Source organism: Nomascus leucogenys, chromosome 15 (assembly GCF_006542625.1).
Source record: "Nomascus leucogenys isolate Asia chromosome 15, Asia_NLE_v1, whole genome shotgun sequence".
Classification (NCBI taxonomy): Eukaryota; Metazoa; Chordata; class Mammalia; order Primates; family Hylobatidae; genus Nomascus; species Nomascus leucogenys.
In genome coordinates, this window is record NC_044395.1 from 50,523,940 (window position 1) to 50,666,780 (window position 142,841).

The window sequence follows — 142,841 nt, forward strand, 5'->3', positions numbered from 1 at the left end:
AGCTTTTGCTTCATTTCTCAGTCTCCTCTTTCGGCAAATCTTCAATCCAAGATGGAAGAAATATCATTATTACCCGGGACATGATCAGTCCAGATCTGCATTGCTATTTAATAAGTTGCAATGGTGTATTGAGTTTTTCATGGTAGTTATTTTGACCTCCTTATGAAACCCTCTCATCCTTTTTGTTGAATGAACATCTGTAAATCATCTAGTTTAACAATGGATGTGCAGCAGCATTTAAGACTCTGATGATCATATATCTATTAACTGCAATGCAGACAGACACTAAGACAAAGATGATTATAGAGTTCGCAAGGCATTTGAAAGCCATAGTCCAAGGTTTTCAAAACTGGACAATGAAAGCATGTGCCATAATCCATTTAGATCTTCCTTATATAATCAAGTGTCTATTCCCCTTTAATTTGGGTAGGGTTTGTTCAACCTTACTGCTGTATGAAGAATTGGTCCCATATTTGTTAATTGTCAAATGTCTTGGGAATACCATGAGTAAAGGACAAAGGTGTTCATTAAAAATCAAAGACCTTAATCCAGAAGAGGGGGAATAAGACAGCCAAGAGGATAAAGATGCAAAGCCAAAAGGATAAACATATAAAGAAGAACATGGCAATTTATGCCCCTGAGAAACCCTCACTGATTCCTCCAAGCAGAATTCAGTGTTCCTTTTCTCTGTTCTTTTAATACTGTATGCAACACCTCTATCATAGTACTTAACACACTGTGTTGGCATTTTGTCTAAGTCATCTCTGTATCCTGAGAATGTAGCAGAGTACTTTGCTCATAGCCCATCCTGGGTAAATATTGATTAATCTTATTTATGGAGTGACAACTGTGTGTCAAGCATCGTACCAGTTTTTTTGTATACATTATGTTAATCTTAACAGGAAATCTGCAAGATATTTACTATTATCCCTGTGTTACGTATTAGAAAGTGAGTAACTTGCCCAGAGTTTTGAACCTAAGTTCAAGATCTAATATGTCTGACTCCAAATTCAGTACGTCTCCCATTGCTTCAAATGAATTAATAAATCTCCTTCATTTTTCTGATAACTACTGGTCAAAATTCAATATCCCAATATTAACATTAGCATTAAGCTTCTGATTTCATTTTAGTTCAATGTTGCATGTTCTAATACATTTTTCCTTGATTCATCCTCTTAGGTTACAGAGAAAAATGGCCCCCAGGTATGTTAACATCTCATGTGTACTAATTTTACTCTACTTCATAATTAGAGAGGTTGTTTGTGTGTGTGTGTGCTGTGTGTGTGTGTGTGTGTGTGTGTGAGACAGAGGCTCACTCTGTTGCCCAAGCTGGAGTGCAGTGGCCCAATCTTAGCTCACTATAACCTCAGTATAAGCTCCTGGACTCAAGCTATCCTCCTGCCTCAGCCTCACAAGTAGCTGGTATTATAGCTGCACACCACCACATTTGGCTACTTTTTAAAATTTTTGGTAGATAAGGAGTCTCACTATGTTGTCTAGGCTGGTCTCAAACTCTTGGACTCAAGTGATCCTACCACTGAGGCCTCCCAAAGTGCCAGAATTACAATTGAGAGCCACTGTACCATGCCTAATTAGATAGTTTTTTTATGATGATTCAGGGTCAAGGTTTGGTTAATTTTCCCTTTCAAGGGAAGGATTATATTTAACAACCAGTCTAGACATCATCTCTGAATAACTAAAAAAGTCCAAACATATTGTTATTTTGAAATTATAAAAGTAATACATCTGAAAGAAAGGAAAGTGTGGCAGGAATGTGTTAAAGATAGTAACAGAGCCTCATACTTGTTAGAGAAGCTGGAGATTACCCTGATTATTGTTTTTGTAGCCATGCTAGATGTAGCAGTTTGTATTAAAGGGCCATATGGAATTTTTATGGAAATTTTAGAAGTACATGAAATAGTTCCACGAGGAACACAAGCAGTGAGAGCCCAGCTCTAAAGTTAGGTAGATCTGAGCTCCAATCCTACTTCCCCAACCTAATAGCTGAGCAAGCTTAAGCAAGTTACTTAACTTTTCCTAAGCCTTAATTTCTTTATCAGTAAAATGGAGAGAAAAGAAGTCTATTAGGTAGGGTAGCTGATTACTGTAACAAACAGCATCAAAAATCTCAGGGGCTTTATTTATTTATTTATTTAGAGACAGAGTTTTGCTCTTTCGCCCAACCTGGAGTGAAGCGGCGTGATCTCCGCTCAATGCAACCTCTGCCTCAAAGGGTTCAAGCAATTCTCCTGTCTCAGCCTCCCGAGTAGCTGAGATTACAGGCATGTGCCACCATGCTCGGCTAATTTTTGTATTTTTAGTAGAGACGGGGTTTCGCCATGTTGGCCAGGCTGGTCTCTAACTCCTGACCTCAGGTCATCCACCCGCCTCAGCCTCCCAAAGTGCTGGGATTACAGGCGTGAGCCACCGTGCCCGGCAGCATAATTTATGTTTCTGGTCATGCAGTTCTCACTGGCAGCATTCCTCCAAGGATTCATCTGTGACCCCAGGCTTCTTCCATTTTGTGGTTTTGACCTCCTCTAGATTCTTTGAAGTCTTCATTCAGCCCGTAAGTAGGGAAAGAAAGAGAATGTGGAGGATTCGTAGGAGGTTTTTGAGGCCTTGTGGGTCAAGCCTTAAATGGCTTTTATTATTTCTGTCCACATTCTGTGGGACAGAAGTCAGTCACAAGACCCCAACTAATTGCGAAGGAGGCTGGGAAATGTGGTCTATGTGCTCAGGGGGAAGAGGACACAGTTTGCTGTCTCTGCCACTTAAGGTCATGAAGTTGTTTTAGGGTGTAACTGAGATAATGTATGTAACATGCTTAGAACAGGGTAAGTAATCAACAAAGTTACATATTATTATTATTGTCAAAAATACGTATGCTGGGAGCCTGAATAAGTTTCCTGCAGATGGAAGTGGAATACAGTCATACATCACATATCAATGGGGATAAGTGCTGAGAAACGTGTCATTAGGCAATTTTGTCAGTTTGCGAACATCACAGAGTGCACTTACACAAGCCTAGATGGCATAGCCCACTACACGCCAAGATTATATATTATAGCCTGTTGCTCCTAGCCTACAAACCTGTGCCACACATTACTGTACTGAATACTGTAAGCAACTGTAACAAAATGGTATTTGTGTAGCTAAACATATATCTAAACATAGAACAGATACAGTAAAAATACGGTATCATAATTTATAGGACCACCACTGTATCTGTGGTGTGTTGTTGACTGAAATGTCATGCGGCACATGACTTTATTTGTTCAGAGGTTCTAGCAAGGGAACTTAGCTACGAAGAAAAGTCCTTACCTTTTTAAGTTTATGTGAAGTTATGACCTCTAACTGATTTGGCAGCATCAGGAAGTGTAAACACAGAAAGGTGAGGGAGGAAGGGTTTGCCACGTGTTCATACCAGTTTAGTTAGCTTAATATCAAAAGATTATAATTTAAAGTGTTAAAAGTAAAAATTCTGGTCAATTTTCTCTTCCATGTTCCTTTTCTCTGCCACTTTCTTAAGTCATTGATGATGACTTAAGGTTCCTCAGGTGCAGCATACTTTTACCTATTTTCTCCTTTGTTATGACTTAGATACTAAGATCTCTCAGAACAGAGGCCCTGTTTGTCTTGCACATTATTTTATCATAGCATCTAGAAAAGCCTGGCACATGGCAGGAAGGCAAGAAATATCTGTTGAATAAATTTAGTCTATATTGGCAGTTGCTTCAAGTACTGGCTAAAGGGTCTGGGCAGAGTATTGGAAGGATAATTATTTTTTACATCTTGCTTCTGCCACTTAGTATCTGTGGGATTTTGGAAAGTTACTCAATTTCTAAGACTTGGCTGGGCACGATGGCTCACACCTGTAACCCCAGCACTTTGGGAGGCTGAGGTGGGCACATCACAAGGACAGGAGATCGAGACCATCCTGGCTAACACGGTGAAACTCCGTCTCTACTAAAAGTACAAAAAATTAGCCGGGCGTGGTGGCGGGCACCTGTAGTCCCATCTACTCGGGAGGCTGAGGCAGGAGAATGGCGTGAACCCAGCAGGTGGAGCTTGCAGTGAGCCGAGATCATGCCACTGCACTCTAGCCTGGGCGACAGAGTGAGACTGTCTCAAAAAAAAAAAAATTTTCCAAGACTTGTCTGTTTTCTTGTATTGGATGGGCACGATACTTTTTGAAATTATTGTTATGAGCATTAAATTTTTAAAATGTAGTGTTTCTAGCACATAGGAGGCATTAAAAAAACTTGCTCCTTCTCCCAACACTCCCTGCCTCTCTACAACATACCTTTTAGTTGGAAGAGCCTAGGAAATACCTAGGAAATGTGTTATTCAAGTTTTTCCTTCTGTTTTTGGTCTGCTCCTTTACAATCAAAGCAAAGAGGCCTTCAAGTTGACAACTGACTAGTTCCCAAAGGACTGATGGGTTCACTGTAAATAGTGTTTGGCACTTAGAACCTTTATGCCTGACACACAGTTCAATACATGTTTTTTGAAAGAGTAAATTAATTAACAAGGTACTGAATAAGGATGATGCTCCAAACAGATAATTATGGGATGGACATGCTTGATTTATTTATTTATTTTTAGAGACAGTGTCTTGCTCTGTCATCCAGGCTGGAATGCCATGGTAGGACATAATTCACTGCAGGCTTAAACTCCTGGGCTCAAGGGATCCTCCTGCTTCAGCCTCCCAAGTAGCTATGACTATAGGCTTATGCCTCTATGCCCAGTAGACATGCTATATGTATGAAAAAGTGGGCAGATTTTATCAAATGAGAGGTTTGGAGTGATGGTGTGTCCGAATGTGTGATTTCAAAGCGTCCTCATTCATTCAATCACCATCTACTGTGTATCTACCTTGCATCAACCATAATACTAGCATGGATGTATCTCTGCACCCCCAAGTTAGTGCAATTAGTCAATCACAGTAATAATTAGATAACAAAAGGATATATAAGATATGAGTGATAAAAGGAAACCAGTAACTGCTTATTGGTATGTGAAACAGCATGACATCCAAGTATGTCAAGCAGTGTGATACTGTCTGGAGTGCATTTAAAGAAATCAGAAGAGATGAGGCTCAACAAGTAGTACGTAGGTAGGGGAATTTAGAGGAATGGGAAGAGACAAGGCTCAACAGGTTTAGGTGGCCATGTGAGTTGGCACATGTGGAACTTCAGGTAAGATATTTCTTAAATAGACTGAAGAAACTGACACAGAGAAAACTTAAGTATATAAGATAAAGTAGGTCAGTAATGCCTATTCTTAGTTCTAATTCCCCATCTTCTTCTAAATTGGTCCATGTATTTCATTTCACAATTACACATAAACCTCTACAATGGTCACTGATTATTTACATACTTAGAAACTTCTAAAATGAGGCCAGATCATGAAGAACCATGTATGCCAGGCTGAGAGTTCTTAATTTCATCCTTTAGGGTAGCGATGGCGGAGTTACTGGAAGATTTTAATGCAAAGAAAAGACAATCACATTTTAGTTTCAGAAAGATCTGAATTGGAGAGTCAGGGTATAAAAGACAGAGAATCAGCTAAGAAGTTTCTAAAATAGTCTAGTATAACAGAGATCATAAAGGCTGGAACTAAGGCAACAGAAGTGGGGTTAGAGACGGGTTGTGTTTGAGAGATAAAAGTAGATTAGGCTTGATGAGGGAAATAAGACAGAAGGAGAACTCTGAATCACAGCTTTCTGAGGGGAGCTTCTGGGCATATGGTGAGGGCATTAACAGATACAGGGAACAGTATGGATTAAAGATGTAGGATGCTGGGCAAGGGCAAGAGAAGTTCAGTTTTGGCCATGGTGAGTTGGCATCTGTGGAACTTCAGGTAGAGATATTTCCTGAATAGACCAAGGAAACTGACACAGAGAAAACTTAAGCATGTAAGACAAAATAGGTCAGTAATGTCTACCCTTAGAACAATTCCCCATCTTCTTCTAAATTTCTCCATATATTTCAGTTCACAATCACACATAAACCTCTTCAATGATTACTGATTATTTACATAATTAGAAACTTCTACTGTGTATACTTGGAAAAAAATAAAATATTTCTAACAGCAGCTTGTTAATAGGGTAAACATGTCAACAATTATTGTCATAAAAGTGGTTTGAAAGAACCTCTTTGGTAAAAGTAAGAGTGTAATACTTTCCTGTTATGTACTTACGAATGACTGACATTTTCCCTAAGGATAAAATATTTAGCTGTTGATAGCTAGACCATGTTAGTGTTGACCTCAGATTGGGGTTTACCAATGCAGAGGCTCAGGCCAACCAGTAACTTATACAGTGGAACCCATAGACCAGTAGCAATGATGGCTGATAACATGTCTTGAGAATTTGGTAATTCCACTGTCCAATGGACGTGGGGCAGCAAACTGGGCACCAAACCACAGATGGATTGCAGTACACTGAAGGAAGTCATTATAGTTTTGTGAAATTGGAGGCTGGCTTGACAAAGATGAAGCCTGCTGGGCTTAAGAACTGTGTGTTCTTGGCAAGAGCATGTTGCTGCAGAATTTCACCAGCCATAGTGGGGAGAAAAAGGGGGTGAGGGGGTGTGGGGAAAATGGAATGGGAGACCACAAATTTCCTGATATGATACATAAAATGTTAAATATCTATCAGCTTTGCATCCTTTGAGAGTCACCAGATTGAAGCACAGTATTTTGGATTTGGCTGGCAGATGGTGTACACAGACTTTCTGAGAATGTTACCATTTCATTTGAAACTAGCAAGATTACATGTGACTATCATGGTAACTTAACACTCACAGATTCTTCAACTTATCCCTAACCCTGGGTTGAATGTAGAGGCTCTAATAACATATAAAAGGCTTTGTTAATGTATGGTCTGGGTCTCATTGAATAGTATTTCAGGATGTAATACTTCTTTTAAAATGTCCACAGGGCAGTGTCAACGTCTTTCCATGGAAATCTGGCTCACCCAATAAAAGAGGCCAAAGGGAAGAAAGACTAAACCAGGGGAGATGGCAGGCAGTGATGTCTGGACTGTTTGAATGGGACTTCTCCATTTACTGCCCCTCTCACTTCCTTCTATGGTCTGGACCTTTAATCACCACAGCAGTCAGCCATGTAGGGTCACGCTAATCGCTGTTGACATCATCCTACTACTTCCCTTTTCAAATTCCAGTGAAGCTATGTGTTTCCTGTCCTATTCCACACCCTAGAGAATGAACACTGGCCAGCTAGTATCTAAATTTAGAATGGCAGCAACGTGTCGGGTTTTCGGAGTAGAGATAAAACAAACCCAGGTGACATTTCCAAGCCTCTCAAGGAAAGGGGGGAAAAAACCTTTCTGGGGTAAGTAAATAAGAAGAGCTTCAATAGTTCCACGGTAGAGAGAGGCCTGCTGGCAGGTTCAGAAAATAGGCCGTTTGGAACCTTCTCCTTTAAGCCAGGAGGGCGGCTTTGGGAGGCGTCTCGAAATACATTCTTGACTCTGCTGGGAAAGCTCGGGGAGCCAAAGGCCTAATACCCCCCACTTCAGGGGAAGCTGTGAAGGCAGCTGCACCTCCTTTGTCAAGCTGTTGGTTTCAACCAGACACGAGGACACACTTGAGGTGGGGGGATAAGGGGAGAAGCCTGCCGCCCCGCCCCACCCCCGCCAGCACGCCGCCCTCGCCATTCCTCCCCGCCCCGCCCCGCGTTTGTGACCCGGCGGGCCGAGCCTCAGGCGACCTGTTGGCAGGGAGAGTCACGTGACGCGCCGGCTGTGCACTCCCCTCGGGCGGGCCTCCTGTTGCGCCCGCCTGGCGGGTTCCATCACGTAACGCGCGGGCGCCGCCCAGCTCTTCCTTCGCTGAGCGAGGGAGGGCGGGCGTCGAAGAGGAAAGGGAAGGGGAAAGGGGCGGGAGAAGGGAGGAGGGGCGGTGTCCGAGTCACGTGACCCGGGGGCAGCCCGGAAAGCTCCGAGGAGGAGCCTGGCGCCGCCATTTTCGTGCAGCTGCCTGTCCCTCTTACCCTGCTCAGCTCCAGCTGACCAGGGAAGGGGTGGGCTGAACTGAGGCGGGGGCAAGGGAGTGCCCGACATCTTGTCCGACTCCGCGGGTGACACGAGCCGGTTCTCTCTGGACTGGGTGGCAGCGCGCGGCCCCGAACCGCGCCCCAGGCCGGCAGGCGGGGAAGGAGCCGGTGGGGGTAGGGGGTGCGGTGGGGGGTGGGGACCCTCCGGCTCTTGGGGGTCCCAGTCCCCGCCGGCTGCTGAGCGGGTGGGGTGGTGGAGGAGCTGCAGAGATGTCCGGCCAGAGCCTGACGGACCGAATCACTGCCGCCCAGCACAGTGTCACCGGCTCTGCCGTATCCAAGACAGTATGCAAGGCCACGACCCACGAGATCATGGGGCCCAAGAAAAAGCACCTGGACTGTGAGTGAAGCCGACCGCGGCCCCCGCTTCCGGGCGCCCGCGCGACCCGCGTTCTTCTCTTTCTCTCTTTTCTTTCCTCCTCCTGCTGCCTCTTCCCTCCCTGCGTCTTCTCTGGCACGGCGGGTCCTGTGCCCGTTGAGCTGTGTTCTTTTGCTTCCATCACACCTGCCTTCACGGCCTCCGCTCCCCGTCTCAAAATCTGACAAGCCACTCCCCTCCCTATTCCTAGGGGACCCTCGCCTCCCTGCCGGGTGCGCTACCACACCCCATCATACCCAACCAACTTGCTTCCCCACCTGGCTTCTCACCCCCTACCCGTCTCCACTGCAGCCTTCTGCTCTTCCTTCCCACCCGTCCGGTGCCGCCTCGTCGCCCTCGCCTGAGCGTCTCCCAGCCCCATTGTTTCTTCATCAGCCTCCTTCGGGTTTCAGTAAACGCCTGGTTCCTTGCACCCAGATCCCTGTTATCCCTCCGGGCTGCCTCCCTTGAAGTGATCCCCCACTTCCTTTGCTCCACTAGCTGCTTCCCCCATCCCTTCCTGGCTTTCTGTTCCACCTTCCCTCCCGCGTTTGGGTTACCTCAATCATCGCCTCTCTAGTAGCTTCAGTGTAGTTTCTTCGACTCATTTTATTTTAAATACCATACCTAGTTACCCGACTTTTATTTCAGATTACCTTCTTTGTGGGAGTGAAAGTAAAAGGATTCAATTTGGTGTAGGGAAAGCTTTCTGGAAAGTTGGGATTTTTATTTGCCTCTGGTGGAATTTAATCATTGTGTTGTCCATACTTTTGACTGGGGTGAGTTTGTGACTGTCAGCTCTGCCCCCCAGCTTTTCAAATGGGGATATGGAAACAGGCTTTTTGCTGATACTCTTATCAGTTCCCGGAACTGTTAACTCGGGCGGCTTGAATTCAGAAGCTTGAGTGTTAAGCGTAGACTGTTGGAATTCCAAATGGATTAATAAATTTACTTACAAATAACATACATCCCTTAAAAAACATTGGCAAAATGATGTTTGATGATGCTTGAGTTTGGATACGTTTTAATTATGCCAGTTACCTTTTGAGGAACTAACTTCTCTTACACGACATAGTATTCGCCCATTCGCTAACGTAGATACAATTAGTAGAGCTAACTCCTCGTAACTTTTTTCTAACCTGGAAGTCACCTGTAATATCATCCTTTTTCTTTGCGCTCTTTTATCCCAGGGTACAAAGCTCATTGGATCACTCAAGCCAATGGAGCTTAGACCTGAAACTTTTCAGGGAAAAATAGGGAAATAGTCACGATAAGTAAGTTCCCTTTTAAATGACTGGACACATTAGTCTGACTGACTTTCATCATACATGAAAGTTACTTTGCTTTGCTGTTTGAAGCAAGAGTGAGCATGCCCTGAAAGATAATTCACTGTCTGGAAGCCTGTTTTGATTTCTCATTTGGACTTTGGCCGTAAAGTTTGCACTTTAAAAAAAATGTACGAAATGTAAATTCTTCCAAGTTACTGTGCTCATGAATGCTGTTAGAACAAGTTTTTGCTACACAGAAGGCTATTATTCTTTGTGATTGTTCCCCCACTGTGGAAAAAAGTTTTAAATAAAAAGCATTAGTGCTTGGTTCTTTCAGATATGCATGCAGGCTGCTTTTAAACTCTCAGTCCTTGCTTGTCTTAGAGAATGGAGAATATATTTAAATGGTGACACTCTTATGAACAGAAAACTTTTTAAAATGCATCGTAAAGCCATATGTGATTTTTTGATTATCTGATACGTGTAGTAGACGTTTCTACTATTTACGGCTCTTCAAATGACTACTTGGTTTGCCCTACCAAATCTTACAGTTTGCCCTGACACTGTGTTAATTCTTTTGTTAGTTGTTTTCGGGTTTTTTTTTTTTTTTTTGGTATGGGAGTATGAAGAAACTACTGTGACTGTGTGAACTGTTTTCCTCTTTCCTCATTCAAAATAAGAATCAATAAGGCTTTTAAAAGTTTTTTTTTTTTATAAAGGTTTGTGTCTTATTTCAAATGTAGCAGTGGTTCTTTTAAAGCATTGCCAAAAAGAGGAGAAAATAGGTAGGGTTAGAAGAGTGCTATTTGCATGTGGTTTCATAAATGTTATTAGCTATTTTTCTTGTTATAGCCATTACTGCAGATGCTAACTGGGATTAGGTTTGGAGGATAATCTTGCATTTGTCGTTCTTTTTCTCTACTACTTCTGTTTTTACAAGTTCCCACCTTTTTGGAACTTGAATATACCTGGTAGTATTTGATTTAAAAATATATGTGTAGTTAATGTGCTTCTGTTTCTTTTCAATGAGGTTTTAAAATACAGGGATACTATCTTCCGTACATTGTTGATTAAAATGTCCTGTAATCAGTTCTCACTAATAAAATACCTTTATCTTAGGTAAAGTCTGACCAGACAGTGGTTTACTAAACAAATACCTTCCTTGCACACACTAACATGCTTTGAGAAAATTAAAAAGTCTTCTACAGACAGTTCATGGTGTTGACATCATGAACTTTAGGCTTTAATACAGAAACCTGTCATTTCAAGTAATTTTTTGTCTTTTAGGAATTTTTCTTTATAGTGAAAGCTTAGTTTATGTGCACCTTTTAATGCCTCTAGCAACTGATGCTCATTTATATGAATCTAATGAAAATGCTTTCATTTTAAAATGGCAGCATTTAACAAAAAATATGCTTAGGATTGTTGTTTTTCCTATAAGCCCTTAGAGTGTGGAGGTGGTTTCTGTGCAGTTTCTCGCCAAGATCTTTCCATATTAGGAAGTGATTATTAATAATCCATGAATTATGGCTTAATTCATACTACATTATATACTTACTGAAGAAAGATCTTTTTGCTTTGCTTATACTGTAGGTGTTAGTGGATAATAGTGTTGAGTAGCATCCCTAGTGTGAAAGAGTTGTCAAACTTGAAATATGTTTGTAAAAATAAACACGATTTCCATTTAATTTTAGGCCTTTAGTAGCCATAATCAAGGTAGAGGAATAGCAGCCCTTATATTTGAAGGACTTCAGTTTTCCAGGCACTTTCTCATCATCTCATTTAATCCTGTCTCACAGCTGGAGGTGGGGGCAATTCATATACATAGAAAGTAGCTTCTAATTCCATTTAGTAGTATAGAATGCTTAAAAGAACCATAATTATTGCAGGATAGAAAAAACAATTTTTTTTTTTTTTTTTTTTTTTTTTTTTTTTTTGAGACGGAGTCTTGCTCTGTCGCCAGGCTGGAGTGCAGTGGTGCGATCTTGGCTCACTGCAACCTCTGCCTCCCAGGTTCAAGAGATTCTGCCTCAGCCTCTTGAGTAGCTGGGACTACAGGCGCACGCCACCACACCCAGCTAATTTTTGAATTTTTAGTAGAGACGGGGTTTCACCATGTTGGCCAGGATGGTCTGGATCTCTTGACCTCATGATCCGCCCACCTCAGCCTCCCAAAGGGCTGGGATTACAGATGTGAGCCACCGTGCCTGGCCCACGATTTTTAATTTATAACTTCTTAATATAAAAATCATTTTTATCTGATCTTACGATCTTTAGTCTTAACCCCCCCCCCTTTTTTTTTTGATACAGGGTCTTGCTCTGTCACTGGTGTGCAGTGGCAGGATCATGGCTCACTGCAGCCTTATCCTCCTCAGGCTCAAGAAATCCTCCCACCTCAGTCTCCCAAGTAGCTGGGACTATAGGCATGTGCCACCACGCCTGGTTAATTAAAGAAACTTTTTATTTTTGGAGAGATGGGGGTCTCCCTATGTGGCCCAGGCTGGTCTTGAACTCCTGGGCTCAAGTAATCCTCCTGCCTCAGCCTCCCAGAGTGCTGGGATTACAGGTGTGAGCCAGCATGCCTGGCCCTTATCCTATTTTTTGATATGAATTCTTCATTTTCTTTATTCTTATTTAATTTACTATCCTCGGACATTTATATTTTGACATATTTCACTGAAATGTAATATTTTTACTAATGGCTGTAATGTCACCTTTTTTTTAATGTCTCCTTTTTTTTTAAAATGAGGTGGGTCTTACTCCGTTGCCCAGGCTGGAGTGCAGTGGTGGAATCACATCTCACTGCAGCCTTGACTTCCCAGGTTCAGACAATCTTCCTGAGTAGCTGGGACCACAGGCATCTGCTACCACGCACAGCTAATTTTTAATTTTTGTACAGACGGGGTCTCCTTGTGTTGCTTAGGCAGGTCTCAAACTCCTGGGCTCAAGGATCCTCTCTACTAGCTGAGCCTCCTAAAGTGCTGGGATTATAGGTGTGAGTCACCATATCCTGTATGTCTCTGTTTTTTAATTCATATTTTCCCCAGTTAATTTACAGGGACATTTCATTTCAACCACTGCCTTATCTTTTCTAAAACAAAATCAAGATCAAGTTCTTACTAAGCATCCATTATCAACATATCTCTGGTAGATACAGCATGGTTATTTGTGTGTTGTGATCTGGATCTAGAAATTGGAAATAAGTTTTTAAAAAGTAAGATTTGAATATTTTGCATATGTAGAAGGTGGGATTTGTATTTGGGCTAGTGGTTTGTGTAACTACATTAAAAATGTGTATAACATACCAGACTGTACCTGAATTAATTCCCTTTTAAAGCACAAATGGTTTTTAATGTCTCAGTTAATAATATCTTATGGGTGCTTAGTTTGCGTATTGTCAGGAAGGATCTGGTAACTAGGATGTGATTTCTAAGAAGATGCATGTAAGGAAGAAATAAAGTGGAAGATCTGTCCCAGGATATCTTTTATTTAAAAGTAAGGTAACTGGGACTTTTTTTTTTTTTCAAAAGGATCTTGTTTTAAAAAAACAGTTATTTTGTAATTAATGTCTGGGCTTCCTATTCTTTCCTATAAGAATTAGTCATATGATTTATATTTTCATTTTTCATTTTCCTTAGTAGTCTTTTAGTAGTTTTACAATACAGAAAATAGAAATAGAGTTATCAAAGTGGTAGTAATGAGTAAGATTTGGTTACACATGTCAAATGCCTGAGACATTTTATTTATTTTTATTTTTTCTGTCACCATGGCAGAACAGAATGCCTGAGGTATATAATAAAATTCACAAATGTATCCTTTTTCCTCCCAGATATGTCCAGTTAAGTTTCTGAACAGTATGTATTTTAAAAGAGGAACTCTAAAGAGAACTTAATATTCACCTATTTTTTGTAGCCGCTTATTCATAATTAGCAAATGAATTCTGAAATACTTTTGTAATTATTGTTCGCTGATGGATTTATTTGCTATGTTAAGAAATAGTATTAGACTTTGGGCATCTGTACGTTTTATGTTTAGTGAATATTTTATGTATCTGGATAATTTTTAAAGGTGTCTTTGAATTTAAAGTTACTATGGCAGGTGAGAAGTGAAACACTTTATAAGAAATGATTGACATTTTTCTTGCATATGCTTTGTGAGACATTTATATGAAATATTTACTTTGATGTTTAAAAAACACTGATTGTTTAAAAATAATCAATTTTAATAATCAGAATTGGTTTCATTCAGATAAATTTATTTGGCCATGATAATCATTTAGAATAGTTAATGTGAAAGTTCACGGTAGACATAGTTGTTTCTCCTTTGTTTTCTTCAGCTTTAAAATGCTTAATTTCATGATTTCTCACTTAAAATAAAGAAGTAAGAAAAATAAACTTACAGGCTCCTTGGCAAGAGGTTAGAGCCCTACCAGGAAGAAGTAGCCTTAGACTTTCAAAGTAAAGGCTTAGTATTTGCTCTTCGTGTTCTTTTGGTAGCTGAAGTGGCATTTCCGTTACTTTGTGTTCTGTCTTAGTATGTTCCCAGTTAAACTGCTTTATACGTTTCTCTAGAGACTCAAAATTTTGGACTTGACCTTTTAGAATTTTGTATCTTCACTGTGTATATGAATCATTTTGGGCAGTTAGATAGTTCTTTAAACTCTTAGGTTCTTGATGAACCTAAGCCTTTGTATTAAAAATTATTTTTAGAGTTGTGATTTGTCAGATTATCAGAAAATTAAGGATTTCTCAAGTTATATTATTACCAAGATATATTATATCCCCCACGAAAGTGGTACATTTGTTAAAATTGATGGACCTACATTCACACATCTTTACCACCCAAAGTCCATAGTTTACATTAGGGTTTTTGTTTTGTTTTGTTTTGTTTTTTTGAGACAGAGTTTCGCTCTTGTTGCCCAGGCTGGAGTGCAGTGGTGCAATCTCGGCTCACTGCACCCTTCGCCTCCTGGGTTCAAGGGATTCTCCTGCCTCAGCCTCCCAAATACCTGGGATTACAGGTGCCCACCACCACGCCCAGCTAAATTTTTGTATTTTTGATAGAGATGGGGCTTCACCATGTTGGCCAGGCTGGTCTCGAGCTCCTGACCTCAGGTGATCCACCCACCTCGGCCTCCCAAAGTGTTGGGATTACAGGCATGAGCCACTTCGCCCAGCCAAGGTTTACTCTTGCTGTTTGTATGTTCTATGGGTTTGGCCAATTGTATGGCATATATCCACTGTTGTAGCGGTACAATGTTTATCTGCCCTGAAATACTCTGTGCTCTCCCTAGCCATCCCTTGTCTTCCCCAACCACTGGCAACCACTATTTTTTGTTAACTGTCTCCATAGTTTTGCCTTTTCACGAGTGTCATAGTTGGAATCATACAGTCTATAGCCTTTTCAGATTTTCTTTTTTTCACGTACTAATATGCGTTTATGATTTCCTCAATGGCTTTTCATGGTTTGACAGGTTTTTTTTCTTTTGCACTTGACTATTCTATTATCTGGATATACCAGGGTTTATTTGTCCATTTACTTATTGAAGGACATCTTGGTTGCTCCCTAGTTTTGGCAATCGTGAATAAAGCTGCTATAAACATCAAACATCTGTGTGTGTGTCTTTTGTGTGGACATAAGTTTTCATTTCATTTGGGTAAATAGCAAGGAACACAGTTGCTGGATCATATGGTAAGAGTACCTTTAGTTTTGCAAGAAACCTCCAAACTGTCTTTCAAAGTGATTGTACCATTTTATATTCCCACCAGTAATGAATGGGAGTTTCTGTTCGCATTCTCACCAGCATTTGATATTGTCACTGTTATGGGTTTTGGCCATTCTAATAGGTGCGTAGTGGTATTGTTTTAATTTGCGTTTTCCTGATTATGTGACATCTTTTCATATGCATACTCACCATCTTTATATCTTGTTTAGTGAGGTGTCCGTTAAGGTCATCGTCCTGTTCTTAAAGTCAGGTTCTTTGTTTTCTTATTGTTGAGTTTTGAGAGTTGTATATTTTGAATAACAGTCCTTTATCAAATGTATCTTTTTTTTTGAGATGGAGTCTTGCTCTGTCTCCCGGGCTGGAGTGCAATGGGGCCATCTCATTTCACTGTAAGCTCTGTCTCCCAGGGGCTCAAGCAATTCCTCTGCCTCAGCCTCCCAAGTAGCTGGGATTACAGGTGTCTACCATCATGCCCGGCTAATTTTTGTATTTTTAGTAGAGATGGGGTTTGACCATATTAGCCAGGCTGGTCTTGAATTCCTCATCTCAGGTGCTCCACCTGCTTCAGCCTCCCAAAGTGTTGGGATTACAGGCATGAGCCACCGAGCCCAGCTATCAAATGTATCTTTTGCAAATATTTTCTCCTAGTCTGTGCCTTGTCTTTTTCATTCTCTTGACAATGCCTTTCACAGAGCAGAAAATTTTAATCTTAATGAATTCCAGTTTAGCAGTTCTTGCTTTCATGGGTCATGCCTTCATCATTGTATTTAAAAAGTCATCAACAAACTCAAGGTCATCTAGATTGTCTTCTGTGTCACCATCTGGGAGCTTTATAATTTTGCATTTTACATTTAGGTCCGTGATCCATTTTGAGTTAATTTTTGTGAGTGTAATGTCTGTCTCCAGATTCATTTTTTTTGCCTGTGGATATCTAGTTGTGCAGTACTGTTTGTTGAAAAGATTATCTTTGCTGCATTGTGTTGCCTTTCTCCTTTGCTGGCAGTGGTTCTTAAGGTGTGGTCTGGGGACTTCTGGGGGTCCTCAAGACCATTTCAGCAGGTTTATGAGTTCAAAACTGTTTTCATATACTAAGACATTATTTGCCTTTTCTATTTTTATTCTTTCACCACTGTGTGGAGTTTTCCAGAGGCTATGTGATGTGTGATATTGCAGCAGATTGAATGTAGTAGCAGATAATGATAATTCAGCTATTTCCTATTAAGCCACAAAATAGAGTTTTGCAAAAATGTGAAACAGTGCCACTCTTCTAAATTGTGGGGTTCTTTTTTGAAAATACTGTTATTTTTCAAATGAATTAATGTTGATAAATTTCTCAGTTTCAGTTTCTAGCAGTAAATATTGATAGAGAACCCCCACATGAAAGCTCTTGGGTCCTCAGTTTTAAAAGTGTAAAGGTTCTGAGACTAAAAAAATGCACCTTTAGGGATGAGTGTGTATTAGAAGGGACAAAAGAGTACTCAAAGAGGAACTAGATTTAAGGGATCCTTTGAATTCTCAGAGTAACTTTGGATTTGATTTTGTAGGTAACAGTGCCCCAACTTTTGGAGGATTTCAAGCAAGAGATGTGATATCATAATCCCTATGTCCACTTTATGTCCATAAGTAGATTGGAGGGAGTGTTCAGTATGACTTGGAAAGGAAACTGCTGGGGCAAAAAAGTCTTAACAATAATATTTAAATTTTTTTCCCGAAGGCCATAAAAATTAGTTATTAATTGGAGCTCTTGATTATTTGTCCTTTCTCTCTCTCTGTTTTTTTTTTTTTATGTCAAAACTATCCTTTTTTGTGAAAGCTAGGCAGGTTAGGTATCAATTGTGCCAAAAGTTCTTGACTACCAAACCGTTAGCCTTTGCACATATGATTCCTTGGACTAAAGACAGGGTTTTGCTCTGTCACCCAAGCTGGAGTGTAGCGTCATGATCATGGCTTACTGTAACTCTGAACTCTTGGGCTCAAGGGATTCTCTTGCCTCAGCCTCCTGAGTAGGTAGGACTACAGGTGTGTGCCACCATGCCCTGCTAAAGAGAAAAAGGTCTCTTGCCTAGGCTGGTCTCGAACTTCTGGGCTTGGCCACCCAAAGTGCTGGGATTATAAGTGTGAGCCACCATGCTCGGCCTCTTTTAAACTTTCTTTACCTTGCTCCCATTAATATTCACATTTAAAGTAACCGCTTTCATAAAAACATCACTGAATAACTCCCCCGGTCCTATCAGTCCAGCATTATTCTCACCATTTATAAAGTTTCAAATATTGTTAAACTGTAGTGGCTATCTTGCTTTTATGTATTTTGGGTTTATGCACATTTCGTCCGTAGAATAGGAATTGTTTTCTGTATTGTTCTCTATCTCTTCTCCAAGTACCTAGTCAACAACCCCCCATGGGTGCTTAGTAAATATTGAATGATTATACCTAACCTCCCTTCATAGCTCAGACTATTCCATGAACAATTTATGGACATAAAAATCTATGCCAGTAGACATTTAAGGATTCTTTTATGGTGACTATGGAAATTGCCTGGTTACAAATTTATATATAGAGTCAGTAACATTCATAAAAACATAACAAATTACTGTTTCATGGAACTCATGAGGCATTAAGAGGTTTATTTAGTTTTGTTTAGATACAAGGTAATGTCTTGCAAAACACTGTTACTTCAAAATTTTTGTAGCTGCTCCAGTTGAACACTATATTAAAATGCACATTTTTGAGGACATTTTCTTGAAATTAGGAATGTAATTTTTAAGAATTAAACAGAGGACCAGAAATAGATCTGAAGAGTTTATCAGAGCTGCTTCCTCGCACAACTCTAGAAGGTGCCTATCACACCTTTTTGTATGAAAGGTGCCTCCTAGAGTGTAACTGTACAGTAGACTCATTTTTGATATAAGAAGGGATAAAGCACACTTAACAGATGATATCAAAATGTAAAAGAAAAGAAGTGTCTGTTTTAGAAGGAAGCTGTATGAGATATTAGACAAAGGTTAGGGTGGTGGTAGTGATGGTGGTAAAAATAGGATCACTTAATCTAGATTACTTAATCAGTAAGTTGATTCCAGGGGCCAGTGGGAATTGCTGAAAGTTTCATCTGAATACATGGAATTTTTAGCAGTGATTAGGGGAATGGTGCTGGTATTTATAGCCATAAACTTATTACTTGAAAGCATCCTAGGGACCCAAGTCTTAATCAAGGCGCAGTTCTTCCAAGTAGTGGTTGAGGAAGTTGGGCATGCTTTCCAAAACTTCTTTCCTCACTAAAGATTGCAGATATACTCTGTAAGTGACTTCGCAGAATATACTCAATTGTCATATTTTAATATACATGTTCTGATTGTAGGTCCCACGTGACTATAGGCTCTGAGATCAAGGGTCATCTTTGAGGGGGTGTGTGTGTGCACTTAAAATTTTATGTGCTGGTAATAGTTATCTTGTGGATGTTTAAGAAATAGAAATGCGTGCCATATTTTAAATACATCTTATATGCAAAAATTTTAATGTAATTTAAGTATATCGCAAAAAGTAAATAGCGGGTGGTATTCACACTGCAGAGGATTGGCAAATCTTTTTGATATACTTCAAACAATTGCTTGCAGAAATCCGACTCATGCACTGTATTGAGTAATTTGAAACATTAGCATTAACTAATCCAAAGCTAAGACAAAGAGATTTTGAGGTGAGGTGATAAATGTATGCTGTTGTCCTTCAGTATCTATAGGGGATTGGTTCCAGGACCTCCCACAGATAAGAAAATCCAAGGGTGCTCAAATCATTGAAGAAGTCTTCTTAACAGAAATAATGTAAACCTAACTTTGATCTGAAGGAAGAAATTTTATAAAAGAAACCTTTCAGTCTTCAGGGATTCACAAAGTCTGATAAAAATTGGTGTATTAGTCCATTCTCATGCTGCTATGAAGAAACACCCAAGACTGGGTAATTTATAAAGAAGAGGTTTAATTGACTCACAGTTCTGCATGGCCAGGGAGGCCTCAGGAAACTTACAATTATGGCAGAAAGGGAAGCAAACATGTCCTTTTTCACATGGTGGCAGGAGAGAGAAGTGCCCCTTATAAAACCATCAGATCTCATGAGAACTCACTCACTATCATGAGAACAGCATGGGAGAAACTGTCCCTATGATTCAGTTATCTCCACCTGGTCCTGTCCTTCACGTGGGGATTGCTACAACTCAAGGTGAGATTTGGGTGGGGACACAGAGCCAAACCATATCAGTTGGTTTAGTTAGGACATACAAAATGGGGAGAATAGCTAACCTTTAAGGAAACCTTTCTATGTCTTGGGCAATTGACATGTGTTATTAACACAATGTTTATACAAACCTATTCATCAGATAGTCTTATTGGCTCTATTTTCCAGATGCTTAAACTAAAACACTATTAGTAAGAAGACATAGAGAATAAATCTAACATTTAGATGGCGATGAAGAACCTTGACTAGAGGTCAGGCAATCTGAAGGGGAGCTTCTTAGCTCACAGAAAACTTATATAGAATGAGATATAGATAGGAGAGAGCTTTTCTTTGAGAAATATAATTTGTGTAAATATGTAAGATTACATTTTGAGATGTCAACTTTCTATACTTTTTTTTTTTTTCTTTTTGAGGTGGAGTCTCACTCTGTTACGCAGGCTGGAGTGCAGTGTTGCATTGTCAGCTCGCTGCAACCTCTGCCTCCCAGGTTCAAGTGATTCTCCTGCTTCAGCCTCCCAAGTAGCTGGGACTGTGAGTGCACGCTACCGTGCCCGGCTATTTTTAGTAGAGATGGGGTTTCACCATGCTGGCCAGACTGTTCAGGAACTCCTGACTTCAAGTGATCTGCCCACCTCCATCTCCCAAAGTGCTGGGATTATAGGAGTGAGCCACCACTTTATCTTAGGATAAATTTTCCATATGCTTCAAGAGGAGTAAGCTCTAACTGGAATGTAGGGTACTGACCCTAGCTCCATATGACCTCAAAAAAATCTGTTACTAAAATAGTTTGTTTTCTAAATTGCCTTTTTGCTCTGTTATTCTGTGATGCTATAATTGTACTCCTTTAGCTTTTTTTGTTATAGGCTTGGTCCTTTGGAAACGAATACCAGAAACAGTTTCTCTCTGAGCCTTTGCTTCATTCTCCATCAGAGTATTCTGTCCCATCTACTAGTGTATCATTATTTGAAAAACAGTTTGAATTTGCATGTCTTATTATCATTGGTAGGAATAGGTGGCATTGTCTTATGTGATTCTTGTTTTAGGAGGAAATGGGCAACAAAAATGTGAATTTTCAGCTGGGTGTGGTGGTGCATCCTTGTAGTCCCAGCTACTCAGGTGGCTGAGGTGGCAGTATTTCTTGAGGCCAGTAGTTTGAGGCCACCTTGTACAACATAGCAAGACCACTATCACGTAAAAAATAATAGTAATAACAATAAACTAATTTTTTTCCAGTGTGTATCTTGGATGTAAAAAAAAAAAAGGGGAGTTTCTTTCTACCTTTATTAAAAATTGTCTTGTATGTGTTGACTGTTGTTCATATTACAGGGATCAGCTGAGAGTGTATAAGGAGCATCACTAATCCATCACCGTTTATGTTCTACCACAGTGACATCATCTTAAAATTATTAAGTGAGGAATTGATGGATAATTGCTTAACCTTTATCTCTTAATTTTAATTATTCAGAAACACAGAAATGTAAACATTATTATTGTTGCCAGGATCCTTAATTTAATTTGCATGATGGAAGGACTGTGTTTCTTAAATTATATGAATGCTGTGTATATGTATTGTAGAATGGGGAATTGCATGTATATGTTTAATATTAGAACTCTGTAATAGGTCAAGGCTGCATCAGTTTTTGTGGCTATAATTGCTTGCACATTTTTGGCTTATAACCTTTTGTGTACCAGTGACAACCATTAAGAGCCAGAAAAGTTTGCTTTTACTTGCAGTACATGTACATCTAGTTTTGAGTTATTTGTCAAAAAAGGGTGACCTTTCTTTTTGGCTTTTTTTTTTTTTTTTTTGCTTTTTGTGACTTGAAATTAAGCAACTTACTAATATAGTTCTTTTTTTTTTTTTTTTTGAGACAGAGTCTTGCTCTGTCGCCCAGGCTGGAATGCAGTGGCGCGATCTCTGCCCACTGCAACCTCCGCCTCCTGGGTTCGAGCAGTTATCCTGCCTCAGCCTCCTGAGTAGCTGGGATTATAGGCTCTCATCACTACGCCTGGCCAATTTTTGTATTTTGTTTTTAGTAGAGATGGAGTTTTGCCATGTTGGCCAGGCTGGTCTTGAACTCCTGACCTCAGGTGATCCACCCACGTCGACCTCCTAAAGTGCTGGGATTACAGGCGTGAGCCACCTTACCTGGCCTGATGTAGTTTAGAATTATCTTTAATTGTGTCCAATATGTAGTTTTACCTAGCAAACTAGTTTTAATTGTTGGTACTTTTTTTTTTAACTTCTCTAAGTTCATCTACCTTCAGATTGCATCTTTGGAAAGGGAGGGGCAGAATTTTGGAAGGCAGCAGTTCTCTTAGATGAGTAGAAAAGAGGCCAGGCATGGTGGCTCATGCCTGTAACCCCTGCACTTTGGGAGGCCAAGGCGGGTGGATCACCTGAGGTCAGGAGTTCGAGACCAGCCTGGCCAATATGATGAAACCCCGAGATTGCGCCACTGCACTCCAGCCTGGGTGACAGAGTGAGACTCTGTCTCAGGGAAAAAAAAAAGAAAAAATGGAAAAGAAAAGAAAATGAATTTCACTAATTAACAGTTACTGGCTTTATTTCAGGCGAGCTGTCATGTGGGAATTTGTCTGGTTTTGAGATATAAGATTGGTGTGAAGATTTATTGATACATACAAAATGGAGTGGGTTGCTCTGCAATGAATTTGTGTATTAAAACTGAATATCAAAGAGAAAATAACAGGATAGTTGCATTTGATCTTTTGGTATGGAACTGGAGTAAAGTTCTATTTGTGGGGCTTTTTTTGTTTTTTTTTGTTTTTTTTTGTTTTGAGACAGTCTTGCTTTGTCACCCAGGCTGCAGTGCAGTGGCACAGTCTCAGCTCACTGCGCTGGGTTCCAGTGATTCTCATGCCTCAGCCTCTCAAGTAGTTGGAATTATAGGTGTGCACCCACCATGCCTGGCTAATTTTTGTATTTTTAGTAGAGTAGATATTTTGTATGAAAATTATTTATACAAAATAATTTTGTATTTTGCCATATTGGTCAGGCTGGTCTGGAACTCCTAGCCTCATGTGATCCACCCGCCTTGGTCTTCCAAAGTGCTGGGATTACAGGTGGGAGCCACCGCACTCGGCTCTCTGATTTGTTCTTTATGTGGTCACTTTGCCTCCCATTTTCGGAATTGGAAGATATACCCACATTATCCTTATTCCCATTTGTATATTTCCTTTTTGAAGTAAAACCAGCTGTTGAATGACTGAAAAGTTACAGTTTAGCAGGCGGTAATTTTTCTTTTCTTTTCTTTTCTTTTTTTTTTGAGACGGAGTTTCACTCTTACTCCCCAGGCTGAAGTGCAATCGTGCTATCTCGGCTCACCGCAACCTCTGCCTCCCAGGTTCAAGCTATTCTCCTGCCTCAGCCTCCCAAGTAGCTGAGATTACAGGCATGTGCCACCACGCCCGGCTAATTTTTGTATTTTTAGTAGAGCTGGGATTTCACCATGTTGGCCAGGATGGTCTCAACCTCCTGATGTTGTGATCTGCCCGCCTCAGCCTCCCAAAGTGCTGGGATTACAGGTGTGAGCCACTGCGCCCGGCCTATTTTTCTTTTCTTAACATTAGCTTTAGTAATTTTTTTCACAGAACTATGTATTTGTGTATTTGTTATCAGGTTTGGAATTTGTGTTGGCTATCAATTTAATATAAAGTCTTAGACTTTATAGACTTATAAACCCTCATTTATTTTTGTTCATCGTATTCTTGCAAAATATTGTTTTGACTTGGTGACCTAGAGTGGATCAAGGCACTATCTTCAAGTGGTTTCTGTAGTAGCCTATCCTAGAAACACTGCCTGACATAGCTGAGTGCAATGAAAAACAGCCATAGGTACTAACTTAAAAATTAGCTGTAGAATTGCAACTAACAGCTAAGTTAGAAAGCTATTTATAGAGCAGCTTGGGATACTAAGATACTCCTTGACTGCATGAAGGTGCAGTGCAAGGAGAGAACCATTTCTTCCCATCAGGAGATTGGAAACCTTTTTTTTTTTTGAGACGGAGTTTTGGCCTTCTTGTCCAGGCTGGAGTGCAGTGGTGGGATCTTGGCTCACTGCAACCTCCACCTCCCGAGTTCAAGAGATTGTCCTGCCTCAGCCTCCCAAGTAGCTGGGATTACAGGTGCCCGCCACCATGCCCGGCTAATTTTTTATATTTTTAGTAGAGACGAGGTTTCATCATGTTGGCAGGCTTGTCTCGAACTCCTGACCTCAGGTGATCTGCCTGCCTCAGCCTCCCAAAGTGCTGTTACTACAAGCGTGAGCCACTGCACCCAGCCGGAAACCTTTTAAGAGGGAAACTTATTAATATAAGTTGCTTCCTGTCCTTGGGCTTATAGATGTAATCTAGAATTGATTTTTCTTTGACTTTCTTCATCAGAGTTACATTTTCATAACTTAATGACTAACCAAGAATATGTTACAACTGTTGAGGCCCCTTTTAACATAGTTTACCCCTTCTGCTATTACTTAGAATTGATAGTAATTACATCTCTAGGGCAAAAGATGACTGGAAAATTGTTCTGTGTTCTTCTCATATAACATCATATAAGACCTGTTCACCTAAAATCTAGTGAGTTGATTTAGTTTGTTCTCTGACATTCTTGGCTTCTTTAAACTTGCTTATAAATTAAGGCTTGCAGTTTGAGTCATTTGGAGATGGGGAATGCCCAGAACTTTCGCAACTTGTGAACCTGAGTTGAATAATGTGTCGCTTTCCTCATAGTCTGTCAACTTTAGTTCATTGTAGCCGCAAAGAAGATGATGATGCCAATGAGGATTATACTAAACCAGACAAGAGGTGGCCTATTGTGTATACTAGGAATTAGATTTGTGAGAACTAAACACAACACTGAATTTGTGACAATGTGTTCAGTTTAGAGTAATTAGAGAAAATGATAACAAGTCTCACTCAGACCACATGGAAATGGGGGTAGAGTGTGTGTGTGTTGTGTATGTGTGTCTTCATCTATTCCGCTAGTGGAAAGGTTACTGTTTGAAAAATGTAGTTCCAACACAACCACTAGTTTGTGCTACTTTAGACAAGTATTTAAATCTTTGCAATGGAGATTTTATAATAGAGCATTCCTTGCCTTGGCACAAGGGTGTTGTTAAATTGGAAGGCTAAGGATATGAACGAATTTTGTAATGTATAAAGAAATCTTGGCCAAGCACGGTGGCTCATGCCTGTAATCCCAACACTTTGGGAGGCCAAAGTGGGAGGATCACTTGAGGCCAGGAGTTTGAGACCAGCCTGGGCAACATAGTAAGACCTTGTATTTACAGAAAATTTAAAAATTGGCTGAGTGTGCTGGCATGTACCTGTAGTCCCAGCTACTCCAGTCTGGGTGACAGAGCAAGACCCTATCTTTATTAAGAAAGAAAGAAATCATATGTGCATTATAAAAATTTTGCCACTCTTAAGATTGAGTGCAAGGATCTATGGTAACACTTCCCAGTTGATGAAGAAATTGGGCATTAGATAATGAAGGTTTTGCAGCAGTAATTGAGTTTGAGGTATTTTCATAACACTGTATTGGAAAGGTGACAGAGGAACTGTCTCCTAAAATGAGGCAAAACATCAGTACAAAATGATGGTAAGAAAGAAATGAAAGTATTTGTAATGGTGCTTTAAAGCTTTTAAAGCTTTAGGGTACTTTTAAAGTACCCTAAATATATCACCTTACTCAGCCAAGATGTTGTGAAAATTAAGTATTAATCATATTTTTTAAATGTTGAAATGGAAACCGAGTGACTAATTAACATGCCTGTAATCACAGTGGTGAATCATGAATCTCGAATTTGATTCTAGATTTTTTTGCTCATTCTGATGTGTTGCTTAGTCTTGTTATAGTACAGTTGTAGCACATGGAAATGGATGGGACCATGCATGGAAGCCAGAGAGTCTAGAGCAGAACTTCAGTGATGGCAAATTAAAATCTTCATTATCAGTATTTGAAGCAGAGATTGAAAATTAATAGCTCTTAGGACAGACTATCAAATAAATGTGAGCCAGAAGATTTTTAATGGGAGAAATTAACTTTAATGAAATATCTTGTAGAAAGAGCTAAAAACAAGATACCTGCCAATCCCAGTCATTCTGGAGAGTATCTAATATAGCAATGAAAGTAAAAACTAGTTAACATTCTCCAGTGTTTGTCAAGTTTAGGAAGAGATTAACTTGAAAAGTAGTAGTTGGGTAGAAGGTTTATTTGAAGATCGTTTGGCATCATAGCAAAAAAAAAGTTGGTGAAAGATGGGTACTGTAGAATGATGGGAGAAAGATGATTAAATTTCCCTTCCTACTTGTCTAGACCACTTAAAATTTATATTACTTTCTCACGCAAGCCAGGATAAAGATACACTCTTTAAGAAATTTAGGAGACTCTTCATATATCCGTTCATAGATAGAATGTGGTTTTGAAAATAAATAGGATATTATCTAAATATAGATCTATATAAAATTTTATAATTCCTTTTAAGAAAGACATTTGTCAGGAAGTGAAATTGTCAGACTTTTTAATGCTGAGAAATAGGTGAATGTGGTATAAAGTTATATGGAGTCTTTCTTTTTTTCAATTTCAAGACAGGGTCTCACTATGTTGCCTAGGCTGGAGTTCAGTGGCTATTCACAGTTGACATCATTGCATACTACAGCCTGAAACACTTGGGCTGAAGTGATCCACCCACCTCAACCTCCTGAGTGGCTGGGACTACAGGTGCATACCACTGTACCCTTCTAGGAATCTTATAAGAACAGTTGTATGGTTATGAGGTGTATGAGGATAGAGATTTTTTTTTTTTTTTTTTTTGAGACGGAGTCTCACTCTGTCACCCAGGCTGGAGTGCAGTGGCGCTATCTCGGCTCACTGCATAGAGATATTTTTTGTCCTGGTGATTATTTCTTCTTGTAGAATAATCCTGGTGATTTTTCCTTCTTGTAGAAACTTAAAGGCTTAAGATTAAACTTATTAGGAAAAATAACTTTGGCTTTATTTTATAGTGATTTATTAATGGCTTTATTTTATAGTGATATATTAATAATGTATTAAAATTGCTCATATTTTCCACTTATGGAGTATTATTTCAAAATTTAAAGCCACGTAGATAGGTTATTATTTGGTGCTATACCCGCCATTACTGCAGTTGGTTTCCAGCAGTTTGAAAAATGATTTTTCAGAAATGGCTTTCACTTGTTACTCAGTGGCTTACAGCAACGGTCCCTAACCTTTTTGGCACCAAGGAGTGGTTTTATGGAATACAGTTTTTCCACAGACTGGCAGGGGGTGTGTGGAGGGATGGTTTCGGGATGAAACTGTTCCACCTCAGATCATAGGCATTAGATTCTCATAAGGAGTGCACAGCCTAGATCCCTTGCATGTGCAGTTCACAATAGGGGTCGCGCTTCTATGAGAATCTAACGCCCCCGCTGATCTGACAGGAGGCAGAGCTCAGGCAGTAATGCTTGCTAGCTCACCAGCCACTGTGTGGCCCAGTTCCTAACAGGTCACGAGCCAGTAATGGTCCACGGCCTGGGGGTTGGGAACCCCTGGCTTACAGGGTCTTCACATGCTTACTAGCCACAGTTATGTCACTTAATCAGGTGTAATAAATGGCTGGTGTAATTTTGACTCAACTTAAAGTGATCATATTGTTTTAATTGTGAAGCATGTGAATAAATAAATGAGATTTCCACTGTCTCTAGTATTATATACTTAAAAGCAGAGGCTTTACAAAATTACCAAGGGACGATCCCGTTTGATGTGTCTTTGGTTTGGCACGGGTGGAGCAGACATGTGAGATATAGAATGAATGGGAGGCCTTCACACTTACTATGTGGAAGGTGGTAGTTGATCATGATGGTCAGTTCCATAGGCCTCCAGGCCACTGGTGACACACTACCACTGTTGCCATAATTGTCAAGTCATTTTATGTGGGGCTTCTTCCTAGCAACCTCCCGCAAACACATAGCTCCATCCCTTCCAAGAGCTAAGAAATTCTTAGCACTTGCCACCATCTGACATATATTTGTTCGTTTGTTTACTGATTACATTCCTCCCATTAGTATATAAGCTCCATGATAATAGAAACTTTGTCCACTATTGTATATTTCTAACTCATAAAACACTATTGGCATATTATAGTATGCAGTTAATACTAGAATAAATGGGATTTCTGTTTGTTCTTACTGAGGTTTGCAAAACTTCGTGAAAGTGGAATATAAAGATTCTCGTTGTTCTATGTGCACTGGGGACATGGAACGGAACTTGTGTTTTCCAAGTGAGGGAGACTCTGGCAGAGAGTTTAACTGCAATCCATTATTCCCTGTGACTGGGCAGAATTTAAAAATTTTTAAGAGAAGAGATGAAAAATCTTGTGGATTCCTACTTAATTTAGACATGGGTTTGGCTATTAACGAAAAACTTTAACCTACCTACAGGGAAGGCTTTTTCCCTGTTACCCTTACTTCTCTCTCCTGGATCTTATGAGTGGAGAAATGAGCCTTTGTTTCACTTACAAATCCACAAATATTTATGCTGTCATATGAACACATGTGTAAGGTGCTGTGTCACACGTTGTGGAAGATACAAAGAGACAGAGGATTCCTGAGAATTTAACAAAGTTAAGAATGAGTGTTATTGATTAAAACAAAAATGGGACATTTAGGTTATAGTCGAGACCATGTTCTTGTTTTTTAAATGTGAGATGTTTTTGGACACAGAGGTGAAAAATTCTAATGTCTCTAACTCCCCCAGAAGACCTTAGGTTGATTTTTCTGAGAAGAAATTTGTGAATGATTTGCGTAGAGATTTTCTTTGAGGTTAAGAAATTAGATGAGTTTCCCAGGGTGAAAAAAACAGGAGCAGAGATTATTGTTAAAAATGGTCATGGGTAGAGGGGTTAGAGGGCAAAGTAGGCAGAATAGAAGCATGTTTGTGTTTTAAGGAGGCTAAGAACCAGAATATAGCACTCAAAAAAGGAAAATGCAAATGCACTGTGAATAGCTGCTACTCGTAGTGTATTAATTTCTTAGCTACATGTAAACTTTTATTAGGGTGCTTAGAACTAAGGTGATGTGTAATATGTCATCCAAACTTGGGTCACTTTTAAGAGTGAAAGGGTGTGCTATCCGAATGGGACACTGGACAACAGGTGTATGAACCTTGACTGTTCCAGCAAAACCAGGACGGTTGGTCATTCCTAACAACGTACTTTTCTCCAGACTTAGTCCCAATTCCTTTAACCTCTCCAGAATTATCTATAAATAATTATAGATATTATACTATAAATGTTTTCTCCTTTGTAGTACTCTGATCTGCACTTGCAGAGCCTCTCAATTGTTGGTTTCTTTTTCCCTGTCTTGTTGGAAAGAAAGGAGAATTTTTCTGCCCCCACCCTGGACCCTGCTTGGGTTCACAGCATTGGTGGAGGTAAGTAGTATTCTCAATGTATTGTTAGTTGACTTTCATTTTGCTTAGGAAATTAGGTTTCTGTATTTTTCTGATCCAGTACTAGATTTTTTTTTTTTTAGAGTCCTGATGATATTTAACTGGGCTAACGAACTATTAGTAAGTTCTTAGCATGTAATACAAAAAAAAGTGTTTGTAATATTGGCATTTGTTCTTAAATTACTTGATACTTAATGTGTTTTCTTTCCTATAGGTGGGGTTGTCATTATGAAACTTAAGATCTTCAAAGAAGAGAATGTAATTTATACCATGGATATGTTATTTTTTCATGTTGGAGCACTGTAATACTTTTGTTTTCTTATTCAGTTTAAATAAAATTTTTAATTCTTATATTAAGTGATGAGTTTTTATTCCATTAAGTAGCTTTTTATTGTCTTGTATTTCTGATAAATTAAAAATTGACATAGGGGCCGGGCGCGGTGGCTCACGCTTGTAATCCCAGCACTTTGGGAGGCCGAGGCGGGCATATCACGAGGTCAGGAGATCGAGACCACGGTGAAACCCCGTCTCTACTAAAAATACAAAAAAAAAAATTAGCCGGGCATGGTGGCGAGCACCTGTAAGTCTCAGCTACTCAGAGAGGCTGAGGCAGGAGAATGGCATGAACCCGGGAGGCGGAGCGTGCAGTGAGCCGAGATCACGCCACTGCACTCCAGCCTGGGTGACAGATCGAGACTCCGTCTCAAAAAAAAAAAAAAAAAAAAATTGACATAGAAGTAATAAATCTTTGAGGTGGTGCTTACCAAAATATGGTTTTCCTCATCCCTTACAGTAATCCTTATTTGGAATCTAGGATGGGCCTAAGGTATCTAGGTTTGAAAATCACCACTTTAGAATACTAGAATGGAATCCTAAACAATCTAAGATTTAAGGATGTGGTTTACAGATGAGCCTGAATGCATCTGTGTTCTTGCCAGGGTCCTGTTGTTCCTCTGTACAGTCTGCCATCTAGTGGTAGGAATGCAGAGTTTACCAGAATGCCAAGGGAAAGCTCTAGGTTTACACTTTCTTATATTTAGAAGGCTTACGTAGTAATTTAAAACATTTTGATAATCAGAGGAGGGGGGAGGAACAACTCTTTCACTTGAAAATACAAGTCAGTGGCAGTGAAGTCAGAGTATTCCAAGAGTATATGTTTTTCTATAGAGCATTTTCATGACTTAAACTTTCCACTTTTGTTCTAAGAGTTTTTGTATTTGTGACATTAGTGGGTAAAGACACAAATGAAAAATAATTTTAAGAGACAGTAGATTGGACTGATCTGAAAAATATGTCTTCAGTGTTGATTAAAATTTTAGAGCAATTACATAATGACTTCATTTAAAACAATTTAGTTTGCACTTTTAAAATTAAAGTTTGGACAGTTCGGTAAATTTGGCTTGGGTTCAGCCATGACTTAAGAGGCCAAATTTCAGACATATATTAATATATAGTATCTTAGGAGTTCGCTTTGTGTACCCAGTTCTATCTGAATTCTTTCTTCTGTACATATTCCCTTTTCAGTTCCTCATCTTTCTTCTGCCACAAATAAAAAGGATGTCAGTCCTTTCTCTGCCAGGAAAATGCCTTTTAAAAAATCTCTTCTGTGTTCTGTTCTTGAAGTAGAGGCTTTTTATTGAGGCAGTTCATAATATCACTATAGTGGCAGGAGGAGGAATATGGGGTGGTATAAACTTGAAAAAACAATTATGCTACTCTCTAGATTGCTAATATATTTTTTTCCAAATTCGCTGCACTAAAGCTTAGACTAAATAGCATATTGTTGCTTTCTACAGATGTCTCCTAAGTTACATTTCATTTACTAGTATTAATTTAATAAATATTTAAGGTATACCCTGCCTGCTAGGTGCTGGCGATTTGAGGATGAAGAAGGCATGGACTGCCTTTAGTGAGCTCTCTCATAGGAGAGACTGATATATGAGCTCGTAATTGTAATGAAGTGTGAAAAGTGCTGTAACTATTGTATGATGAGTTAAGAGAGTATGAAATTGAAACCAGGGAAAATTTGCTTTCCCCTCCAAAACAATCGCCTGCTCTTTTTGCCATCTCTGAATCCTGTACATACAGATTACAATCACCACAGTGTATTGTGAGGCTGTATCTTTACGCTCAAAGACCTCAGTTTAGTAGGGGAGAAATTTTGCATCTTCTCACCTTTGTATATCTAAGTATTTGGCATATACTTAGGTGAATCAGTCAGTTGTTTATTTGAATTACATGCAGTCATTTCCAGCAAAAGGGATAGCTCTGAAAGTGTGTGGCTTCATCCTGTGTCTCACTTTAAGCAGTTTGGAATATATACACACACTTAAACGTATATACACCTATACTGTATGTACCTGAATGTAAGGTAACCCCAAATATAAAGCAAGCCCGCATTTTCCCAGAGACATTGACAGACCCTCAAGTTTTATTTATTTAACCTATTTAAATATGTAAATGTTAGGGATATAGATGAAGCAGTCAGCCTCATAATATTGAAACTCACTGGTTAGAATACATAATGAAAGATTACTATAAAAAGTAATGTGGCTGAGTGCGGTGGCTCACATCTGTAGTAATCCTAGGACTTTGGGAGGCTGAGGAGAAGGATCCCTTGAGCCCAGGAGTTCAAGACTAGCCTGGGCAACAAAGGGAGACCTCGTCTCTATAAAAATAAATCAATAAAATTTTAAAAAATTATTAGAAAGAAAAGTAATCTATGATTTTAAAACAGTGGTTTCTTTTCCCCACTCATACATACTTCACCACATAACATTTGACTCATTTTACATTCATGTATATATTGGATATTTTGTGTTTTTTCGGTCATCCACAGCCCCTTTTTTAAAGTTATATAACATCTTTCCTTTTGTGTAAGATCTTTCTAATTTACATTAGAAATTTTTTCACAGGCTATCACCATCCATTCTTTTTTTTTTTTTTTTTTTTTTTTTTGAGACGGAGTTGTGCTCTGTCGCCCAGGCTGGAGTGCAGTGGCGCGATCTCGGCTCACTGCAAGCTCCACCTCCCGGGTTCAAGCGGTTCTTCTGTCTCAGCCTCCCAAGTAGCTGGGATTACAAGCATGTGCCACTATTCCTGGCTAATTTTTGTGTTTTTAGTAGAGACAAGGTTTCACCGTATTGGCCAGGCTGGTCTCGAACTCCTGACCTCAAGTGATCTACCTGCCTCAGCCTTCCATAGTGTTGGGATTATAGGCGTAAGCCTCCATGCCTGGCCCAGCAGCTCTTATTCTTGTACCACCTCTTCCTCACACCCTTGAGGAGATAAAGAATGTGTCATGGCTCTCCTTTCTGCTGTTGGTCACGATAATGTTCTAAAGGGCGTGGGTTAAATTACAATACAGAATTGGTGTGTGCTATGTGACATGAGAGGTACTGAAATTAGTTTATGGAAGTAACAGTGTTGTAGTTCCTTTATAAATTATTTTTCTCTAACTGTTCATATATGACATAGTTGCTGAGTCATTTTGGAAGTGTTCGATTGTGTATGCATCACCTTGTATTTGGGCAAATACAGTATATACAAGAAAATATTACACATACACAACTTTTTTTTTAGACAGTGCCTTTCTGTGTTGTCCGAGTGGAGTGCGATGTCATGATCACAGTTCACTGTAACCTTAAACTCTTGGGCTCAAACTATCTTCCCGCCTCAACCTCCACTACAAGCACTAATTAAAAAAAAAATTTGGGGGCTGTGTGCGGTGGCTCACGCCTGTAATCCCAGCACTTTGGGAGGCCGAGGCAGGTGGATCACAAGGTCAGGAGTTCAAGACCAGCTTGGCCAAGATGGTGAAACCCCGTCTCTGCTAAAAATACAAAAATTAGCCGGGCACGGTGGCAGATGCCTGTAATTCCAGCTACTTGGGAGGCTGAGGCAGGAGAATTGTGTGAACCTGGGTGGCAGAGGTGGCAGTGAGCCGAGATCACACCACTGCATAACAGCCTGGGCGACAGAGTGAGACTCCGTCTCAAAAAACAAAAAAAAAATTTTTTTTTTTTTTGGCTGGGTGGGGTGGCTCATGCCTGTAATCCCAGCCCTTTGGGAGTCTGAGGCAGGCGGATCACGAGATCAAGAGATCGAGACCATCCTGGCCAACCTGGTGAAACCCCATCTCTACTAAAAATACAAAAATTAGCTGGGCGTGGTGGCGGGCTCTTGTAGTCCCAGCTGCTCGGGAGGCTGAGGCAGGAGAATCGCTTGAACCTGGAAGGTGGAGGTTGCAGTGAGCCGAGATCACGCCATGTACTCCAGCCTGGCTACAGAGCGACACTCCATATCAAAAAAAAATTTATTTGTTTTGTTTTTTATTGAGACAGGATCTCCCTATGTTGCTTAGGCTGGTCTCGAACTCTTGACCTCAAGCAGTCATCTTACCTCGACCTCCCAAAGCACTGGGATTACAGGCATGAACCACAATGCCTAGCCTCACACATACAGTTTTAAAAAATGGAATTGTACTGTGTATTTTTCTTTACTATGACTTTTGACTTAATATGTGGTGAACATTTTCTCCTGACAGCTTTTATTTTTTGTGCCGTGCATTCGTTGGCCTCATAGTATTTCATAGTCAGACTGTAGTGTCATTTGATTGACTCTTCACTCTTAGATATGTCCACTTAGATTATGAGTTAGGTCCCTTAGCTTCATTAGTATTGTTACAAAAGCCATCTGATTATCTTGTCAATCTTTGTCATTGTACTCAGCATTCCATATTCTGTCTTTAAGAGTATTTCCCCAGTTATTAAAGTCCAATTATGTTGGTTAGATTTCTTAAGGTGTAAGTCAGCCTGTGAAGAGCATAGTTTTGAGTTAATTCTACTGGAAGTTATATAAAAATATAACGTTGTGTTTCTCACAGAAGACCCCATAAACTTTACAGATAAAATTTTAACAGTTACATCTTAATTTGGACCATATTTTATGATCCCTTTCACAAATCATTGGAGTAAGAAATAAGGCTGTTCATTTCATTTCCTAGACATTTGATACTTATGACTAGGCAGATTTGCCTGTATTTAACTTTGATTAGCCTATGTCTAATTTCAACTTGCATAGTTTTGAAATACTTAAAACAATTTTGCTATATGAAAAAAATTTTGCTGATACTTCATATAAAAGTTTCTTATCCTCTGGTTACTATTTTTTGACAAATATTCTTTTTGTTTCTACTCCCACCAAGGAAAAATTACAAAGATTTGATAAGTGAAGCAAAATTTGATTAACCAGTTAATTTGCCTTGCCTTCCACATTAATTTTATCTCCAATTTTCTTTTTCTTTTTCTTTCTTTTTTTTTTTTTTTTTTTTTTTTTTTTTTTTGTTTTTTGAGACAGAGTCTCACTCTGTAGGCCAGGCTGGAGTGCAGTGGCATGATCTCGGCTCACTGCAACGTCCGCCTCCCAGACTCAAGTAATTCTACTGCCTCAGCCTCCCAAGTAGCTGAGATTACAGGCATGTGCCACCATGCCCGGCTAATTTTCGTATTTTTTTTAGTAGAGACAGGGTTTCACCATGTTGGCCAGGCTGGTCTCGAACTCCTGACCTCAGGTAATCCGCCCGCCTCAGCCTCCCAAAGTGCTGGGATTACAGACGTGAGCCACCGCGCCCAGCCGTATCTCCAGTCTTCTAGATGACTGAATAAATCAATTTTAGGTTGTAAATCTATGAGGGCAGTTGTAAAAAAAAAAGTCTCTTTCAAAATGACCTTTTTGAAAGGGATTACTAAATTTTATATGTATTACTGTGTTTGGCTAAGTGATTGTGATATGCTGATTGAAAAACAAACAAACAAATACTGGTTTAAGCCAGGCTTCTTTTTTAGAAAATCTTATTTGAGTATCAGTGTGGTTTTGATGTAGCCTAGTGAGTTGCTGTTCAGATGGGAACTTGAGAACGCTGCATTCTGATGGCTCAGACCACTGGCTGGGTTGCCTGACTTGCTGTAGAAGTGAACCCTGAGTGTCCTAATTTAAGTTTCTAAAGTTGATGAACTCTGCCTGGGGAAATCTGTATAGGCTGAAGTTGGTGAACTCTGCCTGGTGGGAGAGTTTGTAAAGGCCTACACTAGGAATATGACTGTAAGATTAATGAAATCATTTGGTAACTGCTTACTTCTAAATTTTTGGTACTTTGTTAAAAAAAAAAGACTTCCTCAGAATACAAAAATACTGTTTTGCATTTCACTGTTTTTCTATTGTTTTTGTTTTTAATTAATTTTCAATCGAGAACGTGTATTAAATTGGCTAGTTGAGCATTTACTTGCTGTATGTTTTAATGGATCCTTATCCTTTGCAAAAATTTAATTCTAGTCATGAATCTGTCACTTAGCTCCTGTGACCTTGCCTGTGTAAATACAGTTAACATCAGTTTTATCTACCTCAGTCATTGTTTGTTGAAGGAGCATATGAAATAATAAAAATGAGAGCATTTGTGTTTGTGTGGTGGGTATTGGTTCCTTCTGCTTTCTCTACATGGAAAAATGATTGTCATTTCTATGGTAGGCTTATTTTTAGGCCTATTGTCTTCATCCCCTTAAATATTGGAAATCTTTGTAAATTCTCACTCATACCTAAAGCAGAGAACCTACATGCCATGTGGTACTTGTTTTTTTTTTTAGTGTGTGTGGGATTCAGAAATTGTTAATGAATATTCAAGAAGGTACTTCAGTTTTTATATTCTTGAGATAAATAATGAAAAGAAAATATAAGATCTGTCCTCATTTTGGTAACTTATTGGTTGGCAAGGGAAATCGTTACAGTGTTTGCTTTTTAAGAAACAGTATCTTCTGGATTGAGAGTGGGAAAAGCAATAACTATTGAGAGTCCCATGATAAGTGTTACTTTTGTTTGGAACAGTTTACTTTTGGTTAGTCAGAGGTGGGAAGAATATTTTCCTTCGTGACTTGGAGCTCAAACTTGGAAGCATTTTCAGGGTACTATTAAATTAGAAACATTGTACAGATAAAAAATTACTGTATGGAGAAAATGACTGGCTGAGTTAAAGACTATGGGAGGTATATACTGCTAGTTTTATTTAATATCCTCCCCACCCCACCTGTAATATTTGTATAACTTTGGTTTTACAGTTGGTCTTTTCTGGATTCATAATCTCAGTGTGAATTCCTACTTAATTTTTCCTGTTTTATTATGTGTGAAGAATTTTTTTTAGCTTCTGGAGTTATCCTTCAAAATAACTCCAGTTTTTCTGTGATCAATACTAAAGCATACTATAGTTTTTAGTAAGCATTATAGTAAAAACCTTTGTTAGATCCCCTTTTAATTTGACATTTGAAAATTTGCACATGTATTGGGCTCGGCTTTGTTTTTCAACCTTTTGAGAATAGCAGGTTGTACAGCTAGTTGTAAGATGTTGATTTAACTTATGTAAGGCCACAATCTTGGATGCTTTTTAAAAAATGTCATGTTAAGAGTACCCATATGCATACCAAAATGAATGTCTTGAAAAATATGACTGATCATTATATTTGAGGCACTGTTCTAGGTCTTTGGGGATAGAGCTGAGAACAAAAAAGCCCTGCCCACATGGAACTTAAAAACATTTTAATTGAGAGAGAAAGACATTAAACAAATTAAGATGAGTTCAGTGGTAATAAATGCTTTGGAGAGAAATACGCAGAGTAAGGGGGGGATAATGAGGGTTTAGAGGTAGGGGGATGCCCAAGGCTTTGTTATTTTGCGTAAATATTCAGGGAAGTTTATCTAATATGGTGACACTTTAGCAAATAGCTATAGGAAGGAGGTGAAGGGAGCAAGCAGCATAGGTACCTAGCAGAAGAGAATTCTAGGCAGAAGGAACAATAGTACCAAACACCTGAGATAAGAGTGCTTGGCATATGGGAGGCGTTGCAAAGAAGATGGCAGTGATGCAGTCGGTGGAGGAACAGATCACAAAGGGAATATAGTGTGGATATATGTACGTATACATACACATGTTTTATAACATATATAGTACAGTATATATATATACACACACACCATGCGCCATGCACTATGTAGTATTGTGTGTGCGTGTGCGTGTGTGTGTGTATAAAGTACTGTCGTTGAAACAAGTCTAGTGTAATATGTTCAGTGCCATAGACCAGTTATAAAGTGCTGTGAAGACCTAGAGAAGGCAGAGATTAAATTCCATTTTTTACTCTCAGAAGTTGAAGCCTGCATATCCAAGTTGGATTTACTGTTTCATTTTTGTTGCAAATAGTCTGAATTGTGAAAGCTTTGTGTCATTCTGCTGTTCCATGGGCACTCTGTTTTGTTCTTTGTTCTTTAAGCAGTATTGGCCACCGTAGCTGCTTATCTAAAATGCATGTGTTTATCAGATGTTAACTTGTATAATAATTGGACCTATTAAAGGAAAAATTTTAAGTAAATGTTGATAGTTACATTGTCATTTCTTGCTAGCAGTCAAGCCCAAGTTAGATCATTTGAATTCGCATTTAATCATTTTACACTGAAGATTAAAAGTGAAGAAATTAATGTCATGAATAACTTTTTTTCCCTTTATTGTAGTATAGGTGAGACATTTATACATTATATTTTATATGTATTTTTAAAGTAAAACAACTCATTTCTTGGTTTTCTCCTCTGTTATATCTCTAAATTGGATTATATTATATTACTTTTTTGTATTGAGGTGGAGTCTCACTCTGTTGCCCAGGCTGGAGTGCAGTGGTACTATCTCTGCTCACTGCAACCTCCACCTCCCAGGTTCAAGCAATTGTCCTGCCTCAGCCTCCTGAGTAGCTGGAATTACCTGTGCCCGCCACCAAGCCCAGCTAATGTTTTTGGTATTATTAGTAAAGACGGGGTTTCGGCATGTTGGCCAGGCTGGTCTCAAACTCCTGACCTCAGGTGATCCACCCCACCTCGGCTTCCCAAAGTACTGGGATTACAGGGGTGAGCCACCACACCCGACCTATTTTACATTTTCTTCATTGAGTTTACCAATAATATCTCTTAAACAGATTGTAGGTTACTCTCCTTAAGTTTTATTGAGAATCTTTTTTTCCAGTTTTGTTCTCAGTATTACCTAGTTATCAACTGATCTGAGCTAATTCAGTAGAACTGAGGGGAGAGAAGGAGGATAAATATTTTGTATGAACAAACTGAGATCCAACTCAATTACAGACCAGATCTCTGCCCTGTTTATCTTCCTGTTGCAAAGACAGCATTCTAGGGTGGATATTCATAAAGGTGGTTTGATCTTAATGTTGTTCATTCTTCTGTATGGATGATTTCTTTAAATAAGCTTTATTTAAAGAAAAATGTTAAATTTAATTTTAAAGAGATGAATAATACCAGTATTTTAATGGAAAGTTTTTAAGTAGTAAGGAAACGGAAGCTTCCTCAAAACCTTGAAACAATTCATTTTGAGATGACCGAAGTACTTGAGAGTGAATTATACCCTGAGGGAGTTTGATTTATTTTTTGGTATTGTTGATCATTTATGTGATTCTAATTGGTACCCTGCTTCTTAGGTAGATTATGGTAGTCTCAGTTGCTCTTAATTGAGAGATTTTTAACAACATCTCCAAACTATTACTGCTCCACTTTGTGTTAAATCTTTTGCCTGTTTGTATGCAAATCTGGTATTAACAATAAAAACCACAGAGGAAATTAATCATTTAAAAATTTTTTATTGCAGACTTAATTCAGTGCACAAATGAGATGAATGTGAACATCCCACAGCTGGCAGACAGTTTATTTGAAAGAACTACTAATAGTAGTTGGGTGGTGGTCTTCAAATCTCTCATTACAACTCATCATTTGATGGTGTATGGAAATGAGGTAAGCAGAATTTTTATTGAACAAGTATACTGTTGTGTTGACTATTGTTAGCTAGCTTCTGTCACTGAAACTTCAGAAACAGCTTCCAGGTACAAAGGTCAAGGTGCCTAGCCAGAAATATAATTATAGACCCTGTAATTTGAGGAAAGATAGCCTATAAGCCAGAAAGCAAAAAGTGGGTCAGAGCACAGAGGACATCAATAATGGATCAAGAAGCAAAGATTAATGCCTAGAAATGGGTTCCATAAGCATCCCTGGTTTTTGCTGGTCCTGTTTATAGACTGTATGTTTGTCTATATTCATTTGTTCTTTTATTATAGCCCAGTTAGATTTTGTTTGTTGGTTTGTTTTGAGACAGGGTCTTGCTTTGTTGCCCAGGCTAAGATGCAGTGGTACCATCATAGCTCACTGCTACCTCAAATTCCTGGGCTCAAGGGACCTTCCCACCTCAGCCTCCCATGTAGCTGGGATTACAAGTGTATGCCACCATGCCTGGCTTATTTTTAAATTTTTTTGTAGGGATGGGGGTCTTTCCATCTTGGCTTAGGCTGGTCTTGAACTTCTGGGATCAAGTGATCTTCCCACCTTAGCCTCCCAAAGTGCTGGGATTACAGGCGTAAGCCATCACCCAGCTTTAGATTCTTGTCTGATCTCATATAGTTGTTTATGGAAGCACTTTGCCTACTTCAAAGCTGTGATACTTAGGACTAAGATGGCATTTGCTGAGAGGGACTGATTGAAGAGTGCCGTCTTCAGCAGAGAGGTGTGTCTGAAGCCTTTGTTGCCTAAAGGTAACAAATAAGATACATAAGCTTTTGAAATTCTCTGTTTTGAGAGAATCATCTTACTTTCCATGATAGCCTAGCAGCTAATTTTTTGGTTTGTTTTCATAAGCTTTTGAAATTCTCTGTTTTGAGAGAATCATCTTACTTTCCGTGATAGCCTAGCAGCTAATTTTTTGGTTCGTTTTCTCAGCTCAATAAACTTATTTGTAAAATTGTATTAACAGGAGCTTTTCAAGAACATCTGAGTAGAACTAGATAAATCTTCGTCGGTATGTGCCTTAGAAAAATGCAGCCCGGGAAGATAACCCTCTAGAGATGAGAAAGAACTTTAGTCATTGGTATTAGTTTTCTGAGCATAATGACTTACTGACATCCATCACGTCGTGTGTTATTTTGGGCTTTTCAGTATTGAAACTATTTTTTGACAACTACCAATATAGCATTATTAAAGTTCAAAATTAAAGCAGGAATTTACCCACAACTTTATTATTCCAGCACATCTTACTATTGGCACATTTTGGTCTTCCCTCTAGTTCTTGTCCAAAAGTATTTCTGTTTTTTAAATGGCTATAATCATAATCTAGATAAAATACACTTAGCTTTTTATATAGTATTACACTATCAGCATCACCATGTTGTCTTTTTTATCATCTTTAATAACTATGTAATTGATCATATAGTTCACAATTTTTAAACTATTTTCCTTGCTAGAAATTGAGTTTTCTGATTCATCGTTATACTACCACATTGAGTGATTTTATTTGTAGTTTTTAATTTTTAAAAATGATTTCCCCTAAGTGTTACCTGTAATGTGATTGCTAAGTCAGCAGACATGACCATTTTTAGGACTTATGTTAGTTGCTTTCTAATTCATTATAACCAGTTTATAGAGCTAATAGAAATGTTTGGCTGTATTAGCTTAAATGTAACTTGAAACATTTTAACTAGGATAGTAGTTTTTACTTTTAGCAAGAATATGTTTAGTTAAGATTATGATTATTCTGAAGAATTCCAAGCTTGTGTGTACTTTTCTTCTTCTTCTCCTTTATTTATTTATTTGATGTAGTTTATTTTTTAAAAAGGAAAAGCCACAAATATAACCAGCTACACTGCCAGATAAACGAACTATCAATAATGGCTTTCAGAGGCTGTAAATAAGGTAATTGATAGTACTAGAGGCAAATATTAATAAAGACAAAACAGAAAGTTGACAGTCATTTTGTAGAATTGACTGACAAGGGGAGAAAGATAGCATTTTAGTGTGTTTTTTTGATAAACTCATGTTTAGCTTCCTGTAAGTAGTTAAAGCAAATTCCATGCTCTGTTCATTTTTTATGCTAGTTTGTACAGCCTTCAGGTGTTCCCATTGGCAGGTGCCATTAATTTGTTAGAGGCTATACATAGGATTTCACTATGCTGTGGTGATTGGAATACCATGGAGCGGTGGTTCTCAAAACTGAGTAGGGAAGGGGGATGATTTTTTTTTCCCTTGGGGGACATTTGTCACAACTGAAGGGGATGCTGCTGTTATCTAGTAGGTAAAGGCCAGGGCTGCTTCAAAACATCTTATAATAATGCACAGAACAGGCTGGGTGCGGTGGCTCATGCCTGTAATCCCTGCACTTTGGGAGGCCAAGGTGGGTGGATCACCTGAGGTTGGGAATTCGAGACCAGTGTGACCAACATGGTGAAACCCCATCTCTACTAAAAAATACAAAAATTAGCCAGGCGTGGTGGCGCGCATCTGTAATCCCAGCTACTCAGGAGGCTGAGGCAGGAGAATCGCTTAAACCTGGGAAGCGGAGGTTGCAGTGAGCGAGATTACACCTTTGCATGCCAGCCTGGGCAACAGAGCAAGAGACTGCATCTCAAAAAAAAAAAAAAAAAAAAAAAGAGAAAAGAAAAAACAGTAATGCACAGAGCAGTCTCCAACAACAAAGAATTATCTCATTCAGTGTCATAGTACTTAGGTTGAGAAACCTGGCCACAGAGAAAAATCTCAAAAGGTAAGGCTGAGTGAGCATTGTGTTTATAGACCCTTGACACGAGGCAGGTAGGTACTTCTATACCGTTGTTCACTTACCAACTGGGTGACTTGGGTAAGTCACTTCTGGAGCTTCCTCAATAATATGATAGTACCTTCATGGTAAATAGAATTGACCAAGGCTCTTATTATATTATGACAAGTTATAGGTGATTAATACATGAAAATGCAGAGTTAAAAATTTGTAGATGAAATTAGAAAAGAGAGGTATAGAACCAAGCATGGATTTATTATAAAGTATTTAATACCATTTTGGGTAAAATATTCTGAAATATGTTCTTTAAATTTTTTTTTTTTTTTTTTGAGAGACAGAGTCTCGCTCTGTCGCCCAGGCTGGAGTGCAATGGGCACGATCTCGCAAGCTCCGCCTCCGCCTCCTGGGTTCACGCCATTCTCCTGCCTCAGCCTCTGGAGTAGCTGGGACTACAGGCGTGTGCCACCTCACCTGGCTAATTTTTTTGTATTTTTAGCAGAGACGGGGTTTCACCGTGTTAGCCAGGATGGTCTCTATCTCCTGACCTCGTGATCCGCCTGCCTCAGCCTCCCAAAGTGCTGGGATTACAGGCATGAGCGCGCCCGGCCTTAAATATTTTGTTATGAAAAGTTTCTAATATACACAGTAGTAGAGTGAATGGTATAACAAATGCTTATGTACCTAATCACCCACCTTCCATATTGCCATTCTTTAAATGAAGTTTTAGGATAATCCATTTCAGGTTACCGCTTATGACCCAAAATGGGAACCTATGAAGCCTTATTACTTGCCAGAGTGTTGGCATGGTGCTCAATTTAATACCATTTTGAATATCATTAGGATGCTGTTGAAAACAAAGTCAAAACTTGATTAAAGCCATATATGTCTTTGCAGCTAAATATAATGAAGGTAGAAAGGACTAATAAAGTAAAAAGGAAAATTTAGATTTATTATCTCTAAAATCATAAACGAAATGGCCTGGTAGACTAAATTATTTACATTAATTTAGAATGCAGAGGTAAAGAAGAGTCTTATCCAAATCTATTAAAATCATAGTCTAATATTGTCTTATGATATTTTTATAACTTTTTGAAACACAGTTTTAGGATAATTGTGAAATATGAGTCTTCACTTTACAAATTGATTTTCAAAATCCTGGTTTGTTAGTTTGGGGTGATCTCAGTTGTACAAGTCTGATTTGGGGGCCGGGCACAGTGGCTCATACCTGTAATCCTGACAGTTTGGGGGGCCAAGCGGGAGGATTGCTTGAGCCCAAGAGTTCCAGACCAGCCTAGGCAATGTAGTAAGACGTTGTCTCTACAAAAAATTTTTTTAAAAATGTGAGCTGGACATGCCTGTAGTCCCAGCTGCTTGGGGGCGAGGGTGAGGGGTGGATGGTGGGTGGTGCTTCGTGCTGAGATGGGAGGATTGCTTGAGAGCAGGAGGGTGGAAAGCTGTGATCACACCACTATACTCCAGCCTGGACGACAGAGCGAGACCCTGTCTCAAAAAAAAAAAAAGGACTGACTTCGGAGGTGATGGTATACATCCTAGTTGATTATTAGCCTCTACATGCATTAAAAAAAAAAAAAAATGAAGAAGAAAGTAAAGGAATCCTAAGAAGTGAAGTTGAAAGGCATTTCTTTAGCTATTTAGAGGCTGTATGTGAAGGAGACTAAGGTTATGTAGTATGGTAAGCACTTCAGAGACCATTTTGGCAATATTGAGAAGATGAGCTTTTACATATGTGCTGGCCTAATAATTCATCCCTAGGTATATATCCTGAGAAACTCATATGCTCATATACTTATGCATGGAGACCGTGAAGAAATATGTCAATACAATTTTGTTAATAATAGCGAAAATTAGAAAGTATATCCGTAACAAATAAATGGGTTTATGATGATATATTCATTGGAATATTAGAACATCATTTAAAATGAAATGTTAAGTGGGATAATTCTTAGGGAAAAGTTGAGTTAAAACACATTGCAAAGAGTAAGTACACTATGATACTTGTGTAAATTTAAAATAGGAAACAATTGGATAGTTTATAGATACTTGTATATCTAGTAAAATGGTGAAAACCTGTGTGAAAGTAATGTATACCTGTTTCAGAAAAGTACTCACCTCTGAAGAGGGAGGGAAGGGAGATTGAAGGTGTGGTTCTTCAATGGAGGCTATAATGTTTTGATTCTATATAAAATCTGAAGTGAGCATGTGAATTTGTTTAATCTGGACAGTGATTAAGAGGATCTCTTGCTTTCTTGTATGTTTAGAAGTATTTTGTTTTTTTTTAAAAAGCCAAAACTTTGGTATACCAGATGGCTGTTTAAAATACAGATGCCACCTAAAAATGATTAGCTATAGTTTTAGTATGCTGTAATAAAACCAAAACTACTGGTTCCACTGTCTATTTGCTTTTATTATTTTGACTTAATACTATAATATATCTGTGGGCATTAGGCTTTAATAAATTCTCGCATGCTAGTGAAAAATATGTATTATGTTTTTAGGTTTGGTAACTAGTTAATGGAAGGAGTGAGGATGAGAAATTTAAATTAGATAAGCTTAATGGAATGCGTTAACCATAACTTTTCTCCTAATTTTAGAATTAGAGTTTGTGAGATGGCAGTACCTTAATATGATGTAATTATTTTTTTTTCCAGCGTTTTATTCAGTATTTGGCTTCAAGAAACACGTTGTTTAACTTAAGCAATTTTTTGGATAAAAGTGGATTGCAAGGTAAAGATAACTTTTTCATTATAGAAAATCAAAAGAATGACACCCACATGATGATTACTCCAGAGCAGAACTTTGTCTTTTAGAACATGTGCTACTTTAAACCTTATATTTTAGTGAAGGTTGTAGGAAAGAAAAAACTTTTTAATTTGAAGATTAATATTAATTTTCCTACCAGGTACTCAGAGCTCTCTGAGAGGGAGTACAGAGTAGTTATTTGAGAGCATGAATTCTGGAGCTGGACTGGCTGGGTTTGAATCTCATCTTTGCTGCCTACCAGCTGTAGGAACTTGGGCAGGTTACTTTGCCTCTGCATCAGTAGAATCGAGGAATAGTGATAGTACCTACCCAATAAGATTGTCACGAGACTTAACCTAGTTAATTACTACAGAGTGCTTAGAACAGTGCCTGGCACACAAGACATGCTATGTAAGGCCAGGTACGGTGGCTCATGCCTGTAATCCCAGCACTTTGGGAGGCTGAGGCGGGTGGGTCTCTTGAGGTCAAGTGTTCGAGACCAGCCTGGCCAACATGGTGAAACCCCGTCTCTACTAAAAATACAAAAATTAGCCGGGATTGGTGGTGCACACCTGTAATCCCAGCTACTCAGGAGGCTGAGGCAGGAGAATCGCTTGAACCCAGGAGGCGAAGGTTGCAGTGAGCCAAGATCATGCCACTGTACTCCAGCCTGGGTGACAAAGCTAGACTCTGTCTCAAAAAAACAAACAAAAAAAGAAATGCTATGTAAATATTTGCTTTCATTGTTATTATAGTATTTTATGTTTCATTCCAAGAAATGTAGTTGGAATATTACATGTTTTAGTAGCTAAAGTAGATATAATTTATTGAGATGAATTGTTCCTTCATATTCATAGCTGTTTTCTTATTTATGTTTTTTTGAGACAAAGTCTCATTCTGTCACCAGGCTGGAGTGCAGTGGCATGATCTTGGCTCACTGCAACCTCCGCCTCCCGGGTTCAAGCAATTCTCCTGCCTCAGCTTCCCGAGTAGCTGGGACTACCCGCGCGTGTCACCACGTCCAGCTAATTTGTGTATTTTTAGTAGAGATGGGGTTTCACCATGTTGGCCAGGGTGGTCTCCACCTCTTGACCTCATGATCTGCTTGCCTCGGCCTCCCGAAGTGCTGGGATTACAGGCATGAGCCAGCCACTGCACCCGGCCTGTTATTTCTTATTTAGTAACTTGAAATGGACATAATGTGGTTATCGCTGTCCATGCACATTGTCTTAATGGGATCTGTTTTACTTAGTTCTATAACTAGGCTGTTAGCATTATGGAATGTCAGCTTTAGGGAGTACCTCATAAAGATATGCCAAATGAGTTAGGAATATTCAACAGTGAGGCTCAATCAGGGAAATGTCTTTAGAGAAGGTGAGATTTGTGCTGGGCTTCAAGAGAAGGATGAGAAGATGGGTTGGCTTAAGCACAGGTACACAGATACAATACATGCATGTGAAAGTAAGCACGGATACACAGATGTATATGGATGTGAAAGTCATTCACATGGATATGAATATTTAAGATTTACAGAGCAAATGAATGTGAATAGAATATATATGAATGGTGTATTTGAGAACATGTAGTGGCAGATAGCCCTCAAGAAGCTGTTCAGAGCCAAAATCAAGCACAAAAATTTTTTATAGAGTTGGAATTTTATAATGCAGTAGAGAGAGGAGGGGAGAAGGAATTACGTGTTACCAGGAAAGCATCATAGCTTAGTCAAGTTAGATCAGAGTAAACCAAATCTTGAAGATGCTGAGACTGTTTCAGTTGTTGTGGTTATCTAGTGTAGAGTTAATCAGGGCCTGAACTGTGGTTCTTTTGGAGGTGTCAAAAAAAAAAAAGATGAGTGGATTTTTTTTTTTTTTTTTTTTTTTTTGTGATTGGCTGTATTTGAGTTTGAGGTATTCAGTCCAGTACTTGTTTCCCTTCGGTAGGTGCAAGTATTGCTTAAAATGAATTTAATACCGTATCTTCCAGACATTCTAGAAGACCAATAATCTATACGCAGGACCCCAGTGTTACAAAATACGTTATATTTTAACAAGAGGTACGGCTCTCTAAGTTAAGAAAAAAAAATTAAAACAGTAGACCCCCTCTCTTGAAAAAATATTTTTTTTTTCTTTGAGACAGGATCTGGTTCTGTTGCTGAGGCTGGAGTAAAAGAGACTTGGGCTTGCTGTGTCACCTAGGCTGGGTGCAGTGGTGTGATCATAGCTTGCTGCAGCCTGGAACTCCTGGCTCAAGCTGTCCTCCCTTCAGCTTCCTGAGCAGCTGGGATTACAGATATGCACCACCATGCCTGGTTAATTTTTTTTTTTTTTTCTTGAGACGGAGTCTCACTCTGTCGCCCAGGCTGGAGTGCAGTGGCGCAATCTCAACTCACTGCAAGCTCTGCCTCCCGGGTTCACGCCATTCTCCTGCCTCAGCCTCTCCGAGTAGCTGGGACTACAGGCGCCCGCCACCACGCCCGGCTAATTTTTTTGTATTTTTAGTAGAGACGGGGTTTCACCGTGGTCTCGATCTCCTGACCTCGTGATCCACCCGCCTCGGCCTCCCAAAGTGCTGGGATTACAAGCGTGAGCCACCGCGCCCGGCCCTGGTTAATTTTTTTATTCTTAAATATTTTGTAGAGATGGGCTCTCTTGCTCTGTTGACCAGGTTGGTCTTGAACTCTTGGTCTAAAGCGATCCTCCTAAGCCTCCCAAAATGCTGGGATTACAGGCATGAGCCACCACACCTGGCCTCTTTTTGAAATCTTAAACAGAAGTCAGATATATATTATAGATAAAAATGGAGTGTGTCTATTTTCAGGGGCATGGGAGAAACTGCCTACTCATCCTTTAATTTTCACTTCTTCCCTCATTCAGTTCATTTTAACTTTAAAAGTTTGTGGAAAACAAGATGCAGAGCACTGCTCTAGGCAGAGTTTATGCATATATCCAAGTAGGTTTTTTGTGTCTTATATTAGTGACTGATTTCTCATTTTCTTAAGATGGAAATTAAGCAATTCTAGTGATAAGGTTTTAATAATTTCACTCTTTTTATGTAGAGGAGAGGTTGAGCCTTGAAGGATGATAGGTATTTACCCTCTTAGGATGGAGTATAGTAGATAGAACCATATGAACCAAAGAGCTGAGGAATGTGAGCATGTAACACCTGACCTGTACAGTAGTAGGTATGAAGTCATATGAGAGCAGTATTTTTTTTTCTATTTTGTTCACTGATTTTTCTCCACTGGTACTTAATAGACACTCAATAAATATTTTGCTAAATAAATGAACTGGTGATGTTGAAATCCAGTTAGTTTACATTTTGGTTAGTTTTGGTATTGTCTTTTAAAAGTAGCAAAGATCAAGTAATTAAATGTGTTAGATGAATATGAGTTAAAATAAAATGGGTTCACTTTTCAATGAGGAGCAAAAATTTATAGACTTCCTTGAGCCAGGCAATAACTAAAACACAAAGTTTTTGGTGTTTTTAAAAAATAATATTGATTAGATTTTATGTTGCTGAAGTTTTCAAATCAAGGTCATGATTAAACAAATCTTAGAATGATTTATGTATTCATTTAGAAAGTTTCATTGAAAACATTCATATAATTGTTTTTGTTACACCCTAAACTTGCATATTGCCATTTCTTATATTAGACAGTAATTTTTTATACCTTTTATAAGGTTGGCACATACAAGTTATGGTTCTAAATACAGCTAAAGATTTTAGGAGTATAAAAATTATATAAAGTTGCTTGATTTGAGGAATGGGATTGTGTTTCCATAGGATGTTAAATTTGAGTTGTGAGATTATGAAGTTGTGTGAAAGAACATGTTTTTCTAATTCTTGTTGAATAAAGAATAGGAATATTGAGAGAAACAAAAGAAATTTCTTATTTTAATGAAGTTCTAAGGGAAGAGGTTTTTCTTTTTTTAAAGCTACATAGGACTTATCTGATTTAAATATGAAACCTTAAGAGAATTTAATGGTAATGTTATTAATTAGTTACTTAATTTACATCACTAAATTGAATTGGGATATCAAGACATTATAACCGTTGGATACAATGAGTTGTTTTTTGTTTTGTTTTTTTTTTTTTTTACAGGATATGACATGTCTACATTTATTAGGCGGTATAGTAGATATTTAAATGAAAAAGCAGTTTCTTACAGACAAGTTGCATTTGATTTCACAAAAGTGAAGAGAGGGTGAGTTAAGCTTTTTTTGACATCTAATTGATTTGAATTTTTAAAAATGTAAAACATAGGAGTTACTAGATTATGAATTACAAAATTTTAGCCAGTTTTAAAAGATGAGCCTCATTTTTCTTTGATGAGGTATATCAAGTACTTTTTGTGGTAGGATTTGTTTCGAAGTTCTTTTTATAGCACCTTTATTGAGATATAATTCACATAACAAAATTTATCATTTTGAAGTGTGTAATTCATTGGTTTTTAGTGTATTTACAAAGTCGTCCAACATCACCACTAATTTCAGAACATTTTTATCACCTCCAGAAAGAAACTCTATACCTATTAGTCTTCATTTCCTATTCCCTCTTCCCCTAGATCCTGGCAACCATGAATCTACTTTCTGTGTCTCTGGGCTTGCCTATTCTGAACATTTCATATAAATGAAATTATACAATATGTGACCTTTGTGTAGCATAGTATGTCCAGGTTATAGCATCCATGTTACTTCATATATCAGTATTTTATTCCTTTTTCTAGCCAAATCATATTTTACTTTATGGACATATACTGCATTTTGTTTATCTGTTCATAAGCTGATGGCCGCTTGAATAGTTTCTGCTTTTGACTATTAGGAATAATGGTGCTGTGAACATTAGATTTTATGTGGATTATCTTTTTAATTCTCTTCAGTATATACCTAGAAGTGGAATTGCTGTGCCATGTGGTAACTCTTATGTTTGCCATTTTGAGGAACTGCCAGATCATTTTTCAAGGCAGTTGAATCATTTTACGTTCCCACTAGCAATGTATGGCACTTTCAGTTTCTCCCTATTCTTGCCATACATGTTATTTTCTGTGTGTTTTTTTTTTTTGCTTGTTTTTTTTTTTTTTTTTAATGGTAGCCATCCTAGTGGGTGTGAAGTGGTGTCTTGTGATTTTTTAGTTTGCATTTCCCTGATGGCTAATGATATTGAGCATTTTTTTTTTTTGAGCTGTTGACCATTTGTATATCGTCTTTTGAAAAAATGCCTCTTCAAACCCTTTGCCCTGTTTTTATTTTTGATTTTCACTTTTTGAGACAGTGGCACAATCCCAGCTCACTGCAGTGTCGACCTCCTGTGCTCAAGCAATTTTTCCCCCTCAGCCTGCTGAGTAGCTGGGAACACAGGCATGCAACACTATGCTCAGTTAATTTTTAAAAAAAGTTTCATACAAATGAGTTCTCACTATGTTGCCCAGGCTGGTCTTGAACTCCTGGGCTCAAACAGTCTTCCCATTTTGGCCTCCCACAGTGTTGAGATTATAGGCTTGAGCTACTGACCTGGCCTTTTGCCCGTTTTTAAATTGGTTTACTTGCCCTTTTTATTGTTCAGTTGCAAGAATTTTAAAAAACATGTTCTGGACACCAGTTTCTTATCGCATAAATAATTTGCAAATATTTTTCTTCCATGGCTTGTCTTTTCAGTTTCTTGGTGTTTTTTGAAGAACAAACATTTTTAATTAATTAATTAAGTGTATCTTTTTTTTCCTTTGGTTGCTTGTACTTTTGTAATCATGTCTAAGAAATCATTGTTTAATCCAAGGTCACAAAGATTTACTCCTACTTTTTATTCTAAGAATCTTGTATTTTTTGCCCATATAGTTAAGTTTTTATCTATTTGGAATTAACTTTTGTATATGGTGTGAGAGATGAGTCCAAATTTGTTCTTTTGTATGTGGATATCTAGTTATCCCAGCACTGTTTTGTGAAATTACTCTTCTTTCCCCATTGGATAGTCTTAGCACCTTGTTGAAGATGAATTGACCATAAATGTAAAGGTTTATTTCTGGTCTTGCAGTTCTGTTCTGTTGATCTGTATGTATATCTTCATGCCAGTATCACATTGTCTTGATTACTGTTGCTTTGCAGTGTGTTTTAAAATTAGAACATGTGAGTCTTCTAACTCTATTCTTTTTTTTCCCCAAGATTGTTTTGGCTGTTCTGGGCCCCTTGCATTCCCATGTGAATTTCAGGATCAGCTTTTTGATTTCTGCAGAAAAGATAGCTGGGATTTTGTGGGGGATTGCATTGAATCTATAGATCAGTTTGGGGAGTATTATCTTCTTAATGATTAAATTTCTAGTCTATGAACAAGAGATGTCTTTCTGTTTATTTGGATCTTTTCGCATTTCTTTCAGTGCTGTTTTGTATTTAAGCTTTCTTTTAATCTTAAATGCAGAAGATGCATTTAATTTTTGCTGCACCCTAAATAACAATCATCTTAGTACATGATCCAGTCACATGAATGATATAGTCAGTGCTTCTATAACTGATAACACCTGATATGCAGATTTTTTCCTAGGATATAGGATGAGGGCTCAGGAGAAAGCCACTGAAGACATTCTTAGCAGCAGTGATGACTCTTGTAGCTATGAAGGCCTGTCTTGAAGGGAATCTGGCATGTACAGAAATAGTCTGGTGAATGCCTTCCTGAGCCACTCTGCTGCTCAGTGATCCCAAAGGTCTAAGCAGTTGATGTGTTCCTTTAGATTGTTCTATTGAAATTTTAAATTAATGGACTGAAGTGAAAAATTTAATTAAAAATAGAGGTAACCTCTTAGTTATGCAAGAAAATTTAAAGCTGAATTCAAATGTTCTATGCTGCCATTCCAAATCCATCAGGAGGTGATTATTTTGGAATATGCCTAAAGTAAATTCTACAGATTTTGTTTCATATATTTAAGCACTTTGTAGAAGATTATGGTGGAGAACTTTTTTAGAAGTCTAATTTTTAACCTCTGTATCCTGTCCAATAATATTTCCCTGTAAAGTATCTTCAGTAAAGTTGATCTTCAGTGTATTTACAGATTTCAGAATAATAGATTTTTAAAATGGTAACTTTTTTTCTAAATTGAAGGGCTGGTCTTGAGAATAGTTGGTGAATTTTTTTTTTAATAGAGCAGTCCTTTTTAATTGGATGAAAATAGCCCCTGATTAAGTACAATAAAATTAGTATTGACTTAGTTGAATCAAGGAGGAGCCATAGTTGAGTGGGGACCAAGAAGAAGCGCAAAAGTGGCATTATACGCACGCATATACACATATCAGACTGTATAAATACAAAAGAAAAAAATCAAGAATATCAGGTATAAATTGAGGACATGACAGCAGTTGAAATGTATTATATCATGGCAAAAACCTCAGTAGGCTACGCCTTTTGGAGAGGGCTGTCATTATAAGTAGTTAAGTTTGATTTATTAAGATACTTTTTTATGTTTACAAAAGTAATAAACTTAAAATTTAAGAAGAATACCATCCTAATTCATAGAAAACGTTAACATTTCAGTGTGTCTAATCTTTTCTGTGTGTGTAAATAGAAATATATATATAAAGGCACATAGAAAATTATATAAAAATTGAATCCGATTCTTTGAAGGCTGCTTTTCTTCCCCTCCTGTGTATTTTGGACATTTTCAATGTCTGTACACATAGATCCATCTCATACTTTTTTTCTTTTTTTTTTTTTTAAGACAGAGTCTGGCTCTATCACCCAGGCTGGGGTGCAGTGGCGTGCTCTTGGCTCACTGCAACCTCCACCTCCCGGGTTTAAGCGATTCTTCTGTCTCAGCATCCCAAGTAGTTGGGACTACAGGCGCCCACCACAATGCCCAGCTACTTTTTGTATTTTTAGTAGAGATGGGGTTTTGCCATGTTGGCCAGGCTGGTCTTGAACTCCTGACCTCAAGTGATCTATATGTCTCGGCCTCCCAAAGTGCTGAGATTACAGTCATGAGCCACCTCATCCGGCTTCAATCCATCTCATTCTTATGAATGGCTGTAGAATTATGTTGCAGGTATAGATCTGATTTATTCCCTTTTTTTAATCTTTTAAAAGCAATGGATTGACCATCCTTTTATGTATGGTTGCATTGAGGTTTTCTGTAGAATAAATTATTAAAATTGATGAGTCATTGAGATATGTTTACATTTAATATTTTAATACAAAACACCAAATTATCCTTTATAAAAATTATACCAAATTATTGGCTTAGTTATTTGTATTCTTCCATCATCGTGAAAAATGCATTCATATGTGTTCATTTTATATTAGTTGATTAAATAAATGGTGATATTGAGCACACTCCCCCTTCCTTTTGAATGCCATACTTGTTTTATTAACTTTTGATGTCCGTTGACAGCTTCTCTGTTGGGTTTTTCACTCTTTTCCATTGTGTTGAATAGTGGTAAGAACTCACAAGCTTTTTTAGTCAGATGAATCTAGGTTTGAATTCTAGCTTCATACCAATTAGATGAGGGACTTCAGTGAGATACTTTAGCTGGTTTACTGACTTTTAAAAAATAATATTACTTTGAAATAATTTCACTTCTAGAAATGTAGCAAGAATATTAGAGAAATTCTGTATACTTTACTCAGAACCACCAGTTTTTAACATTTTGCCACATCTGCATTTCTTTTTCTGTGTATATTCACATACGCGCACACACACATTTTTTTCTGAACCATTTGAGAGTGGGTTACATACACTATGCCTTTTATCGTTTATATCTTTTAATACTTTGGTGAATATTTTCTAAGAACAAGGATATTTTGTTACATATCTATCAGCTTGCTAAACTTCTTTCACATGGTGGCACACAAACTGATAACTATTTATACAAGAGACTACTTGAGGCTAAAGGGTTAAAAAGGATTCAACATCTTGGCACACTTATAACCCTTTCTACCATACTAGTATGCTGTGGCAAAACTGGGAAGGCCTTACTTAAGCTCTGAGTTATTTCATCTGTAAAATTATGATGTTAATTAGTACTTTCCTGTCAGGATTGTTGTGAGAATTAAATGGGATATTGTATGTAATGCTTAACACATAACAAACACTCAACAAATGAACTTTTTGTGTATTAGGAAAATAAATTGTTATAGGTTATGAGTATTTTTCCCTATTTTTTAACATTGTTAAAAGCTTTACAATCTTAGGTGATCAAAATCATCATTTTTATGTTTTTTATCTTTCAAGCAAGCTCAGTGAGCTAAAATGATAATTATGTTTTCATCAGATATATTTATGGATTCAGTGTTTTATATTTTAATCTTGGATTCATTTGGAATCTACCATGGTAGGAAAAACATGAGGTAGAAGCCAACTTTTTTTTTTTTTTTTTTTTTTGAGGTGGAGTCTCGCTCTGTCACCCAGGCTGGAGTGCAGTGGCGTGATCTCTGCTCCCTGCAACCTCCGCCTTCCGGATTAAGTGATTCTCCCACCACAGCCTCCCGAGTATCTGGGACTGTAGGCACACGCCACCGTGCCCGGCTACTTTTTGTATTTTTTAGTAGAGATGGGGTTTCACCATATTGGGCAGGCTGGTCTCGAAATCCTGACCTCGTGATCCACCTGCCCCTCGGCCTCCCAAAGTGCTGGGATTACAAGCGTGAGCCAGCGCGCCCAGCCTTACTTAGCCAACAATTTTTAAATAGAAATACAGTTTGGGTGGCAAGAAGACCAGACAATTGCTTTTTGTTATTTTCTGTTCCAGAATGAAATATTTTGGGAGTTAAGAGCTGAGAGCTTATGTGTTTCATGTAAGGAGACAAAGAGGAGAAGAGGATTTGAAGATACTTAGAGGATTTTATTAGAGACGGCTAAGAGGATTGCTGGCAATGTTGAGTATTCATTTGAGGTTGATGATCATGAGTTTATAGTTTTGCCAGTTTGCCCAGTTGTGCCATTTTCTTTACCAGCACTCAGCTATGTGTGTACAGGCATGGATTAGTTTTAGGTGTTTGCTCAGCCAGGATTGTGAATTTGCCAGGTGACTGAAATGCAGGGAAGAAAAGAGGTGCAAGAAAGTTAAAGGTATTTGTAAAGGAGTGATTATATTAATGGTCTGGAATTCTAAGCTAGATGAAGAAAGTAAAAATGAGAAAGGATCAATGTGGGTAGTGGTGGAGTTGAAACATTGAAGTTTCTGATGAGGTCAAATAGTTTTTACCACAGGGATATGTGACCAAAGCAGCTGAAAGTTTAAAAGGTAATTGTCACAGAATAAGGTGTCTGAATTTTACCTTTTTGGTTTTTTTGTTGTTGTTGTTGTTGTTCAGGGGTGGGGCTAGGATGCTGTGGTTTCTGGAGGCAGTAAGGTTAGAATCAGGGATTTTGACATCAAGGTGTTGGATTGGTTGTCCATGTAGATGTTGAAGCTAATGAAGACAAGAAAGACTGAGCCAATGTTCAAATCTTCTGTGATGGAGAAGTAGCCAGAGGTAAAACAATGACTTCAATAAGAAGAGTTGCAAAAGAAGGGATGGTGTCCTCATCCCAAGCTCCAGCAGCTGGTTCCAGCCAATGCTGTTTAGCACTTGAGAGGAAACAGGCATCCATAAGTTAACACATTAGGGAGAATTAGGCCGAAGCTGTTCAATAGGTGACTACTTAAGGCAGTCTAATATTTGTTTATTAAACTTTGTTGTGTCCTACAAAGCACAATTGTTGCTTTTTATAGCTTAATTGTTTTTTGGCATCTGAGGTCATAGTTCATGGTTTATCCTAGGGTAGAACAGCCATTTATAAGTATAGATCATTTGTAAATGAGGGGAACCTGACATATTTTTTGGAAATGCCTTGTTACTGAGCCAAACAGTTATGCCATAATTTCACAGTCTAATACACCTGGGTTTACATAATGACCCTACCGCTGATTAGTTCTGTGATCTTAGACAAGTCATATACCCTCACTGAACCTAAAATTTCATCATCTGTAAAATGGAACAAGAATATCAGTAGAATTTTTATGAGGATTTGAAAATGATAGGGCAATCTCTGAATAATACTTAGTGTGATATATAATAAGCTCTTAATATTAATTGTGTACGTTAGCCCCAGTACCTTTCATGTACTGGTTTTTATATCTGTTTTGATGCTGCCAATATTTCTTTATCTTTAGAAATATCTGTTTGGAAATATTTAACAGAATATTTTATTAAAGACTGTCCACTGAAAGTATCTCTTGTGTAATAGCCAGATTAGAATGACTTGGTAAAATTGTTCTTTATTTTGTAATAAAGTGGTTTTATTTATAATTTCTGAATTAAAAGCCATTGCTGTTGGGTCATGAATAAAATACTTTAAATAAAACAGTGCTCTAAGATTTTGTTAACTCCTGGCCTACAGAGTGTTTAACTGTTTACTGACTTGAGGCAAATGATTATTTTATTTGTAATTTAAAAAAATGGTAAAACTGCTCTTTACACACCAATGATTGTGAGGATCAGATCATTTCATCATGTGAAAAGTGTGCTATAGACCTTGCTCTATAATGTAAACTTCTGTTTTTATGGCTCATGCTTTATGTTCTTTTTTAGTTCTAAATGAGTACCTTGACATTTGACATATTGTGTTGCCTATTTTTGTTTTTTCTGTATGATCTCTGTTTAGTTTTCAGGTTCCATAATGACTTAAAAATATGTGACATTTCATAGCAACTTGGTTCTCTGTTTTAGTAGAGAATCGGGGGGAGTTTGAAATGTAGATTTAATTGCAGATTCATTTCTCTTTTTTTTTCATAACAGGGCTGATGGAGTTATGAGAACAATGAACACAGAAAAACTCCTAAAAACTGTACCAATTATTCAGAATCAAATGGATGCACTTCTTGATTTTAATGTAAGTTGATTTATGCTTTTGTAATTTAAGATTTTAAAAAATTAGGTCATTATAATTCATGAGAATTTTTAACCTCAAGTTTTCACAGACTCTAGTTTTTCACACTGATACCCTATATGGCTAAGGATTTTCTATAAAATAGTCTCAAGTCAAATTACTTTCTGATTTTTATGACTGTTTTGGATTTATTTATTTAGTGCTTCTCTAGCTCTAGAATTTTAAGATATACAAGCTAAAGTGGTGAAAGGATTGATCTGAAAATATATTTTCTTTTGATAATGGCTTTTAGATCTTAAAAATGTACAGGGATATTTTTTAAATGAATAGCCGACTTAATATTTTACTTTTGTCTATTTAATGGGACTCAAAGCGTGACAATTATTCAGAAGAAGTTTAAATAGTACTTATAATAGCCTGTTATGTAGCTATTGCCCAAGGGCATTGTGTTCCCTGGGATTTTTGTTTTAATGACCATGACTTGAACCAAGCTGCCAGCTTTGTCATTCATTTATAATATGTTAGAAGTTAGCATTTTCAACTTTTCTGTTTTTTTGGCATCTATCTTACAATGTTTTGTTTATTATTTACTTGTCATTTTGTTTTAGAGATTCTGAGTGCACGTTAGTGAATGGAACTGTGACAGTTTCATGCTGAAATAGATTTTTCCTTTAAATTGTTTAATTGCTAGTTTTTAAGCTTCTTCAGGGCAGGAACTAGGTCACTTTTGTTCTCTGTTGTACCCCCATTGCCTATTAATGTGGCACATAGTAAGTGTTCAGTAAACATTCAATAAATCTTACAGGTATTTCATAGACTAGAACAGAGATTATCCAACTACAGCTCACTGCCTATTTTTGTATGTTTTTTAAGCGGTTGAAAATAATTAAATGATATTTTGTAACAGGTGGAAGTTATTTGAAATTCCAACTTCAGTGTCCTCAATAGTATTATTGGAACACAGCCAGGCTCACTGGTACATATTATCTATGGCTGTTTCATGTTACAACAGCAGAGTTCAAAAGTTGTGACAGAGACTGTGTGGCCCACAAAGTCCAAAATATTTACCATCTGACCCTTTACAAAAAAAAAAAGTTTGCTGACCGCTGCCCTAGAAGGCATGGGGTACTGATGCAGTTATTCAACATTATTTTGGTTTGTATAGAAGCTCAGGGTCCAACCATGCATATTTTTCTTAATATATTGTGTTTGTATAAAATTTCTTCTTTTCAATGTCTGTATTGTACTTTGTTATATATAACAATTTATCTGAACCTCCTGTTGATAGATGTTTAGTTTATCTGTTTTTTTATCCTAAACAGTGCTACACTCAATTCTCTCTCCTCTCTCTGTCTCTTGTCTGTCTCTCCTTCTGTGTGTGTGTGTGTGTGTGTGTGTGTTTCTATTTGTAAACCTATTTCAATAGGGATAACACCCAGAAAAAGAATGTGGTGGTTCAAATAATATAAGCATTTAAATTTTTAATAAATATTGCTTATATCCAAAAGGGTGAGCCACTAACTTCTCAACTGGTGTCTGTTTTTGCTTTTTCATCTTTTTTTTTTTTGTTGTTTTTTTGAGACAGCGTTTTTCTCTGTCACCCAGGCTGGAGTGCAGTGGCATGATCATAGCTCATTGCAGCCTCCAACTCCTGGGTCAAGCAATCCTGCCACCTCAGCCTCCTGAGTAGCTGGGACTACAAGGGTACACCACCATGCTCAGCTACCTTTTCTTGGTTTTAGTTTTTTTAGAGACGAGGTCTTGCTATGTTGCCCAGGCTGGTCTCATTTTAAACTGCCAGGCTCAAGCAATCTTCCTGCCTCGGCGTCACAAAGTGCTGGGACCACAGGCATGAGCTACCGTGTTCTTTTTTTTTTCATTCTTATGGGCACTGAGTAATATGGTCTGATGTTCAGGAAAGGATATTTTAGTAATTTGATTTGATTATTGTATTTTAATTTACCTGATAAGTGAAGTTGTATTTCTTTTCATATTATTATCCATATGTATTTTTTATTTTATAAATTGTTTTCATTTACTTTATTTATTATTAGGATTCTCCCTATATAATGGACATCAGCTTTACTAGATAGTCTGCAAATACCTTTTTTTTTTTTTACCAGTTTTTTGTTTGCCATTCAATTTTGTGCTTAGTTTTTCTATATATAACAACAAGTTAATTTTCCTGTGCTAAAAAAGAACTTAGAATTAGTTTGGTTTATCTTTTTGATTTATTCCTTGAGGTAAAACTAAAAATGTTTCCAGTATTCTTTCAGTCAAGTGAATACAATTATCTGGTTACGGCAGATTTAATAATAATAAATAATGTTCATTTATATGGTAGCTACTGCACCAGGATCTTTATGTATGTATTAGAGAAAATAAATGTGTTTTTCACTAACATGCCTAATGCTTGAATTTGCTGTATTTTAATTTGAAGGAAATCTTTTTGTCAGTGTCATTTGAAACCTAAGATTAGCTAATTTTATTTTCCAATTTTTCCCTAGGTTAATAGCAATGAACTTACAAATGGGGTAATAAATGCTGCCTTCATGCTCCTGTTCAAAGATGCCATTAGACTGTTTGCAGCATACAATGAAGGAATTATTAATTTGTTGGGTAAATACTGCTGTAGCCTAATAACATTTCTTATCTTGTGTCATATGGATAAATAATATTGACTGAGTTGTTACTTAAAGCTGTCTAAAAATTTATTATGATATATTCACTCATTGTAACAATTAATTTGGAGAAAAGAGTTTTATACCTAATTATTTCTGCAAGTGATTACATATTTTTATACCCAGGATGTTCAGCAAGATGAACTTTATTTTTTAGATATATCTATGTTTTTTTTCCACCCATTTTATTAATTTTTAGAAATATAAAAGTACCTTTAAAATTTAGCTGGGTTAAGATAGTAAGTTTTAGGCTGAGGCAGGAGAATTGTTTGAACCCAGGAGGTGGAGGTTACAGTGAGCCTAGATCATGCCATTGTACTCCAGCCTGGGCAACAAGAGCGAAACTCTGTTTCAAAAAAAAAAAAAAAAAAAAAAAAAAAAGGATAGTAAGTTTTATGTTATAGGTATTTTACCACAATAAAAAAAGATGGAAAAAAAAACAAATTATTTGTCCCAGAAAAATATTATTTTCTCATAAAACTCCATAATGAACTTTTTAAAAATTTAAATCTGTTTTTTATAGTTTGAAGTAACGTGGACTTACTCAGTACTCAGGGATGCTTTAATCTATAGGGATAGAGAAATTTGGCTTATTTTTTCACAAGTGAAAAATAAAGGTTTTTCTATAAAGCTTTGGAAGGCATAGTCTTCCATACTATAATTAGTATAAATTAACCTCTTTACTCTTATGTATACATTAAACTTAAATGAACTTTCTGAGTGACATTTGGGCATGGAAAAGTTGTTATCTTAGATAATATACTATTAGTAAGATTGGAAATAGATGTTAGTGCTGTTTTAAACGGGGTCAAGTGTGGTACGTGTTTACACACAAATATATACTTAGGTAATTGTGAGGAAAAGTACTGTGGCACAAACTAGGAATATGAGTAGGGTCAAGTAATGTTTCTTTTTTTAATATAATAGCACCTCTATTCTAATTTGCTTTAAATACCTAAGCTAACTTAACACTGATATTTTTCTAGTAGGGTATGTATGCTCCATTAGAGACCTATTTGGAGCTATTACCTACTTTTTTTTTCCCTTTTTGGGGGTTATATTTTGATGTGAACAAAAGAATTTTTACATTTATTTTGTCAGAAAAATATTTTGATATGAAAAAGAACCAATGCAAAGAAGGTCTTGACATCTATAAGAAGTTCCTAACTAGGATGACAAGAATCTCAGAGTTCCTCAAAGTTGCAGAGGTAAACTGTCTTTAAGTGACTGTCTCCTAACTTGCCTTTTTGTGTGTAAGTATGGATTTCGAAGTCATCACTCACTATCCAAATAAAATAAATGTCTTCAATTTAGTATTCAATCATATTATTATGCTGTATTGAATTCTGTGGCAAGATATGAATATGATAAAATAGTGAATAAAATACATGCTGTAAATTTAATTCAATAGCGAGTATTGAAAAGTTACCTGTTTTTACATTGTTTACTTCTCTATAAAATTAAGTAGGTGACATACAGTAGTGCCAGAGATTTTTATGGTTGGAATCCATCATGTATTTGAGAATGTTTATTGTTAAATGTGGTAGAGAATATCCAGTATCAGTGCAGGTTTCTTTCCAGTGAGACAGCTGGAGCCACATAGTTCAAAATGTTTTCATTGGCCGGGCACCGTGGCTCAGACCTGTAATCCCAGCATTTTGGGAAGCTGAGGTGGGTGGATCACCTGAGGTCAGGAGTTCAAGACTGGCCAACATGGCAAAACTCCATCTATATTAAAGATACAAAAATTAGCCAGGCATGGGGGCGGGCACTTGTAATCCCAGCTACTCAGGAGGCTGAGGCAGGAGAATCACTTGAACCCGGGAGGCGGAGGTTGCAGTGAGCCGAGATCGCACCACTGCACTCCAGGCTGGGCGACAGAGCAAGACTCTATCTCAAAAAAAAAAAAAAAAAAAAAAAAAAAAGCTTTTGTTCCCCAACAGAAATGGATTTTGTGTATTTATTATCATTGATTGTGAAAACTATGAATGTAGGTAATAGGATAATCTAATTTTGCAGCTCTGCTTAAAAATAATTTTCTGAAATTGTCATGGAAGGCAGGTGTGGTAATACTTGCAGGCATTATCTTGCTACCACAGAGGCGTTCTTAAGGGTTTGTTTGTTTGTTTGTTCTCCCATTCTCCAGCCTCTACCCGTCTCCACCAAAGATTTCTTCCTAGGATAATTTGCTCAATTATGTCAAAGTAGTTACTTTGGAATTAGCAAGTTAGTGATTCTAGGCTTTTTTACTGTGGTGATATATTATTCTATATTAGATGCAATAGGACAGAACAGGATGATCAGACAATAGCTTTGTTATTAATCTGCTGTTTTATGAAGCCTACTGAAATTAATTTTGAACTTAAAAATGTTTCAAAGAGAAAGATCCTTTCCATTTTTTAAGGGTCAGTCACATACTAAAACAGAAGAAGGTGGTGGTTATGCTGTGATTCTAGTAAATTCTTTAAATAAGTTTTAATTTGTTGACATTCCCTCTTGGCCTTTTATGTTCTTTGCATTTGGTAGTTGTAGTTACAAAGTTAAGTTTTTGATTTTTTTTTTTTTTTTTTTTTGAGACGAAGTCTTGCTCTTGTCCCCTAGGCTGGAGTGCAATGGCGCAATCTTGGCTCACTGCAACCTCTGCCTCCTGGGTTCAAGCGATTCTGCTGTCTCAGCCTCCCGAGTAGCTGGGATTACAGGTGCCTGCCACCACACTCGGCTAATTTTTGTATTTTTAGTGGAGACGGGGTTTCACCGTGTTGGCCAGGCTGGTCTTGAACTCCTGACCTCAGGTGATCTGCCTGCCTTGGCTCCCAAAGTGCTGGGATTACAGGCGTGAGCCACGGCATCCTGCCCAAACTTAAGTTGTAAGCCCCCTTCTGTACTCCAGATCTGCTGTTAACTTACTCTTAGGTGGGATAGACTGTCTGCTGTATATGTTTTTTTTTTTTTTTTTTTTTTTTTTTTTTTTTTTTTTTTTTTTTTTGAGACAGAGACTTGCTCTGTCACCCAGGCTGGAGTGCTATGGAGTGGTCTCGTCTCGCTGCAACCTCTGCCCCCTAGGTTCAAGCGATTCTCCTGCCTCAGCCTCCTGGGTAGCTGGGATTACAGGTGCCCGCCACCATGCCCAACTAATTTTAGAGATGAGGTTTCACCATGTTGGCCAGGCTAGTCTCGAACTCCTGACCTCAAGTGATCAACCCACCTTGGCCTCCCAAAGTGCTCGGATTATAGGCATAAGCCACCACACCCAGCCTGCTCCATATGATTTAAGAAAAATATGAAGAGTCCCTTGCCTTAAAATACTCTGTTATGAGAGTGTCTTTGGGCTTGCAGTTTAATTAGAATGCCTTAGTTCCTGAAAGAAGGCAAGAGTAACCTCTTGAAACATGTTTGAAGAGGACAAATATATCAGGCAGTGATTAGTAACATCTGAGTAATAATTTATCAGATTTTTTTTTTTTTTTTTTTCCTGAGATGGAGTCTTGCTCTGTTTCCCAGGCTGGAGTGCAGTGGTGCGATCTCTGCTCATTGCACCCGTGCTACCTCCCGGGTTCAAACGATTCTCCTGCTTCAGCCTGCTGAGTAGCTGGGATTACAGGTGCCTGCCACCATGCCCGGCTAATTTTTGTATTTTTAGTAGGGATGGAGTTTCACTGTGTTAGCCAGGATGGTCTCCATCTCCTGACCTCGTGATCTGCCCACCTCGGCCTCCCAAAGTGCTGGGATTACAGACGTGAGCCACCGTATCTGGCCTTTATCAGATTTTCTACTGACATCATTCTGAGACCAGCCCCTGAGAGGTCACAAAAGGAAGGGAGACTGATTAGAAAATGAAACACAGCCACGGGAAAGAAAACAGTTTTCTAATTTGGGTGCTAGAATACACAGGAACCATTTCTATCTTTTTTTGCTGGAAATTGCCTAGGGCCTGAGCATCATGAAGGTATATTGGAATTGGTTTGTGAAGACAGTTATATCCTGATTAGATATCACTTGACATTTGTGTAAACCTGGCCTACCTGACAGAACATGAGTTTTTAAAGTGTTATCTATGGTGATTTCCAGGGAAAGCATGTTTTATGGAGAAAGACAAAGTCGATGTCTTCAGGTTTGTTTCTTAAATTTTTTTTTTATTTATTTATTTTTTTGCATCAAAGAGCTTGTTCATGGTCAGGCTTTCTCATTCTTACCATAGTGTTTTTATCATATTACACATAGAAGAGAGGGGAGTTTTCAGATTGTGACAAGGTAGCTTATATACAGGTGTTCAGAAGACATAAGGATGGTAACTTAGATTTGTTGACTTTCTAACTCTAGTTTCCCTACTGTTACAACTTTTAGGGCCACCAAATAATATCTAAGCCATTGGAAATGTTGAGTATTTTTGGAGATTAAATATTTTCCTGATTCTTAAGAAGTCTGTTTAAAATATTACCGGTACTAGCTGTGATGTCATTTTTCCAAATTTTATTTATAAATTTTTTTATTATAATTTATTAAATACAATACTTTTCTTACAGCAAGTTGGAATTGACAGAGGTGATATACCAGACCTTTCACAGGTAAGTTTATTGTTAAAATATCAATCCGCCATCTGCTGTGTACAAGTTGTGAAGAGTATTAAGATAAGTAACATATAGCCCCCATTGTCAGAGGGATCAGTGCAGTTTTTGACCAATTTTAACATTTTGATGTATTCCTGAAGATTGTTCTAACATTATGACCACATAAAATGATCTGCTTGCCACTTATATTTGTGGCCTACCCACTGTCATACAATTTATTTAATCTCTTCAATCACTCATTCTTTCCCATCATCATCGTTTAAAAAAGGAAAAAAAAACTTTTTGGAACCTGAATTTAGAAAATGATATTTAGAAAAACAATTTTGACTATACTGCTGGTAGAGAATTATACAGTATTTATTATTCCTGTTTTAAACTTCCACTTTGACTGTTTGACTCAAGTGGGAGTATTAAATAAGGATAAACCTCAAAACATAAGATTAAGAGAGTAGGGTTTGGGATATGTCCAAATTTCAGTCCCGGCTGTGCCATTAGCTGGCCCTGTGACTTTGCGGAAGTTACTTTCTATTCTTCAGTTCATCATCTGTAAAATGAAGATAAAACGGTACCTACCTCATACAGTAAGTAGTTCAGAGGATTAAATAAGTTAATGCCAAAAAAAAAAAATTAGAGCATTAAACAGACTCAACTATTGTTGGCTATTTTAATATTTAATATGTCTTTATCATCATCATCTTCAAAAAATTTTCTGGGAAAAAACTTCATACCTGCTGCTTATTCTCTGTTTTGTTTACTGAGTATTAAGAATGAAAGTACCGGCATAAACTATCCTTGTAACACTTCCATCAACTCTCTCAACTGTTAACATCTGTTTTACCTTGTTTTGAATTGTTCCAGGACATTTTTTTTTTTGTTCTTTTTGACATAGAGTTTTGCTCTTGTCGCCTAGGCTGGAGTGCAGTGGCATGATCTCAGTTCACTGCAACCTCCACCTCCTGGGTTCAAGCGATTCTCCCACTTCAGCCTCCCGAGTAGCTGGGATTATAGGTGTAAGCCACCACGCCCAGCTAATTTTCGTATTTTTAGTAGAGACGGGATTTTGCCATATTAGCCAGGCTGGTCTCAAACTCCTGACCTCAGGTGATCCGCCCACCTAGGCTTCCGAAAGTGTTGGGATTACAGGCGTGTACCACTACACCCAGCCTCCAGTACATCTTTTATACGCCTTGTTAACAGTTACTGAGTTTCTCTGTACTCACTTGTTCTGATTCTTCCCTCTAACGTCAAGGCTAAGAGTATGCAATAAATCTAGTCATGGGTTATATGTAAGTAAAGAATCCTGTGTATGTCCACTTGAAATAAATTGGCTTTATTAAGAGCAAGCACATTATTCTGGGTTGAACATGAGACAAGTCATTGCTTGAATAACGTATATTATAAAATGATTTGGCAACTTTAGATTCACCTGTTACCCACCCCATTTGTTATGCTTCCCTTATGTTTTATTTAAAAATCATTGTCCTCAGGCTAGATGTAGAAGTTACAGGCCATCATCATGTGTCTGTGTATGTTAATATTCACCCTATTGTAATTAGAATAGGGTTCTTTAACCTCTGTTCCTCTTTTCCTCTGTGTGGATGATCTCTGAGCAAAGGTAACTTGCCAGGCATTCTTTGGGTGATTCAGAAAATTTTCAAAAGTGAACAAAAACAAAGCTGTTTACACTTTAGGGAAGATGGTGGTAATGCAGAAGAGTGGAAATTTGAGATTATTTACTCTTTTTTTTTGGTTATTTCTTTTAAGGTGTAAAGCGTTACATTTTCTTCACTCTTTGGGTTTTGTTGGGGGACGGGGAGAAAAGATAGGCTTTTGCTTTGTCACCCAGGCTGGGGCGCATTGACAAAATCATGGGTCACTGCATCCTCAACCTCCCAGGCTCAAGTAATCCTCCCACCTCAGCCTTCTTAGTAGGTGGGACCAGAGGCATATGCCACCACACCCAACTAATTTTTTTATTTTTTTGTGGAGACAGGGTCTCCCTATATTTCTCAGGCTGGTCTCAAACAACTGGGCTCAAGCAGACATCCCACCTCTACTTCCCAAAGTTTTGGGATTGCAGGTGTGAGTCACTGTGCCCAGCCTTCTCACTCCTTGTCATGTGGATTTGACTTTTGAAGAATAGCCAGATATATTTAGAAGGGATTTTAGAAATGGTTTGTCTTACTAATCATAACTTGGTAGTTTAATATTTTTATTTGTAAGCCGCAGCTTAAACCCTTCAGAAAAAAGATAAACTACAGTTTCTGTGACCACAGTTTTAGTCTAGGATTTGGTACCATAGTAGTTAATTATGTAGTCTTTAAAGTCAGAGATATCTTCCCTATCTTGGCTTCTGTTGTGTATCAGATACGTGATCTTGGACAGATTACTTAATCTTCACTGTCTCAGGTTGTTTATCTGTAATGTGGGTATACCAGTAGTGTCTACTTCATAGATTCAGTGACTACTACAAGGTAGCTAGCACAGTACCTGTTGTGTGAGAAGAGCTTTTTAAATGTTAACCACTATCATCAACATCCTCCTTATCATCTCTGAAAGCTCTTAAGACAGTGCTTTGCTTGCTGATTAGCAAACATTTTTGCTGGGGCTGTAGAAAGTGTATGTATACTCTCAGTTCAACAAAGAAGTTCATCTTCCAATGTAGTATTTGGTTTTAAATGGTTTTCTACTGTGTCTCCCTTGGGCTAAGGTCCTGGTATATAGAGGGAATAGTGGATGAAAGAAGTTGTTAAAGTCACTGATGACAGAGAAATAGTAGGTATTGCCCCTTTAACTATTTTTAGATCCTGTATCCAGAAACTGTATCTCAAATCCTATACAATATTTGGGGTAAGTAAACACTACTGATGCATTTAGAGTGGACAGTTCTTAGTCTGCACACTGAAAAGGTTTCCTTTTGAAAGCTTTCTTCATGTTAAGTTGAGATTTGACCTATGGCCTGAGTTTAAAATTAGTCTTCCATTAAAAAAAACAAGGTAAATATTCATTTCAATGAAGTTTGATAAATAAACATTTGTGTAACCAACACATCATTCAAGTTAGGAAAATTCTATTTCCCCAATCCTTATGCTCCCTTCCAGTCACTTCTTACCCACCTCCGCAATCACTGTTTTGCTTTCTAATAGCATAATTTTGTTGGTTCTTAATATAAGTGTAATCATACAAGTATTTACTTCTGCATTCTGGCTTTTCTTGCTCATCGTATTGTTTGAGATCTATGTTGTTGAATATACCATTAATTAATTCTTCTTTATTGCTGAATAATATTTACCACAATTTTGTCTATCCATTTTCCAAATGGTGGACTTTTGGATTATTTGCAGTTTTTGACTATTGTAAATAAAGCCACATTAAACGTTAAGTCTTTTCTTACAGAGATAAGTTTTTATCTCTTTGGGGTAAATAGGAATGGAATTGGGTCATTAAGGTGGGTGTGTATTTAACTTTGTAAAGAACAACCTAATCCATTTTCAAAGTGATCAACTTCCACTAGTGATATATGAGAGTTCTAGTTCCACATGCTCACCAACATTTGATGTTGCAAATGTATTTAACTTTAGTCATTGTAGTAAGTGAAAAGGTGTATCTCACTGTGATTTTCATTTTCATTTCCCTGATGCCAGTGTTCAGTGTCATTTATCAATAATTATTCCAGAGTCATGTTTGAACACATTCAGTTGCTCAGCAGGTGCTTATTAGGTACCTTCTGCATGCTCAGTAGTATGTCTAGCTTTTAGAAGTATGGTTTTACTTTAAAATTTAGGTACTTGCAAGATTTTTAAAAAATGTTTCATGTTTACATAGTTTTCAGTTCTTAACGTTTTTGATAATGTTTCTTAATATCTCCAACTAGGTCATGTTTGTATAACAAAAGTAAGATTGTCATTCTCATTAAGTAGCTAAAACTCCACTGTTAATTAGTACATGAAGAACATACCTGTTTATTTTTGTTGCTCTCTGATTAGATGATACTTGATTTAATTTGACCAGCGGCCTAATTATCATGAAATCCTTAATATTTGTACAATTGCAGGCCCCCAGCAGTCTTCTTGATGCTTTGGAACAACATTTAGCTTCCTTGGAAGGAAAGAAAATCAAAGATTCTACAGCTGCAAGCAGGTACATCATTCTTTGTAGGACAAAGAGCCAGAGTGATTTTTCTGAGGGAGTAGATGAAACCAGCTCAAGTTCCAAGCTATTTAATTTCTCTTTATCTTGATTTTATTTTCTATAAAATGGGTTTAATCATAATATCAGCCTCATAGAATTAGTATCAGGATTAAATGGATTAATACATGCAAATTCCTGAAATAGTTTCTGACCTTCAATAAATGTCAGCATCTGTTAAGATAATGACAGTGACTACATAGTTTAGAATTGTGTTTTTGATGTCAAAATTTCTCCTAAAGATGATAATGCATTGCTTTGTATGGTGCTTTATAGTTATAAGATACTTTTTTTTCTCTCTTTTTTTTTTCCCCCCGAGGCAGAGTCTCACTTTGTTGCCCAGGCTGGAGTGCAGTGGCACAATCTCAACTCACTTGCAACTTCCACCTCCCGGGTTCAAGCAATTTTCCCACCTCAGCCTCCCAAGTAGTTGGGACTACAGATGCATGCCACCACGCCCGGCTAATTTTTGTATTTTTAGTAGAGACAGGGTTTCACCATGTTGACCAGGCTGGTCTCGAACCCCTGAACTCAAGTTGATCGGCACACCTCAGCCTCCCAAAGTGCTGGGATTACAGGCATGAACTACCGTACTGGGCCTATAATTGCAAGATACTTTTGTATTAATTTGCTCAGTCCTCACAATAGCCCTGTGAAGTATGTAGTAGCAATGCTGGGACTCAAACCTAGAATATCTGACATCAAATTGCATCATCTCTGTCTAATGCCAGTTCATAGGGTTGATTATTGATATTTTATATTTTAATCACTTTATTATGTTATAAGCTAATTCCTCAGACTAAGACCAGTTAACCCAGCAAACTGAAAGTAACACAAATCATTTCATATCAATCTGGTAACATGATTTTTGCATTGGGTTAAGAAATTACTTGAGTTATTCTCATGTTTTCTTATGAACCTTTTTTTAAAACAGCCTGAAGAAAGAATTTGTATAGTGAGAACCTTCCTTTGGTTCTTTTTAGACTTTCTGATTGTTTCAGAACTTTTGGTCTTTCTTTTAGTAATAAAATTTAAATAATTTCCAAAGGAAAATGCCGTTATTGGATTTTAGTACTTATTTTTAATCCTAGATTTGTACTTTGAATTTCCTAGTAGGATTTTCAAAGTAGTAGTCAAAACAGTAAGTCTCGTTTATTTGAGAGAATAACGAAAAAAAGAGCCATGTAGTTCAGGTGCACCAATTCACCTGAAATGTTTATCATAAAATTTATTGGTTTTCTTGCATTTCTGTCACAACTATGTTACTCTTTCTTTGTCTTCTGAGTTGTACCTTTTTATTGGCTTATTTATAATACTAATTTTACATAAAATTTAAAAGGTAGTTTTTACCACATTAGGTGCTTAGAGTAGAAACTAATGATGTTTGGTGTGTGGTAAAAGGAAAATTAATAAAGCTCAAGGTAGTTCTTCAGGTTAGAATTCTTTACCACTTGTTTTACTTAGCCTAGAGTTAACATTTGGAAAGTTAATGTTGAGGTTTATAGTGTGAATACGTTTTTGATAAAAGGGAAAGGAGGTGGCTTGCCAGTGAAAGATGATACATTGTACATGTATATTAAAAAGGAAATTCTAGTTTGGCAAAAGGGCAGCACATAGAAAGATGCCAGATGGCCTGGTGACTAGACTGAAACCAGTCTTCTTTTGAAGGAACCTGAAGTCCTCTGGGGATGTTGTTATAGGTGAAACATACCTAGACTTACGTTATGTATTACTGGTATGCATGTTTTGGTGTTCCTGTGGCACTGCCAAAATGTAGGCTGTAAATTAGCAGAGGGTTTTCCCTGTGATAAACTCAACACTTTTTCCCATCAGGGATTTTGTGGGAGTATGTGGGCTCGTTCCCAATTGCATTGGCTTCCTCTCTTGGGGCTTAGAAGAGGCAATGTGCCCCACTCTATTGTGAACCCTTTCCAAAGTCAAACACTTAGTCTAAAAGCAGTGAGTGTATATGTAAGTCAAGATTTTTCTAATTGCTTTAATCCTGTAGATCACTGGGTAGAATATTTCATCTGAAGTACTGGGTTTGAATCCAGAAGTTAAGTTTATAATTATAGTGCCTATCCATGGCAAGGTTGCCAGACCATTTCATGACCTGGGTGTAATGTGAAGTGTTTAGCAAAAAGCCAAATTATCTCTGTTCAATTATCCTAGGGCAACTACACTTTCCAATGCAGTCTCTTCCCTGGCAAGCACTGGTCTATCTCTGACCAAAGTGGATGAAAGGGAAAAGCAGGCAGCATTAGAGGAAGAACAGGCACGTTTGAAAGCTTTAAAGGTAAGTTTGTGCATTCTCCTTATTTGGAAAAATGAGTACAGGTGTACATTAGGTAAATGGGGCCTCTGCACAGCCTTAGAGTCTTAAATGTATAGCTACCTAATGGGCTGAAACTCAGTCTAACTTTTTGTCCTGACATAGAATTAGGTAAAACAGAATATCTGCTATCAGAACAAATTAGAAAATGCTTTTTTCAGAGGCTATACAAAGAAATCTGGTTTCTGGAATCCTTATGGTAGTTCCCTTTCTTAACAGGAACAGCGCCTAAAAGAACTTGCAAAGAAACCTCATACCTCTTTAACAACTGCAGCCTCTCCTGTATCCACCTCAGCAGGAGGGATAATGACTGCACCAGCCATTGACATATTTTCTACCCCTAGTTCTTCTAACAGGTAGGAGTAGAAGTTAAGGTTACCTTTGAATATGTAGGTTCAAAGACTTCTAATAGAAATTTTGTAGAACTTTTCAGGTTTACTTTTATTTATGCTTTTATAATCTATTCACGCAAAGAGGTGGCGATAAATGGTAATATTGGTATAATACCTAAAGGTAAAGTGATGAGTTTATATTTTACGTATTTAGGAAATGGAAGATAGTTAAATCACTGATTTATACTAATAGGAATATAGCTGTTATCTCTGGGCCAACTTTTCATTGTGTAAAAATTATGATTAAACACATTTATGAGGCATCTAATGGTTCAAGACCCTTTATAGCTCTTTGACATATGAGTATGATATATATTTCAAAATACCATCTCATTAGATATTAAACATCTGTCATATCTGTTTCCTGGTTTTAAACTCTGTAATCTGGAACACAATGACAGAGTTTAGTTGCCAGGTTTCTTGGTATTGAAGCCTACCAGACTAACTTTAATAATCTTGTTGTCTAATTTAAGCTACTTAACATGGAAATATAATATTGCCGGGTAAAGTAAAATAATTGGCATTTTCTGAACCTCGGAGTGGCTTAAAGTAGTTTAAAAGTCAGATTCTGGTTTGAATCCTGGCTCTGTTAGTTCTTAACTTTTTTTGAGAAACCTTGTTTTCAAATGAGATTATGGTTCTCAACTTTAACATCAGAAATATTTGGAGAGTTTATTAAACTACAGATATCTGAGTCCCAATCCTAGAGTTCTGATTCAATAGGTGGGGCTTGGGGCCCAAGAATTTTTGTTTTTAAGATGCTCCCACGTGACTAGGTTTTAGCACAGTGCATTATTAGCACATGTTAAATGTTCCATAGAGAGTGGTGAGTTTTTTCCTTTCACTTTATTGCTGCTGTTTATTAACTCATCGTTAAAAGCTCATCTGCCTGCCTACTGAGTCCTAATAGCTGAGTCTAATAGCTCAGTTTAAGTTTTACTACGTGAACTGCTTGCTGTATGCATGCTCAGTTGCTACCTGCTTCCTAAAATCTTAGTCGGTGTTTGTTGAATTTAGTTCTTTTTTTTTCTTTCAGCTTTATGATTTGTTTGCTCATGTATGCTACCTTCTTTAATCCCCAGTTAAGTAACATTGACCCCATTAAGGGGCAAGTTCTCAACATGGAGATCTTGAGAAGAAGTCTGTCCTAGGAGAGATAAGTGAAAAGAATGTTCACTGTTCAAGGCTGAAACAAATTATTGGATAAAGAACTAATTTCACTATGTTTTATGTCACATACTAAAAATATTCACCTTTTTAATAGTAATTAAGGGCAAATCTTACAGCCCATTTACAGAATTATTATTGTATATTCTATATGTTCCCCAAGGCACTAAATGCATTTATATCTACTATCTACTCAACTGTTGTACATCTGAAAGACATGTCTTCAAAACTTATTTATAAAAACACAGAAGGAATAAATTCTAGTGTCTGATAGCACAGTAGAATTACTAATTAATAATAATTGTATTATCTATATCAAAGTAGCTAGAAGATTTAGAATGTTCTCAACACAGAGAAATGATGAATGTTTGAGGTGTGATAGATGTCCTGATAATTACATGGTATGCATGTATCACAATATCACATGTATCCCATAAATATGTACAATTATTGTATATCCATTTAAAAAGAAAAACATTCTGTTTTGGAGAATATATAAGTTAAACATTAGGAGCTGGGTGTGGTGGCGTGTGCCTGTTGTCCCAGCTACTCAGGAGGTTGAGGCAGGAGGAAGGCCTGAGCCCAGCCATACAGCGCTAGCCTGGGCAACATCTCTTTGTCTCATTGTCTGTCTCTCTCTCATTCTCTCTCTCTCTTTTGAGATAGTGTCTTACTCTGTCACCCAGGCTGGAGTGCGGTGGCACAGTCATGGCTCACTGCAGCCTCAACCTCCTGGGCTCAAGCATTCCCTCTGCCTTAGCTTCCTGAGTAGCTGGGACTACAGGCGCACTCCACAATGCCCAGCTATTTTTCGTATTTTTTCGCCATTTTGCCCAAGCTGATCTTGAACTTTTGAACTCAAGCAGTCCACATGCCTCAGCCTTCCAAAGTGCTGGGATTACAGGCATGAGCCACACTACACCCAGCCTCCAGACCCCTTCTCTTAAAAAAATTATCTGTACTGTGTTTGAATTCTTAGACACTCTGGGGTTATGTTTTGAGTTGTTCATTAAAATCACATAGAAGTCGGCTGGGCATGGTGGCTCATGCCTGTAATCCCAGCACTTTGGGAGGCTCAGGTGGGTGGATCATCTGAGGTCAGGAGTTCGAGGCCAGCCTGGGCTGTGTGGTGAAACCCTGTCTCTACTAAAGGACAAAAATTAGCCAAGCATGGTGGCATGCGCCTGTAATCTCAGCTACTTGGGAGGCTAAGGCATGCGAATCGCTGTAACCCAGGAGGTGGAGGTTGCATTGAGCCAAGATTACATCACTGCACTCCAGCCTGGACAACAGAGTGAGACTCTTGTCTCAAAAAAAACAAAACAACAAAAAAAGAGGCTGAGCTCAGTGGCTCACGCCTGTAATCCCAGCACTCTGGGAGGCCAAGGCAGGCGGATCACCTGAGGTCAAGAGTTTGAGACCAGCCTGGCCAACATGATGAAACCCTGTCTCTACTAAAAATACAAAAATTAGCCAGATGCGATACTGTGCACCTGTAGTCCCAGCTGCTTGGGAGGCTAAGGCAGGAGAATCACTTGAACCTGGGAGGCGGAGGTTACAGGGAGCCAAGATCACGCTGCTGCACTCCATCCTGGGCAACAGAGCGAGACTCTGTCTCAAAAAAAAGAAGAAAGAAATATATCATGTAAATAGTGTGTTGTGTGATGGGGTGGCTCTATTCATAAATGCATGTAAAATTTTTTCCCTGTATCATTGATACATAGTTTGGATACTGAGGCACTAGAAGTGAGGTTAATGAGTATTTTACTTTGTAGTGTATTGCAAATGCGATTCAAGTTCTGTGAATATTAAAAGTAAGAAAAGAGTTTTATTAAAAATATTAAAATTGCTATGATATTTTGTATTTTAGAATCTTGTTGTTTAGGTTCATTTTAATAAGGAAATTAGTTTTTTCCAGGGGAAGACACTCATCCTTTTCAGAAGAGCTACTGTTCTTTGAATCCTGTATAAACTTAAGATATGATATTAGATTATTTTTCCAAGCCTCCTTAGAAATATGCTGTTATATGAAGAAACTGTTCCTCTTTTGAGATTTATATTAATGAGACTTTTCTCCCTTGTTTTTAATGTTTTTATCTGCGGTGGGTGGAGAAGGTGACACTGAAGTAGCAAAGTTTTTCTGTTAAATAAAACACGTTTCCAAAATATCTTTCTAGCACATCAAAGCTGCCCAATGATCTGCTTGATTTGCAGCAGCCAACTTTTCACCCATCTGTACATCCTATGTCAACTGCTTCTCAGGTAGCAAGTACATGGGGAGGTAAGCATTGATGAATTCTATTTTAGATGTTACATGCATCTCTCCTCCTCATTCTGTGGTGTTTTACTTATTTGTAGTTTTTTATTACACTTAATACATGAGAACTTGATAAGTATTAAAATGGCAATGAAGCAGTTTTATCCCTTGAAGGTATGTTCATTTATTATAAATAATTTAGGAATTTATGTTCACTTAAATTATGAAATGACATTTAATAAAGATAAAACTAAATGTAAGAGGAAGGACCAAGTGTATTTTTAAGTATGAGATTTTTCTTTTAATGTTGAATTTTTATTCCATAACCAGAAAATGCATAGTGGTTATTTTGATTTTGGTGTAGATTTTTGGTTTTTTAACTTTTGGGGAAATAACTTATTTTTGTGTTAAGTATATAATATAGTTCTAATAAAACTCAGATGGTATTATCACACAGGAACTATGTTGTGACCATAATTGTCTTGACCAGCTTTATGGTCAAGACATAAATGTTTTAAATGTTTTTTTAATTAAGACCTGAAAGATTTTGCTAGTCAAAGAATTTTCCCCTTGTACCAATAGGAATGTTTGCTGCCCTTAAGCAGTTCTGAAGTGATAGGCTTATCTGTCATAGCAAGATTAATTAATTATTCTAATGAGTTTTTACAGTATATAAACAAAGCTTTTTTCATTTTATTTTAATGATTTGAATTTAAGAACATTTTAAATTATTTTTTTGAAGGAACTATATCCTAGAAAGTAAGCTCTGTGAAGGCAGGTTTTAAAATATTTTGTTCTGACAAGTAGTTTGTAAATGTTTGTTGAATAAGGTGGGGCACAGAGCAGATAGTAAAACCCTAAAACACTAGATTTCAGGCTAATTTTGTGAGCCTGAACTTGATTTAAAAAACTAATTGACTTTGAAGGCTAGTTTAATTTAGCTAAATCTTAAGATCTGCGAGTAATTCCTAAAAATGACAAGATATTTATAGTTTAAAGTTAAGTATTTTAGAATTATTTCAGAATGAACTACAGATAGTAAATTAAGATTAAGAAAGGAGTTTCTTAATATCCTAATGGTATGTTCTGATTTTTGGATTCTTAATTATTTTCTGTCTTATTGTGAATTGCTTTGGAAAAGGTTAGTAGAATTAACATGACCATTTAAGCAGTTTCAACTTATTTCCTTTTTTAAAAAAATGTAGTAGTCTTTTTAAAACTAAGGCTGAGTTGTTTTTCTAAATAGACTAAAAATTTTATAGAAGGCCAAATAAAAATATATTAAACATTTCAAAGAAGCTGAACTGCAATTCCTGTTTTGTCTGGACACCATGTACGACTAAAAATGACAAGTTGAAGTTTCTACTTGAAATTGTTAAAGTCACATATGAAAGCAGATAGACTATTACTGTGGGAGAACAATTCTAAGTAATTTCAGTCTGTAAGAATTGTTCTGTGTCCTGTTAGAAGACAATATTCCATCAAAGTCTCTGTGACAGACTGCGATATATTGGAATACATTTAATCATGTTTTACTTTTCTATTTTCGGTTATTTTGCTTTGTATGCTGTTTCTGTACAAATTTCCCCCATATTAAGTCCTATAATTTAATCAGAATTAAATCCTGTCTTGATTTTCATATAAGGATATTTGGCTTCTGAGTTGGTGATCAACAAGGTTTTGACTTCTGCACGATACTGAAGAGTATTTTAAGCCAAGAATGTTCTAATTCAAGTCAGTACTCATATCCAGGACAATCAGATTGATACTTTTTTTCATTTTTAAAATTAAAGTTAGACTAAACTAACTTAAAGTTAGACTGAAATAAATCTCATATAAGGCCAGGTGCGATGGCATACACCTGTAGTCCCAGTACTTTGGGAAGCCAAGGCGGGCAGATCACACGAGGACAGGAGTTCCAGACCAGCCTCGCCAACATGGCAAAACCCTGTCTCTACTAAAAATACAAAAATTAGCCAGGTGTGGTGGTGCACATCCGTAATCCCAGCTTTTCGGGAGGCCGAGGCATGAGAATCACTTGAACCCGGGAAGTGGAGATTGCAGTGAGCCGAGATTTGTGCCACCACACTCTAGCCTGGGAGACAGAGTGAGACTCTTGTCTCAAAAGAAAAGAAAAGAAATCTCACGTATGAGAAGCTTAGATCATAACATTAAATGCTTAAGGTATTTTGAAGTGAACTATTTACTTGAACACTTAAATATGTAACATTTGACATATGATGCTGCTCTTATAGTATATGACAAAGCAAAGGTATGATTTTTTTCATAATCCCCAAATCTTGTACTGTTCTTTTACTGGCTTTTATTAGCTAAAAATGAATGCCAATAACAAACATGGTATTCAATTTAGTTCTTATAAACACCACAGAAATGATGTGCATTCCTAGTCATAGATTAGTGATAAGATAAAGGAAAGAAAAGTTTATATGTATATATGAAAGACATTTAAGATTCCACCTTTTGGTAGAATGAAAATGAGAGAACACAAGCTCTCTTGTTGGCCTCGCTGTATTATTAATGAGCTTTGACTTTTTCAAGAAATGTTGTGGAGTGTAAAGCAGTTGGTATTGAATACTAATATCTGAGAAGACCTAGGTTTTCATCACCCTGAAAATTTTGGATGATAGCAAACGTTGAATTTTTATATCTAAAAATAGTCAATATTATCAGTTTGGTACACTGTTGAGTATTTGAAGCAAGATTTCAGAGTTTAGGTGTCGTAGAATTATCCATTCTGAAGTTTAATTTGCTTTACTTTTAGCTGGCATGAAACACAAAACACTTGAAAAAAATTTGATTATCTGGGCAGGTGTGGTGGCTCATACCTGTAATTGCAATACTTTAGGAGACCAAGGCAGGAGGATTGCATGAGCCCAGGAGTTTGAGACCAGCCTGGGCAACATAGCAAGACCTTGTCTCTACCATGTTTAAAAAACAAATCAGTTTACTGTGTGTGAATGTAGGTATCAGTTGTTTAGGACTTAAAGGCGATAATATGACTGTGGTGCAATTTTAGTCCTTGTTTTAACTTTTTTTGGATTTTTTTTAATGACTCTAGTGTAGCATAAAATTACACTTTTGGGCCAGGTGTGAGGTAGCTCACACCTGTAATCCCAGCACTTTGGGAGGTTGAGGGGGTGGATCACTTGAGGTCAGGAATTTGAGACCAGCCTGGCCAACATGGTGATACCCTCTCTCTACAAAAAATATAAAAATTAGCTGGGTGTAGTGGTGTGCATCTGTAATCCCAGCTACTTGGGAAGCTGAGGCACGAGAGTCACTTGAACCTGAGAGGCAGAGGTTGCAGTGAGCCAAGATCATGCCCCTGCATTCCAGCCTGGGCGATGGAGCAAACCTCTGTCTCAAAAAAACGAAAAAATTAAACTTGAATGAATAATGAAAAAAAATGGACAAAACTATATTTAAAAATTTTAGACTGGGTGCAGTGGCTCACACTTGTAATCCCAGCAGTTTGGGAGCTGAGGCAGGCAGATTATTTGAGCCCAGGAGTTAGAGACTAGCCTGGGCAACATGGCAAGACCTTGCCTCTACAAAAAAATCAGAAAATTAGCCAGGCATAGTGCCATACACCTGTGGTCCCAGCTACTCAGAAGGCTAAAGTGGGGGGAGTGCTTGAGCACCGAAGGGTCGAGGCTGCAGTAAGCTATGATTATGCCATTGCATTCCAACCTGGGCAACAGAGCAAGACTCTTATCTTAAAAAAAGAAAAAAACTTTAAGGGATTTCGAATTGCCAGTTTAATAGGTTAACTTGAAATAGCTGGAGCATTATTATTATACCTTAATGAATTAGTTTTTATTATTATAGTATAATGTCCATTAATAGATTAACATCTTGTAGATTACCTGTAGTGTTTTGTCAAGTAGATTAGGAACTGGTTTTCCTTATCTGATTGATATAATTATGAATGCATTTGCACATATTTCTGAATATTCTTCTCTGAGGTGTTTCACATAATAGGAAGTGATTGAAATTAGGTGCTAGATAAAACATATCTGTCAGTAGAACAGCGGATAACTGGTAACCTTTCCTGAACGTGTGTTTTCTCATAAACCAATGGATCTGTTACAGAAATAATGTGTCTTTAAAAAATGACTTATTTCATGGCTTTTTTTTGCATGAAGAACAGAGATATTTTACTTACTTGTCTGACAAAATATAATGTACTTTTAAAACTCTATGCAGCTGTTAACATCATGTATTTAAAAACAGAGCATTCGGCCGTGTGTGGTGGCTCATGCCTGTAATGCCAGCACTTTAGGGAGGCCAAGGTGGGTGGATCACCTGAGGTCAGGAGTTCAAGGCCAGCCTGGCCAACATGGTGAAACCCCGTCTCTACTAAAAATAGAAAAATGATCTGAGCATGGTGGCACGCGCCTGTAATCCCAGCTACTCGGGAGGCTGAGGCAGGAGAATTGCTTGAACCCAGGAGGCGGAGGTTGCAATGAGTTGAGATCACGCCATTGCCCTCCATCGTAGATGACACAGCGAGACTCTGTCTCAAAAAAAAAAAAAAAAAAAAAAAAACCCAGAACTTTCAGTCTAACTGGCCAACTTTAAGCTTAATGCAACTCCTTTCTTATGCAAGAAGAAGCTAGAGTGGCCATCAGTATATATATTAGCTAAAAATATGTATATATTTTTAGTACTAAAAACCAATGTCCTTGGTGGCTCATGCCTGTAATCCCAGCACTTTGGGAGGCCAAGGCAGGAGGATCGCTTGAGTCCAGGCAGGGGTTCAAGACTAGCATTGGTACCGTAGCATCTCTACAAAAATTAAATTAGCCAGGCATGGTGGCACGCGCCTGTAGTCTCAGCTACTCGGGAGGCTACGGTGGGAGGATCACTTGAGCCCAGGAGTTTGAGGCTACAGTGAGCTATGATTGTACCACTGCAGTCTGCCTGGGCAACAGAGCAAGACCCACTCTCAGAAAGAACAAAACAAAAAAACCCACCGCATCCCCCTGCAACTTCTTGTAACTATTTTCTACTTTTTATTTCTGAATTACTGTTTTCTGATTCTTTTTTCCCAGTGTTCCATTTATTGGGGGTGGAATGATGGGAAAGATTTCGAGTTTGAGTGGCATAATCAGCATATTTTGATAGATTTGTAGGACTTTTTTTTTTCAGTGTGAATTGATGTTCCATAAGAATACTATTATAGAAAAGTTCTTACTACAGAAAAAGTTGTATTAAAAAGATGTGTTACTTTTAAAATCATAACCTGAGTATTTTCTTGATTTTTTTTTTCCTTTTTCAAACAGTTGTATTTGAGCTTGTAGAATGCTTGCCTTGAATTTTTTGACTTTAAAGGAAGTGTGCCTATATCATAGTAAATGAGCTGGTCCTTAGGCCACTGTTGCCTTCTAAATGTTCAATCATACAATCTTAAGCGTAAAATAGAGTACCTAGTACTATGAAGATACCACAGTATATTTCAGCGAAGGTCAAGAACTAAACTAGAACAGACAAGAAGATTCTACTGTTTAGAATTACAGGAGTATCCTCTTATTTTTAATTATGTTACAAAGAAAAAATTATGATACTATTTTTGCTTTTTATTTTTTCTTTCCCCATTTAGTTAACTCTTTAAATCTTGAGAAGTAAGGAAAAATAGATTTCAGTCATTAGAATGATAATTATTTTGAATAAGGTATCAGTATAATAATTATCTGACTCTAGAATAACTTTAGATAAAGGATTTGATGTAGTACATATTTATGTCATTCTAGTAGGCAAACAACACTTTCGTTGTTCCTTTAGCAAATCATTTAAAGACTAAAGCTCTTAGATAGACATTCAGAGCTGTTCCCAGTCTATTAAGTGGACATTCTTTCATCTCTGTTCTTAATTATCTAAAATTCTTTCCCCCCATCCTTAGATGTTTTTCATCATCTTTATTTTTTATTTTGCGTCTATGCCAGAATTATCTGCACGTGCCAAAAACAACTTCTTAGCCCTAATGTGTCATTACCCTCTTTTTTTCTTTGAAAGCTTACTCACGACACACATCCCAATTGTCGATATCAACTATTCAAGTAAACACAGCTATACCACCACAACCAACACACTCACCTAGGACAGGGAAGATTGGTGCAGGATGGGTGGCTCTTTATAGAAACATCTTGGTTATTATTCTCTTTTTTAACTGTCTGACTGTTGGCTTTCTGGTGTTAACAAATAAAATGATTTTTTCTAAGGATTCATTTAAAAATATGTTAAATGCAATTCTTCTATCTTGATAATTAGGTATTTTTTGTTTTTGATAATTTAGATATTTAAGGTTAATAAACAATAATATAGTTACTACTTTTCACTTTGCATCTTTTGACTAATTACAATACTAATTTATTTACTTCCTTTCTTCATTTTGCTGTAATACATTTGGACCGCACAGATCCTTTCTCTGCTACTGTAGATGCTGTTGATGATGCCATTCCAAGCTTAAATCCTTTCCTCACAAAAAGTAGTGGTGATGTTCACCTTTCCATTTCTTCAGATGTATCCACTTTTACTACTAGGACACCTACTCATGAAATGTTTGTTGGTAAAGTACCATTTAACCTTTTTTTCCAATCAATGTTTATACTGCCTAACTATATTTTACGTGTCCATGAATTACTTTAAAAGCACTACAATAATTACTTCAGATTTTAATATCAAATTCTAAAACTAACCAGCAATAATGTAGTGAGGTTTTTAAGTTGACACTAGTATCCCAATTTTATTTATACAAACTTTTAGGAAAATTTCTCTTGATGTTGAACTTTTTTTTTTTTTTTTTTAGTGTTTGGTTCTCTGTCGTGTTATAGTGCAGCACTCTAGCTGTCTAGTATCACATGCAGCTTCCTGTTTTAGTTTGGAGAACTGGTTGAAAAGTAACATCTCTTAAACTTACATGTTTATATGTGATTATATTTTTCTCTTTGTGCTTGGGAGAGAGAGTGGTTCATCACTCTTAGCAGCTATCTTCAATATTTTATTTCTCTTTTAACTGTTGCACGTCACAGTTTTATATTGTCCGAAATCTATGCATATCTTTTATCCCATTCTGAAGGATTTCACTTTATTGATAGTATGGAGATAAAAGTAGGAAGTATGTGTTTCATTTTAAATAGTAAAGCAGAAACGAAACTTGACTTGGATATCCTGTAATTACAGTATAAAAAGGCAGAATTTCACACTGAGGTTATATAGGGAATAGTAAGTTTTAAAGTATATACTGAAGCTGAAATATATGTTTTTGAATTCTGCTGAAAAAGATGCTAACCCTGCTCCCCCCCAGCCCCAAAGATGATGAAATTTCTTTTGTTCAGTTCAGAGAAACAGCTTACGGTGATGTGAATTTAAATATTTGATTAAAACAGCATGCAGAAAGTCATCAGTATACCCTCAACAAATCATGTCACCACATTCTAAATATTCTGTTAGATATATATGAGGGAGAGGAAGGAAGAGAAGGAAGAATTAACTAGAAAGCAAGTTAGTAGAAGAAGATTAGACAAAGTTCCAAGTCAGGTGTTCTAAAAATATGACTAGTCTAATAACTTAAAACACATACATATCCAAAGTGTGATAATTCATTGCAGTAATTCCTTCATGTCATTTTGATGCAAAGTTGCCAACCCTTACTCTATGGGATTAAGAACAATCCAGAAAAATCAGAATAGCTATGTATCTAGACAGCCTCTGACCTCGACAGAGGGAAGACGTTTATCTGATACAATGATCAGTGTAATAGGTAGCTTGTCCTCATTGAAGCTTCAAGAACACTGAATTGTACGTAAAGGAGAGTTGTGGTCTTAACTATGCTGCATATGTGAGTGTCTGTGAAAGTGTCTAGGCTTTCTTTCTTAGCTGTAAAACCACACATTAGAGGACAGGATAGTGTTGGCTAAAAAGCCAACTGCCTAATATTTCTTTTCTAATGAGATACAGTGTTGGGTTTTTCTTTTTAATTTATGCAAACAGAATATGTTTTTTTAATACTTCATGGAGCCTTAAGTTCTTTTTTTGGTAAGATGTAATTTGAAGAATGCCAAGTGCTTGGGCTCCCCCATTTTTTGTTCTTCTTAATTACCCATCCCATTCATAACTGTTCCTCCTCTTCTCTTTTTTCTTTCTCTTCTTCCTCTTATTCCTCGCCTGCCTCTGTAGCTGCTTCCCTGATTCTTTCCTTCCCTCTTCCCCTCTTTTTCTGCCTTTCCTTACTCCTTTCCTGCCTTCCTGCCTTGTATGCCTTGTCAGAATTTTTTGTGTCACTTAAGTTTATCCTAATACTACCTTTATGTGCCTTGTTTCTTCTACTGTAGCCAGCTCATTTGGAGCTAGATAACAGTATCTTTACAACTTATTTATGCAGGAAGGATTTTTTTTTCTTAAAATGAGTTTTTATAAACTTGGTAAGAAAAAATATACTTACTTGCTTTCAGAGAACACACTAGTTTTTGCCTAACTTCATTTGCCTTAATTAAACACTTGGTTTTATGAATAGATGCTTATCATCATCTTACTTTACTCAAGACCTTAAAGTTTCAGAAGCATAAAAACGTTTTAATATTACAAGTTTATGGAATCTGAAGTTTTGTATTATCTATGTCTTTCCACATATATTCAAGGCCAGTGTGGTAGCAATAAAACCTCAAAGTCCAGCTGACAGTTTCTGTGTGCATAGTAGTTATTACTGTAGTTAAGTTGGCATTAAAAAGAATGTTTGACACAACTAAAGAATTGAGGCTCTTGATCACAAGAATTGGACGGGACTAAATGTATTTTAAAATGGAATTTATTAGGGCATTTGATGGTATATGCTTGGAGCTTAGTGAACTTCGGTTTGAATTCTAGTTCTGCTTCATGAACTTGACTTTAAGCAAGTATTTAACCTTTTTAAGGATATGCAAGTTGGGATAATAGTGTCTTGCAGGATTGTCATGAAGTTTACATACACTTTGCTAGGTATATAAAAGTATGAAAATGACTACTACTAAAAACCATCTTGGGAGCTGAGTACAGTAGCTGGTACCCATAATTCCAGCTAATTAGAAGCTGAGGCAGGAGGATGTCTTGAGGCCAGGAGTTTGAGGCCAGCCTGGGCAACATGCAAGACTCCATCTCTCAAAAAATTTAAAGAATTTAAAATTTTTGTATATGTGGACCACATCATAATTAGAATGTACTTCTTACCTAAATTATTATGTAGTCATCAGCTAAAATCTTAAACATTGATTTTTTTTCTTTATTGCTTTTAGATTTTAAAATTGCCAAGGATTATTCACTTTTTTTGGTCTAATATTAGCAATGAAAAGCTCAAGAAGTTCATAAAATTTGACTTGTTTTTAATAATAATTATAGCAATAGTAAAAAATTTCTTTTTCTACTTACTATTTTATGTAAGGTGAAATACTTGGGATTAAACTGAAAACCCTAATAGATTCTAGAATCAAACAAATGGGGGTTCGAGTCTTGGTTCTGATGCTTATTAAATCTTTGACCTTGGGTACATTATGTAATCTCTCTTTGTTTCCTCATCTGTAAAACAGGGATAATAATAACTGTCATAGGGTTTATGTGAGGTTTAAATAATACCCTGTTTATAAAGCCCTTGCATAGTGTTTAGTAGGGTTTAATAAATGGTAGTAGTTACTTTGACAAAAAAGTATGAGTCCTAATTTATTGTGAAACTACCACCAAAATCAATTAACAATCCAACCAAATTTTGTAAAAGGTGTTTGGAATGCCTTTCTGTCCCCAAAGCTTGTGGATCTTGTACTTTTCAGTTAACTTATTATTGTCCTCTTGAGATTTACCCTGCAGGCCAGTGGTTTCTAAATGATAAACTGTGGGTTGGTGCTCGTTTGTGAGAAAGTTTTCAGTGGGCCTTGGTGAAATGGAAGAGTAAGCAGGACAATGTAATGATATAAAGTTAACCTTAACTCAGAGCTCAGCGCCTGCTCTTTTTAGCATGTGCACACGCGTGTATGTGTGTGTGTATATTTCTGTAAACTTTCTCTTTTAGAATAGTGATACTAGCTGGGTCTTTTTGTTTTAAATAACTTTTAAAAATTAAGAGTTGGCAGTCCTGATAGTTTCACAAAAAGTCGATGATGTGCATTGAAATTATGATGTAGGCCGGGTGCGGTGGCTCACACTTGTAATCCCAGCACTTTGGGAGGCCGAGGCGGGCGGATCACGAGGTCAGGAGATCAAGACCACGGTGAAACCTCGTCTCTACTAAAAAATACAAAAAAATTAGCTGGGCGTGGTGGCGGGCGCCTGTAGTCCCAGCTACTCGGAGAGGCTGAGGCAGGAGAATGGCGTGAACCCGGGAGGCGGAGCTTGCAGTGAGCCGAGATTGCGCCACTGCACTCCAGCCTGGGCGACAGAGCGAGACTCCGTCTCAAGGAAAAAAAAAAAAAAAAAAAAGAAATTATGATGTAAAACTCTAACCTTGTTGGTGTATGTGTTTCAGGCATGCAGTAATTACTTAAAAGATTGTTACTTTGGAACTTTGGAAATAAACTGCTTGCTTCCCTGATAACTGTGTGACTTTAAGCAAATATTAATAGCTGATTAGCTATTGCAATTTTTTTTTTTTTTGGTTTTTAATTTTTATTTTTTTACTTTTTTTTTACTTTTTTCCTCTGTCTATAGAGGATTTTAAAACTTGAGATACAAGTTCTGGGTTACTTTATAGTGTTTCTAACCTTTTATACTTTTAGGTAATTATGTCGTAATCTCTTATATCAATCATATTCTAGAAAGCTGAGGCAAAGTAGCAGGAGAAAATAGGAATTTGATATATTGGCCTAATTTTAAATAGTTGTTCCATATATAATCTAAAAGTTAGTGACATCAGTAGCCAAGATTGTTACCAGAATGATTTAAAGAACATTATCTGTACTACTTACACTCTGAGGATAGCATGGACACATAATTAAGCATGATAGATTTTTTTCTTGAGTAGATACATTCGCTTTTTATGTAAAGAGTTGAGAGAACAACCAGGAAGCTGATGGCATAATTCTTAAACATCTTGCACACTTAAAAATATTATTAAATTGGTAAGTCTAGGATTCTCAGATCCTTTTGAATAGTCAGAAGATTTATATACTAAATTATTTCGTATTTTGATAGTGTTTTGTGTTCTCATTGTATGACCAATGTCTTTGAGTTAATAGTAGTTTAAGGGTTACGTGATTATGGACCGAGATCAAACTGGTACATTCTCTAAAAATGTGTGCGCTACAGAATAGTCATTATAGGATGTGTAAAATGCTACTTTAAAGTAGTGTCATTAGTGTGAATCAGCTTGTATGGTTCTTTGCTAATAATAAATTGTTGTTTCTGTCTTTGAGGACCTTCTTGGACATCTCACCAAATCTTGTCCTACTTTTTACAGTTTTCTTTGAGATCAGTCTCTAGTACAACATGACATCACTGTGCTTCTTTATGTCCTGGTGTTATACGTTAAGAATTCAAAGTGAGATTCTGACCCGAATAGAGGAGGGGAAGAAAGGGATCCTAAGTTTAGGACACCAAAAGTTTAACTTCTCCCTGATGGTGTAGTTGTTAACCTTCTAATATAGGTGGGTTTTGTTTGTTTCTTTGGTTTTTTATATTCTGATTTAGTAGAATTTAGAAAAGGAAGAGACCTTAGGAGCCTTATAACATTCCACAAGGTGAAATAATTTCTTCTTTGTGATCCTTGCGAGGTTGATATTTATTTGGATATACTCAATGATTGAAAGTTCTCCAAATCACATGACAGACCTAATATTTTTAGGTGATTTTAATTCTTTTCAGCCCTTAGACATTCAGAACCTTACTCACATATAACCTCACATAATTGGAAATCTTATATTTGTTGACTCTGTGTAGGCTGATCTTAAAGATATGAGCTTATTGTCTGTGTAATACCACTAGCATTAGTGTAACGCAGGCAAGAAAGAATAAGGTCTGTTAATGGTTTTGTGTTTCAAGACTAGAGTCACCTTAATTAGTATGCTTGAGTTTGTGCTTGTCATCCCCACTGTTGCAAGTACTAAGTTGAAGTTAGAGGGTGGTTAAGAGTTGAAAGTGGCATATCTTTTTTCTCTGATGTTTTAAAAGCACATGGATACAGGTGGACATAAGGATTAGTGAGTTGCAACATTCAGAATCCCATCACTGAACTTAAGCTATTTCACTTTTGATTAACTGTTGAAGGAAGGATGGAGAGAAATATGGAAAATGGGTAGGTGGGAGGGAGAAAACTTTTATCTTGGGGATACTGAGAAGTTTCATACTTGTTTTTTAAAGCACCACAGAATTCTTACTGCATTCTCAACTGATCCCTTACATTGCATATATGCTTTGCTTCATGCAAAATCTTGTAATTTTAGATGTGTTTAGTTTTTTGAAGATTATCCGCATATAAAATTAAGGTAAAAGATAAGCAAAGATTTCTGTAATGAAGTGTATTTTCAGTTCAGTGTGAGTTGCTCGTTTGTTAATTTTGTCAGTAGGATGATTTTGTTAGGGAAAACACCATCATTGCAAAAAATGTGATATAAAAAACATTTTGCTTGAAGGATTGGCTTTGTTTTTGTTTGGGGAATTTAGTGCATTTTCCATTCTATTGTCATCATTATTAAATAGTCGTAAATGTAGAGTTATTAAATAATTGAGCTTTTTTCCGTTTGGTTTACTCAGGATTCGCTCCTTCTCCAGTTGCACAGCCACACCCTTCAGCTGGCCTTAATGTTGACTTTGAATCTGTGTTTGGAAATAAATCTACAAATGTTATTGTAGATTCTGGGGGTAAGGAAAAAAATTTTATTAAAAATATTATAATGTCCTAATTTAGATTCTGTGTGAGGAAAAGTAATGCTGCTTTTAAAATGTTTAGGTATATTAAATTGGGGTAGCCAAAGAAATTGTCCCCATCCCACCAAGCACTAGATAAGAACTTCAGGGAGCTGTTTAGTCATTATTCTTTTATTGGTGCCAATTTAGGCTTTGGGAAGATGTTGTTAGTCCTAGAGCAAAAGAGAGAAAAAGAGATTTAGCTCTGTAGAATGCTAAGTTGCTTGTGACTATGTGTAGATGTTGTGCCTTTTTAGGCATACAATTTTTACCTTTACTGAAATGAATAATAACTGTATTGTCTCTTAATGTATGAAATTGGCTATGTTTGTAAACTACAATAATACAACTTGTGGTACCTTGACTTGTTCAAATAGTCTATGTATAAACAATTAGAATGTATTAAATAATCAGGCCTGTGGGTACAGGAGCTTTTTATTGTTTTATGAATGATTCTTATTATGGGTCATTTGTCTTAAAGGAACTTTCTTATAGATCTGTAGAACCAGGTTTCCACTTTGTGTTTTCATTAATACCTTGTTAATTTGAAGGCCTATAAAACTTTGACACCCATAATTCTGTTCTTACCATCGGATGGCCTTTGATTTTGGTTAGTAATTAACTTTTAGCCATTTAGAGAGAATAAATTGAGATGTTCTTAATTTTATAACATATAATTAGTTATCCTTCAAAAACTAAGAAGCAAGCCTATAAAGACTATGTATGGACTAAGAATTTATTTTTTTCTGTGCACTAGTAGGTTTATGATAATATTTTTTTGCTGCATTAGGTTTTAGTTTATCTTGCCTGGGAAAGTGGAGAGACCAATCATTGTTGTGAACTATCATCTTTGGTGACTTCCTTTTTCAAACTGTAATATTCCTAGATCATACTATTGAGTCCCATAGAGGGTTTGTTTGATTGGATTTTCTTTTATTTTCTATAATTTGGTGAGAAAAACTTAAAGAATTTTATTTTCATTTTTAAGAATTGTTCTCGTTTACTAGATGAGCTTATACAATTACAGTATTTAGCAGTTTCTTAGATATAGTTCACTTTTACATTATCTGCTTTTAAAAAAAAGGTCTATAAAATCTTATTTCTTAATGTAAAAGGAACTTTTTTCAAAGTTCCAGAGAGCTATTTTTTAACCTATATTGCTTTAGATATAAGTGAGTCTTCAGAAAATTTTGCTGGGCTAGCAGGAGAATTACATTTGTTTTTTTCCCTTTTATAATACTTCTCTCTTATCCCCTTTAACCCTAATGTAATTTTGTCATGAGATAAGAGATGATTTCTGTCAAAGCAAATACAGCCTTCTCAGTCAGTTCACTATGAAGTGGTGAATTTCTTCATTTTCCATTTAAAGACATTTGCTAATGTCTATTTTTTGGGTAACTTTTCCAGTGAATAAACAAGGAGAAAAGGCAAAGACTTCCTTTAGAAAACCATAGCATCATAAAGTTCCTTACAAATTCTATTTCGTCTGTTTGTAACTTTAAGGCTTTGATGAACTAGGTGGACTTCTCAAACCAACAGTGGCCTCTCAGAACCAGAGCCTTCCTGTTGCCAAACTCCCGCCTAACAAGTTAGTATCTGATGACTTGGATTCATCTTTAGCCAACCTTGTGGGCAGTAAGTAGTCTTTGGATACTTTAATCTTCTTTTATGTTGTTTTATTAAACTGAGTCTCGTGTTATAAAATGCTTTTTTGTTTTTCTCCTTTCCTAGATCTTGGCATCGGAAATGGAACCACTAAGAAGTGAGTGTTTAATATACACGTTGTTTTCTCCATGTGTTATTTAGCGTTTTCTCCCTGTATTGTTTAGAGGGTTGATGTGGCTTTCGTGTCAAAAATATGTATAGAGATGTCAAGTCTGCATTTTTTTTTTTTTTTGACACGGAGTCTTGCTCTGTTGCTCAGGCTGGAGTGCAATGGCGTAATCTCGGCCCACTGCAAGCTCCACCTCCTGGATTCACGCCATTCTCCTGCCCCAGCCTCTCAAGTAGCTGGGACTTACAGGCACCCACCACCATGCCTGGCTAATTTTTTTGTATTTTTAGTAGAGACGGGGTTTCACCGTGTTAGCCAGGTTGGTCTCAATCTCCTGACCTCGTGATCCGCCCACCTTGGCCTCCCAAAGTGCTGAGATTACAGGCCTGAGCGACTGCATCTGGCCTTTTTTTTTTTTTAATGGAGTCTCGCTCTGTTGCCCAGGCTGGAGTGCAGTGGTGCTATCTTGGCTCCCTGCAACCTCCACTGCCTGGGTTCAGGTAATTCTCCTGCCTCAGCCTCCCTAGTAGCTGGGATTACAGGCACGGGCCACCATGCATGCCTAATTTTTGTATTTTTAGTAGAGATGGGGTTTCGCCATGTTGCTCAGGCTGATCTTGAACTCCTGACCTCAAGTGATTTGCCCACCTTGGCCTCCTAAATTGCTGGGATTACAGGTGTGAGCCACCACGCCCAGCCTCAAGTCTCTATCTTACTCTGTTCAATATAAGTATATAGCTAAGGAAACTTTATAATTAGAGACAATTAATATTCTCACTTATGTTTATTTAAAGTGATGTAAATTGGAGTCAGCCAGGTGAAAAGAAGTTAACTGGAGGATCTAACTGGCAACCAAAGGTTGCACCAACAACCGCTTGGAATGCTGCAACAATGGTGAGTTGAAAAAGCTCCTGATAGACTAACACTTGAATAATTTAGTTAAATATGTAACATGAAAATGTTTTTAAAGTGATAGACATAAATAGAAAGATTGTTACTGAGTTTAGAAGTATAAGTAATTTGTATTTCTTTCAAAGGAAGCTGGTTGCCTATATACAACCAGATACATTTTAGTGGCTAACATGTATTTAAGGGTTACTTTGTGCCAGACATCATTCCAATAAATAATAATGTTTTATTTTTGATAATCCTCCTATTAATGTGTTAGTAACTATTATTATCCCCATTTTACAGATGAGGAAGTGGAGGCACAGAGTTATTAAGCAATGTGCTCAGGATTACAGAGATCTTAAATGATGAGTTGAATTTTTAGAACCTAGGCAGCCTAACTATAGAACATATTACTGACCTCAAATTTTTTATTTATTTTTCTAAAATACAAAGTCTTCTGATTTCATTATTGGTAAAGAAACTATACTTGCTTGGGTTTTGTCACATAATTTATATATATGACAGTATGTTTGACAATTATATATATGTCATATAACTTACACAGTTGATACTCATTATTTATGGCAGTTAAGTACTTAACGTCACCCCAAACACTGAATTAGTGTACGCTGAACCCTTGCTAGGGGAAATATATACATATATGTATATGTCACATAGACGATCCTTTTAGAAAACCTCATTCTAGTATATTCTGTTTTCTTTATTTTACAAAAGAGGAAATAAAGTTCAGAAGTGTTAAGTAACTCGCTTAAGGCTATTGCACTAACTGGTGCCAGAGTTGGAATTTTAGCCCTGTCCAGCTGGCCCCAGAGTCAGAGTTTCTTGCAGTATGATGGACTCCCCATCCTCCTTCTCTATCCTCTGGTCTGGTATGAGAGCTGAACCAAGGCAGAGTGTCCTTTGTTCCATCTCAGCTGGAGGTGAACTGTATTGGATGAGTCAAATTTTTGCCACTCTGCAAATGAGCATGAATGGCCTTGAAAGCACCAGGAGTGTTGATTTTTGGTGTCACAAAGTTTATCAGGTAGGTGAATTTGCAAATGTGGAATCCATGAATAATGGGGATTAACTGTATTCTCTAATTAAATAATTAGCATCTGATAATGAAGAGGTTTTAGTATGTTTTAATTAAGGTATGGTAGACCCAGAATAGCTTTGTGGCTATTCTGTCCTTGGCCAGTTTCTATCTTACCAACCAACAAATTTTCATCAGTCAAAGAAAACTCCTTGTGGAAAAGTTTGAAGCATTCATTCTCCAGACAGTAGGCTAGTAGCTGTGTTTTGATTACATGGGCTACACATTACTAACAGCTGTCCTATTACTGTTAGAGGCTGCTATTGTCCTTATAGCCACTTCCAGAGCACTGCCCTGTTTTCCATGGGTTAATGATATGTTAAAATTAGTAGGACTGAGCTAAAAATAGTATGTTTGTAAAAATTTGTGCATTTTATTATATAGCTGAAGACTTCATAAATGGAAAGTAATATTGAGATTTAGCTACCTTTTTAAGGCAGTGTTTTTTTTGTTGTTTTTGTTTTCTTTCCGACAGTGTTCATTGCCATCACTAATTTTATTATTTTGTTTTTTTTTTTTTTTTTGAGACGGAGTCTTGCTCTTTTGCCCAGGCTAGATTGCAGTGGTGCGACCCCAGCTCACTGCAACCTCTGCCTCCCAGGTTCAAGTGATTCTCCTGCCTCGGCCTCCCGAGTAGCTGGGATTACAGGTGCCCACCACCACGCCCAGCTAATCTTTTAATTTTTAGTAGAGACTAGGTTTCATCATGTTGGCCAGGCTGGTCTTGAGCTCCTGACCTCAAGTGATCCACCCGCCTCGGCCTCCCAGAGTGCTGGGATTACAGGCCTGAGCTACCACGCCCAGCCTATCATCACTGATTTTAAAACTTTGCATTAAGTAGTTTAGATTTTTATAAACACAAATACACAATCTTAAACCTGTAAGTGTTGCTCTCTTGAGGGAATTGGAGCATGTATCATCCCACTTTTAAAGATTTTTTTTTTCCGTAAGTGCAAAGCAGTTGAAAAGCAGATTTAAGTTGAAATCCATCTCTTTGACTCTGAATCCAGTCTTCTTCCCACTATAACACACCTCACCGACCAGGGTATGGTAGGAGTTTAGAGTAGTGGATTTTATGGTCTCGTGTGAATTACGACATTGATGATGTATGAGGAATGATATAAATACCAATGCTGCTATTAAAATATAATGAATATTTTCTTATATTAAGTCAGTATTAATCTATATGAAATATTAGGAGTTCATAGCACTTAAGACTGACTGCTAAAATGTAATAGGTATTTAGTCATGTAGAATTTGTACTTAAGTTGATAACAGTCTTTATCTTGCTGTGTTATATATGGCAATGTATATCATCTCCTAAGGATTTGGCTACAATATTTGTATGTATTTTATGGAGTTTTCTTTTTAATGGCTAATGTTTGGGGCTGATAATATGATTCACTACTTAAGATAAACTGCTGCTTTTGACATTTCTTTACATTTCTAACCTTTTTATTAATTCTTAAACACTGTCAAGGTTTTTCAGTGTTTTTTTAACACAAATTCATTGGAATTTTATTAAAATATATATTATACTACAAATTCGTTTAATTAGTGCTGGTTTTTTTTCTGTGGTAGACATCTGATGCAACCCTGTTTATGCGATGCCCAGAATTTTGCACTATTGACACTGTTGATAGAATTGATGTTTTAATGATACTTGTAATCAATAAACTATTTTTTATATAAAGAAATGAGGCCAAAGACTACAATTCCCTTGTCAACCTTGATAGTGTTTTAGTATAGATGTTCTTTCATTAGATACTGGAAATACAAGGGATTTTAGGTAGTTAGTGAATGTACATGTGAACTAAAATGCTCTCTGTGTATTTTCTGTTGTGTAAGTACTTGTTCTAATCCAGTGTTATTGCATTATGTAATTGTTCTCCCTGGGAAAAACAGAATGGCATGCATTTTCCACAATACGTAAGTGACCAAAAATGAGCCCTTTTGCAATAAATTGGCATGCTATTAACCACTGCTGTAGCAGAATCTCATAACCTTTCAGCTATTACTTGTTTTCACATTCAGATTTTCAATGTGCCACAAATTCTTCCTAACATCTACTGATTTCATGGATGTGTTGCAGAATTGATTCTGATGGTGGCATGGGAAATATTGATTTTTTTTTCTTGCTTAATATTCCGCCATTTGCTGCCAGATGGCTGGGTGTCTGTGTGTGTATCTGTGCTGCCACTATGCCCTTGATGACTTCTGAATGAAGGGAAATGTTGATTGTGGTAATGTTTAAAATAACAACTGCATGAAATCTTACAGGCTTCTGCTCTTCTTGGCAGTTTGTCTACTGCTCTTGCAGATCTTGGTTTTAAGTAGGGAGAGACCAATAAGCCCTACACGCTCACCCAAATACTAAACTTATAACTATTCACTTTAGTGTTATTTTTTTTAAGTTATATTTCATTTAATTTCTCCATGCGTATGTTCAAATTGCCATATAATTTCAGTTATTTTATGTTTTAGCAGTGTTATTGGTCTTTCACCTTTATTCAGTTTCAGTTTTCATTATGAGAAACACACACAGGAAATGTTGTTAAGACAGCAACTGTATCTAAAATGATTCTGTTATCAAATTGTATGTTTACAGATAATCAAAGTAGTAGGAAGAGGGGAACTTAAACATCGTAGTGGTAAATGGTTCTTTTAAACATGAAAGCATAAACTGACCTAATTGATTGTTCCTCTTAAATAATTTTTGGAATAAATTAGAAAGCTAACATACATACTCTATATAAAGAACTGTGGTTCATAGAAATAGTTATACTCAATAGTAGTTTGAAACCTTTGGAGTTTTTTGAAAAGAGTGAGTAAGATCCTTAGAAACTAACTTTTTGGAAGATCAGGTTATTGATTGATTTGAGATCTTTACATTTTTTTCTTTGAATGCTAAAGCAATCAGGTACCTAAGTAAGAAAACATTCAATAATACTTTTTCTGGGTAGACATTTTTTTATGATAGTGATAGGCTTTAAATTTTAGAACTATTTAGAACTATTTAAGATACTTTTTTAAATCTAAAGATTTTTAAAGCTGTTACAAGCATGATGAAATCTTAGATCACTGCTGTATCTAAGTTTAAGTGGTATATTTTTCCTTCTGATAAGTCTGCTTTTCTGCTAATTTCAGAACACTTTTTTTCACTATTAATCGACAGTTCTTAATGATCACAAGTGTCACTTACAGCTGTCTTAGCAATTCTTTTTAGTGGAACTGCAGCTACTAATTCCTTGAACTCAGTTGACACACATGAGTTATACTTTCTTGTTTATTTTTCCTTTCACTATGTTAGGCACCCCCTGTAATGGCCTATCCTGCTACTACACCAACAGGCATGATAGGATATGGAATTGTAAGTATTTTCCTAGGTACAGCTTTTGGAAAAAATATTGATTCATATGTAACATGTTTTTGTTACAATTTAACCTAAAAAAGAATTTAGTGCTCCTCATACCCCTAGCCCTAGTGCCTAAGGCAGTAGAACTATAGCATTGGTTTCATAAGTATGTCTAGAATAATCATTATACAAGAGATCTTATGCATTAATGTTCATAGTATTACTTGGTTTATTTTTCTCCTCATAACTTTGCTGGGCCTTTTATATTTCAAACATTAATGTTAATTATAAGCCTTTGTTGCTGTGACCATGTATTAAATACTAGTGAGGTCTTATAACCTAATATTGTAGGGCATGGGAGGGATTAACACTTGAATTGTATAGAGGTAAATTTAGTCTGATAAAGGCTAGAGAAATTTTCCTATGACAGTGATTATTACAGTACAAAAACAGTCTTTTAACCTTTCAAAATGCCACAATGTGCATTTTAGATTGCCCTTACTTTCCCAACTCTTAGTATATAGAGACTCACTTAAATAAGAAATGGTGCTAGTAGCTTCAACCCACTGGTATGTATTTGAGGAACTGTTCCTGGTAGAAGGCAGTACCATGTCCCTTGGTATTGCTACTGTGCCTGCTATGTTACTTCTTTATATATATGATATGGAGGTAACTCCTTTTATACATGTGGAGAAGTTTCACAGCCTTTTTTCGCAGTCATTGCATTAAAATGTGTGCTGAGGCTGGGTGTGGTGGCTTATGCCTGTAATCCCAGCACTTTGGGAGGCCAAGGTGGGTGGCTCACCTGAGGTTGGGAGTTCAAGACCAGCCTGACCAATATGGTGAAACTCCATCTCTACTAAAAATACAAAAATTAGCCGGGTATGGTGGTGCACACCTGTAATTCCAGCTACTCGGGAGGCTGAGGCAGGAGAATCACTTGAACCCAGGAGGCAGAGGTCACAGTGAGTTGAGATCATGCCACTGCACTCCAGTCTGGGCAACAGAGCAAGACTCCATCTCAAAAAAAAAAAAAAAAAAAAAAAAAGTCTGCTGAGAAACTCAGGCCGTAAACTTAAAATGAAGCTCTAAATGCAAATAGTAGTCTACTTGAAACAATAAATAGAACTTCTTGAAAGGAAAGATTTTAGAGCATTGCATTTTAACCAAAACAGTAGTCTGTATGTGCATTATTTTTACACTAGGTATTGTCACTTACTAGGTTAATTTTATACCCTGTAGTGGTAATTTTTAAAGAAACATATTTGGTTGAGATTCTATTTTCAGTTACTCAAGAAAGAGTTAACCTCTGGTGTGTAATTTAAGCTCGTTCTTGATTCTTATATGACATAAAATGGAAGAACTAGAGCAGGCTTATTGAGAGAATCAACTGTCTTCACTTGTGATCACTTGCATAATGGCAAAAGTACTTGATTTGTTATACAAAGGCAATTTACTTTGAAATATCGTAGCAGCGAAGACAGAGTCTTAAGTTTTCTTGATGTCTAAACCTGATAAATTTGGAAGCTCTTAGTCTAAATCATTTTATCTGTTGTACTACAATAAAGTTTAAATTTTGCAACTCATTGAATAGAAAAAGTTAGGGTTTGTTACTACATTATAAAAATGAGCATGTTAAAGACTTTACGTACCAAAAGAAAAAAAAATACTCTCGAAAGTTTGTAGCTGTTAGTCTTACTTATATTCAGAGGAAGTTACCCTTTGAGTCAAGCAAAGGTACTAGGACCTGTCATCCCTGTTGTCATTGTTATTTACTTAGTCACAATAAGGAACATGGGAGTCAATATCTTTTAACTTGATATTTTTCTCTTTTTTAGCCTCCACAAATGGGAAGTGTCCCTGTAATGACACAACCAACCTTAATATACAGCCAGCCTGTCATGAGACCACCAAACCCCTTTGGCCCTGTATCAGGAGCACAGGTATTACACACTACATGTAACTGTGGTAATGTGCTTGATTTGGAAGGAATATGATACTATAAAACCGTTTTGTACGACTTGAGAAACAAATTACTAGCACTTTCTCCCTTCATTATGGATATTGCGTGCTTCATATCTTTCTTATATAAGAGCTTTAGGAATATTGATTATTTGGAGGGAAAGGATAAGTAGATAGCAAATACTAAAGACAGAAAATTCTTGGTAACTTATAGTTGGTGGATCCAAAGAATGATTTTTCTGAGATTAAGGAGCCTACTTGCTCTTCATGATTCTGGTATACTATCCTTTGTGAACCCTCAAAACCATTAATTCAGAGCTTTAGTTCCTTGGCTAATAGCTAGAATGATGCTACAGCAGGGTGTGTTGCCCTTGAGATGCTTGTGAAACTCTTGGCAACTCTCCAAAAAGTTTTGAATATTATTTTTTCGTTAGATAACTTTCTGCCACTGAGGATTGTTTGTTTTCAAAAACCAAAAAAAGGAGTCAAAAAGCTTGAAATGTCATGCTAAACTAGATTGTTTAATCCAGAGACTTTCCTCTTCACGTGTTTCTAAGGCTTTTTTTCTCCCAGTTCCTGAAAATACACCATAAATACACACTGTTTTATCCCATTATTGTTGCATTAGAAGAATTTTTTTTTTTAAAGGTTTTACCCTTTATGGTTAGAAGAGATAGGGAATTCCTTTGTTATTCACTTCTCTGGTGGCATACTCTGGGATGAGGCTCTTGTGAAGTGATAGGATGGTTTATCCTTCTGTGTCTGCGGCTCTGCTCATACTGTTTGACATCTAGAAGTAGTTAATTATATGCAATTGTTAGAACACCCCTCCTTTTCTTAAATGGTTGCTAATGCTAACTGATTGGTTATGTGTTTAATGCTTATTTGAAAACGTGAATGAGCACTTGGTTAGTGGACTTGTTATTCCCCTTCCACTTGAATGCATATATATTACATTTGCCAAAGCATACGGTCTTACATTGCCAAAATTAGTTTATTTGATTCAATTTGAATCTAGTCTGTGCACAGTAGTCCCCTCTTTTCTTTGGGGGATATGTTCCAAGACCCACAGTGGATGCCTGAAAATGGGATAGTACTGAACCATATATATGCTATACATACATACCTCTGATAAAGGTTAACTTATAAATTAAGTACAGTAAGAGATTAATAATAATGAATAATAGAACAGCAACAGTATACTGTAATAAAAGTTTTGTTAATGTGTGCTCTTGCTCACGGACATGCTTGCTCTCTCCCTCTCCGTCTTTCTCTTGAACTATCTTAATATCCTCTACTTACCTATTTTCAGACCACGGTTCACTTCAGGTAACTGAAACCACAGAAAGTGAAATAGTGGACTGTATTTCATAGACTAGTGAAGCCTAGGAAATCCTTTCATTTTTCAGCCGTTTTGAATAATGCATCTCTTAATAAATTGATATCTCTATTTGGCTGAGAGTGGGTAGTGAATTTAGTTCTGATTAAGGGGTAAAATTCATTTTGTTTGCAATTAATACATTTACCAACATGCCTCTTTTTTTACCCCACCCTTTGTCCATGTTAAAATGACTTCCTCCTTGTTCTTTAACCAGCTAAGTATTTACAGTGAAAATTGAAAATAACTTGGAGTGAGGGTAGTTGACACAGTCATTACTTTTATAAGTCAGTTACTTTTTATGCATTTGTTTTTATAAAATAGACTGAGTATTTACAGCATTTTTAGTAACTATTATTGAACTTTTACCAGCAGTAATCTCATTACTGGTTTAACTTGATAATCTTTTAAGAAGTATATGGATGATTTCACTATCTGTTGTAGATGTTTTCTTGATATACAATTATGTCTTTTTCATGTCCTTTTGTTTTCTATTTTGTTATTTGTATATGTAACTTCAGATATGTATCATTTACTTTAAAAATTATTATTATTTTTTTTTGGTACAAGAGACTAAGTGATAGAAACCTAAATGTATTTAAGTAATTTTTTTTAAAGCTATATTCCTTGCTAAAGACTTATTAGGGACCTTTGACTACAGAAGTGTTTTTCCTGATACGTAGTTAAACCCTTCACCCACTCTGCATCTTGATTTGTAGGCCGTTGTCAGAATATATTGCTACCTTAAGCTTGGATACTACCAGACAATTTCCAGTTACTTTCACGTACGTTGTGTTACCCGATTCTTTAAGGTAGATGGGTCTGCTCTCACCGTCACTTTTCATAGGTAAAGAAGACAGACTTGGAAAGATTCTTCAACTAATTAAGTGGTGAAATCAACTTATCCCCAGGTGTCTCTGATTCCCAGTCCAGTGCTCATTTATACCACAGTCTCTCTGCTAGTGGGACTGAGCCCTTACTGGCCAATATGGTAGCACCATCTTCTTTTGTCAGCAGTGAACAGTCTGCACACTCCTTAGGTTTTTCTGCTAAATTGTAAACCACATTTACACATTCAGGATGTAACTACTATAGTTGTAAAGAATATCCTCTACAGTTTTGGGTAATAACCTTCAACCTTGAAACATTGTGTCTGAGTTTTGATTTTTAAAAACCTAAACATGTTTTTTTAAAATGTTGGTAAAAATCTACCTTTAAAAAATTTCTTGTTGGCCAGGCACGGTGGCTCATGCCTGTAATCCCAGCTCTTTGGGAAGCTGAGGTGAGTAGATCACCTGAGGTCAGGAGTTCAAGACCAGCCTGGCCAACATGGTGAAACCCTGTCTCTACTAAAAATAAAAAAAATTGCTGGGCTTGGTGGCACATGCTTGGAATCCCAGCTACTTGGGATGCTGAGGCAGGAGAACTGCTTGAACCTGGGAGGCAGAGATTGCAATGAGCCTGGATTGCGCCATTGCACTCCAGGCTGGGCGACAAGAGCTAAACTCCATCTCAAAAAAAAAAAAAAAAAATTGCTTTTTGCCCAGCATCTGCTCTGTTTTTCTTTTGGTTTTTTTTGAGACAGGGTCTTGCTCTGTCACCCAGTCTCGAGTACAGTGGTGTGATCTCGTCTCCCTGCAACCTCCACCTCCCTGGTTCAAGCCATCCTCCTGCCTTGGCCTCCTGAGTAGCTGAGATTACAGGTGTATGCCACCATGCCTGGCTAATTTTTGTATTTTTTTTAGAGATGGAGTTTTGCCATGTTGCCCAGGCTATTCTTGAACTCCTGAGCTCTAGCAGTTCACCTGCCTCGGCCTCTCAAAGTGCTGGGATTACAGGTATGAGCCACCGTACCCACCCAGCATCTGCTCTTAACCCAGGTTTTATGTCCTGTTGCCTTCTAAAACCCATATAACCCTTTCACAGAAACACCAGAAAAGTGCCAGAATTTCCTTGTGCATGAAAAAAAAACAGGGACAGAAATACCTTTTCCTAATTACTTTATATCAGAAGAGAAGTGAATGAGAACATTAGGGTAATAAGTTTCTAGTTGAAAGATAAAATTTGAAATGAGTACTTAAGTATTACTGAAAAAGCAAATGAAGGAAGCAAATTGATAACTAGGAAAATAAAATCAGGCAGCAATCAAATGGCTCGAAGAAGCTTTGGTCTCTACATAGTCATTTGAATCATTTGAAAGTCAGAATCTTAAATTTGTTAGTTACTTTTAATTCTTTTGTAATTCCTTTGTTCTCCGTGTATCTAATCACAAAGTCCCACTAATTGTTCCTCTGCTACAATTAGACCCACCCTTCTCCTTGCATTCTACAGCTTTCACCCAGTCTTGGAACCTCTTTATTCACACTTGTTTTGCAATAGTCACTCATGTTCTTTGCCTCCCCGATTTAATCCGTTTTGTAAATACTGAAACAGTCTTTTGTAGGCAGTATTTGTAACACCTGTCTCCATACTCAAACATTTAGGGAGGTGAATCTTTTTTGTGTGTGGGTAACAGAGTCTCACTCTGTCCCCCAGGCTGGAGGGCAGTGGTACGATTTCAGCTCACTGCAGCCTCTGCCTCCTGTGTTAAACCTCCTGCCTCAGCCTCCCCAGCAGTTGGGATTACAGGCACACGCCACCACACCCAACTAAATTTTGGTAGAGACAGGATTTCACCATGTTGGCCAGGCTGGTCTCAAACTCCTGGCCTCAAGTGATGCACCCTCCTGGGCCTCCCGAAGTGTTGGGATTACAGGTGTGAGCCACTGTGCCCAGCCTAAGGAGGTGAAGCTAAATGTAACTGGACATTTAAAGCCTTTTCTCAGCTTTCCTTCCATCTTAAAACAATCTCATGAAGCCTCCCTGTTTATAAGAGTTATAATGAGTTAACGGAATATTCAAGTTCTTCGATTACATACTTTTACAATTCTCAATAAGTATCCAGTGTTCTGCTGTTATTTGTCTTTTCCATAAGTCCTTCACCTGCCATAAAGTGGGTTTACTCTTTGTCCAGTCTTTAGTCATCTTGTGTCCCTTTCACATCCTTATGAGATCTGGAATTCTTTTTCTTATTCTGCATTATTTTTTCTTATAGACCTTGTGACTACCTGGCATCCATCCAATCTAGCAAGGGCCTTCTTTACTAGATTATAAGCTTCATGAAGGCAAGCTTTTCTGGCATGTTTACTTCTCTGTCCCTAGTTCCTAGAACAGTGCCTGGCATGTAATAGTTTTTGGACGTTATTTGTTAAGTAAATGAATCACCTTGTAAACTTACCTTTTTCATCATATAACTTACTCTGCTCCTCCTTAATGTCTCATTTCACTTACATGTAACCATTATAATAACTTACAGTGGTGTTCAAAATTGGTTTGATTTGTTGGCTAATAGTTATGGTGAGCTAAAACATTAGACGGCTCACCTGAAGAATGAAGACAGCTTTATTTTATCTTTATGATTGAACATTTATAATAATTAAAAGTTAAACTGTTGGCCAAACACAGTGGCTCATGTCTATAATACTAGCACTTTGGGAGGCTGAGGCAGGAGGATCACTTAAGTGCAGGAGGAGTTCCAGACCAACCTCGGCAACATAGTGAGACTCTATCTCTTTGTTTTTTAGAAAGAAAAAATTAAACTGTTTATCTTTGAATTAGATGAGGTTTCTCTCATGCTTTAATGTTAAATGATTTTCAGCCAGTCTCTTGGATTAATTTTGTCTGTAGAATGCTAGCCGAAACCAAAATAATTTTTCTTAATGAATTACCTTTGAATTGTTCCTTCATTGTTTTATTCCCTTTTTTTCAATTGGATTAAAAAATCATTGAGGGCAGAGATCATCCATCTGTTTGTATGGGGTAAAGTAAATGGTAGTTTAAATGAAAAATGAAATTCCATCAAAATGGAATCTTTTAATCAAATCTCAGTTCTATAGCTGTTCCCAAAATTCTTCCTTGCTCTTTGAAGTGTTTGTTTTGAGAGCTGTTACTCACCTAAGGCATAACTTGTAGCTCTTGGTCTCTTGCCTGATTACTGTTATATCAAGTTAACATTTTTGAGAGAACTCTAGCCCTCTCAGATATGTTTATCTTGTTGCCATTTAGTGAGACATTCCAGTATGTTGTGTGTCTTACATTTTATCTAGGTTACTCTAAGCACTGCATTAGTGCTTGTTTGTGAGGAAGCAGCTAACACCTTCCAGATGGCTGTTAGCTCAGACTTGATTCATTTCTTCAGGAAATTGTCATTATGGCTTTAATTTAGTAGACCACGCTGTAGCTTTGAACTTATGAATTTCTATACATGTACCTTTTTCTCCTTTTGTGTGTGTGTGTGTGTGTGTGTGTTGGGTCATTTTTCTGTATTTTTTAGATATTTTCATGGAGCTGTTTAACAATGGATATTATATTTTTCTGTTTCATGCCTAACATTGTACCTGTCTTTAGTATGTTGTTCTACATTAGTGCATCTTCCTAGATGTTTAAATTCATGGTAAATTCTAGGTCCTTGTGGTTTTCCTTTTGTTTCTCTTCTGTGCTTCCTCACGGTCTTAACTATTTGGTTGCTTGGTACAGATTGCTAGTGTGTCTAGAAAGGGGACTCCTGCTTTCTCTTACTGATGCTTTACATAAATTGAAATGTCCATTGCTAAGCTAGTAGTTCATAAACTCATTCTTCAGTTGCAATATACAGCTATTATGTTACTAAGCATGAAGACAGTTATAGTTTCAATTTTCTTTTGAAAGTCATTGTGATATGAAATAATGCTTTTTAAATGAATGTTTATATGGCAGTTTAGGTATTTTTGAAGCTCTTTGGGGGTGAGAAGGGTTGTTTTCATCTTATTTCCTTATGTGAAAAATTCCCACTGGTCACATATCAATCTGCCTATTTTCCCAAAAGCAGCATGAAAAATACAGAGTATTACCTTTGGGCGTTTAATTTTAAAATTAACTGTTGGTTTCTTTTTTGTTGTTTTTGTTTGTTTTGTTTTATTCTTTTTTTTTTTGAGACAGGGTCTCTCTCTGTCCCCCAGGCTGGAGTGCAATGGCACGATCATGGCTCACTGTAGCCTCAGCCTCCAGAGTAGCTAAGACTGCAGGCACACACCACCATGCCTGGCTAATTTTTAATTTTTTGTAGAGCGAGCATACATCAGACTGGTCTTGAACTCCTGACCTCAAGCAGTCCTCCCACCTTGGCTTCCCAAAGTGCTGAGATTATAGGCGTGAGCCACTGCTCCTGGCTAAGTTTTGTTGGTTTCTTGACTGGTATTAGGCCTTTTTTTAAAGGAGGACTGCCAGTTTTGTTTATGGAGGATATGGTTAAAGATTCAAAATGTCTGCTGTTTTTTGTTGTTGTTTGCAGTGGCTAATTTTAAATAAGTCTGACATCAGTTAAGTGTCTGAAAGGAAACGATAGCTTGTTGTGAGTGCTTTTTATCCTTCTAAATGGGAACACTGTTGCCTTTAGATATTCGAATAATTTAAGTCTTAGAAAAAGCCCTTTAAATTACTTTCTTATATTTAAGAACTAGTGGCTGCTTTTAGGCTTCGTTTTGGTTTTGTTTTTTGGTTTTGTTGTTGTTGTTTTACTCTCTTGGTGTGTTAATTGTGAATATTGGCAGTACCTCCTCTGTCAGCCGATCTCTCCAGCTGGATTTCTGCGAAGAAGACTTTTTGCCTTGTAAGCAGTGTGTTGTGCTCATTCATCCTTGCCTACTGCAGAATACCATGAGGGACGTTTCCTTGGGGATTGGGATGTAGTACTATAGGTGAAAACTGGCTCCCAGGACACACCTGAATCATTGAAAACAGAAATGTTAGAAGTCTCATCTGCTGACCACTATTGCTAACAAGACAACCTATGGAATAAGACCTTGCTTATTACTAGGTTTTTGCTGAGGACATTTTCGAAAAGGTAGAAATCTAATTTCTTGTCTTAACAAATAAAACCAGAAAGTGTTCTTAAAGTCTGGGGTGCCTGCGAAGTTCTGCAGAATCTTCATGACGAACGTCAGTGACCATGTATATAATACTGCGTATACAGAAAGAATGGGAATGTATTGTCTCACATTTACTAGAAAAGTTCCTTTAAAAAATTATTTCTCTGCTCCAACTTTAACTTTTTCCTGTAAATTCAATATAGCCATAAATTCTAGCTGAATTGAAATTAATTGGGATAGCAGAGTTTGAAGAGGAAAAAAACACCAGCCTTGGAACCAGCAGATCTGCATTAGAGTTTATATTATAGTTTCCTAGGACTGCTGTAACAAAGTACCACAAACTTGATTAAGCATATTAACAGTTTTTAAGCTCTTAAAAACAGAAATTAAAACAGAAATTTGTTTTCTATCACTTCTGGAGAAATCAGGGTATCAGCAGAGCCATGCTCCCTCTGAATTTTCTAGAGGAGGGTCCTTCCTTGGCTTTTCCAGCTTTTGGTAGCCCCATTCGTTCCATAGTTTGCATCTGTAGCCGTTTAGTCTCTACCTGTCACATGGCATTCTCTCTTATGGGTCTCTACCTCCACGTGCCTCTCCTTATAAGGACACTAGTCATCAAATTCGGGTCACTCCAGTGACCTCATCTTAACTTGATTACATCTACAAAGACCCTATTTCCAAGTAGGGTCAAATTTATGGGCACCAGGGATTAGGACTTCAACACATCTTTTAGGGGGTCACAATTCAGCAGTCTTGACTCCTCAGCTAACCATGTATTGAGAGCAAATTCTCTATGTAACTTTGAGCCTTAGTTTCCTTACCTGTAAAACTGTGGTATTACTTTGTGTACTTTATCATTTTGCTGTAAGGATCAAATGAAAATATTTGAAACTGACTAAGAAAATATTTAAAGGTTCCCCTATTTTTGGAAATTGTTCCTATTCCCTGAATTGTCCTTATTCTCTAATTCTAAGAGGAGAATTGCGCACAGTGGCTCACACCTGTGATCTCAACACTTTTGGAGGCTAAGGTGGAAGGATCACTTGAGCCCAGGAATTGGAGGCTACAGTTAGCAATGATCACACCACTGTACTCCAGCCTGGGCAACAGAGTGAGACTCTGTCTCAAAAAACAAAAACCAACAAAAACAAAATGGATAATGTATTCAAGGTGACAGGGTTAATGTTGGCATCACTTTGTTATGTTGTTGATGGGCAGAAACCCAAAGTGGGGTTTTGTTGAGCATAAACACAAGAAGCAATTATTTGTGGCACTAGACTTAGCCCAAAGGACAGACCCCTACATGTATATGGTAGAGAAATCCTGTCTTTTAGCACTGTCTCACAGAGGAAGCTGAGGAATCGCATTATCTTTAATATAAATAAATGAAATGCAGCAGTGTATAATTTATATCCCTAAGCAACTGGATTCAATGTACCACTAATGGCCTGGTCATGTTCTAAACATTACCCCAAAACAGCCTAACTGTTCTGTGACTCAGTGTCTCTGTGGAATCCTGTTTAGTAGCACCATGGTCCCTAAATGTTTTGATTACACATCAGTATTAGGAAAACATGTTTGAAGCGTTGTCTAAGTCTGTTTGTGCTGATGTAACAGAATACCATAGACTGGGTAGTTTATAAAGAGCAGAAATTATTGGCTTACAGTTCTGGAGGCTGGAAAGTCTAGTATCAAGGTACTGGGATTTGGCAAGGGCCTTCTTGGTGCATGATAATATGGTGGAAGGTATCAAACGGCAGGCAGAAAGGCAGAGAGAGAACAAAAGGGGGCAAACCCACTCCCTTGATGAGAACCTAAATACCTCTTAAAAGTCCTAACTCTCAATGGTGTTTACAATGGCAACCAAATTTAAACAAGAGTTTTGTAGGGAACAAACACTCAAAACCATAGCAAGTATGTACCATGACTATATGTGTATTTATAAAATACATTCATATATTTCTACAGCAATATATGAGGTACATTTAAGCATGTAAAAATAGGAATTTTTTTAAATAGGACAGTTGTAATAATTTCTTTGTACATCCCACTTTGGAGACTGTTTTTATATGGAGCTTGTTTTATCACCAAAAGGCATTTTAATTTTGCACATTTTAGAATTCTTACAATGTGTGAGTGACTGCTAGTTGCTGAACAAAGGACAGATAAAGTGTTTCCTGCACCTGAGCAGCCTAAAGGTGAGTGTAATACAGATGCACAAGTGACTAGTTGATAATAGAATGAAACCCCTTATAAGAAAGACATACAGAGCATGGCAGAAGAGCAAGAACAACACAGAGGCAAAAGAGAACATTTGAGCTAGTTCTCTTATAACTAGATGAACATTTGATGGTAGGTAGTAGGGAAGATGGAACTAAGAATATCTGAGCTACTTACTGTGTCAGGCAGCATGCTGAGTGCTTATGTTCATTTAATTCTCAAGACAGCCATAAGCGGCAATACAGGTATTGGGCCTATTATTCTAAATCCCATTTTATATGAGAGTTAGGATTAGATTCAGTTCCATCTTTCTACAAAACCTGGCACTGTCATTCCAGGCAAAGGGAGTACAATCCATTTTTCTCTTAAGAGGTTGATTTTGCCAGCGGGGCAAAATGAATCTCTACAGCATTGTTAAGTTTCTACCCAGGCTTTTGGGTGACTGAAAAATTCAAATGAAAAGCTATGGCAAAGTTGGTTCTCTAAGGATTTTTAAGTACGGCCAAATGATATGTCACAAGTTTTTTCCTAAATATCCAACCATTTAGCCTTTCATAAGCTTTTAATTCCACTAGCCTCACTTTCTGAGATTGTTGGTGTTTTCTTGTTCTAACCTGAAATTTTCTTTGTTTGATGTTAACAGGAATATAATGAAGGAGTAACCATTTTTATTTTATGATAGTCTATCAATAGACTTTTTTTAAACCTTCTTTAAGCTAGGTGTGTTTGTCCTTTATTATAAGTCAGTTTGACCCAGCCTGTACAACATTGCAAGACCTTTAACTTTAAAAAAAAAAACAAAAAAAAGCCAGGGGTGGTGGTGCATGCCTGTAATCCCAGCTACTTGGGAGGCTGAGATGGGAGGATCACTTGAGCCCAGGAGATTGAGGCTGCAGTGACCCAAGACTGCGCCACTACACTACAGCCTGGGTGACAGAACAAGACACTGTTGATAGATAGATTATATGAAACACACTCTATAACCAAAAAAATCATTGCTCTGGATATAATGCAAAGGTTTTGGTAACATTTTACCGTATTTTTTCTCATTGATTGATTAGAGTAGTGGAGGAGGTGAGAAGGAATTTAAGAGATACTATCATCAATCACTTGCAGATTTTAGTATTTTTATTTATACGCTGCTCTTCTCAGTATTTCATTTTTCTATACATGAGAAAAGACTGCGTCTGTATTGGACCATTACTATTGACCACTTTGTTGAAGACATCTTCAGTTGTGACATAGGTCATTTTGATTTGAACAAACTGATAGCTATACCAATTTTTTTGGCTCTGGGAATTTTGGGATAGAGAATGTCATTTGAAGTAAATAGGTAAAGGCTCTTTTTGTTTTTGTTTTGTTTTAATTTTATTTGTGATAGATACCTGGTGACGTAGTAGTAGGGCTTGACTGGAAAGATCAATTATGATTTGTCTTGGTGTCCAGAACAACAAATTACATATGCTGTCTTGTAAAATTTGATGATTTTGTGATTTATGTGAATAGCCGTCTTTTGGTTGCTGGTTTGTGTTTTTAATTTTTTATCCTCTAGTACTTTAACCTTGCGTTTTTATGTTCTTTAGCAACCCTACATCATGTTCTTTAATTTACTCACAGGAATAAGTAGAGTCGAGTCAGCTCTTATAGTTTTAAAATTCTCTTACTTCTCACCTACCAAGATCCCATTGCCTCTTCATGCTATTTTGTTCTTGATTTTCCTGAGCAGTAATTGGGCTATTGAAGCACATTTCCTTTCCTTCTCTTATTTACTCTCTGGGGTGACTGCTTTCTCACCAGTTCATGGTGTGTGTGTGCTTTGGAATAGATGCCAGGAAGGAGTAGGATGGTCAGGGGCTGCTGGGTGTCCCACTCCTTGGAGCTGTGCAGTCAGCCAAGCTAGCCCTGGCTGCGATTTCATCTGCTTGATACGGATATTGATGATAAGAAACTTATTCCAGGGATGTTGTCTTGTTTTCTTATTGGTGGTCTCTGTCATGTTTTAGTTTGGCTACATTTTTATAGACATGAGACGTGTATGTGTTTTACCAATTTAAGAGACTACTAGAAGTTCTAATAAAAAAACCAGCTCTTTTTCTCAAGGAAAAGTAATCCTTTTCAGCATTGTTTATAAGCCTCTAGGGCTTGTCTAGCAGTATGCTCACATATTGAAAATAGATTTGTCTCTTCTATATTCTTCAGGGGCATTTTACTGTGGGTCTGTCAGGTCTTCAGACTGCTACCCTCATGAAAACATGTGATTTAAGAAGGTATTTCAGTGTGGGGCTATCATAGGAAACTTCTGATTTTAGATGCAGTCTATCTGCAATAAGTAAGATTTGCTGTTGCTGTTGTTTTAACTTCAGGTGAAAAAGAAAATCTGCTTCAGAGAGAAACCAAGTTAATCTTGGAGATAAATGTGGATGTTGGACTCCCTCCAGCTCAGTAACTGATGATCACTTTACTTGAAATCATTCTGCTTTTGATTGGCCGTCCGTGGTTGCACTGAAGAGGGAGGAGGGGGAATCTTTCCAATAGTTAATACCTTAATTTGTCTCTGCATGCATGATATTTGAAATCTCAAGCCCAGGCATGCTGCTCTGTCCTCCCATCTGTAGCTTCCTGCGTGATTCCATCATCCTTCAATTTGTCTCTTCCCATTGTCTTTGAACATTTGTTTTTGGGAACAAGATATGCATTAGGAAATTACTCAACCATGAGTATAACTAATGCTTATAAATTGATCTTGGCATCCAGAACAAGTTGCATATACTAGTGATGTAATATTTGCTGAAGCTCATTGGCTGTTCATTCTCTGTAGTGCTTTTCTGAAAATAAATAAATAAATAGGTAGAAAGAAATGAAATCACTTGGCACCAGCAAAGAAATCCTCTATAGGATTTGAATGTTGAAGTATGAATTGAAACTATTTCCAGTTAGTAAACTTTTATTGCTCACTTGGACATCCCTAAAAGAATAGTTCATTTTGTAATAGTCCTGTGCTTATATGCTTTGCAATCTTATACAGAGGGAGAAAAAGAATTAAAAGCTTGTTCCAAAGTAGAAAGGTTCATGTTGGGTTTGAAACGCTCATGTCAGCTTAATGAAGGATACATGTATGAAAATTAATATCTTGGTTCTTCAGGAATAGTCTGTGGGAGAATAAAGATACATACTGAGTTCAGTGGTTTACTTGCCTTACAGTATATTTGAATTAAACAATAGGACAGATTCTAAGAATCAAGTAAATATGTCCAAACAGGAAGCAGAATCAAAGATCTTAAGTATTCCCCATATTCAGGGCAGTATGTTGACAGTTACAGTAGGTGACCTCTAAGGTCCCTTTCACCTCCCATGGTATGTGTGTCAGCTGCAGTTTGTCAAGATAAATGAGCAGGAGAAAACTTCATGTAAAAAGTGTGTGAACCTAGGACAGGACTTTTCGACCCTTAGGAAGAAAGAAAGGAAAGAATATTGCAGCTAGATGTGTTGGGTCTGGACTGAGGTCAGAGTTGCACAGCTTTGGACAGATAGCCTGGACACAGGAAACCATGTTCTCTCAATTTTAAACAAAAATGCAATTATGTATTCCCTCCCCTATCCCCCCACTGCCCCCATACACACATTAAAATTCTTAACCATGGGTCAGCTTATATCGACCTTTTGGGTAAAAGACATTATTCCTTTGAAATTTCAGAAGCACGAGTTTGTTTTCTGAAAAACACATGCCATTGCATACTTTTAACTTGACATGTGACTGAAACTTTTGTCTTAACAATCCATTTTCTACGAAGACTGCCCTTATATTTATTAAAGATGACAAAACAAAAACCACTTCTTCTTTCATACATTTTCTGCTTTCATGTTCTGTCATTCTGAGATCTTTTTTTCTTTCCCTCTCTCTGTCTTCTTTTCCCCCAGCTGTCGGCAGCATCCAGCCCCTCCAGTCACAGTCCTCACAGAGCTTCAGGAAAGGACCCCTTTGCAGAGCTCTCTTTGGAGGATTTCTTATAAATCACTTTAGGTATTGCTACTTGTTGTGGGAGATGGGGACTTAAATACTTAAAAACAATTACCAAACATTAAACACAATTCACGCTTCTCTTTCTTTTCTTTAAAGGACTCTAGGCTCCCTCTCCTCCTCCTCCTCTTCCTCTATTCTTTAGGTGCAGAATGAAAAGATAGGATGTAAGGAAAAACAACTTTTGGAAAGTATCTTTAACATGATTATTTAAAGTAATCTCATCCACTGCTCACAGTAAATGGATGAGATCGGATAAAGTTTGCTTTTTAATTAAGGGCAAGTGAATACTTAAGCCCTTTCTATTGGAAGGATTCTGCATATGATCCACACTGCCTCTATTTGCTGGAAGACAGGGTAATTTGTTCTTCTTGGTACTCTAGCCCCCAGTTTAGATATACCTTCTAGATCTTTGGGAGTTTATAGTCTTCTGATTTGGCAAGTTTATTAGCACATCTACTTCAGTAATAGATCTTTGGATGGGCAGTTTAAGGGAAATTGTGAGTGAAATATCTTTGAATGAACAGTGGTACCCTATTGAAAAACATTTTTTATGGCTCTTTCAGATTTTTATTTATGTTAATAAAAATGACTTAGTATAATATTACTGTTCCCTTTATTATCTCTAATTATATATCATTTGGAAATAATATTTCAGATTTTGCTTCCCAAATGAGATTTTGCGTGTGGTATTTGTGCTTATGGAGAGATTTTTCTGAACTTGTCATGAAAAAATAGGTCATTGATCTTTCTTTTCCTCCTCCACATGCTATTCCTCGATTTTTAGCAGTTTAGTATTTGGCCTGGATGTGGTTGCTTATGACTGTAATCCCAGCACCCTGGGAGGCTGATGCAGGAGGATCACTTGGGGCTAGTAGTTCAAGATCAGCCTGGGGAATATGGTGAGACCCTAGTCTCTACCCCCACCCAAAAATTAGCCAGGTGTGGTGGCAACTGTCTGCAGTCCTAGCTATTCCGGAGGCTGATGCAGGAGGGTTGCTTGAGCCCAGGAGTTCCAATGAGCTTTTTTTTTTGAGATGGAGTTTCGCTCTTGTCGCCCAGGCTGGAGTGCAGTGGCACAATCTCAGCTCACTACAACCTCCGCCTCCTGGGTTCAAGCAATTCTCCTGCCTCAGCCTCCCGAGTAGCTAGGATTACAGGCGCCCGCCACCACGCCTGGCTAATTTTTGTATTTTTAGTAGAGACGGGGTTTCACCATATTGGCCAGGCCAGTCTCGAACTCTCGAACTCACCTCAGGTGATCCGCCCACCTCAGCCTCCCAGAGTGCTGGGATTACAGGTGCGAGCTATGGTGCCCAGCCAGTGAGCTTTGATCATGCCGCTGCAATCCAGCCTAGACAGCAGAGCAAGACCCTGTCTCAAAAACAAAAACAAAAAACATTATTTGGAAGTCCCTATATGTGTCAAATATTGAGTTCTCTGGCACATAAGTTGATAATACTGACTTTGTTTTATAAACAGGATTTGTAATAAGCATGTTGTGAACACTTCTGGGCCAGTTAAATGGTAAAGACCACAAAGCATTTTTATTTATGAGAAGACATCCTACAATACAATGAATTAACATACCCACTTTTTTTTTTCCAGATACAGTTTATGTAACTTGATGGAAGAAAATGGAATTACTCCAAAAAGACAAGTGCTCAAGCAGCAAAATCCTTACTTCCAGCAAAATCCAAACTGCTGTCTCTTAAATCTCTTAAACTCTCTTCTTCCATTAGAATGCCACAAGTAACTCAGTGAAGGCCCATGAAGGAAATTGGGACTAGTTTATAGGAGAACGTATCAATACAGTTTATAAAGCCAAGAATTGCTATGATTTAAGACTAAGATCTGTCTTTTTGGTGACTAACCCTTCAATTCTTCCAACTCCTGTTAATACCCATAATCAGTAACCTATCAAGAAAAGCCCTTATTTGGAAAGTGTGAAATTTGTATTTGGAAAAGCTGCCTGGAGAGAACTGTGTCCTTTACTGTATTTCAACAGGACTCTTTTGGGGGATCAAAATTAAATTCCTAATTATGCATTATCTTTCTTTTCTCCAGTCCTCACAAATACAGAAACAGTAACTGAAATTAACTTTTCTTTTTTTAAAAAAAAATTATATTCAGTTTGCAGTAGACATTCCTTAAGTATTTGTATTTATTTATGATTATCAATTTTACATAACATTAATATTGTATCAGACCTCCTTATGAAAATGAGTATGGATGTGCACAGTATGTTTGATTTTTATCCACAAGAATGAATCTGATTCAGAATGCTTTTCTCAGCTGACATACAGAGCACTAAATATTTTAAGGCAAGTCCATAGGTCTGAATCTCTTAAGAATTCTCGGCCTCTATGGGATTTAGGGAAGCATTATAAATGCATTAATCCTTATAGTCAATTCTGTGCCTAGGATTTTGCCAGGGAACAGTTCACTGACTAGGAAAAGCACTACATTTTAAATTCAGCATTAGTGCATTGGGAAGGATCTTTACTGCTTTGTGCTTGGCATGTCATTATTTTCCATTTGACATTAGGGCCTTTCCAAAATGAATGTGAGGAATTGCTTTCACTTCAAGACTTTCCTTCTTTTCACTAAAACTCTAGAAGGTGTTACAAGGGGGAGGGAAGAGGGGCAAAGTCCTTGAATCTTTTATTTGGCTCGTGCCATGTTATGATCATGTACCTTTTAAATAAGGGGAAATAGTATCTTTAAAGTTAATGTCTAGCCAAGAGTTTAGTAAACAAAGAATTAAACTGCACTGTTGATCGGTGCTTTGTGTAAATACATCTTTAACATTTGGGTGGAGAGGGGCCTTAAGAAGGACAGTTCATTGTAGGAAAGCAATTCTGTACATGAGTTTAAGCATTCTTGTTGCATTGTCTCTGCAGATTCTATTTTTGTTTACAATATTAAAATGTATGTTAGCAAAATGGGTGGATTTTCAAATAAAATGCAGCTTCCACAAAACTTTTGTTATGGTATTCTGGTCTGAGATGCATTTTCATTTTTCCTTTTTCTTTTTCTTATCATCAGTATTGTCATTTTTCCCTAGTAAAATATACCCAGGTGATTATATTTGTTGATTTAGTAACATGGAAGGTTTGTTTTATATAAATTTTCAAAAAGATGTCTCTTTACACCTTTTGTTACCTTGTAGACTATTATTGATAAATGCAACTACTTATTAAAATTGTTCACTTTTTGTCTTTTGATCAGATGCCTTTAGTCAGGTAAGTTTAAGGGAAAATACGCAGTTTAACGTTTCGGTACATGTAATTATGTCTGCCAAAGAAACCTTTGATTGTATCATGTTGCCTATTTAGTAGTGCATAGGGTTCAGAGTACATGATAAAGGATCAAAAGCTTTGCATTGATAAATGTCTGCATAATATTTGCTGTGATTGGAGAAAAAATGTAGTTGTAGCTAATAAATTTTATCAGCTTTTAAGTTTCACTATTATTAAACCATTTTCATATAAACTGGGAAGTTGTACTTTTATAAGTTACCCTCCTTAACTTTACAAATTTTTGTCTCTTGTGATGTTTGAGGAGGTGTTTATATTTAAGGTCTGTGGCTTGTTTTCTTTCATATTGTCTTATTTTTTTTTAAGTATGTTTCAGTATGTGACGTGCTTCATAGCCATTTTTATTGTTTAAACAACTTTTGGGCTGTGTTTGATAAGTATTATCCACATTTTACCCATTTTATATGTAGGAATCAGAAATCAGAAAAGGAGCTGGGTGCAGTGGCTCACACTGGTTATTCCAGTAATTTGGGAGGCTGAGGTGCACGATCACTTGAGCCCAGGAGGTCAAGACCAGCCTGGGCAACATGGTGAAATGCTATCTGTACCAAAAATACAAAAATTAGCCAGGCGTATGCCTATAGTCCCAGCTACTTGGGAGACTGAAGTGGTAGGATCACCCGAGTCCAGGAGGTTGAGGCTGCAGTGAGCTGGGATCATGCCACTGCACACTCCAGCCTGGGTGACAGAGTTGAGACCCTGTTTCAAAAAAAAGAGGAACTTGCCCAGATGAGTAAGTTAACAGATGGAAGTCAAATCTTTGGTTTCATGGTCCATTGTTCTCTCTGTGACCTGCTGTCATGTAATTCAAATATATAAACTGACATGGAGATTGTTTCCCTCTGCAATCTAGACTGATGGCCACTCTTTATTACCAGTGGTCTTTAGTGAAGTACATTTCCTGCCTCCTCCTCTGATGCCCAGACATCGTTGACAGGGAAGAATGCAAACATGCGACAAGAGCAACTTTAAGCAAAATATAATCAATGAAGTAAATCAGCTTTTGATTACGTAACTACATCAGGCTGTGAACTCATACATGCTCACATCATTTTACTATCCAGTTAGCAAGTAGGTATTGGCTGAGATAAGAGAGAAGATTGTAAGCAGGGGACAACTATACCTGTCCCAAATCGTTTTCAAAATTATTTGCCTTTGATTTAACATCGATCAGCATTCAGCATTTTTAAAAAGGTATCCCTTTCTTAACCAGTGACTATGAGAATACATATTTAGGAAGCGGACTTCCTTATGTTAGCCTAGGAATCTTCTGCTTTTCCAGAAGCCAACAAAATGTGACTTATGGGAAATAGGCCTTAATGGGATGTTTTTCTTGAACTAAAAATAATTTCAAGGTTCTTCTCATTTATCATAACTCACAAACACGCTTCCAAACTCTGCTTATTCTACAAAATTCCAAAGAGAAAAAAATTTCTCTTCAGAGTGATTGTGGCTTCTGTGTGCTAGCAGTGACTAGGTCACAGTGTATGGAGCCACCACAGTAGTAAGCCAGATGAATTTATTCTTGCCTTCCAAGAAAGATATTTCACAGCTTTCATCAGTGGCGTCTGCAGTCAGCTTAGATCTTTGTTCTGCCACACTTGTTGCCTTCCACGGGTGTGACTAGCCCTTCTGGAATTCTGCCGTCTGAAGTTTTGGGAAAAAAAGGCTGCATTATCATCCATGCAGCCTCTCGCTGAAAACGTTAAGCTGATTTCTTGCTGTTACTAAGAAGTAATGTCCTATTTGAAGTATCACCAGTCCAAAAGGTTTTCTGTGTTTCTAGCTAGTATTCCTAATTTTAGCATAAGCACTCACTGTGTCCCATTTGTTGTTGATGTAGTATGCAGACGTAGTTGCATGAAAGCTGTACGAAACTGACAACATTGTTAATGAAAGTTCTTTCTATGGTATTTGTTCTGGGGCTGATGTAACTTGAAGCGAAGATTAAACTGATTTTAGGCAGACAACTAGGAGAGAAAGGTGAGGTTAGAAAAACTTTTGTTTTCTGACAAGCCCTGGTTCAAAATAGCTTTTTATCTAATAAAAAAGCTAATTTTAGGCCAGTGCAGTGGATCATGTCTATAATCCCAACACTTTGGGAGGCCAGAGTGGGCGGATCACTTGAGCCCAGGAGCTTGAGACCAGCCTGGCCAACATGGTGAAACCCCGTCTCTACAACATTGAAAAAAAAAAAATTAAGTCCCAGCCACTCAGAAGGCTGAGATGGGAGGATTGCTTGAGCCCGGTATGGTTGAGGCTGCTGTGAGCTGAGGTCACACCACTGCACTTCAGCCTGGGCAACAGAGTGAGTTTTTTTGAACCCTGCTTCAAAAAAAAAAAAATTTTGTTTTGATTTTTGTTTTGATTTTTGTTTTGAGATGGAGTCTCGCTCTGTTGCCCAGGCTGTAGTGCAGTGGCGTGATTTTGGTTCACTGCAACCTCCGCCTCCTGGGTTCAAGCGATTCTCCTGCCTCAGGCGCCTGCCACCATGCCTGGCTAATTTTTGTATTTTAATAGAGATGGAATTTCACTGTTTGCCAGGCTGGCTCGAACTCCTGACCTTGAGTGATCCTGCCTCCACCTCCCAAAGTGCTGGGATTACAGGCATGAACCACCACACCCCGTCTAAAGTTGGTTTTGAAATAAAAATTGTGTGTGATTGACGTTGGGAGCTAAACCTTGCTCTGTCGGAGCCTTCCCCAGTTAGGTACCCTGCCTGTCTCCCTTGAGACTTGGTTCCTTGGCAGCTGTCCTGTTCTCCGGATAAACAAGTATTGAGTTACCGTGCCTCTGACTGGGACCGTAGGGAAGGAAATACCAAGTAGCACCCCACTCCCCCACCACTCAGGCTGTCTAGGAAGTCGGATTTCTTAAAACTTTTAAGAACACTACATGGAAGCATTAAGCACACCACACTGACACTGCCAGCTAGCTTAGTGCCTGTGTAAGGCAGAAAATATGAAATCTGCATCTCTGATCATTTTTGTCCTAAGAAGGGTAATAGTGTTAGTCTGTTCTTGGGGTTGCTATAAATACCTGAGGTTAGGTAATTTACAAAGAAAAGAGGTTTAATTGGCTCATGGCAGGCTGCGTGGCACTGGCTGCTGGTGAGGCCTCAGGGAGCTGTTACTCATAGCCAAAGACACAGAAGAGAGCAGGCCTGAGAGAAGAAGCAAGGGAGTGAGGCAGGACACTTGAAAACAATCAGATCTCACTTGAACGAACTGAGCAAGGGGATGGTGCTAAACCATGAGAGATCCAAACATCCAAACCATATCAAGGTAGAAACTGAAATGAACTTCACTTCCTTTTAATTACATATTGAAGGGCAGCTTCAAGGGTCAGAAGAAGACAGAGACACTGAAGTAGAAGGGGAAGATTCAGTGGGAGATCCCAAGAAGCCTAGCAAGCAGTCTTCTAAGGTAGGTGCAAGGATAGCTGTGCTCATTGCTTGATGTTTATAATAATTGTCACCAGTAGCTAATCTTTTACAACAACTGTACTGATATGCAGAACTTAAAATTCATCGTGGCCAGAATTTACATTTTGTGTGGACCAAAAATAGAAATGAAAAAATGGGAGTTCATTTAGACTTACAAAGTTATAGTAAATTAAACTGATTTGATACTGGCCCAAAAGACAACAAACAGAATAGGACAGTAAGCCTAATAACTGACAGGTGTTTAAATATGTGGTAGAATAGCATTTCAAGAGTCAAGAAAAGATGGACTATTTAATAAGCCAATTTTACCAGCACCCAATACCTACTTGGAGAAGGGGCAAGTGATCTGTTCTCCTTGGCCTCTCAAAGTGCTAGGATTACAGGCGTGAACCACCGCACTCAGCCAAGAATATACATATTTCAGAGGTGGTTCATGTCTATAATCCCAGCAGTTTGGGAGGCTGAGGCAAGAGGATCACTTGAGCCCAGGAGTTCAAGACTAGCCTGGGCAATATCTCTATATTAAGATACATATATAGACACACATAGATATATATATATATGCATACACACACACACACATATATGTATATAAAATCTAGTAAGCTAATTTTAGGCCAGTGCAGTGGCTTGTGTCTGTAATCCCAACACTTTGGGAGGCCGAAGTGTGTAAGTACATATATACACACATAAAATACATATTAATAAAAAATAGATATAGTCAGATAGGAAAAAGGAAAGAATATGATAAAAATAGTTCACCAAAGAAGAAATACTAATGATCAATGGAAAAAAATCATCTTTAGTAGTAACTAAAGAATTCAAATGAAGCCAGGCACAGTGGCTCACTTCTGTAATCCTAGCACTTTGGGAGGCTGAGGCAGGTGGATCACTTGAGGCAAGGAGTTTGAGACCAGCCTGGCCAACATGGTGAAACCTTGTCTCTACTGAAAATATACAAAAATGAGCCGGGCATGGTGGCACATGCCTGTAATCTCAACTACTCAGGAGGCTGAAGCAGGAGAATCACTTGAACCTGGGAGGCGGAGGTTACAGTGAGCCGACATCGCACCATTGCACTCCAGCCTGGGTGACAGTGTGAGACGCTGTCTCAAAAAGAAAAAAGAAAACAATAGTCCTTTATAGGTGTAAGGCTGTTCTGAGAGCTTTTATATATACTCATTCATTTAATTGAGTCTATGAAAGAAGCACTTTTGTTATACTTATTTCATAGATTAGGAAACTGAGGCTCAGAGAGATTAGGTCACTTAGTATATAATCTTTATCAACTCTGCTTAAGTTGGCATCCAGAACTACTATGGTCTGGCTGTTGGTCTGGTTGTTGGTCTTAAGCACTGCTGTACAATGGAGTATAGAGTGCCATTGTGTTTATCAAGGAGCATGTGTGTATGTACCAGTACAGGCAAGAGTACACAAAGTTTGATTGCTTATCGAAGGCTAAGGTGAGTGTAAGCCAGTACAGCTGTTTTGGATGGAAATTGGCCATAGTTAGAAACCTCGAGAGTTCATACCCTTAATCCAATAATTCCCCTTTGAGAAAATCTACCCAGGGAAATAATCTGGGGATGGGAATTTGGCTTGGAAACTTGAATTGAGACATAAGTTTACAAACAGGAATTCATACTTAAGGATAAGAGGTCAGATTAATGGGATGTATCACCCCTTGAGACCAAACCTGCAGCACAAAAGAGCCTTGGTCTCACAGGTCACAAATAGACATTCAGTGCAGATTTTTATTGCTATCATCCCAGGTTAGAGCCCAGTCTACACTACCTGATAGCTGGCTCTGCTGATACTCGGGCCAACCCAAAGGAAAATGATGGATTTTCTTTTTGGGGGAAGGCTGGTCTTTGGTGCAGACAGGAGGAATACTGGTCCAATGGGCTTAGGAGAACAATATTATTTATCAGTCACCCAATAGAGAAGGGTGCTTTCCATTCATCAACGTTTATTTTGCTGTCTTATAGGAAACTTGGGAAGTAAGCAGGACTTCCCAGGCCTCTTGTCTTGTGTTATGGGAAACTACAAGACCCATCAGGCATTTTTAGTTTCATTTACCAGGCAGTTTATTGATTGCAAGACTTAGCATACATGATTCACAAAGTTCTCATTCTTGATAATTTTCTGCCCAAATGTAGCTTCCTCAGAAGGGCAGGAGTGATCCATCACGTGGTGGGTGTTCATGTTTCCAGTTGGCTCCATCCCCTCCCCTCGAATCCTGTGCTTTAACAGCTGGAATCCTTCAGTGTGTCTGGGTGGCTCACTGCTTATCAAATATTCAAGGCCTACAACCATTGCAGCCTTTCTCATACCTCCACTCTTGAAGCTTCTGCCCAGGCTAACTTTGTCTCTTCCCTGCCTCTTAATTGAAAGTCTGGAATTCTCTGCTCCTTTATTTTTACCTATTTGCCTGTTCAAAGTCTGTCTTATTGGGATGGAAAGTGAGCAACTCTGATCATTTTTAGGAGCACTGTAAATTGGACAGCCCTTCCAGAAAGTCATAAAAATGTTTGTCTCCTTTGCCCAGTAATTCCACTTCTAGACATCTAAAGAAGTCCAGAAGTATTAAAAGACCACACACAAGAGTACCTATGACAGCGGTTGAGATTACCAAAGGAACCACTGTGTGCCAGAGTAAGAAAGGGCCAAGGATGAGTCCCAGGGAACACACCCTTATTAAGGGGTGAAGGCCAGGAAAGAACAATCAAAGCTGGAGGAGGAGAACCAGGAAAGATAATTATGTCAGGGATATAACTGAAGGAGTAGGGAATGGCCAACACAAGTAAAATAAAGACCAAAACCTGCCCATTGGATCTAGCAATTAGGAACTTGAACCTTACCCCTAGATATACCTGGGAATTGTCAGGGACAGAAGGCAGATCACATGGCATTGAAAAGATGCATAGATATCAAAAGGCTATGAACTAAAAGAGATACTAAGCAAAAGACAGGCCAAGGAAGATTTTTAGAAAGCAGATTGACTTCTTTGTTCATCCATTCAATACACTGAGTGCCTTCAATGTGCCAGTAGTTCTAGGGGCAAGAATCAATAAACAAAACATAGGTTCTGCTTTCATTGAGCTTATTTTTTTGTGAGAGTAGGCAATTAGCAAATATTTTGCTAATGATGATGAGTGTTGTGAGAAAAAAATAGTAGAGAGTGATGTGAGCAGAGTATGGTGCTGTTTGGGATAGGGTCAAGGAAGACCATGAAGTCATCTTTGAACAGAGATACTAAGTAAGGAAGCAGGATGGTAAGATTTGGAGAGTGGCTCTCCTCCCCACATAGGCGGGCAGAGGGCAGAACAAAGGCCCTGCTTCCCTAGTCAGAAACAGCACTGTCGCCAGCAAGGTTTGAACAAAGTGAGCAGGTTGGAGCTGAGGTCAGGGGTGGCAGTGGGCCAAGGCTAGGCCATGCTGAGGCCTGGATTTCTTTCTGAGCGGGGAAGCCACCGAAAATGTTGACCAGAGGATTTTTAAAAACTTTTGTTGCTAAAAGTCTTGCTCTGGCTGCTGTATTAAGAAGGAACTATAGGGAGACTATTACAACAGTCCTCCAACCTGAGCGAAACTTAGCCCCTGAAAGCTGTAGTGAGCTAGAGGAGATAGCTAGGTGAGAGACAATCAGATAGGTTGCAAAATCAGTGGGAGAAAGGGAAATGCTGAGTGGTTAGGACTCGAAATGTTATGGGGTAGGAGATGGAAGAAAGGCAAATGAAGAGCCTGGAATATGGAAATACACAGAGGACAATTTGCAGAAATCCCTTCCTTGGAGAGCATCTCCATCACTGAGGGAAGCAACTGCTACTTGATGAGACAGTACAGCATAGCAGTAATGGTGTAAACTCTGCCATGTTGTGGGTTTAAACCCCAGTTTGAGCAAGTTACGTACTCTCCCTTTGTCTCAGTTTCTTCATCTGTAAAATTATAATAATAGTGCCTACCTCATAAGACTGTTGTATATAATGAATTTTTTAATTTTTAATTTATTATTTTTTTGAGACAGGGTCTTGCTCTATTGCCCAGGCTGGAGTGCAGTAGCTCAGTCTCCACTCACTGCAACCTCTGCCTCCCAGGTTAAAGCGATTCTTGTGCCTCAGCCTCCTGAGTAGCTGGGATTACAGGTGTGAGCCACCACATCCGGCTAATTTTTGTATTTTTAGTAGAGATGAGGTTTTGCCATGTTGGCCAGCCTGGTCTTGAATTCCTGACCTCAAGTGATCCACCCACCTCAACCTCCCAAAGTGCTGGGATTACAGGCCTGTGCCACTGTGCCTGGCTTGTGTTTAATGAATTTAAAAGATACACTCAGAACATGATAAAGATGTGATATGTAATTACTGTTATTCTCACTGGGATGCAGGACAGCTTGTAGTCAAGAGCCTAGATTCTGGATCCAAATTGCCTGTGCTGAAATCCTGGCTCTGCTCCTTTACTACTTGGAGAACTTTGCAAAAGTTACTGAATTTCCCTCTGCCTGTTTTTTCATCTGTAAAATGGGTGTAATTATAGACCCTACCTCATAGGGTTATAATAGATAGGATCAGTATATGTAAAGTGCATATAGTAAGCACATTTAAGTGTTTGCTATTGTTTGTATTACTAAATTGTTGACATTGCCCATTCTGCCTTTTTACATAGCTGACCAAAGCCCAATGCTTGTGGAGATCCCATGAGTGGTTTTCAGAGCAGAATTTTGAATCCCTGACTCCACATGTCCTCACAACAAGCAGGAGTTCTTGGTCCTGGGGCAACTTCAATAATACTATAGTTTGGTGTCACAGAACACATTTTTGAAAACAGCCAACCTGGCCGGGTGCGATGGCTCACGCTTGTAATCCCAGCACTTTGGGAGGCCGAGGCGGGCGGATCACGAGGTTAGGAGATCGAGACCATGGTGAAACCCCGTCTCTACTAAGAATACAAAAAAATTAGCCGGGCATGGTGGCGGGCGCCTGTAGTCCCAGCTACTCGGGAGGCTGAGGCAGGAGAATGGCGTGAACCCGGGAGGTGGAGCTTGCAGTGAGCCGAGATCGCACCACTGCACTCCAGCCTGGGCGACAGAGCGAGACTCCGTCTCAAAAAAAAAAAAAAGAAAACAGCCAACCCCACACATAAGTATACTTAGGGCAACAGTTTCCATGCCCATAGATATTTTCTAAGCAGAATACTTTCCAATGTACTTTGAGTCCTTTTTAAAACATTTTTTCTTCATATCATCCAGCCCAAAATGTCAATTTGTAAAAAAAAAAATTTAACAGAATAAATTACTTACCCAGCCCTATTTAATGTCCTAGAGACTACTTTTCTTTTATTTTTCTTTTACTTTTTTTTTTTTTTTTTTTTGAGACAAGGTCTGGCTCTGTCACCCAGACCAGAGTGCAGTGGCAAGATCATGGCTCACTGCAGCCTTGAACTTCTAGGCTCAAGCAATTCTCCCACCTCAGCCCCCAAGTAGCTGGGACTACAGGCGTATGCCACCACACCCAGCTAATTTTTTAACTTTTTGTAGAGGGGAGGTCTCACTATATTGCCTAGACTGGTCTCGAACTCCTGAGCTCAAGCAATCCTCCCACCATGGCCTCCCAAAGTGCTAGGATTACAGGCATGAGCCACCGCACCTGGCACAGACAGTATTTTACTATTGAAAACATTGACTTCTCATAAGGGAAATATTCAGTCTCTGTATGAGGATTGGTTTTGGTTGTGTATAACAGTAAACTTTAACAATGATTCAAACAGGATAGTTTCTTTTCCCTCACACATGCAAGTGTGACTCGGTATGTGTGGCTACTCTGCCCCACAAGATTGTTAGGTGTCCACTTTTAGGTCTAGGTGTCTTGGTGTCCCACAGTCCTTAAGGTATTACTCTCAGGTGCACAATCCAATATGGCTGAGCAGCATAACCACATTCCAAGCAGCAGGATTCAGGTGGGTGGGACAGGAGAAGAGATGACTCAGAAATTGTGCACACTTCTTGCACTTCTGTTCACATTCCATTGGCCAGAACTTTGTCATATGGCTATTAAAAAAAAGCCTAAAGACTAAAAAAATGTATTTAATTTGAGTGACTATGTACCAACTAAAACAGCTAAATGAATAATTATAGAAGAAGGAGGAGAATAGTTTTGTTTATTTTTTCACTTATATTTTGTACTATTGCTAATAGGGAGAATATATTTAAAGACAAAATAGCAACCAGTGCCACAGTCATACAATTTTTATTAGAAGAATTGTTAATTTCATGAAGCTTTTTCTGATCTGTGACTTCAAAACCCATGACACATACTGTGAGTTGAGATCTTTTAAGATAATGTTTTAGAATTGAAGAAATAAATAAAATAAAAGAAATTTTTAAAAATGTTTTAGAATTGAAATGTGTCAATGAAAACAAATACAAAAAACATCAAAAGCTTAAAAAATGAAAACTAAGCAAATCCAAGCTGCTAGTGGTGAGTAAATGTTACAAGACATGTTGAAAATATGTACCTTCTCACCAGGTTTTAGGTCCAGCTATATCTCACGTTGACATTTCTATATAAATAGCATAAAAGTAACAAAAGACACTTTTTAAGTGGCTAGGAGAAAATGACTGATGTAAAAATGAGATGTAACGAAGAACATTAAAACTCTAAGGTTAATTACACACTTGTGCTAGAACCTCAAGGGAGGTCAGGGTACACCATCCGTCTGATTTGGCGTCTGAGGACTTTGAGGTAAAAGTGACTCGCTGGCCTCATTCAGAGTAGTCAGAGAGAGGGGAATCCCACATGGTTAATTTTCATTCTTCTTAGGAGGGAAATGTTGCAAGGGCTAGCATATTTTTATAGCTGAGACTATACAAAAAGATGGCAGTAACCCAAGAAGGCAAGAGGTCAGCGAGTTGACACAGGACTTGAGGAAGGAAATGCTGACAAAACCTTATGCTAAGAATCTGTGAGGATATCTGAATCTGCAGTTACTTTAAGACTCATTTGTTGTGCTGGAAATCTGAAAACATTTCTATTTAAAGATTCTTTAAAAGTATCTTAAAGGCTTTTAGCACTTACTCAGATCATAAGAATAGAATGACCTAAAACATAACCAACCTAAAGAGTCAAGATACAAAAAAAAAAAAAAAAAAAAGCCTTTCTGGGAACATGAGCCACACAAAGTCATAGGAATAGGAAATGGAAATACTTAATCAAGTTAAAGTCACTAATATTTAGAAAGCCTCAGTTGTTTGACGGTGCATTTCCTTGTGTCTGTTACAAAAGCCAGTTTATTCCAAGAAAAATACAGAGAATTGTTGTGTTGACGTCTAGTAAAACAAGCAAGGAAATCAGTCCTTTAACAAACAGCCCTTTGTTGCCATAAAACTACCCTAGCCTCTCTGTTCCCTGAATGGTTCTAGTGTCTGACTACATGGCTTGAGAGGAGACAAAAATGCCTGTACCCCTCCTCCTGCTACACATAAGAATTTTGGAACTAGGTTTACTACTTGTCCCTACAGCCTGAAGTAGATCAGCAGATTCAGGATGGGCCCTTGGAGCCTACTGGATGAAGACCATGCCCCCACACCAGGCAGTGACTGATTTGCTCTCAGCAAAAGACAGAGCGAGTCCTTGGATTAATAAGCATGTAGTTACCCCATATGCATATAAAACTATACAAATTAAAACTTAAAGTGTGTAGAGCCCGGCTGTCATCAGGCTGGTTTGCATCTCACACCATGTGACGGATTGGACACAGACTCTGCTCTGTGTGCCTTTACGTGAATGCACTGCAAAGACAACCATACTCTTTGGCTACTTCCAGAGAATCTTTAGAGATTCCTGTTAAATGTCCATTTTTTCAACTGCCATATATTGCATGTCTACTATGTGTAGGTTACACACTTTCTAATCCTTAAATAATACTGCAGTATGGGAATTAGATTCATAAAGTACAGTTGAGGAAAACAGGGCTTAAAGAGGTTAAGTGACTGCCCAAGATGCAAAGGCAGCCAGCCTGACTCCACAGAATGTGTTTTCCCATACTCTGTCTTTTTACACCTCCTTAATTTCTTCAAACCTATCTAATTTGGGGACCTAAAGTAAGCAATTTACTAGCCTGAAGCTCAAGCTCCAACCACCTTGTTCCTGCCCCCCAAATCTTGAATAACAACATGCAAAACTCACATACTTGGTTATTCTGAGAACTGAAACCTACATAAAAATCCTCCTAAACTCATTTTTACTTAAATTGCTTTTTCCAAGGCTGTTACTAAAGGTACTAAAAACAGTCTGAGCTAAACACATGGTAGCCTCACCCACCACACCTAGAATAGCTTTTCCTGTCTTCTCCCACTTTCCTTGCTTCCTTCCCTCCTTGGTATTGCTGAAGACTGAAAGCAGCAATGATAGCTCAGGCTCTCTTAGTGGACCATGAGCTATTTGAGGAAAGAAGCAGTTTGATTTTGCATCCCTAAAACCTTGCACACAGTGCCTGACTGTTTCCATAAATGCTTTGTTGAATGAGTGACACCCATAGGAAGTTCACAGTGGTACAACTTTATTGAGAGGTGCTTTGCAATGTAGTCATTAACAAAGCTACCATTGTAAGCTGTTTAGAATTTGAGTTGTTAAGAAAACTGCAGATTTATTTTAGAGATACTGCTATTCTGCAAATCTCAAACACAAGAAATGATACTAATGGAAGGAAAGCACATTGATAGGGTTTGAATGTTTGTCTCCTCCAAATCTCATGTTGAAATGTAATCTCCAATGTTGGAGGTGGGGCCTGGTGGGAGGTGATTGGATCACGAGGGCGAATGCCTCAAGAATGGTTTAACACCGTCCCCTTGGTGATAAATGAGTTCTCGCTCAGGTCACATGAGATCTGGTTGTTTAAGAGAGTCTGGAACATCTCCCTTCTCTCTCTCACTTCCACTCTTGCCATGTGATACACCTGTCCCCTTTCACCTTCCACCATGAGTGTAAGCTTCCTGCAACTCTTGCCTGGAGCAGACGCTGGCATCACACTTCCTGTAGAGCCTGCAGAACTGTGAGCCAATGAAACCTCTTTTTTTAAAATAAATTACCCAGCCTCAGGTATCCCTTTATAACAATGCAAATGAACTAATACAGACATTCTTTCCCCTTCCCTTTCCAAATGATGCCTTCTCAACTCTGACATCTTTTTGGCAGCAAACAAGACTTTTTTAGTCTGTCAGGTTCCAACCTGAACTGAAGTGTGAGGGGAGCTTGTGGACAGGTGGTGGGTAGCTGAAAGAACACTCGAGGGACCATAGGCAGTTGGGACATGGCTTTTTTCTCTCCCCCTCTCCTACAGAGTCAGCAGTGCCATTATATTTCTCAGACAACAGTGGCTTAAAGCCAGATATGGGCACACACAAACAGGTTACATTAAATGACTACACAAGTGTGATTACATAGTGCACAAGATTTTGTGCCTGCACTCCAAACCCACTGTGTCATGCTGTACTGGATGTCTGCCTTGGCCTACTCCTGACTGAAGCATAGCCATTTTCCTTATACTGCACCCCCTAGGCTGAGGGAGTTCTCCTAGTGGGGAGATGTGCCCACAGGGCAGAACCCTGGACCCAGAGGCCACAGCAGCCATACAGAGAGCAACAACTCACTATTAATATTCTCACTATGCTGCCCATAATTATTAGACTCCAGCGTAGGCCAGAGCCCAGAGATGCCCACCATGTTTGTAGGGGGTCATCAGTAAGGCTTTCAACTGCCTTGATTTCCTGGGAAACTCCTTGCAAAGCTGCTGTTATGTTTTGTTGGTTGCCAGGGATAAAGGTACAACATTGTGTTCCCAAAAGATGCCAGGGATGAAGGTACAACATTGTGTTCCCAAATGAGCACAGGTGCCACCTTGGGGAGCAGTTAATATGTCTAGGGCCATCTGGTTCTGCAGTACTAACTTCCTGGTTTGATCAAACTCATCTGTCAACAGAAGGAGGGCAACTTGGGTGTAATTCAAGGCTTGAGTGGTGTGCTCAGCAAGGGCTGCAACTTGCATTTCTGCAGTTATGACACCTGCTCTAGGGATGGCTATTACTAAGGGGTAGAGCCACCTGGTTTTGCACTCGCAAAAACCAGGAATGTAGCTCCTCCCAGTTATGTGGGTATCTAGGCAACATGGGAATATCAGTGGCAGGCACAGAAGGCCACTCCCAGGTACAGCAGCCAGTACAGTTCACTGGCAAAAAGAACCATCCCGTGTCTCCATAGACCCATAAACTCCCAGGGGGGCACAAAGTCTACTAGGTCCTGGCCTTGATGAAGCTGCCTATTCTGCCACACCTTTGGTGTGGTGACATATGTTATATTTGTGCAGGCTATGGCGGGTAACCACCCCATGGTGGCATTACCCCAAAGCTGCTCTATACATCATGGTACCTGTGGTGGGGGTTAGTGGGCTAACCCCCACTAACCAGCCCCATCCATCATAGATGCTACGGGTCAGCCAGGGGATGGGAATGCCATGGGTTTTGCAGCACTCCCTATCCAAAGCTTGCTGTGTCATGTTCCAAACATTGGCCATGGGACCCCAAGTCTCTAACCATGTCCGGTTTTCTGCAGAAGCTGGATGTGTGTGCCATGGCAAGTCATCCGCAGCTGCTACGGGAAGGGTGGTGCAGATCCAACAGCTGAACACATTGGTCATCTCAGCATAGCCCATTCCACAATGCTGTTAGAGTATGTCAACTTATGGTCAGAATCACAAAGCAGGCATACACAGGTAAATCATTCTTCTCAGGCAAAATACAAGCCAACATTTTATCTCTGGATAACAATGCAGCCACCAAGGGCTTCTGCCCTGGGCAATGGTACCACAGCTTCTCAGCTCCCCATGGTTTCTTTGGGTCCTGTATTTGTGCCAAAGTCACTGGGGAGCTCACAATAGGCCATACAGACAATACAAGGAGGGGGGTTCCTTCCCTGAGCATTCCCCTATGAACAGTCAATCGTGAAAGCCATATATTGAATACCGAAGGAGTAACATGTAAATCATATGGTAGGCCCTCCCCCAGAGGGCTACAATAGCCAACCATTGGCAATGGGGGGTTTGAAGGGTCCAGGTTCAAAGCCAGGTTTTTTGTTCCCCTGCCTTTAGGGGCATTAGGGCAGGCAACCACAGGTTACTGTTCGTCCCCATACCTGGTCAGAGGAGGTCATCCTTCTTTCCATAGGTCTTGCCACATGGCCTGGCCCCAAATGGGCTAGTGACCAACTAGCCAATTGTGTAACTTCCAGATAGTTAACCACAAGGTCGGGCCTCAGCAAACTGCCCAGCTACTGAGGCAGATTACCATAGGTGTCTCCTCCTTGGTGATCACCATCCACACTGCCCTGAGTTCAGCTCATTGACTACTTTGTCCACCCACAGTGTCAAACCATATGGTATCAATACTAGGCTGGACTGCAACAGTGGTCAGGCAGCAGTAACACCCTGGCTGGACCCATCCGTATACTATGCTCCATCGGGAATGGAAGAGGTGCCCCTCTTTAAATGGTAATGGCTCAGGGTTTAAGGGTGCCTCAGGCTGACCCATGGCCTTATCTTGCATCAGGACTACAGGTCCCAAGACTTCTTGTAATTCTGCTAAGGGGCTTGTACTCAGGGTACTCTGCTGTTCTGACTAGGTGCCCCACTTTGCTAAGGTAGATGTCTGTGCCATCCCAGTCCGGAGGGTCATTACCCGTGAAGGTACCCACCCCACTATTGGGTAAGTCATCTACAGGCATGACTACTGTTGCTTGTCCCATCACACTCTCACAAGCCTGAAGGGTGGTATATGCAGCTATTAACTGCTTCTCTATCAATGAATACCAGAGCTCAGCTTCCTTCCAAAGTTGGGACCAAAAGCCTGCCAGTGTTCTAAAGCCCTCTGTGTGCTGCCATAGGCCTTGCCAAAAGCATCTGCGGTCACATGCACATCAAGTTCAAATGGGCGCCCCTGATTGATTGTCTGTAGGGCCTGTGCTTGCTGTAGGGCCCACTTGGCTGCCAGAAAAGCCATCTCAGCCTCATTGTCCCAATCCCAAGTAGTTCCCATTTTTGTCAACTGACACAACGGTTTTACCATCTGAGCCAAATGGGGTAAAAATGCCCACCAATATCCCAAGAGGCCCACAGAAGTCTGTAGTTGCCTCATCGTTGTGGGCTGGGTATATGCCTGAATTTTATCAATGATGGCCTCTGGTATGGCCTTTGTTTTACCCAAGCAGATAACTACCAATAATTTGGCAGACAATTCAGGCCCTTCGACCTAGGATTTGTTGACTGCCCAACCTCATGCTGCCAAATGTTGTTGTAAAAGGGGTGCCGCCACTTCTAAACCTGCAAGAGAATCAGAGGTTAAGATAATATCATCAATATAATGGAATAGGTGGATTCTCTTTGGACATTTCCAGGCGGCTAAATCCGTGGCAAGGAGACCATGATATATGATGGGGCTATGCACATAGCCCTGCGGTAGCACTGTGAAAGACCATTGTTGCCCTTCCCATGTGAAGGCAAACTTCCTGGCTCTCTGGAGCAATGTCAGTTGAGAAGAATGCATTGGCCAAGTCCACCACACAGCGGTACTCTCCCAACTTCATCGTCAAGGGGTCCGTCAAATCCATGATAGAGGGTACAGCTGCATGTAAAAGGGGTATTTATTTAGTTCTCAATAATCCACTGTCATCTGCCAAGTTCTGTCAGGCTTCTTGACTGGCCATACTGAAAAATTGTAGGGTCTGTAGGTGTTACACATTATCTGCACCTTTTCTAACTTCTTAATAGTCTCAGTTATCTCTGTATGCTCACCTGGCAAGTGGTATTGACAGGTGGAAGTAATCCATAAGGGTTGTGGCAGGACATGGAGCTAGTGATGTGTATGTCTGTGGAGTACCAGCTTAACAACACACACTTGGAGTCTGAATTCTCCGGCCATGGTTTGTAAAGCCAAGCCATGTAAAATATCCACCCCCAAAATGTATTCAGGTATGGGAGAAACATAGTTTATAAGTGGGGAGCCAAGCAGCCGATGCCAAGGTGCAAAGATACAGGTTTCACTTTCACTGACTGGCCTCCATAGCCATCTATATATGCAGCCTTGCCTGGAAATTTATCCAGGTTCCCACAGACAAGAGTACAATCTGTGCCACTGTCTACCAGCACCAGCATCCGCTGTATGTTGGTGGGGGACCAGTGGGTTGTCAATTCCACTTGTGGCCTCCAGTTGTCCAGTCTCCCCCCCAAGCCGGGCACCTCTGCCAGTTCCCTAAACAAACACAAAAAGTTCTATACCTCCATCCGTCTGCAAGTAGTGCTTGAGCTGGAGTGTCCGGGGGGCACTGAGTTGAGCAGCATCATCCTGCCACCTCTTGGGCATTTTCCAGAATTGCGGCTCTAGGGACAGTTGCCTCTTCAAAGTTAACGGCACTTCATTGGGTTGCCTATCAATTTTCTCTTGGTCAACCCTATCCGAAATCAAATCAATCCATATCTGGTGGCATGTGGGTCGTCCATTGGGGCCCCTTTTTGTCCCATGAGGTGGCCCCCTGCAGAAGGGGTACCGTTTCCCTTTTTATGGTGTAGATTCCTATGTCCCACTAATGGCCCTTTGCTTCCCCTAGGGCTGCCATGGCAGTAGTCACTTCATGTATGTGGCACCCCACATATGGAGTGAGGAGAGTGGCCAGGGAGCCGAAGGCACTTGATGGGGCAGAGCCCAATACAAGGTCCCTCATGTGGGAGGTAAAGCGTTCATCATCTGGCCCTCAGGTATTCAGATCGAACATAGCCTGCCATATACCCATCTCCCGAATTACTTGCACCAAATCTGTATACAACTGCCATTTACTCACAGTTTCTGGTATTTCTCTGGTGTCATTCCATACCATTTGTATGGCCACCATCAGCCATTCAATTAGGATGTGATCACCTTGTCCCTGTGCTAACTGCCTGCTCACCTGCAATTGCTGGTGGAGGGAGGGATGGGTCATAATGGAGTCCAACTTTTCCATTTCAGAGGCAGGGGAGACAATATCTTTGGTTCCCTCATCCCAAAAGCAAAGCATCCAGGCAGGTAGGGGTTCCCCCAAGTGCTGCCAACACTGTTTACCTAATTCCTGCAACTCAGTTGGGGTATAGTCAGGGTATGACATGTGCTCCATCATGGTAGGGGGTTCCCTGAGCCCACTCCTGGGATCCCAATGGCTGTTCATGCTCTATTTCCTGGTGGACCACTGGGTAAGCTCACAACAGAGTTTCTTCCTTCTCAGTATCAGACTGAGTTGGGGTCTCTGACTGGGATGATAGGCTCAAACCCACACTAACAACAGCTGCTAATTCTCATTCCAAGCTGTGTATCTGGGACTCTAGGCACTCTGCTTGCACCTGGAGGTCCCTGACCCGTGTTGTATCCCACAGGGACTGAATGCACACTTCCCATAGTACAGTCAAAAACACCCATCCAATTCTGCCAGCAAAGGCGTGCTCCTTCTTGGTGCTCTCTGCTTCCAGGTGTTTCAGCACCTTCTTCCTGCTCACAGGGGACCTGTCCACTGCCCCCCATGTTTCCACCAGGGCCCATCCCAGCAGCACTGCTGCCACTGGGTATCATAACCCATGTTGGGGCCACATGACTTACCCTGGATCATCAGTGGCCAAGGGCTCATTCTCCTCAAAATCCTGCTGACTATACCAATTGTCAGGTTCCAACCCAGGCTGGGGTCTGAAGGGAGCTGGTGGATGGGCGGCAGGTAGCTGAAAGAACACTCGAGGGACCATGGGCAGTTGGGACATGACTTTATTCTCTCCCCCTCTACTACAGAGTCAGCAGTGCAGTTATATTTGTCACAGGGAACAGTGGCTTAAAGCCAGATATGAGCTCACACAAACAGGTTACATTAAATGGCTACATAAATGCGATGATTACACAGGGCACGGGATTGTATGCCTGTGCTCCAAACCTGCTGTGTCATGCTGTACCAGATGTCTGCCTTGGCCTACTCCTGATTGAAGCACAGCCATTTTATTTTATTTTTTTCCAGTTTTAGAATTTATTGACACTATTAAATAGACCACTTAATAATAAACCAATGGGCTTTTTATTTCCAAGATTAAAATTAGTACCTAGCAGCTCCTACTTTATTTATCGTTTTTTATTATTATACTTTAAGTTGTGGGATGCATGTGCAGAACATGCAGGTTTGTTACATAGGTATACATGTGCCATGGTGGTTTGCTGCACCCATCAACCCATCGTCTACATTAGGTATTTCTCCTAATGCTATCCCTCCCCTATCCCTGACCCTCGACAGGCCCCGGTGAGTGATGCTCTCCTCCCCGTGTCCATGTATTCTCATTGTTCAACTTCCACTTATAAGTGAGAACATGCAGTGTTTGGTTTTCTGTTCCTGTGTTAGTTTGCTGAGAATGATGGTTTTCAGCTTCATCCATGTCCCTGCAAAGGACATGAACTCATCCTTTCTTATGCCTCATAGTATTCTATGGTGTATATGTGCCACCTTTTCTTTATCCAGTCTATAATTGATGGGCATTTGGGTTGGTTCCAAGTCTTTGCTATTGTGAATAGTGCTGCAATGAACATACGTGTGCATATGTCTTTATAGTAGAATGATTTATAATCCTTTGGGTATATACCCAGTAATGGGATTGCTGGGTCAAATAGTATTTCTAGTTCCAGATCCTTGAGGAATCGCCACACTGTCTTCCACCATGGTCGAACTAATGTACACTCCCACCAACAGTGTAAAAGTGAAAGTGTTCCTATTTCTCCACATCCTCTCCAGCATCTGTTGTTTCCTGACTTTTTAATGATCTCCATTCTAACTGGCATGAAATGGTATCTAATCGTGGTTTTGATTTGCATTTCTCTAATGACCAGTGATGATGAGCCTTTTTTTCATGTTTGTTGGCTGCAGAAATGTCTTCTTTTGACAAGTTTCTGTTCATATACTTTGTCCACTTTTTGATGGGACTGTTTGTTTTTTTCTTGTAAATTTGTTTCAGTTCCTTGTAGATTCTGGATATTGGCCCTTTGTCAGATGGATAGATTGCAAAAATGTTCTCCCATTCTGTAGGTTGCCTGTTCACTCTGATGATAGTTTCTTTTGCTGTGCAGAAGCTCTTTAGTTTAATTAGATGCCATTTGTCAATTTTGGCTTTTATTGCCATTGCTTTTGGTGTTTTAGTCATGAAGTCTTTGCCCATGCCTATGTCCTGAATGGTATTGTCTAGGTTTCCTTCTAGGGTTTTTATGATTTTAGGTCTTACGTTTAAATCTTTAATCCATCTTGAGTAAATTTTTGTATAAGGTGTAAGGAAGGGGTCCAGTTTCAGTTTCCTGCATATGGCTAGCCAGTTTTTCCAACACCATTTATTAAATAGGGAATCCTTTCCCCATTTCTTGTTTTTGTCAGCTTTGTCAAAGATTAAATGGTTGTAGATGTGTGCTATTATTTCTGAAGTCTGTTGTGTTCCATTGGTCTATATAGCTGTTTTGGTACTAGTACCATGCTGTTTTGGTTACTGTTGCCTTGTAGTATAGTTTGATGGTATACTACAGGTATACCAGGTAGGTATACTGTATACTACATGTATATACAGGTAGCGTGATGCCTCCAGCTTTGTTCTTTTTGCTTAGGATTATCTTGGCTATATGGGCTCTTTTTTGGTTCCATATGAAATTTAAAGTAGTTTTTTTTAATTCTGTGAAGAAAGTCAATGGTAGCTTGATGGGTATAGCATTGAATCTTTGGGCAGTATGGCCATTTTCACAATATTGATTCTTCTATTCATGAGCATGGAATGTTTTTCCATTTTTTTGTGTCCTCTCTTAATTCCTTGAGCAGTGGTTTATAGTTCTCCTTGAAAAAGTCCTTCACATCCCTTGTAAGTTGTATTCCTAGGTATTTTATTCTCTTTGTAGCAATTGTGAATGGGAGTTCCATCATGATTTGGCTCTTTGTCTATTATCGGTGTATAGGAATGCTTGTGATTTTTGCACATTGATTTTGTATCCTGAGACTTTGCTGAAGTGGCTTATCAGCTAAGGAGATTTTGGGCTGAGACGATGGGGTTTTCTAAATATAGAATCATGTCATCTGCAAACAGAGACAATTTGACTTCCTCTCTTCCTATTTGAATACCCTTTATTTCTTTCTCTTGCCTAATTGCCCTTGCAAAACTTCAATACTATGTTCAATAGGAGTGGTAAGAGAGGGTATCCCTGTCTTGGAAGCACAGCCATTTTCCTTATATAGTCACTTGACATTTTGTTCTGACTCAAATTCACACTGTGAAGGAAAAACTGCCACAACTAACAAATTAGGTGTGATTCTTACCATGTTATGACTAGCTTGCTTTAAAATCATGATCTGAACTCTCCAAGTGTGAGAGAAAAAATCAATTTCTGTTGACCTGCTGAAATCAGTGAGTTGCCACATAGGCTGTTTTTGTTGGTTACTAGAAGCTGTTTGATTTGTCCCAGGGGAAAGTAAGTTTTTTTTTTTTTCTGAGAAAAATAGAGATAAATCTTATCTATAACAAGTTTACCATTCTTTAAAAAATGGCAACTTCACTCCATTTTGAAGTGTAAGATACACCCGTCAAATACACAAACCTTAAGAGTCCTGCTTGATGAATGTTGACAAAGTGAGCACACCCAGGTTAATTACCACTCAGATCAAGATTACCAGAAAAGCCCTTCATGTCTCATCCTAGTCATTACCCACCACAAAGATAGCCACTGTTTTGACTTCTATCATCATAGATTGGTTGCTTGTCTTCTTTTTGAGCTTTATTAAATTGAATCATACTCTATGTCTGCCTTCTTTCAATATTACATCTGTAAGATTCACTTATATATTATAGCTACATGTCAGTAGTTTATTCTTCTTTATGCTGTGTGATATTCCATAGTGTGACTAAGCACAATTTACTTTTTCTTTTTTATTGAGTGCTTAGTAGTGAGAATAGCACAATTGACTTACAGGTTCTATTACTGATAGTGATTGGGGTTGTTTCCATTTTTAGCTATTATCATTACAGCTGCTGGGAACAGTCTTGTACATGTCTTCTGGTGAACATAAGCATTCATTTCAGTTGGATATAAAGCCCAAAGTGGAATTGCTGTGTCATGCAGTATATGTATATAAATGTTCAGGTTTAATAAATATTGGCAAAACATATTTCAGTGTTCATTCCCAGTTACACTCTTGCCACCAATTACATGAAAGTTTCAGGTGCTCTGTATCCTTGTCGACGTTTAGTTTCTTCAACATTTTCCTTTCTTTTTTTACTTTTACTTTGTTCTTTTTTCAGACAAAGTCTTGCTCTGTCACCCAGGCTGGAGTGCAATATCATGATCACAGCTCACTGCAGCCTCAACCTCCAGGGCTCAAGCAGTCCTCTCACCTCAGCCTCCCAAGTGGCTGGAACCACAGGCACATGCCATCTAGGCCTGGCTAATTTTTAATTTTTATTTTTGTAGAGATGGGGTCTCACTGTGTTTCCCAGGATGGTTTCAAACTCCTAGGCTCAAGCAATCGTCCCACCTCAGCCTCCCAAAGTGTTGGGATTACAGGTGTGACACTGCTCCTGGCCTATTTTTACTTTTTTAGAGACAGGGTCCCCCTCTGTCACCCAGGCTGGGGTATAGTGGCATGATCATAGGTTACTGTAACCTCAAACTCCTGGGCTCAAGCAATCTTCTGCCTCAGCCTCCTAAGTAGCTAAAACAAACTACAGGCATGCACCATGACACCCAGCTAATGTTTAAATTTTTGTAGTGACAGGGTTTCACTACGTTGCCCAGGCTGGTTTTGAACTGAAACTGCCTTTGCAAAGATTATGACAGCGAGAAACGTCTAGCATAGTTGACTTCATCCTGCTTCTAGACTCACAAGCAGGCTGGCCTTGCTTATTCCTGGGCATAGGCCAAGGTAACAATGGGAGAAATTTGGTTTACAGGTTAGCAATGAAGCAAAAATAATAATAGTCCCTCCCTAAAACTCATCCCCTCTTTGTTCTGGGACTGAAACCAGCTTTGTAAGACTAATGAAAAGTCACAAGATTAGGGTTATGAGGGGAGACTGAATTCTACTAAAATGTAGGTGTAAAGATAACCAGCCATTGTTCCCTAGCTTGCTTTTCTATAATCCCTTACTGCTTAGGAGTCATGTGACCAGAGGTCACAAGATTTGTGACTTCTCCAATTGCTCCTATAGATGACATCACTGTTGTAGAACCTAAGATTGGTCTTTTGAGATGTTTTTCAGACTTTTGCACTCTGGGTACTGACTAACTCCACCTGGACCTGTGGCTCGTGACTCTTGTGGCCCCCACCCAGAGGCTGACACAGTGCACAAGGACTGGTTTCTACATTTCTACAATTTAATCTCTAACCAATCAGCAGCACTCACACCCTAGCCCCCTGAGCATCAAATTATCCAAAAGACCCTAGCCTCTGAATTGTCTGGGAGGCTGATATGAGTAATGAAGTCCCTCTTCTGCTTGGCTAGCCCTGCAATAATTAAACTGTTTTTCTTTTCTTTTCTTTTCTTTTTTTTTTTAAGATGGAGTCTTGCTCTGTTGCCCAGGTTGGAATGTAATGGTGTGATCTTGGCTCACCACAACCTCTGCCTCCCAGGCTCAAGAGATTCTCCTGCCTCAGCCTCCCATGTAGCTGGGACTACAGGCATGTGCCACCATGACTGGCTAATTTTTGTATTTTTAGTAGAGACAGGGTTTTACCATGTTGGCCAGGCTCGTCTCAAACTCCTGACCTCAGGTGATCCACCTTCCTTGGCCTCCCAAAGTGCTGGGATTACAGGCGTGAGCCACCATGTCCGGCCTAATTAAACTCTTTCTTTGCTGCAAAAAGCCTGCTGTTTTCAGTGTGTTGGACTTTCTGGGCAGCAGGTAAGATGAACCCATCAGGCAGCACTAGGGTTTATCAGAACCAACTTTTGGGTTTGTTGATTTTCTCCTGTGTATGTCAGATTTCTGTTTAATTGGTTTCTGCTTGTGTTATGATATATAGTTTTCCATCCATAATTCCTGGTTCATCATTCCCATATCCCTTGTTGCGGTCTTTTCTCTTTTTTTAAAATTACCCGTTCTATGAACACCTTGTTACAATCTTTTGTTGTTATAATGTTGGATGTGTTAGACCCAACCAGCGGCCTCAGAAAACAGAATCTCTCTCCTGTCTTCCTTTCACTTGCCCCAAGGCAAGACTCTAATGTTTCCCTGCTACTCCGATTGTGGGGCTTAAAGGGGGCAGTCTTGGGGACTGAGCCCCCTCACTCCATGGGTTTTGACACCATCTCCAGGTAGATCGTGTTGGAACTGAATTGGAGAATACCCAGCTGGTGTCTACTGCTCGGCATGTGGCAAAAAACCCCACATTTGGTCACAGAAGTCTTCTGTATTATTGACCATTTTTGGGTAAAAAAAAAATAAAAATTTTAAAACGAGGTCCTCTGTGTTGATTGTTGTGGTGGGAAAGTAAAGGAAAAATTGTTTGAGACAGTTTTTCCTGAAACAGTGTTCTCATCTGTATTTTCTTACCTTTATTTTGGATTTATTTTTTTTCCTAGATCCTGTGAAAGGAAAATATCCTGGGCCCCCAAAATCACAAAGCTAAAGGGAAAAGTCAAGCTGTGAACTGCAAAGGGCAAACCTGCCTACCATTCTATTCAGTCACCCCTCTACTCACTGAGATAAATGCGTATCTGATTGCCTCCTTTGGAAAGGCTAATCAGAAACTCAAAAGAATGCAACCATTTGTCTCTTATCTACCTATGACCTGGAAGCCCCCTCCCTGCTTTGAGTTGTCCCACCTTTCCAGACGGAACCAATGTTCATCTTACATATGTTGATTGATGTCTCATGTCTCCCTAAAATATACAAAACCAAACTGCCCTGGCCACCTTGGGCACACATCATCAGGACTTCCTGAAGCTGTGTCATGAGTGTGCATCCTTAACCTTGGCAAAATACCTTTTTTTTAAATTCTGCACAGTGGTCCTGAGAGTGGTGGGTGCCACCCTGTCCTGGGTGGAGGGAGGGCCCAAGGGCCAGTTAAGGCCAACGGCGGGAGAAGGGGTGTGTTGCAGACCCTAGAATGCGGAGAAGCCAGGGGGAGGCCCGGAGGCAACTGTGATAGGCCGGTGGAGGGTGGAAAGCACCAGACTGGGACCAGGCCAGGGCTACAGGGCCAAGGACCCAGGCCACAGGGCACCCCAGGAGGCGGGCACAGGGTCACATGACACAAAACATGAAACATAGGCACAGGCTCACAGTAAGCACATGGACAAGTGGGCACAGGTTCACAGGCCAGATGCATACCAAGCATGGCTGGGCCAGACAGCGGGACACAGTGGTGGTGTCGCACACAGACCACAGGGGAGACACGGTGCTATAGGACACATGGACTTGACGGCCACAATGCACAGACAAGGTCACAGAGCTCAAGGGATGTGGTAAGGAGCCTTTTGGCACCACTGCACTGGAATCATGTGAGACAAGAGTGGTGGGGCCTCTGGAGGTGACTGGGGCGGGTCCCCTGTGGCCCCACTGGGCTTAGCCCGTCTTCCACTTTGTTGAGCAGCTTCACCACCTCATCATAGATGATAAACACTATGGCCACATCCAGGCTGACCTGGCCCAGCGCGGGACAATGCCCTTGTATAATGCCTTGAGCTCCTCCTTCCTCAGGATCTGCCAGCCGCAGTCCATCGAGTTCTGGTATTTGTGCTCCTCCAGGCCCTACGTGTGGGTCTTAATCACGTCCAGAGGAGTGTTTCCAAAGACGCTGGCTGTGCACACGATGGCTCCGAAGACCCCAATGATCAGCGGGTTCATGGGCTTGTTGGGGTTGTCCCCTCGGTACCAGTTGTGCAGGGAATGTCATGACGAAGAAGCGGATGGCCTGGTTCCAGCCCTGTTTCAGTGCGGTGGCCGTGAGGCTCTGATACATCCCCTTCGGCCCTTGTTCCCGCACAATCTTTCTAACCCGTGGAAGAATCCTCTGTACTTGGGGTTTGGGGAGGTCTGGTCGTGGATGAACCTCACCTTGATGGTCTCCATGGGGCACACGATCACCACGGCCTCAGCCACTCCAGCGCCCGGGCAGCACAGCAGCCCGCGTTTGCTGTCCAGCCATCCCTGGGAATCCCGCCTGTGGTTGCTGAGGAACTAGAACATTCCGAAGCTGGCGGCCGCCTTAGGGATGGAGCCCTAGAGCAGGGAGCTGAGACCGCGGTACAGGCCCAGGACGCCATAGCTGCGGACTGTCTGCCACACGCAGTCCCCGATGCTCTGGTACCGTGGCGGGTGCGAGGGCTAGTCCAGCTGCCACTGCATCTTCACGTACTGGGTGGGGAAGGTGATGTAGATCTCGATGCCGCCTGCCAGGATCGCCTTCCCCAGGTGCGTCGGCTTGGCCTTCCCAGACGCTGGCGCGGCGGCCGCCAGAGCGTGCGGGGGCTCGAGGCGCGGACATGGCGGGCGGGAGGCTGGGCGCCTAGTGGCGGCCTCGGGTCCGAGCTTCCTGAACTCTGCCCTCAAAATGAACTTTCTAAATTAACTGAGACCTGCCTGAAATTTTCGGGGTTCACAATCCTTAAGGTAACAGCTTAAGATTTTTCAACCTTTCTTTTTTAATACATGAATTTAAAGTAAATATTTATCTTTAAACACAACTTTTGCTGGATCCGAAAGGTTTTGAAATGTCATATTTTCATTATTGTTCAAAATATTTTCTCATGAGTTATTAAAAAGTGTTCTGTTTACTTTCTAATTATTTGGAGGGTTTTTTTTGTTGTTGTTTTTAAATTTCGCCGTGGGCTGGGTGCGGTGGCTCACACTTGTAATCCCAGAACTTTAGGAGGCAGAAGCGGGTGGATCACCTGAGGTCAGGAGTTTGAGACCAGCCTGGGCAACATGGTGAAACCCCGTCTCTACTAAACATACAAAAATTAGCTTGGCATGGTGGCAGGCGCCTATAATCCCAGCTACTCGGGAGGCTGAGGCAGGAGAATCACCTGAACCTGGGAGGCGGAGGTTGCAGTGAGCTGAGATCATGCCAGTGCACTCCAGCCTGGGCGACAGAGTGAAACTCCATCTCAAAAAAATAAAAAATAAAAAAATAAAATTCCACAGTGGTCAGAGAACACATTCTATGGGATTACAATTTTTTTGAATATTTGTTGTGACTTCTTTATGACTTGCATGTGGTCTATTTTTGGAAATGTTTCATGTGCACATGAAAGGAATGAATATTGTACAGTCATTAACTTATATTAATTTTGTCAAATTGATTTATCACTTGTTGAGAGAGGTGCAGTAAGATCTTCAAGTCTGTATTTATCTCTTTTTTCTTTTTCCTTTTTTATTATGAAATATATATAACATACAATTTACTGTATCTTTTTTACTTTGGTAAACTTTGCTTTATGTATTTTGAGACCATGTTTATTATGTGCATACAAATCTAGGATTGTTATGTCATTCTGATGAATTGGCTCATTTACTATTATATTTTTCTTTATTTTCTTTTTATCTTAATACTTCCTGCCTTAAAGTCTACTTTGTCTGATATTAGTCAAACTATCTTCTTTTTGGTTGATGTTTGCATGGTGTATCTTTTTTTTTTGTCTGAGACAGGGTCTTACTCCATCACCTGGGCTAGAGTGCAGTGGTGTAGTCATAGCCTTAACCTCCCATGCTCAGGCGATCCTACCACCTCAGCCTCCTGAGAAGCTGGGACCACAGTCACACTCCACCACTTCGAGCTAATTTAAAAAATTTATTCTATATAGAGAAGGGGGTCTCCCTATGGTTGCCCAGGCTGGTCTCAAACTCCTGGGGACTCAGGAGATCCTCTGGCTTCAACTTTCCAAAGTGCTCCGCACCTGGCCCATGGTGTATCTTTTTGCAGTCTATCTGTGACTATGTATTTATTTATAAACAGACTATTATCTTCAAGGTTTTAGATTTATAAAAGACAATGATGGGAAGTACAGGATCCCATATATGCCACACTCAGTTTGTCCTGTATTAATATTTGTCTTTAGTATGGTACTTTTCACACAATTAATGTACCAATATTGCAATATGTGTTGTTCTTATCTAAAGTTTATACATTTATTCACATTTGCTTAGTTTTGGCCAAATGTCTCTTTCTCTGTATCAGGACCCCCTTTCAAGATATGGCATTGTTACAGTAGGTAGTCAGGCAGACATTAGCAGGCAGGAGAGGGTCCCCACTCCACCAGGAACATCAGGCAACCATCAGGTGATGGTCAGGCGGTTTTAACTGTCTCTTTAAAATAATAATTGGCAGGGCACAGTGGCTCATGCCTATAATCCCAGCACTTTGGGAGGTCGAGGCCAGCGTATTACCAGAGCTAAGGAATTCGAGACCAGCCTGGCCAACGGGGTGAAACCCGGGCTCTACTAAAAATAAAAAAAAATTAGCAGGGTGTGGTGGCTCATGCCTGTAATCTCAGCTATTTGGGAGGCTGAGGCAGGAGAATCGCTTGAATCCAGGAGGTGGAGGTTGCAGTGAGCTGAGATTGCGCTGCTGCACTCCAGCCTAGGTGATAGAGCCAGACTCCATCTTTAAATAAATAAACAAGTAAACAAGCAAATAAATAAATAAATATTGGTTACAACTGGTGCCAGGGAAAGGCAGTCTCCCAATAGATAGAAACACCTGGAACTGGTGATTAGCAGCTTCCCGATAAGATCTCAGTAGTTGGGGGAGTGGGCTCAAGCATGCACATTAAGAGGCAAAATGGTGGAGTTTAACTGCTATATGACCTTCTAGGAACATTCAACTGGTAAGGTAAGAGTGCCTCAAGTGAGTATGCATACAACTCCAGTTAACACATTGCACATGCAGCCCCTCCCAAGTGCTGGCAAACCACTGCACATGCGGTCAGCTCAGCTCATGAGAAGAACCAGGGGAGATGTAACGCAAGACCCCAGAAGCATGCCAGCATGTAAAACTCCAAGTCGAAGGTCACACCATGCACTTGATTTCTCAAGTCACCTGCCAGGCCCTCTTCCAAGTGTACTTTTCTTCCTTTCATTCCTGCTCTAAACTTTTTAATACTCAGTCCTGCTCTAAAACTTGCCCTGGTCTCTCCCTTTGCCTTATGCCTCTTGGTCGAATTCTTTCTTCTGAGGAAGCAAGAATTCAGGTTGCTGCAGACCCATACAGATTGGCCACTGCTAACAGCATTATGCTTAGATTCCATGTGTCGGTTCTTTAGAACTTGAATCTGTAGATGGTCTTTAATCAGTTTTGGTAAACTCAGCCATTATGTCTTCAAATATTTCTTCTCCTTTATTCCTACTACCCCTTTTGCTTGAACACTAAGTACAGTTAGCATATGTTGCACTGCTTAATCGCACATGTTCATTACCACTGTGTTCTGCTCTTTCTATTCTTTATTCTTTCTGGAATTGTGTTTGATTATTTTTGGATATTGGATATTGACTTATCCCAAATTTCACTATTCTTGGTTTCTTGCATATCCAGTCTGCCATTAGACCGATTTATTACTTTTCAATTTTGTATATTTTGATTTCTAGAATGTCCGTTGGGTTCTTTTTTTTTTTTTTTTTTTGAGACGGAGTCTTGCTCTGTCGCCCAGGCTGGAGTGCAGTGGCGCAATCTTGGCTCACTGCAAGCTCTGCCTCCCGGGTTCACGCCATTCTCCTGCCTCAGCCTCTCCGAGTAGCTGGGACTACAGGCGCCTGCCACCACGCCCGGCTAATTTTTTTTTGTATTTTTAGTAGAGACGGGGTTTCACCCTGGTCTCGATCTCCTGACCTTGTGATCCGCTCGCCTCGGCCTCCCAAAGTGCTGGGATTACAAGCGTGAGCCACCGCACCCAGCCCGTTGGGTTCTTTTTTAGAGTCTAATGTTCTGTTGAAATTCTTCATATTTTTACCTATTTTATTCATCTTTTCCTTGCTTTCTTTAACATATTTATAATAATATTCTCTTTTTTTATACTTTAAGCTCTGGGATACATGTGCAGAGCTGTTGGGATTCACTCAGGATAGTGGCCAAAATATTAAAGGGAAATATTAGGGAAAGTTTTAGAGAATAGTCACAAACCCTTTTGGAAGGCTGAAAGATGACACAGATTGTAATAATTGAACAGGCTGAAGGCAGTGGGTTCTTACCTTAGAGCATTAGGTCATAGGGTAAATACTAGGGACAATAGAGGCTTCCCCAGTTAAGTCTGTTTACCCTACCTCCATTAACTAACTTTTGAGCCAGATGGCCCTCTTGGAGGGAGGTCGACCAAGGATATTGCCCCCTAATGGTATTTACTTTAAACCGCAGTACCTGAGCTTTAATCATTAGTAGAACTACTCTCTTAACCATGTTAATTATCCACAAGTGTGTTTATTCAAAGCTTCTGTTGTTAATTTTATAATAAATAAATGCCTGAAGTGCGGGCTGCTCAGGGCCAGCCACGTGACAAACTTCTCTTGGTGTGTAGGCGGTCGGACACTCAGCAGGACTGGCAAAACA

At 38.6% G+C, this 142,841-nt stretch overlaps 1 protein-coding gene and 1 pseudogene across 21 annotated transcripts; one reads left to right on the forward strand and one right to left on the reverse strand.

Moving 5' to 3' along the window:
- Window positions 1-7,965: 7,965 nt before the first annotated feature.
- PICALM (phosphatidylinositol binding clathrin assembly protein) lies at window positions 7,966-112,687 on the forward strand. 21 transcript variants are annotated; one of them, XM_030794684.1, is made up of 22 exons: window positions 7,966-8,422; window positions 38,814-38,956; window positions 44,429-44,504; window positions 48,622-48,724; window positions 56,278-56,371; window positions 58,876-58,987; window positions 60,151-60,257; window positions 63,573-63,614; window positions 67,672-67,757; window positions 69,978-70,101; window positions 70,357-70,493; window positions 73,874-73,977; window positions 80,393-80,542; window positions 86,686-86,793; window positions 88,342-88,473; window positions 88,570-88,600; window positions 89,407-89,506; window positions 92,505-92,528; window positions 93,910-93,969; window positions 95,793-95,897; window positions 109,378-109,480; window positions 111,086-112,687. In XM_030794684.1, the coding sequence occupies exons 1-21, from the start codon at window positions 8,293-8,295 to the stop codon at window positions 109,468-109,470; spliced, it is 2,061 nt and encodes a 686-aa protein (XP_030650544.1). In that variant the 5' UTR covers window positions 7,966-8,292; the 3' UTR covers window positions 109,471-109,480; window positions 111,086-112,687. The 21 variants fall into 21 exon arrangements, with proteins under 21 accessions (XP_030650544.1, XP_030650545.1, XP_030650546.1 ...); XM_030794685.1 differs by having other exon boundaries at window positions 88,357-88,473; XM_030794686.1 differs by having other exon boundaries at window positions 80,414-80,542.
- A 25,111-nt stretch (window positions 112,688-137,798) lies between these two features.
- Window positions 137,799-142,261, reverse strand: LOC100584086 (annotated as a pseudogene).
- Between the last annotated feature and the right edge of the window lie 580 nt (window positions 142,262-142,841).

Bases quoted from the DNA above. Each gene is read 5' to 3' on its own strand.
- PICALM (XM_030794684.1), top strand. From the start codon at position 8,293: ATGTCCGGCCAGAGCCTGACGGACCGAATCACTGCCGCCCAGCACAGT. The intron at 48,725-56,277 runs GTGAGTTAAGCT...TTTTCATAACAG, and splicing joins TTCACAAAAGTGAAGAGAGG to GGCTGATGGAGTTATGAGAA. The intron at 95,898-109,377 runs GTATTACACACT...CTTTTCCCCCAG, and splicing joins GCCCTGTATCAGGAGCACAG to CTGTCGGCAGCATCCAGCCC.